Genomic DNA, 144,179 nt, shown 5'->3' with positions numbered 1-144,179 from the left:
GTAGATAAAAATAACAGATAATTTGGTATATAAGGGTAAAAGTATTTTGTTTTTTAATCACATTCATCGTAATAATCATCGTCGTAATCAAAATGTTCATCGTCCAGGTCGTAATAATCACTTTCCTTCGATACCTCGCGATCGTTATAAGGTTCATTAAACCTGTTTTCATCATCTCCATCATCATCATCTCCATCGTATTTATCATCTCCATCATCTTCATCTCTATGATCTTCATCTCCATTATCATCATCTCCATAGTCTTCATCTCCATATTCATGATCTTCATGATCTTCATGATCTTCATCTCCATATTCTTCATCTCCATAAGCTTCATCTTGATAATCATCATCTCCATAGTCTTCATCTCCATATTCATCATCACCATAATCTTCATCTCCATAATTTTTATCACTATGATCTTCATCTTCATAATCTTCATCTCCATAATCTTCATCTTGATAATCATTATCTCCATAGTCTTCATCTCCATATTCATCATCTCCATAATCTCCATCTCCATAATTTTCATCTCTATGGTCTTCATCTTCATAATCTTCATCTCCATAATCTTCATCTCTATAATCTTCATCTCCATAGTCTTCATCTCCATATTCATCATCTCCATAATCTTCATCTCCATAATTTTCATCTCTATGGTGTTCATCTTCATAATCTTCATCTCCATAATCTTCATCTCTATAATCTTCATCTTGATAATCATCATCTTCATAATCTTCATCTCTATGATCTTCATCTTCATAATCATCATCTCCATAATCTTCATCTCCATAATCTTCATCTCTATGATCTTCATCTTGATAATCTTCATCTCCGGGATCTTCGTCTCCATAATCTTCATCCCCATAATCTTCATCTCCATAGTCATCATCTCTATGATCTTCATCCCCATACTCATCATCTCCATAATCATCAGAATAATAGTCTTCGCAATCATCGTATTGATCATCGCTGCTATAATAATCTTCTTCGCAATTTCTCGCATAATCATTGGGATAATATTTACTGTTGTTCATATCGCTGTATGTAAAACCGCTCCTTGTTAAGCACAGTTGTCCAAGTTGCTGGCATTTCATGCAATTTTTCGAATCGTGAGGTTTTTTTCGTTTGTTATTTGTGGTGTGAGGTTTAAGGGGTGTCTGTGATAAACACACGTATAAAAATAAAGAAATATATATCTTTTAATAATTCTAATCAGTACATCGTTCCACACACAAAAGTATAACGTTATCTATATCACTTTATCTAAGGTATGTTTGGTTTAGAAGCAATTAGAAGAAAATTATATTATGCTTTTGATTTAAGATTTAGTTAACGTAAGGAAGTTTTAGTTTTGTAGACTTTTTATTTTTTAAGCTTTTCAAAACCAGTATAAAAATATCAAGCTAAAAAAATATTTAAACCAAACGGTTTACTGCGCAAAATCTTATAAAGATACTATTTTATGCGGTCACCTCTCGCGAATCTACGCACATTGTGTCTGCAGCAAAAGTTCGTATCTAGACGAGAGATTAAAATGAGAGGTAACAAAAATATTTAGTGTTTTCTAAAAATATATTCTGATGCGTGGAAGCTCATGTAGTAGAAAACCGAAAGAAATGTATTTATGAAAGCTGTTTTTGAAGATGAAACACTTTCAATTGCTTGATTAATATAAGGTTTTTCAAAACATTTTATTGATTTCCAGGATAAAGCGTAAAAGAGATGTAAGCGTGTTTATTCTGATGGATGACGAAACAACTGCTGAATATTTGGAAAGTATTTTAGAGGACGTTGGAGCGGCCAAAAATGATGCTGAACCTAAAAACATGCCATAAACTCAATGGTTTATCATGAAACTGATAAAGAAAGTTTTGGAGAGGAAGAAGAAGAGTTTGAATTCCAAGGTTTAAAACCGATATTTATGAAGGTTATCAATTTAAACCAGGGTTTCCCAAACTTTTATTCAAATGGCTTACTTAAAAGAATTAGAAAAAGCTATAGCCCTTTTAACAAGATTATTCAAAAAACTACCATTATAAGTACCTAAGACCTTTTTTTTGATCTTCATCAACAGCTCCAGAATATCTAGTGTAAGTTTGAAAACTACCGTTAAAATCATCCACGAACGTTTTTTTGACCTTCATCAACAACTCCAGAATATCTAATGTAAGTTTCAATTTATGAGCTCATGGCCCCCTGTGGCTCCTTAACTGCACATGCCGCCCTCCTTTGGCCCCTTTGCTGCTCATGGCCCCCTAAGGGGCCACTTGCCCATTTTGGAAAACCCTGATTTAAACGCACAGTTATGTTCTTACAAAGCTCTAGCTGGTGTTAGAGAGCACTACGAAGAAATAAAAACCACAAATAAAAAATTTCAACGTTTGCTGTGTTAAGTAAGTTAATTATTTAGAAAAGATTAATTCAAACAGAAAAAAAAACCTAAGATAAGAATAAAATATATGTTTACTATGAAAAACAAAAAAGATTTATGTAATGCGTTCGCATTTTTTTTTTTAATATGATTGTCACATTTTGGTTAATAATTTGTTTTGAGTTGTTTCTTTAGTAATTACTCATCAGATTGCATGAGCACTGTATCATATGTTTGTAGTTTTAACTTTCATAACTATTAGTCAGATATTCATGTTTCTTCAAGAATAATAATAAAAATTGTTGTTAACTTTTAAAACTGGTACACCAAAGTACAATTAAATGTCTATCCATCAGTCACGGCACATAATTTTACAAATTCTAAAAATCTAAACTGGTAAGTTAACATTTAAAATTTTGTAAAAAAATTAAATATACTGTTAATTCTAGGAATACAATAAGTTTAATTTTTACGATATTATTAGATTTTCAATTTCTTTTAGAGAATTCTAAAATGCGTAACCAAATAAGTGCGTAGATTCGCGAAAGGTGACTCTAACTAAATAAAATTACAGTGAGAAGCACAGACATTACAATTTATCAGAATAAAATTTATTTAAAAATTTATTCTTAGTAGCAAAAGTTTTAGGTAAAATTTAAATCATAAAATAATATTTTTTGTAAATAAAATTAAGCAAACTTATATTAAACTTACAACTACAAAAGCTAAGTTTCATCAAAATAAAATGTTTTACACAAAATTTTTTTATTAGTTTTCACCTGATAATAAGCGAACAATATTTTTCCACACCGGTTGCATTTTTGTCCTTTGTCAGTCCAACTATTACCACTTCTCCAAAATTTGTTGCACTGATAACACTTATAATGGCCAAAACATCTCAATTTGCCCTCAAATAAATTTCTCTCCGCGACAGTTAGCTGCAATAATAAAACAGTTGTGTGTTTTGAAACTATACATTTTACAGTTGTAAAAGTGAAACTAGAAATAAACTTGAGTTAGTTTTATTAAAGTTTTTGAAATATATTCTAAAGAATTAACAAACAATAGAGTAAACAAGAATATAAATTAATTAATAAACTTTCAAAAAGTAGTTTTTATAATTTCATAAAAGTTGTAATCAATAGGTAACGCACTTAAGCTTTCGAAATTAACTTTAAAAACACCTTTTTTTTATTCTAATACTAGCTTACCAGTTTTATATTTACCATATGAAATTATTGTCCTTTTAACTTTTAGAAAATAAATTTCATATTTGTTGCTTATGTAAAGTAAAACTTTAAACACAAACTTTAGCAAACAAAACGTCGCATGATTTCAATATTCGGTGTAGTATTTGGTTAAGGATGATAAAAATAGTATTTACTAAAATGATAAAATAAATGTTACTAAAATATTACTATAACGTCATTTATATATAACACTTAAATACTTTTTATGTTTAAAGTATCAATATAAGTTTCAACCTAATGTTTACTATAAAAAGAAATAGTATATCCTGGACAAGACGTTAAAACGTATCCAAGTGGTGTGCGACTTGATAACTGAAATTTTTTTTCGTGCAACAGGTCTTAGGATCAAACATTTTGAGCGCTTTTATTTGTCGTTCATTAAATAATATATTTGATTTATATTCAAAATTTAAATTTATGTGAATAACATCAAAATATATATTAGTTACGTTTTTTTCATTCGATCTACAAAAACTATCAGATTAAAAAAAAACAGCTATTGTTTTATTTTACACTTTATATTTAATAAATAGATGATTAGATAACATACTATAAAGTATCGTTATATGAAAAAAGAGTAAAGTATTTTTTATGTTTTTGTTTTTAACTTAAAATTTGTAGTATAACTCCAACTGAAATAAGCTACTTTATAAAACTTTCTCTTTTTAATTATATCTAAATAGCAATTATCAAACTATTTAAACTCAAGTTGAAGTCTATTACAATAAAAAGTTGTCATATTTATGATTTTAGAATAAAAAAATACATAAAAAACAATCTTTTAATTATAAATTTCTGGAATTTATTTTCCTATTGAACATTTAAAAACAACATATTTTATGTTATTTAAAAGTTTAGTTTATCAAAGCAGCAAAATTAAAGTGATATTTTTTTTAAATCAATCATATTATCTGAACTAAAAGTTAAATACGACAACTAAATAAATACTTTTTTCAATAAAATTCCTAAAAACCTAAAAATAATTAAGATAAGATAAATTATTATTAAAAGGTAAACTGTATTTTTTATTAAAAATAGTATAATTGCTAAAAATATAAACTAATACTCACATTGTACTGTTTTTTTAAATTATGTAGCATTCATTTTTAGTTTTGATAAAGATAAAAAGTTGTTAAAGTATAAATTTGCATAAAACAAAAAAAAAGGCTTTATTTGTAATTAAAAACAAACGAATTGTACTTAAATAAGTTCTAAGCTCTTTTAATTCTCATTCAACGTTACTGATAAGAAAATAATATTTTAAAACTTAGACTAGGACTTTTTAAAAGTTTAATTGACCAGAAACAAAAAATAAACAAACATTTACTTTTAAATTATTATCGAAGGTTTTAATTTTAAATAAAAACTTACATTTGTTATTTTCTGAGGTAAACACTCTCTGTGACATTTTGAACATCTTTCTAAATTATTTTTAGAATCTCTTCTACTAAGCCACAAACTTTTTTGACAATTAGTACATTTATACAGTTTTAAAGCCATTTTTCTTTCATATAAATAACAAAGTGATGGTGCACTTGTATACTGAAACTAAAGCAAATAGTTTGAGTAAACACAACTACGAAGTACAGTTTTGTTTGCTTATACTGTCTAACTTTTTAATACTCGACCGAAAACAATCAAAGTAACATCAAATATTTTTTTTTCAAAAAAAATAAAAAATTAACAAAACTAGAAAAATACAAGTTAAATAAAATCTATGATTTAAAAATTATATAAAGTTTTATTTTAGATATATCTAAAAATCATTTGTAGGTTTACATGTCCTACGAGAAACGGCAATTACTTAGTTTTCAGTATTTAATGAAATTTAATACTGAATACTATATAGTAGTAGTGACTGGTGAGCAACGTACGGCTCGTCAGGGTTGTAAAAAATCTTGTTAACTGAAAAAATTGTAAAATGATATAATCATGAAACTGTTTTATTTTTGAGTCCACATAAGTTTGTAAATAAACGTTTTAGAACACGTTAAATACAAGAATAAGTATTTTTTAATCTAAATAATGTTCTAGTCCACCTAAAGTACTTGAAAATAATTTTCCCATTAGACATGCAGCAAATTTTTGTTTTACTTTAACATATACTAACTTATTATTTTTGTAAAGATTTGTAGATACTGTTTTTATATTGTATGATACCTATTTTATATCTGTATAATCTTTTTAAACCGTTTCAATTATAAAGTACTCAAAAATGGACTACTATACGACTTAATTAAACTTTTTTATTTATCTTTAAAACAAGTTATTTCAAAGTTAAAATCCAACATAAAGTTTGGAGAAGTCTTGATAAAACTTTAAAAATTAAATGGTTTGTTAAGTAATATTATTGAAGCTAGTTTTAAATCTATACATAATAGTTATTTAAAAATATATTGAATTTTACTCATTTAACGTGTTATCTATTTTCTATAGCTTTTATAAATTCTATATATTCAATTTTGTTTGTTATTGTCGTATTGAGGTATTTTTAATTTGACTTTTCAGTTACGTTTTTATCTTTTAAGGTACGTAAATAACATTTGACACAGCAGGAAAAAATCTAACTTTTTAAGTTGATGATTCTTAAATTCATTTTCGTTATAGCCCCCTTAAGTAAATAGCAAAAAAATAAAGCCCTCATCGTTACATATCGCCCCTACACTTATTAATAAACTTAATTACTTTTTCACCGCCTTAATAGTTATTGCTCCCTGTTAGTTAAACTTGCCAGCTTTTGGAAACACTGCTTTAAACAAACATTAATTAAGAAAGAAGTTACTAAATGATACAATTTGTAGTCAAAAATCATAAGAGTAAATCATAAAGTTATTAGCATTTAATATGTGCATAAGTTACTCATTAGAAATACTCGTACGTGTTAGTATGTTTTTAATTTAAATAAAAATAAATAAACTTTTAGTACTTTTATTAGTTATATAATTTTTTATTTAAGTTTAGGTAAAGTAATATTTCAGTGCTTTAACAATAGTGTTAAATTTATATGGTTAATGCTCGTCAAAACATAAAACTAAACATTTTCATTAATTTTCTGTAAATAGCTTAAGTTTTAGATTTGCATAAATACTTTCAAAACTAATTTTAGATTTTATTACAAATAAACTAAAGCTACCGCCAGTAAAATTTCATAAAAACAAGCATATTTTGATTGAAACATTTTCTGTATAAACATTTTGTTTGTATTTCATTAATTGATATTATTTACTAAACTTACTGTTATAGTATTTATTGAACTAGTACAAATATATTTTATTTTAATTGTTAAAGAACTGCACATTTATTATTTTCTGCCATCACATAAATAAAAAAATATTTGTGCAAACTTAAATATTTCCATTATAATAGCTAGTATATTCGTTCAAAGCTGAATTTTAAATACATGTATGCTTTGCATTGCAATAAGTGTGAAATCATATGTATTCTAGTTTTAACTTATGAATTTATATAACATATTTTTTACGCCTTTTTTTGAAAAATAATATTTTACATTAAATAAAGTAAAAATAATACTTTTTATATACTTTGTTACATTTTAAAATCTAAAGCTTTCTTAGTACAACAGCCACGATTTCTCATTTTATCAACAGAACAAACCTGTGAAGTTTTGATGGTTTAAACATTCTTTTTATGTTAAAGAAAATATTATCAAGAACTTCATAAACCTTGTTTTATTCTAAAATTCTGAATAAAATATACTTGCCTAGGAGTACGCTTAGACATGATAAAAAGTTATTAATTTAAAAAGTATACCTTAAAACACTTTTGATACCTTTTAGAACTTGTTTAGTATACTTTAACTTGGTTTTTGGAATTAAAAAACTGGAACAAGTTAGTATAATAACGGTACAAAACCCTTCCCAGTTTGATAAATGAATATTTTAAATATCTGTTTTATAGTTTAATGTAAAATGGAGATTTAAAACAACAAATTAAAAATAAGAATTTATTTTAAACAATATATGATTAGTTATTTAACCTAAATTGCTACTAGCTAGGGAAAATTGAATTTAACAAATTTAAAATTTATGCTTTGTAAACTTTAATATTGTTATTAACTCAAGAAAAACCACAAAAATAAAATAGTTGTATATAAGGTTATATCTACAATATATAAAAGTTAATGAAATTATTAGTTAAATTTTTTCAAAGTTCTTTTCTTGCGTTATTTTAAATTTTTTCTAAAAAAAACACATTTGTGTAGTACCTTTTAGTTGAGTTTGGTTTAATTATCGTTAAAATTTACTAAGGAATATTGTTGAATACTATATATTTTTTAGTTCCTTTGATTTGATAATAAAAGTAGTTTAAACTTATTTATATACACAAAATTAATTAGATTATTTTCATAGCTATTGAAAAAGTTGTTTTCAGCTCTTATGAGAAGTTATAACCTAGCAAAGACTCTTTAAGATAAAAATAAAATAAAATCTAAGGTTAGAAAAAGTTTGAAAAAAATATTATTTTTTAAGCAAAATCATCTAAGAAATTTATCTTAACTAAAACAATGTTAAACGAATATGAAGCTGAAAAAGAGTATACTATTTTGTTTTACACTTTTTTAAGCATTTCTTTATTAAAAAAGTATCCTAAATTGAAAAAATAGTATTAAACAACTGTGTAAAAATACAAATGAACTTTAGAGATAAAAACATCACAAGTTTTGTTTTGAATTACGGTTTATTATTACTATTTACAATCATTGTAAAATTCCTATAAAAGCATATGTTATATGTAACAATCCTAACAATAATAGTCATAAAAATCTTTCTATAAAATTTATAGTCCAAACTTTTTTAACATTATTTTTATTCACGTATTCGAAACACGTAACTTGTTGAAACTAATTGCGCCAATTAATTAAGCGTGAAATTTTTATTAAAAACAAAGTTTATACGCTTCATTACTTAATTAGCATAATAACCATTAATAATTTTCCTACTCGGTTCTAAACCTCTTTTATCCTCGTCCGTACATTCGTCGTCTGCAAATTCATCACTATCAGACATTTCACTTTCATATTCAGGACTACCATGCATATCACTTTCATATTCAGGAATATCAGACATTTCACTTTTATATTCAGGACTACAATGCACATCACTTTCATATTCAGGAATATCAGACATTTCACTTTTATATTCAGGACTACTATGCACATCACTTTTATATTCAGGACTACGATGCACATCACTTTCATATTCAGGAATATCAGACATTTCACTTTTATATTCAGGACTACCATGCACATCACTTTCATATTCAGGAATATCAGACATTTCACTTTCATATTCAGGACTACCATGCACATAACTTTCATATTCAGGATTACCATGCACATCACTTTTATATTCAGGACTATCAGACATTTCACTTTTATATTCAGGACTACCATGCACATCGCTTTCATATTCAGGACTATCAGACATTTCACTTTTATATTCAGGACTACCATGCACATCACTTTCATACTCAGGAATATCAGACATTTCACTTTCATATTCAGGACTACCATTGACATCACTTTTATATTCAGGACTACCATGCACATCACTTTTATATTCAGGAATATCAGACATTTCACTTTTATATTCAGGACTACCATGCACATCACTTTTATATTCAGGACTATCAGACATTTCACTTTTATATTCAGGACTACCATGCACATCACTTTTATATTCAGGACTGTCATGCACATCACTTTTATATTCAGGAATATCAGACATTTCACTTTTATATTCAGGACTACCATGCACATCACTTTTATATTCAGGAATATCAGACATTTCACTTTTATATTCAGGACTACCATGCATATCACTTTTATATTCTGGAATATCACTTTTATATCCAGGACTACCATACATATCACTTTTATATCCAGGACTATCACTTTTATATCCAGGACTACCGTACATATCACTTTTATATCCAGGACTATCACTTTTATATCCAGGACTACCATACATATCACTTTTATATCCAGGACTATCACTTTTATATCCAGGACTACCGTACATATCACTTTTATATCCAGGACTACCATACATATCACTTTTATATCCAGGACTACCATACATATCACTTTTATATCCAGGACTACCATACATATCACTTTTATATCCAGGACTATCACTTTTATATCCAGGACTACCATACATATCACTTTTATATCCAGGACTATCACTTTTATATCCAGGACTACCGTACATATCACTTTTATATCCAGGACTATCACTTTTATATCCAGGACTACCATACATATCACTTTTATATCCAGGACTACCATACATATCACTTTTATATCCAGGACTACCACTTTTATATCCAGGACTACCATACATATCACTTTTATATCCAGGACTACCATACATATTACTTTTATATCCAGCACTACCATGCATATCACTTTTATATCCAGGACTATCACTTTTATATCCAGGACTACCGTACATATCACTTTTATATCCAGGACTACCGTACATATCACTTTTATATCCAGGACTACCATACATATCACTTTTATATCCAGGACTACCATACATATCACTTTTATATCCAGGACTACCATACATATCACTTTTATATCCAGGACTATCACTTTTATATCCAGGACTACCGTACATATCACTTTTATATCCAGGACTACCATACATATCACTTTTATATCCAGGACATCCATTGACATCACTTTTATATTCAGGACTACCATTGAGATCACTTTTATGTTCAGGACTATCGTACATATTACTTTTATATCCAGGACTTCCATGCATATCACTTTTATATTCAGAATTATCATATTCCTTACTGTCTTCGTACTGTTCGTCACTGCTATAATAATCTTCTTCGTAATTTCCAGCATAGTTATTTTGATGATTGTTGTTCATGTCATTGTAGGTAAAACCTCTCCTTGTTAGGCACAGTTGTCCGAGTTGCTGGCATTTCATGCAGTTCTTGGAGTCGTGAAGTTTCAGAGGTCTCTGTGATAAACACACGTAAATTTTTTATTTTTCTAAATTTTTTAAAACATTACATTTCTATATAAAAGAAGTAGAATTATTGAATATATAATCACAATTAAAACATGAATAACTTTAGATTTGTTTATAGATTATTTAAGATCTGAAAATTCAAATTCTCATGAACATATTTAGGAGCTTAATATGAAAATACTTCAGTTAAAAAAAAGTACAATAAAGTCTAAATAGTAAGCTTGTAATTATAAGTGAATGTTTAAAAATATTTGTTAAAATAGGTAGGTAGCTACAATACTCCAGAGTGATTAGAATTAACATTGTCAAAATTTTAACCGTAGTGCCCTCAACAAAAGTTTATTTCTACAAAATTATTTAAATAAATGTTTAGATTATAGCGTATAATCCTGTACAAAACGTTAAAAGCTATCTAAACGGTGTACGATCCGATAACTGAAAGGTTTTTTGTTCACCAGGTCCTTAGACTAAAGTTTTTTACTGATTTTGTTTTTGTTGTTTAACAAACTATATTATAAGAAAATGTTTGTATACTTTTAGTTTGATATTAAATTAATGTAAAGGTATGTTGTTTAAAGGTTTTTTATTTTTTGTTTTGTAGTAATATTGTTTATTGAGCGACGAAAAATGCGCTCAAAATATTTGGTTTAAAGACTTGTTAAAGTAAGGCAAGTAATAAAATTAAAAATAATTATTATTACTGCAAAAACTTTATTGATACTTCCTAAGTTCAAAGACTGCAGTTAAAAACAATTCATTAGAGATTTATCAGAAATAAACCTCTAGTTTTAGTTTTTTATATTCTAACAGTAAACTATATGAAACTGCTTAACAGTTTATTTTAAATCCGAGATAAAAATATAAGTCAAGGTATAACTACAACGGTTTTTGAAATAAAGCATTTTATAGAGATTTTTAAACTTCAAAAATCAAAGTTAAAAAAAATGTTTTGTACAAAGTTTATAAAAATCTATTACCTGATAATAAGCGAACAATCGTTTTCCACACCGGTTGCATTTTTGTCCTTTATCAGTCCAACTATTTCCCTTTCTCCCAAATTTGTTGCACTTATAACACTTATAATGGCCAAAACATCTCAATTTTCCATCAAGTAAATCTTTCTCAGCGATAGTCAGCTTAATCATTAGTAAATATAAATGATACAGTTTAAGAGTTTAACTTTCAAAGTACAACTAAACTTCCATAAATTTTTATATCATAAAAATAGACTAAAAATATTTTTTACTTGTATAGAAAAAATAAACAAAGTATATAAATAAATATAATTTCTAAACTAAACTAGTATTACTGAATATTTACTCTCTAGTTTTTAGAATAATATTACAAACTCGAGTTAAACAATCCCTGTTTTTTTTTTATCTCAGCTAAAATTTTTTTAACTGAACGATTTTCTTTACAATATTCAAAAACAATAAACAATTTTATACAAAAAACAATAAGTAAAATAGTTGTTTCTGTTCGAAAATATTAGAAAGTTTAAATGCTTGAACCAAACATTAAAAACAACTTCGCATGCGCGTAATATAATATGTTATTAAACAAAATAACATTTATATAATTTACTTTTATTATCTAGAATATCAACAAAAAAATTAACTATATGAGATTTTTTTCAAAAACTTATAGTTAATGTTTAAGTTGATAAAAAAATATTTAGTTTTAGTTGTATAAAATTAAGTTGTATATGTTATACTACCATTTTATAGCCAAAGCTAAATAGTTTATTATATAAAAAACTTGAATAAACATTATAGCCATGAACTACAGATAGTTTCTTGATACATTTTTATACAAAAGTTTTATTATATAGTTCAAAAGAATGAAGGTTGTAGTCTAATAAAAAAATTGTATTTTAATATAAACATAAAAGTTTATTAAAGCATATCATTTATTATTTAATCAAACATTTTTTTTAAACAAATAACCAAACGTTTTCAATTACTGTTTAATTAAATACTAAGAAATGCAATTAATTTTGTTAATAGAAAACTGGAATTATCTGTTAAATTGAACAGTAAAAAAAAAAGATGTCAACGAGGAAAACTTCAAGTAACTAAATGGTTAAATTTAGGAAATGAATGAATTTTGTATTTAAACAAATAACAAATAATATCTATCATGGTAGTATTATGAACATTTTTTAAATATTATAGTAAATACACTATACTAAACTACATTATAGATGAGTTTTGATAAAAACTTACATTTCTTATTTTCTTTGGTGAACAACTTTTGTGACATTTCGAACAATTTTGTTTGTAGTTTCTACAATTTCTTCTGCTTAGCCAAAGACTACCTCGACAGTTCTTGCATTTGTACAGTTTTAAAGCCATTTTTATTGATGACAAAAAGTAAATTGATGGTTTACTGTAATTTGAAATGAAAGCAAATAGTTTCATTGTATGTGAACAAGCTTTAATTTAATTAAAATTAAAAAAATCATTTTGGTAGTACTTGAACCACTTCAAACTTTTATTTCCTAATGCATATAATTGCTAAAACCTACTTTCAACTCCTTTTGAACTTTAAAATACTTAAAACACTCTTAAGAGTGTACAAACCATTAAAAAAAAGACTTGTCTAACAAGACCATAAAGTTTTTATCAAAGTTGATATCTGAAGTTTTTGTTTTAATCTAGTTAACAAAGTAATAATCGATTTTAGTTCAACTCAGGGTTGAGTTTTAAGTAGTCTTAAGAGAACACTTGTAGTTCAGAAAAAAAAATCTTCTGATTTGATGTAATAGTTACTTATTTTTTGTTAGCATAAATTTTTTTTAAAAACTCGCATACTTTGTAAACAAATTATAACTTGAAAATAGTTACAATGCACAAGGTACAGTAATTACTGTGATATAAAGACTCGAATCAAGAAATTAATACAGTGATATAACAAAGAAAAAAACTGCTAACCTAGTATTTCAATTTAGTTTTAGCAAGATTTGAACTGTATTACTTTTAAAGTTGTTTTTAAGTATTTAAAAAAAAAATTGTTTTACAACTAAAGCTTTTCTTTGTTGTTAACTTTAATTTTTTCATTTAAGTATACAGACAAGCAAATAACATAAATTACACCTTTGTTAATTACAAATAAATTGTAAGGACGTTTTAACTTTTTTTTTTATTATTATCTTTAAATATTTAAAATAAAGACATAGCAGGTTATTTAAATACTTTTCGGATAAAAAAAACATGATAATACTACTATAAGAGACAAAAAACTAGTTTATACTAAGTAAATGATTTTAAAAGATTTTTTTTAGAGGGGTTGCCATGTAGCAAAATATCGATGTTGCTACCTTAATATTTCCTGTGGCCACTTATTAACTTAGTCTCATAGAAAAGAAAAAATAATAATTGCAAAAGACTTATAGACTGGTATGCTACATCTAAAATTTAATGCAAAATATAATTAAAACTGATAAGGTAAGTTTAATACAAACGAGTAACCAAGATACTTCACAATATTTTTATATAAGCACTTTGAATAGTTTGGTTGAGAAAGTTAAAACTTTATATATTCAAATTTTACAATACTAAGCGATTCACATTCAAAAGTGATCGTTACAAGATTATATAAGTTAATCATACCTCTTCGATCGTAAGACCAAAAACTTTAGGTGGGAGAAAACCGGATTTTGTTTTTATTCAAATTCGTAAGTCGGTCGCGCAAAACCCAGGTCTCTAAAGCTTTTGGTCTGTTGACCGAAGTAGTATGACAAACCTTTATGTTAAATTGGAGCTTGTCTCAAGGGATATATAAGTCCAGGCCTAGGATCTGTAGAATTTCACAGATGTTTTTTTTTTGATGATAAATAATATACTAAAATACTAAAACAAATTAATAGATAAATTATTTGAAACTTTATGAAAACAGATGACTTTAGGGCAAACTTACTACTGCAAAAATGCAACACAAAATAGCTAAAACGAAACAAAAAAACAAATGAAAACAAAACTAGAAATAATTTTTTTAAAGTTTTACGCTCAATTTACCATAAAATAATAAAGATTAATTGTTTATCTGATCAAGTTTTTAGTTTTATATACATTTGTCTTTGATAGCATTTGTTGCTTAATATTTCAACAGCCGTAAAGCCAGATATTGATTCTTTGATTGCTAAATGACTACAAAATAGTTTGGAAAATTTTCTTGAAATTTTAAGCTATTTTTTTATTCAAAACAGAACTTTTTTTCATTATATCTTCTATAAGTATTTGTTTAACAACTAAAAGCTTAATTCAATTTTTCTCTTTTTAAAAACGTCTTGATAAAATCTGTCTTAGAAAATTACAAAGACTTTTAAAAATCAGCTAATCAAAACTTTTTAACTAAAACACTTTGCTGATGATGTTAAACTAAATAGTATAACTTTAAAAAATCTGAGTATTTACTTGAAAAAAGTTATACTTAGCATATAATACATTAAAAACATTGTTCTAGTATTGATTAACTAAACAATAATTAAGCTATTTTAAATAGTACTCATCTACCGTGAATAACAAATTTTATCTTTTTTCCCTTTGGAATTGAAACCACAACCTTACGAAAAAATGCATTTATGAAGTGTCTTAAGTAGGTTAAGTTAAAATAACACAAAAAGAAGTTTTACAAACGTTTTTGCACAAAGTTTTCGTAAATAAAGCATGCAGAGTAATTGCTGATATCATATGTGTTCTAATTTGGTTTATTAATTTAAGTTATGACTTAATCAAAACTTAAAGTTGTTTTAATAATATTAAATAAATAGGCAAAGCTTAATTATCAGATAAAACAACGTTTTAAATGTATTTATCACATTTTTTAATCTATAAGGTTTCTTTTAAAAAATAAGCTAAAGTGAATATTTTGCTGTGTAAAAGTAACAATTTCCTTTTTCAATGACAAAACAGAATTAAATAAAGTAAGGTTGTAGTTTTATATTCGTTTATGTATCTTTTCTATGTTGAAAAACACAGATTAAAAAATTTTTTTTTTGCAAAATTCTGAAGCAAAATAAGTTTGTCAAAAATTTACTTTAAGATTAAAAAAAAAATTATACCTACAGAAGTAAATAATTCATACTTAGTTAGTTTCATAATCAACCGAAAAAATTCAAAAATTGCAAGCTTTCTTTTTATTCCTATTTTTATTTAATTTCAACATAAAACGCTAACTCACAAAAAATCATCTTATAGAATGATTTTTTTAGAAAATTGAATAATCGAATTTGAAGTAGGTTTGAAAACAGTTAGTGCATGGTGCTACTTAAAAAACTAAACTGAAGCGATTATATTTATGTTGCAAATATATTTTATGTTTTAATAAAACAATACTGAAACAAATATTCACTTTAACATTCAAAAAAATTTATATCTTATAACAGTATTAAACTAAGTGATTTTTTTTTAATAAGATCTAACATGGTATTGATAAAAATTAAGAAAGTTGAAAACTTTCGAACTATTTAATTTTGATAAGTTGAGCTAATGCAAAATAACCTGACAACTTAATTAACAAACAATGCTTAAAAAAGATGGTTTACCAAATTGTTATCAGTAGTTTGGTTTTACTTAAAAGCTTTCAGGTGAGAAGATGTTAATTTCAATATCATGTTGAAAACAGCCAAAACTACAAGAAACAGCATTATTTTTAACAAAAAAAAACTGAAAAAAAATATTCAAAAATTTTGAATAAGCAAGCAATGCAACAAATAACAATTTATAGTTGTTTTATTTGAAGTCTTTAAGCACATTTACAGTTGTATACAATCAACACATACAAATTTTTATGTTCGGTAATTGAGATCCGATGCTTGTGGTCGTGTAATCGAAGTGGTCAATCAATCTTTATGTTAACTTGAGTTTGTCTAACGGCATAAAGTAGTTTATTTGATGAACTTTCGCCGATAAATTTATATGATGATAGTAGATTCTTGGTTTTGATTAAGGCACTTAAATAATACCGTTTAAATGTTATAAAACTTTTACTTAACAAGACTTTTAAGTTGAAACTTTGTAAACAAGTACTAGTTTGTAAATAATATTGTAATAATATTTAATTTGACTTAATTTTCATTGATTTATTTCGTATAGAATTGTTATCAACTTGTTTTTTTATTAATAAACTATTTACTTTTTGCTCTGTTTTTAGTTTTGATTAAATTTTTTTTTTCTAAAGTTAACCCAACTATAGTTTGAGTACTAGTTAACAATCCATCATTATTTAAATAATAATGATTTATTACAATTTACTGTTAATTTTACATGTTGTTTGCTAATGTAACAAATTGATAAGTATTAGCTGAAAACATTATTGGATCGTCATTATCTAAATAAGTTTTGAATGTCTCGGGTTTAAAGTTTCTACATTGATTTTGTACTACTAATAAGCTGCTAGAACAAACACTTATATATTTTATAGTCGACTAATGGGTACAGAATTTATATTCCACTATAACCTAGTTTTTTTAAAAGGTAAAAGACCATTTATGATTTATAATGGTTGAGTTTACGTTTATTAATTAAAGGTAAGTTTAAAATAAGTTTGTATAATTGATACAACTTGTTTTATCGATAAGTTACTTATTTTTTGTAGTCATCCTCGCATTACACTGCGTTTTATGAGAAGCAAATTTGCTTAGTTATTAGTATTTTTTATATAATATAGTTATGTTGCTTTTTAAATTAATAACGTAGCTATCGATTCTGACATTTTTATGCAGTTAAAAACAAATCTTATTAAACAATATTTTAAACTCCAAATTTTTTTTATTTACTCAATACATTATTCTGGTTTATTTTTTTTTAGATAATAAAAACATGAAAACTTATTTAGACTGTTAAAACATGGTTTTTACTTTAAGCGATATACATTTTATACAATATAGAATTCGATATTAACTAATTATCTAATAAGTATCAAAATTAACTGTTATTGTATGGTAGAAAAATATCAGTCTTACTTTTTTCTCTACAACAATAAACGTGTTTTGAAGGTCAATCAGGCAAGTTGGCCTCACCGGTAGTTCTAGCTCAAAGTTAACATTAAACTATTCAAAAAATAATGAATATAAATAAATAAACTACACATTAAACTGAAAAAAATTCTTAGTGAAACGTCATTTGGCAAACACTCACTGGGTTAAAATCTCAACACTAAAAACCACAAAGTGAAGGAAAAACAAGAAGCTCAAATATTCCAGCAAGTATCTGCCGACGCTGAAACAAAAAACACATCAACAATCCAATTATGTGATCACTGCCATTATAAAAAACAAAATTTATATATATTAAACAATCAGTTTAATTAGAAGCACTGTCTGACAAAACATAACTAATACTTATTTATTTGTACTCAAAGTTATGTAGTCACTGCATTACTTAGGTATATACTAGCGTTATGTAAAACAATCGTTATTAAGGGAAACATGATTGTTAATGCGAGCTAATAATTTGTTGCAACTAAAAATAGTATCTATGGAATTCGTGAAGTTAAGTAGAAATTACTGAAGCATTCATAGCTGTTAAAATTTTGAGTTTTAAATGATAAAACATAAGGTATTAGCTTACGGCTTAAGTTAGTTTAGCCTAGTTTTAACTTTTTATTTTAGTAAAATTGATAAAGTACATTTTAATGTAAAATAAAGCAGCTAAATTATATATTTTCGCACTTTCTTTGTTCAATTTGATTAGTTTAAGATAAACTACTACATAGTTTACAGATGTTTTTAATACTGCAGCAATAAATGTTTTTACATTGTTTTTATTTTTTAAATGAAGTGTTTTTATTATATTAATTAAAAAAAAACGATATTTTTGAACCATTTGCTTACTAAATATGAGTATTTCTGCATCACAAAAACAAAATTTAACAAAACTAGCTATACTTTTCAAATCAATTTGTTTAACTAAATAAAATTAAAAAAAAAAAGTTCAATTATCAAACTGATATTAGGTTTAAAACGTATAAAACAGGTAAACTGTTATAAACAAAAGAATCTTTTATTTTCTAAATAATACTTGATAGTTAGTTATTATTTGATTTAAATTGATTTCTAAATTGATCTGATTTTGGTAAGATTATAACCTTAGTTGTTTCCATACTGATAATAAATAATAATACTCTAGAAGAGTATTTTCAATATCATATGTTTTTTTTGAAATAAAAGAAGACTAGTTGAAAAAAAAACAATTTATAAAGAGATAAAAATAAATAGTTACTAACAAAATTATTTATGATACTAAAGTATATATAGAGTGTTGAAAATTACAAATAATGAATGGTACAGTAAAATATTTTTCAAAATTTACTACTTTATATAGACCAAAATCAAATTAAGTACGATGTGAATAAAACATACTTTTGATGAAATTCGACTCTTTTTTTTCTTATAAAACTGTAAACTTATGCTAAAATTGCTTTAGTTTATCAGATTTTTTACAAAGTTAGTTAATAAAATTGCATACTTGTTATTATATCTCTTTAAGTATGTAAAACCTAGCAAAAAACTTAAAAAGTAAATGTAAACAAACAGTTGAACAAAAGTGAAAAATTAAATGATTAGATACTACTTACAAACTAGTGTTACTGCAATTATGTTATCGTTTTAAGTTTTCTTGATTTATCTAAACCTTATTACCATAAGTTTACAATAGTAACTTTTTTTTTCGTTAAACTTTAAACATAATTTTAGCTCACTTAAACATTAGAAGGAGCTACGAAATGAAGTAAAAACTGACATGTTCATTTTCATTTACAATATTTATTTTAAAAATCTAATTGAACCAATTAGTTTACTTGTTTGACGTAATTTTCAGTTTCATAGGTTTTACAGGTTACTTTTCATCTCTAAAAAAATTCCAAAAAAAATAAGTAAATTATATATCTATGTATATTTACTAAGTGAAAGAAAAAAAAAACTTTTACAGCTGCTTCAGCGTTTAATACGCTTTTGTCATCAGGATTTTTATTGAAACAAAAAAAAAACAAATTATAAGCGTGAGTACGAAATTGAATAAAGTTGCATATAGTACATACTTATACATTTATATACAAAACTTGATTTATTTAAGTGAAATAAGTATACAAAACATTTAAAAAAAATTCGAACACATTTGTCTTGACCAGGATCTACCAAACTGGGCCAAGTGGTCCCCATGGGGTCCATTACAGAAATTTAGGGGCCATGAGCAGTAAAGGGGCCACAGAAGGGCCATAAGGTCATAAATTGATATTTATACTGGATATTCTTAAGTTGATTATGAGAAGCATAAAAAAAGAAATTAAGTCGTTATTAACGGTAGTTTTGAAACTTATACTAGATATTATGAAAAAAGATTAAAGGGCCACATGCCGTAAAAGGAAGACCCACAAGGCCATAATTTGAAACGTACACTAGACAATCTAGAGTTGATAATGAGGACCAAAAAAAAGGTCTTAGGCAGTTTTAATGGTAGTTTTTTGAGAAATCTTGTTGGAGGGGGTCTTTTTTATTTTCTTTAAAGAAGGTCTTTTGAAAAATAGTTCTAAACTGATTTTTGTTACAAAAAGTGTTTACAAATTTTTAATTAACAATAGCAAAGTAAACAAACCACTATCAAAAAGAGTTTTAGTTTCTGAAGACCCGTTATATTATCATTTTTTTATTTTTTTAAATTTTTGGTTAAAAATTAATAAAAAACAATACATATTGAATAAAGCTTCTTTACAGCAATAATGCAATTAAAAACATCAGTAAAGTTTCTATATATTTAAAACATAATCTTTGCGTTAAATTTTCTTAATTTTTACGGAAAAGTTATTTTTACAAGGAATAAAAGTTATGGTTTTTTGTTGAGAACATTACTATAAAATTATAAAATGTAAAAAAAAAGAATAAAGTAAAACAGTATGATTTTACAGTAAAACTAAAAAAAATCTAATAATAGCTACGAAAACGTTTTTTAAATATCTTTATTTCCCCTATACCTATAAAACAAGTTAGATGAATATCTAACTTTATTCAATCTATTAAAAATTTAGTAACATTGTCAAAACCTTTATTTAATTTTATTCAAAATACTTAAAACAGCAAACTAAGTTCTTTAACAAGTTTTTTTTTAAACCGTTAATACCGTTTTAAGTATTTTTTTAATCAACTAAGTTATATTAAATTTGGAGTTTATCAACATGTTCGTATTTATTTACGCAAATTTGCTGTAAAAACTTACCAGCTCAAAACTTCTTACAAATTACACTGAAGTAAAGTACAACTTTCATTTACAACATATCAAACTGTTTAATCTTATAAATTTTTTTTAGGGCTACAAGAATCATTTAAAAACATTTTTATTGAGCAAAAAAGTAAAACATATTTCAGGTAACCTTGGGTTCTGTTCAAGTTTTTCTTAAACCTTATTCAAACATGCTATATTACTTGTATCAGTCGATAGTTAAAAAAAAATTAAAACCAGCATATGCATAAACGTGATATAGTACTTTTCGCCCACTCAAAAACCTCAAAATACTTAACAAAAGACTTAACAAACGAAACTTTAGTTCGTAGTTGTGTTTGCCTAAATTGTTTGCTTAAGTTTAAATATATTACCGTAGTATTGATTTATTACTTGGCATAATGAAATGGCTTTAAAACTGTACAAATGCAGTAATTGTCGAGATAGTCTTTGGCTAAGCAGAAGAAATTATAAAAACTTAATAGAAAAATGTTACAAATGTAGTCAAAAGTGCTCACCTCAAAATAAAAGAAATGTAAGTGTATTTTTTAATATCTGTAACGTACATTTAAATCTAGTTAGTCTTAGTTTTCTTTCAATTTTTTTTTAACTATTTTTATTATTAAATCATTCAGTGATTCTAAGTTTTTATTAAATTATATTTTAGAAGTGGTATTACAACCAGTAAAATAGACTTTAGTTGTTGTTTATCTGAAGCTCTTTAAAGCTTTTCAAACTGAACAGAGTTATATTAGCTTATTTTAAAAGTGTTTGAATATTTTTATTAAAGATAAAAAATAATGATAGACGTTAATACAAAATTATTTATGATTCGAAAATTTTTCTACATATTTATTGTCGGTTTTCTTTCTAATATGTTTGTTATGTAATATTTAGTTAGTTAGACAATTTTAGGTTCCTACAAAAAATTAAATGATAAGCTTATATACTAAAATACATCAAAAAGTAAAATTATTAATTAACAGATTCTAAAAACTTTTGTATTTCAGTAACTTTTTATTAGCTTAAAATCTTTATAACTTACTTTACTACTTGTCTTTTTATAATATTTATGCAAGTTCTTTCAACTCTTCTATGATAAAAAAAGTAAACTCAGTTTCTGTAACATACAGCATTGAAAATTATATCAACTCAGTATATTAACGATAAAGCTAACTGTTTCGGAGAAAGATTTATTTGATGGCAAATTGAGATGTTTTGGCCATTATAAGTGTTATGAGTGCAACAAATTTTGGAAAAGTGGCAATAGTTGGACTGATAAAGGACAAAAATGCAACCGGTGTCGAAAAATATTGTTCGCTTATTATCAGGTGAAAGATTTTAACATTATTAAGCAAAATAATAATTGTGGTAGAATTAGTTTTTGTTTTTCGTCTGATTAAACATAAGCTTTCAATAGTTTGCAAAGTATAAAAGAAGTAAATATTGTTTGTTCTCATTTATATATCTAGAAATTAAAAGATAATAAACACAGTTTATTACTTCAATAAAAACATCTGTTTACTAGTATAATTTTTTATGGAAGCTGTTGATATAAGTCATTGGCTAATATTTGCTTTATGACATTGCAATGATATTCAAGGCTAACATTTTTAATCACATTTTTTAGCAACTAAAATGCAAAACTAATAAGTATACAAGTCAAATGTCTTACACCATATAAAAAAAAAGTGATTATTGATTGTTAATTCTTAACAAAATATGTTTAATAAAATATAAAAAAAGTGGTGTCAAAAAAAGCAATCTTAACAAATAAAAATTTCTTAGTAAGCAATTCTTTTATTGATAATAACATTAAATAAACAATAGATTTATTGAAATACAAAATTAGTTATAAGAAACAAAACAAAACAGATTATTACAGTAGCTTTTATAAACAAGATGTAAACAAAGCTGTTATTTACAAAGTTTTGACTCAAAAGTCTCAAAAATAAAAAAAAATAGAACTATTAATGATATAATTCACTTGCATCAATTAAAGTTTAGAGCATTAAGAATCGTTTATAAGATGATAAAAAATTGATCTAAGTTTCATAATTAAAGTTCGTTTGAGATTTATGATCATCTATTAAGCAATTTTGAATGTTCTGAACCTTATAATTATTGCAGATTTTTGGTATTTATTATTTCACGAAATTTGAATAATTTAAAGTTCTTGAATCTTTACTCATTTAGACGTATTTTTGTAAAACAAGTATATAAATCTTTTTTGTGTAAGTTATGATGATATTTTATTCTTTTTTTTTAATTACTATTTATTTTTAAGTTGTTTTTATTGGTGTTCTTAATAAAGCAAGTATTTATTTTTTTTGTTTGTTTTTAATAAGGTACGTACCTTGAACTTAGGCAAAGTTGTGTACCTTACTTGTTATGAGAACAATTTAACTGTTTTCAATTCAAGTAAAAGCTTATTTCTACTTGTTAAAAAAAGGTCAGTTCTAGTTTGATTTAATTATACTAAACTTTTTCAAAAAATTTTCGTAGTGCATTATTAATTTTAAATTCATATTTTTGTTGAGGCTTTAGTAAAGATTTTTGATTCAACTCACTTCCAAAACTTAGTTTGGGCCCCAGACAGGTGTATACCTTTTATAGAACGTACCTTAACGACTGCTGTAAATACTTTTTTTTGAAAAAAAGTTCTTGTATATTTATCTGTGTTATACATTAATCATCTTTTACTTATACTTGTTTTGTTTAGTTTAATAAATTTAAGATAACTTTTAAAATAAAATTGCACGTATATCGATAATAATCAATCCTTTCTTTGATAATTAACTCGTTAATTTTTTTAAAAATTTTAGTAGTGTACGTGATTGATAAGTGTCAGCCAAAAGTTTTTAATGTGATGTCATTAAGTAATAATAAAATTTGAATACCTAATGTCTAAAGTTAGTTTTAAGACGTGTGTATTTTTATATTTCGTCCAAAACTGAATATGTGTGTGTTTACAACAGACACCCCTTAAATCTCACACCACAAACTACCGATCGAGGAAGCCTCACGATTCGAAGAACTGCATGAAATGCCAGCAACTCGGAGGTTCGTGCCAAAAAAGGAGCGGTTTTACATACGACGATGTGAAAAATACGAAGCATAACAATGGAAGAAGCAAAAGTAAAAACAATCAAAGTAACCATGGTTCTAATAAAAACAAAAAAACTTACGCTACTCGCAACACACAATACTATGGTTATGAAGAATATGGATATGAAGAATATGGAACTGAAGAGTATAGAAGTGAAAACAACGTTCACGAAGATCCAATATATGATACTTATGAAGACGATTTTTATGACTATTACGATGATTATGACTATTACCGACCGTCTTACTCTGAGCCTACAGTCAGCAACAAACCATCCAAAAAAAACTCTGGTTGTGTCATTCTTTAAATGTGAACTGCATTTGTATTTTTACGCAGTTGTTTTAATATTATTATGTACTATACATTTGCAGATAATGCACAAGTGTAAATATCGTAAAGACTTCCATCAAAATTATTATAAATTGTTTTTTGTTGCATTGCTTGCTCGTAATATAATTTAAAAAAGAAAAAAATTAAAATAAATGTTTTGGTAAAAAACAAACTTGCTTTTAGTTTGAGCAGGTTTTCAGATGTTACTGAAATTTAATTTTTTAGAGTTTTTAAGTAAAAAACTAATTATTGACTACGATTTCAAAAGTTAGCATTTTTAAGCATTATTTGTTAAGTTAGTTTTCTTTAGCTTATTATAAGTAAAAAGAGTTCGAAAGTTTTCAGCTTTCTTAATTTTTATCAGTACTCTTTAGCTCGGATAAACTAAATTTATTATTATTACTTTACTTTTTTTAAAGTTGTTATTAATTCTAACCGTAACAGAATGTGAAAATAAATATTTCGGTTTTTTATTTAAAGAGGAATAATTTATATTTGGAAAGTAATTGTAATCGCTTTACTACTGTTTTTTTATATAGCATCATGCATAAACTATTTTTAAATTAACTACTTCATCAATATTATTTGTTATGCAAAAAAAAATATTTTCTTTAAGATGCATTTTTTGAAGCATTGTGCATTTTAAGCAAATTTGAAAAGTCAAAAAATAGAAAGCTTGCGACCTCAGAATGTTGAATAATGACTATATTTTATGTATAAAGTATTTATTTCCATAATTTTAAACAAAAATAAATTTTTTAATCTTTAAGAACACTTTTGACGAGTTTAGCTTATTTTATGATTTTATAAAAAACTAATTCAAAGTGTGTGGTTTATAAGCATAGAAAAGATATTAAACCAAGAGAAAACCACGAATTAAATGTTTGATACTTTGTATTGTTATTTTCGCTTTCAGACAGCATAATAGTCATTTTATCATAGCTCAATTTTCACAGAGAAATATTTTTGGTTAAAAAATGTGACAAATAAAATTAAAACGTTGTTTTATCTTTGTCTATTTAATAAATATTACCAGGATAATTTTCAGTTTTATTAAAATCGTAATCTAAATTCATTAAGTTAATTAGAAGAATTGTGTTATTAGCGATTACTCTGCAAACTTTGTTTACGGCAACTTTGTGCAAAAACGTTTGTCAAACTTTTGTGCCTTATTAATTTTGTCTAATAGAAACACATTCATTGTCAGTGTTCAACTTTTTAATACTACAACAATTTATTTAGTGCTTTAATGGTGAATGAAACTAGTTAAAAATAAACTAGTTGAAATAACGCTCAGAAAAGTTGTTTATAGTCTTAATTTTTATTTTAATTCAATAGAAAAACATTTAAGTTTATAAGAAATAATGAGCTGATGCCTAAAAGTCTTTTTTGATTATTTTACAACAAATTTTAATAAAGGATTTTTTTAAAGTACTCTTTTGAATTAAAAAAAAACTTTTCTGTAATAATGTTAAGAGTTGTTTTAAAACCATAAACATTTTCAACAAAAAATTACCATTCATTAATATATGTAACGTATTAGTCTCTAAAGTAATTTTAAATTGTATTAAAAAAAACAAAGTACGAAAAGTTTAATATAAAATAGAGTTACATTTATTAAAATTGTTTTCTTTTGTCAAACAGTTTATACGTCAGATAGTGTTAATAAGTTTTAAAAACAAAAATACTCGAAAACTAACTTTTAGTAACATTCATATTTATTTAATTTAAGAAATGAATATGTTGAGATGTTCAATTTAGTTAGTTTAAACTAAGCGCTACTTAGTAAAAGTTTATTAGCTCGAAATACAAAGCTAATTTAATACAACAACATGTATTAATTTGTTAAGCAATAATTGTTTGCCAGCTACAGCTTAGAAGGTCTGAACTTCATTTGTGATATTTTTAGCGCATATTGATATCCACGAAAAGGGTGCTAAACCATGCCGGTAGCAAACTGATCAGTCTCGCCTTTAAGGTAAAGTCCATTCAAATTGCTGCTATGACATTTGGTATACCACCAAGCTCCTTTAAATTCAATTGCACAATTCGCTCCATATGTGTCCTGGTCAACATCTTTCGTCGTCGTGAAAGGTTGACCATTTGGTAGAGTTTGTCCTGTGACCAGTATTTAAATAATTACTGCTATCGCTTTAAACTAAAACCTTTATTTAGTGGCATTACAAAAATTTTTGAAATAAATAATTTTCTAAACATGAAAATTAATAGTCAAAATCTTAATTTATAAAACAATAAATATCATTTTTTAATTGGTTTATAGCTTATATATTTACATATTTAGATTAATAAAAAATATTTATTTAGACTGTTACAAATGTTTTACCGCTTTTGCAGCTTTCAAAAAAAGTATTTATTAGAATAAAAAAAAAGTTCGAGTTCTTATAAATATGTTGACGGTATTTAGAAGTAAAACATTCGTAGATAGTTAAAACACTGTGGTTTATTAATTGTTTTAGTACTAAATTATTGCAGAAGCTCTTCACTTTACCTATGAAAATATTTATCTATGTAAAAAAACACTATCTTTAAGAATAAATATCATCAATTATATAACTATGAAATGTAAATATGATAACTCCAATACACTAAATTTAAAATAGAGTTTATTTCATATACTTTTAAAATTAGTATCACTATGAATTTCAAATTTACACTTATTAACTTTTGATTTTAGTGTAAAAATATTTTATTTCATTAACAACCGTTTTCTGGTTTAAAGTAATACTTTTAAAATAAAATAGCTCGTGAGTATATAAAAGTTTCAACAAAACTTTTAGCATTTTTACAACAATTTTTATTGTTATACTTAGTTCGCAAAAACTAAATGCTATACTTATAATTATTATCTATGTAACAATAAACTGATATAATAATGTAATTAAATATGTTTAATAATGTTATTAGCACTTTATAAACACAAAATTAATAACTGTTACCTGCATCTCCAGAAGAAGTTCCAAACTTTATACTACAAGTATCACCTTTACCAATAGAAAAGTTGCTGTTTAAACAAGTTAGTTTAATAAGAGTTTTAATAAACTTTTTATACAAAATACTACTTTACAAAAATTCTTATTTTTAAAATTGTAAAAAATCTTTAGTATTCTAAATAAGCATACATAACAAGAAACTGAGATAGCTAACTTATACACTTGGTACTTTTTGACATTTTCAAAATCTTCTAAGTCGACTCTCATTGAAAAAATTCCAAGCTGAGTTAGTTCATGTATTTTTTCAAGACCTAAAATATAAAGTCAATATAATAAAAAAAAATTTTGAATAGCTATTTTTTAGCTCACCAAGCCAAAACTCATCGAGGTAATTTCCAAACCCTTTTACATAAGCTTCGAAGTTTCGATAGAAATCCACATTTCCGTTTTTTCGACTTTGAAAAACCTAAAATTAATATTTTCAGTTTTCTTTAAGATGTATACACAAAAAAAAATTAAAAAATTTGTTTAAGCTGTCAAGTTTTTAATAACGTTTGAGTTTATTTGTTTAACCAAACGCTGAACAATTTTATTATGAAACTTCTCAAATAAACATTAAAGCATTTGTTTCTAAGCAAGTTGTCAATTAAACGTCACGTTTAAGTTGTTATGTTATGTTTGCTAACATTTACCAAAATTGTAATTGATTATAAAAAAAAAGTTTCTAAGTAAGATCACGATCAAAAAATTTTTGATAAAGTTTTTAATATAACCTACTTCTATAATTAATTTAACCTTTTTTTTATAAAACCCGTGTTGAAAGTAGAAAATTTTATTAAATACTGTTTTTACTTGTAAACACTTACAAACATAATTTAATTTTCAATTCTTGTTTATTTGTCATAAATTAAAAACTTGTATTATGTGTACTTTACAGTTTTAGTTTAAACTTAAAGTTTGTAAAACTAAAAATAATAACATTTCGTTCATGTAGCGCAAAATGAGCGATTTCTTTTCAACAGCCGTCGTACTTAAAAGAAGTTCTAAAAATTAAAAATAAATTATTATTAAGTCTTATTAACTAATAAAAACTTAAAATATAATTTAAAATATTTTAACTGACAAGCCACCCGCCACCGTCTGTTTCCTGATCACAGTAAACTTGTATCCCACTGCTATAAGCCGGAAGAGGAGGATATATCGTGTACACTCCAGATGCACATGATTCGTTCGCTTTTTTTATATCCATGCAGTCCCTTGGTCTCATTTCAGTTGTTTTTATTTCTGTATTGGCAAATTTAGTTTAATTATTTAATTTTTTTCTTCTACAGGTCAAATGTTTCAAAACGATTCTTTTAGCTATAAATTCTATGTCGAATTTTTTTATATAATAACTTAACCAAGTCTTTAAAAATTTTTTAAGCGCTTGAAGTCTGTTCTCAGATAATAATAAACAATATGGCACACTTTGTTATATTGTTTATTTTTTGTAATTCTTATTATCTTACTAAGTTACACAACAAACTACAAACAATTTTTTCGTAATTTGATAGTAATTTAGTAGGAAAAAATTAAAACATGACATTTTTAAGCTATTTATTAAAAAACATGTAACTAAAAAAATGATGTAAAGATTTTAAATGTATATCACGACACTTTTTTTGTAATTTCAAAGTAAGTTTATATTAAAAAAATTATTCTTTAATTACACTAATCTGATAAGCTTTAAAAATCTTTAAACTGAAATGTTTGAAATGCCAACTAACTAAGATCAATTTCCAAAACTCGTTGTTTGTTAAGCTCAACCTCATCTCTTACATTTTTCAACACAGTGACGTCACAATCCTTGCCGGGCGGGCCGCGGTGACCGCGAGGTCCCTGTTTACCGACCGTGATCAAATTGTTGCTGGTGTTTTCGTATTCATCGCAAGAATAAGTTTTAGTCACGTGACACGTTCCTTGACCGAATGCTGCGTTGTAAGTGACAAGTGTTAATATGCACAGAAATCGAGCAGCGAAAATTGACATTGGCTTGACTTTTTAGCAAAGATTTGATAAGAAAGTGTACAATAAAATCTGTATTATTTTATACAAACTTGAAATTATAGAACTAAAAAGTAGACATTAAACATTTTTTATAGATTATTTGTAGCTAAAATTAAAATTAACTTAAGTTCTCGTAAACGAGGAATGGCTTAAATTTATCAAATGAATTTAATATATAGTCAGTAAATTTTTACGAAAAAATATTTTAAGCTTTTATAGCTAAATTAAAGTACTTTAATTGTATTTAAACAAAAGTTTGATAAAGGTTTCAAACGTTTCGTTGTAAAACATATTCGCATTTGTATAATTTAAAAAAATTATATAAGAAAAAAGTTGAAAATAAATTGAAGCTAAATAGTTAAATTAAAAAAAAAAAAGAAAATAATTTATTTTAATAAACTAGAAAGTTTAATTTTTGATTTATTAAGTTTTAGTTGTAGAATATATGCAGAAGAAGAAAAATACTGTTCAACCTTTTTTCTTTTTACTTTTTAGACCAGAGGTCGGCAAACTGCTGGCTGCAGAGTTTTGCGCCATGTAATTAATAGCATACTTTTTTAAAACATTAAAAACAGCTTTCTAGGATAGTTTCCTAACATTTTAGTGATATTATCTTTATAAAATGATCAGTAACACTGGTATTATTCAAACTTAATTACATCTTTGGTTTTAAATATCATTTCTTTGGTGAAAGTTAAAACAATTTTAATCACCTTTGGCTGCAAGCATTTTTAAAAAGAAAATTGACTCATTTTTTGTAGTAGGCTGTCGGCCCCTAAGCTAGACACTAATGTTTTTTAATTTGTCTTTTGCTAACTAATTTAGCTTAAAATACTTTTTACTGTTCGTATTTGACTAATGAAAGTAGTTTTTTACAATCTATTCAGTTTTATATTGTCTAAAATAAAGTCGTATTTAACAAAAGTGAAAGTGCTTAAAGTGTTTAATTTGACTTCTAGTTTATATACCTTCGAATTATTTACTTTCTTTTTTAAAACTAATTAAAGTTTCTTTTAAAATAAAAAGCAGTAAAGTACACAAAATTACAAATTCTAACTAGAAAAAACAAAGTTAATAGCATGTAAAAAATTTTTTTATTGCATTTACATTATAATTCAATTAAAATACCTCAAAAATAAGTGTTTTCATAGAAACTCTAACAATTAGGCTCTAAAATGTAGCTACGTGACTTTAAAATTGATCACTTAACCATTGATTACAATTGCTACTGAGAGGAAACAGAAAAATCAAAACTTTAGCTTTTTATGGTAACAAAAATAAATTAGAAAAATAAAAATTTTACACAAATAATATTACGCTACATAAGATAAAACCCAAACTTAAGGTTATAAAATCATGTAAATTCATCTATTTACATTTAGTTTTGTCAACAAAGATGATACAACTTTTTCTTATTTAAATGTTAACTAAAAATTTTTTTTATCTCGAAATAAATAACTAAATAAAAATTCGCTGCAAAAATAAATAAGTTGAAAAGTTTTGTCAAAAACAATTTAAAAGTATATTGTGAACATTGAGTTTAAAAAAATTAACTTATTTTTTCGTGTTTACTTTTTTTAATTGTTAAGTGCTTAAAATTCGGAAATATACTTTATAATCTTAGCTTTTTGTACGGAAACACCTTATCAAAAAAATAAATAAGAACAGTTAAAACTAATTAAAATAACAGTTTTGCAATTAATATGTTAGTTACTTCAACACGCACGTTAATTGTATATAAAGCTTTTAAGTATTTTGAATATTTTATTAAGCACTTTTAAAAGTAATCTAGTGTTAAGTTTTGTGATTATAATGCATTAAATTGCTGCTGCTAAGAATAAAATGTGCCTTACTCAAAAAAAACATTTTCAAGAAATCAGGCACTTTATTTATTAGTTTAGTGTACTCTGATTTCATATACTAACCTATGATTGTCAGTTGTTTATCTTAAAAATATTTATTTGTACATCAACTTTGATTTTTTTTCTAAGAGTAATTTAATAGTTATTATTTGCTACTTAGTTAATCTTTAGTAGCGCTAATTTTGGTGTTTTTAAAAAGTTTTTTTCTACTTTTTTTATTTTTTTTAATCTACGCGGCTCGTAGTAGATTTTTTTTTGTAAATCTGTCATGCCATCTAATAAAGTTACTCATCCCTATACTAGAGTATTAAACAGATTTTGCTTTTATAAAACAACTACAAATTTTTTTTTGTACAAAATGCCGAAAAAATAAAGTTATATACTATTTAAAACTTAAGGATTTCTCTGCAATTAAATAAAAACTTAAGTTGCTAAAATGCGCAATAATCTATAAAATGACATCTAAAAAAACAAATTTAATTACTTTTTAACTCTTATAACTGTTTTTACGTTTTAGGTAAAGAAGCTTCTTTAAGATAACTATTGTTGGGAAAATATTGAAAAACAAAAATCTACGAACATGATTACATTTAGCTTTATTTAAACATAATTTCGGTCGTTTGAAGTATTTTGTTATTAAATTGTTAAAACTGTTTTGCATTTTATAAAACTATAAAATTCTATTATAAGTTTTTCTTTTTTTTGACTTCATTTTAAAACACCTGTTTAAGCATATATATTTAGTATTCGAACTTCTGTTTTGTCTGAGTAGTTTTTAGATATTATGATTTATAATTTTAACTATTTACTTTAAACTGATTTAATATTTAATATAGTACAATGTTTATGACTTTAAGTTATTTTAATGAAAAATTAATAAATTTTATGTTGAGTTCATTTTTTTGTAGTACGAAGTTAACTTAATGTTTTTTTATCGAAGTTACAAATACTCGCTACTTACGTAATTAGACTAATAGTTTATTTCGAACTATCTAGCTTAATTAAAAACAATTTAATTGATTAAAAAGCTTAATTGAGTTCTAAGTTTTCAAAGTATCAAATGACTTACTTCATTTAAAAAATAACTAAACTTTTTACGGATGAAAAGCATTGCAAAACCATAAATGTTAGAAATTTCATTTAAAATCAACAAAATCAGTGGCATGTGAAAAACCTTTTTGTAGTTGTTTTAAAACTTATATACTTAAGTACTTAAAAAAGTATCCTGTAATTAGATACTGAAAAACTTTAAATATAGTATAGGTCAGGGGCGTGTATAAACATTTTAAAGTGGGGTAGCACCAATTTTTTCCGTTTATTAACAAAGTGTTTTCTAAACTAATTTTAATAGCACTTTCTTTTTTCTTATTTTTTAGGTCAAAGCACGCCCTTCAGTTAACTACTAAAAATAAAAAAGTGGTTATAATAAACTAGTAGGTTTTTATAAAATAAAGTATTAACTGAAGAACAGTTACTTAAACTTGATTTATTTTTGTACTTTAAACATCACTTATTTTTAATAAGAATAAAAAATAAAACAAGAAAAAAACTGTAACATATTCTTGAAGTGACATTAAAAGTTTAAAAAAGTTATATATTAGCAAAACTGTTAAACTTAAATGAGAAACATTTGAAAAAAACTCATTACATTTTAAAGAGCGTAGTTATAATGTTTTACTTTACTCTGTTTTTGATTTTGCTAGGTAAAGGTTAAAATAAAAGTTAAACAACAAATTAGTATAACTTTTTTATTTGAACACGATTTTTATTATTACCAAAGCTAAATATTCCATGAAACTTTTGATTTCTTAAAAAATAAGTTTTGGGATATTTCGAACAGTTTTATTTTAAACAAATAAGTTTAATTTTATAAAATGTTAATTTTGTGATACATGTAAAATTATAATATCGTAAACTAAACACAGTGCTTTTACTTAATGATAAAAACATAACAAATAAATTTTAGCTTTGTATTAAAAAAAATATATAGCAGTTAAAAACTAATTTACACAAAATATAAAGTCGAGGAGTTTTTAAATTTAACAAGCTATTTAATAGTAAAAAAAAGTAGTATAATAATTTAAATACATTTGATTAAAATCAATTAATTTTTTAATAAAAACAGTTGGTTGTTTAATCCATAAAATCATAGTTCTTGTATAAGACAAATTTAGGTTTAAATAATAAAGCTTAGCAAAACTTGAGAATTTATCAATTAGTTAAACTGGAAAATCTTTGTAGTAGCTAGTAGTACCATTTAAAATATTTTGCGGACAAAATTTGTTTGAAAACAACTTTGATTGAATTTAAATTAGAAATCACTTATAAATTTTAGAAACAAAGACTTTTCAAATATTAAATTGCAATGAAATGATAATTTGTTAACAGTGCACTGAACTCAAAGTATGAGCATTACTTTACAAAATATACTTGTTTTAAAAACCTTAACTTTGATAACATATTTGCAGAGGATGCTTATAAAATAAATAAAAAACGTCGCAGGCAAACAAAAACTTGTTGGCGAGTTGTAAGATGTTCGTAGTTAGACAGCTTAGAAATAGGTTAAAATAATTCAAAAGCTTAGTTTTTTCTTGATTTAAGTGTTTTTATTTTTACTAAAAATGGTTTGATTGTAAGAAATATTGCTCAAATTTCTGTTTAGTTTTATTAAAAAAGTGTTTGTACATCTCCAAAATCGTAATCAATAAAACCCTCATATAAAATTTCCGAAAGTTTTGTAATGGTGTGAGCGTGTTATTAAAATAAACAAAAACTTTTAAACATTTTTTTTACTGTTGCTAAATGCCAAGAGCTTTTAATGAACTTGATTGACATACCACACAATTCTGTTTAAATTTTTGTTCCTTGAAAATAACTTAAAGACTTTATTTTAATTTAATTAATTACCTGCCAAGAATTCTTTGTCTGGTAGTTTGCCAACTGTTAATTTCATAAATTAGTAGGTCACACCCTACATATTTATATGTATATATATATATATCACAGATGTTCTTGTGCTAAAACTTTATTCCGACTAACGGCGTTTCACTGCTCTCAAATAAATTTAAGAACAGATCTACGGAGTCTATAAAATGTTAACACACATTAGAAAAAAAGCAGAAAAAAGCATGTATAATTATGTATAGTGTTTATCTAGGTAGTAACTATAAATGGACTTTATGGTTTAAAAACAAAGTTTGGGATAAAAGCGTAAAATTATAAAATTGTCTACAAAAAAAACAAATTTAATAAAAGTAGGCACCAACCTCAAAAAGCTCTAAGAATAGGCAAATTTTAAAAATGAAAATTAAATTGAGTTGTGCAGAAATGTTACGTCATAATAATTTTAACAAATTATTCAATAATTTATACAGCTTGAAAACATGAAGTATTAAACTTGCAAGAATATATAAGTTTTGTGAAATAAATTAGTACATAAATAGACAGAGTTATTTAAAGTAGAATCGTCGGTTATGGGGACAGATATTCGATAAATCTTGCCGCTTATTCAGAAGTAGGTCTTTATCTTCTGCTGCAATTACTGCTCTTTCTGTATTGCAAGTTGGGCAAATTCTACTTACTCCGTTGGATGTATGTTGCAATACTTATTGTTGGATGTAACTTGCAATACAGAAAGAGCAGTAATTGCAGCAGAAGATAAAGACCTACTTCTGAATAAGCGGCAAGATTTATCGAATATCTGTCCCCATAACCGACGATTCTACTTTAAATAACTCTGTCTATTTATGTACTAATTTATTTCACAAAACTTATATATTCTTGCAAGTTTAATACTTCATGTTTTCAAGCTGTATAAATTATTGAATAATTTGTTAAAATTATTATGACGTAACATTTCTGCACAACTCAATTTAATTTTCATTTTTAAAATTTGCCTATTCTTAGAGCTTTTTGAGGTTGGTGCCTACTTTTATTAAATTTGTTTTTTTTGTAGACAATTTTATAATTTTACGCTTTTATCCCAAACTTTGTTTTTAAACCATAAAGTCCATTTATAGTTACTACCTAGATAAACACTATACATAATTATACATGCTTTTTTCTGCTTTTTTTCTAATGTGTGTTAACATTTTATAGACTCCGTAGATCTGTTCTTAAATTTATTTGAGAGCAGTGAAACGCCGTTAGTCGGAATAAAGTTTTAGCACAAGAACATCTGTGATATACATTCCGATAAGCTTAGCTTATCAGGATCTCCAGGATTTAACGCCTTATAACGTTACATCTTATATATATATATATATATAGAAATAAGTTGTTTAGCTTAATAAATTAAATCTTTCACACGGAGCCCACCTTAAGGGCTTTTTTAATAAAAAGGTTTATTTCAAGATGTAAAACTTGAAGGACTCAAGTTTTGTGCTTATGCACTCATTAACTTCAAAACAAGTTCAAAATAAAGCACAAAATAAAACACACAAATAATTGTCAATTGCTAAATTAATTTCTGCACAAGCCGTTTTGCACGATTTCTGATAGTTTCAAAATTATATCATAATCTACTTATGCTAAATTTTTTAAATTTTATTTGTGTTTTTGTTTTGTGCTTTATTTTGAACTTGTTTTGAATTTGATGAGTGCATAAGCACGAAACTCGAGTCCTTCAAGTTTTACATCTTAAAATAAACCTTTATATATATATCTATATATATATATATAGTTCTATTTAAGATTAAATGTGGTAGATGTTTTTGTTTGACTAAATAGTGTATTACAAGTTCTACTTAACTCTACTTAAAGTTTTGATACATTTAAAAAAAATATACCAGTATTTTATTTCAAACTAACTTAAACTAATTAAATAGTCAATAGATACAAACTTTAGATTAGTTTATAAATATAGGCTTTTTTTTACAAAATTAAATTCTCAGTTACAAAACAGTTTTTTACTTAAATTTTCTAATACAAAAAAATACGTAACAATAAATAAACTGCATTTAAAAAAAATAATATTTCTTAGACTATAAGTTAAAGAAATAAAAGGATTGTTTGAAAATAGATTAAAAAATTTTATAATAGTAGTTTTAACAGATTTGCATAAAATTTAAATAGTATAGAACTAATTATTCAAAAACTTCTACAAGTAAGCCTAAACTGCAAAACAGTTTAGTAATCAAAAAACTAATATAAAAATAAAAAACAAAATAAAACAAAACATTTACTTTTTTATTTACCAGACAAAAATATTTGAATACATTTTTGTATTCAGTTTTAATTTAATTTTGTTTAGTGATGCTTGTTTTTGTTTGTTATGAATGAAATAAGTACAAAATTATTTTGATTTTGATCCTGGAATTAAAAATTAAGTTAAGTATGAACATCAGTTTTTGGTACAAATAAATAAACTTCGTATTTTTTTTATATTGTATATTCAGAAAAAGTTTAAAAGTTCTGTATATAGTTGTAAGCAGAAGATTAAAGCTTAAAAGTTTCATATTAAGCATCATATTGAAAAAAAATACATTGAATCTTATAATGACAACATTAATATAACTATTACCGAATCATTCGTTTTTCATAAAAGAGTGATGGTAACTTTAATTAGCACAGTACTTTAATTAAAATACTGATGTTGATGATTACTTTTGACAGTAGAACTTTATTAAAGACATTTATAAAAGCATTAGAAGAAAATAAGTTAAAAGAGTTTAGTTTTAACTACTTTCGTCGTCTATTTTTTATCAACGTAGTATATCTAGTTGATTTATAATTTTATAATATCGTGAGATATTTAAAACCAATTTAGTGTTTTTTAAACATTTGTACACATATTTTAAAATGGCTGAATACTTAAAGTAGGGTCGGCAGACTGCGGCTTGCCGTCTCAAAATATTAGGCTCGCACAATGTTTTCTGCTAAAACTAATGTTGAAGAATTAATTTAATGCGTTTTTATGACAAAATATTAGAACTATAGTCTTTCTTTTTGCTTTCAAGTAAACCGTGCTACCTGTTGTAAGTTTTATTCTCATTTGCACTTATACGCTTTTTTATTTAGTGTAAATTTTTCAAAATAGTATGGTCAGCGAAGAGCATTCACAGTAAACACAGCTAGTTCCTAAAAAAATTTACAGAGTTAGACTCTGTAGACTTTTAGTGTTCTTTATTTATACTTATAATTTAATACAACTAAAAAATAAAACAATTTTATTTGAAATCAAGGTTAAGTTTTAAGTAGTCTTAAAAAAGCATTTTTAAATCCACGAAAACAGTTTTTAAAATTTTGAAGAATTTTTTAAAATTTATTTACAGTACAAAGTTTTTTTGTTAAAGTTTAAAACAAGTGTTATGCACCATGGGCGTGTTTTGACTGGTTTCCTGTTTCCTGTGAACCCTCTAAAAAAAAGGAAAAAAAAAAGATTCTTAGAATATCACTAAAAACGTTGTTTATTGACTTTGTTTTGGTTATTTGATAAACTTTGAATAATGAAAGTTGAATTTTCTACACTTAAAAATTATAAGTTTCCATAACAAAAAATGCTCGTTTTTGCCTAGCTGAAGTAGATTTCAAATAAGAGTTTATTTGTGACGTCATACTAGGTAAAAGCTTTTAAGTATAATTTTTTTTCTAGGAAATTTTTTACAAAGATGCTGTTAGTTCTCATTATAAATTGTTACTTTGTGTAAATAACTTTTGATTAAGTTTTGTTTTTCAACTAGTAAGTACAACTTTACTTAAAAAATGTCCACATAAACACTAAAGTTTTATTTTACTTAGTTGATTGTATACAATATCGTTGTGTGAAGCTTTTGTAGTTTAACATTTGTATTTTTTGTTTATGTGTCAACCAAACCAACTAGGTTTAAACCTTAAAAAGTTCAATTCAGAGAGTTTTCACAATTATCTTTAGACCACTACACCACCTAGAAATTTATACTTTTATCATTTACTGGTATTTTAATAAGTTTATTTAAGTTATTTTATTTTTGTATATCTGTTGGCCAAAAAGTTTATTTTTGATTTTTTGAAATTTTCAACTCTGAGAGATTTTATCTTTAGACCACTACACCACCTGGAAATTTATTCTTTTATCACTTATGGTTAATATTTTTACTTAAGTTATTTTATTTTTTATATCTGTTGACTAAAAAGTTTATTCTTGATTTTTTGAAACTTTCAACCTTAGAGAGATTTCAAAACCATCATAAGAATCCCTGCAGTATCAGGCAAACATTTAATTATAGTTTAAAGATATTTTAATTTAATTAAATAAGTCTTAACATTTTTTTAGTGTAATTTTAAATTTTATAGATTAAAATACTTGAAAAAATATTTTTATTCTAAATAGATATATAAATGTAAAGAGTTTAAAATTTAAAAGAAAAAAAAAATAATTAAACAAACTGTATGTAGTATATTTATTTTAAATAACAGATTTGAATTTTGATATGCAATTTGTAAGTTCATAACTTTTTACTGGTTCTTCTAGTTTTAGTTTATCTAAATTTAGTACAGTATAACAAATAAAAGAATATAATATTTTTCTATTACTATTTATATGTTTTTTTATTTCTAAGCAGAAAAATACATTTTAAACACAGAGTTTTTCAGCTAAATATTGCGTACTTAACCGGCAGTGCATACCTAAGAAATCCGTACTAGCGGCAAATTAATAACAAAAAAAAGTTGTGAACCCCTTTTTGAAAAATGTCTATACACGCCACTGTTATGCACAAAGGATAGTAATCACGGTTTTATTTACAATTTCGATTGCCTTAACATTGGGAAAAAAAAAGAACTAAAGTTGTATTTCGATTATTTTTTTTAATTTAGACTTGTACTTAGTTCAGTTTTATAAAGTTTCTTATTTTACAAGATATTTATTGTTGGTAACGTTAGCTTGTATATTAAAAAATAGATGCAAATCTGTTACAACTATGAATTTGTTTTTAAATAAAGATAAATTATATATTAATTACACTCAATAACACAACTGACTAGATAAAAAAAAACATTATGAATGAGACGGAAACTACTAAAAGATACTGTTTTTATTAAACTATACATGGTCATAAAAGACCATAAATCAACTTATATATATATTGTTATTGCTTATTAAACGATAAGAAAGCGCTTGACAAGTTCGGTCTAATAACCTAGTGTACGAAGGAATCTTTAGGTAATATACATATAGAAAAAAATACTGTAAAAAACTATAAACAAATTTATAAAGAAAATAGTTTACAAGAGTTGTTTTTTTTTGATTGCCATATAGCAATATTAAGATTATTTTAAACCTTACTTTAATTTAATATATTATTTAGTCACTCTTATAATAAAGAAGCTTGTTTGTTTAGCTTTACTAAGTTATATATATTAAACAAACACCAGTTAATATTAAACAATGGCTTAAAAAGTAGAGTAGTTTAACAAATTGGAAAAAATAAACAGAAAATTAAGTCGTAAATACTTGTAGACTGAAATTCTAACACTAAATGTCTGTGACTTGATGCAAAAGTAAACTGGACGCGTAACTTCAAAATTATATATACATAATAAGAAGTAAAATTATTCAACTTTTGATAATGAGAGTTATTGTCGTTACAAACGGTTAAATATATTAAGAACATTGATAAAACTAAATTGAATAGGTACAGTAGAACTAGATAATTAGTTTTGTTTAAAAAAGATAATGTTATTTAGTAATGTTAAAAATTTTTTGTTTGGGTTTTAATGTAAAATGTTTGCTATTTACCTTTTTTTATCAAAATTAATCATTTAGTTTTGAAGTTCACGTGCATACAGTAAAAAAATATTTGATTTATAGCTCTCGTAAAACTTATATTTCAATTAAAAAAACCAGTATAACAAATTATAAACTGCATTACTTTTGCTGTGTAAATAAATGCATTATATTATTTCTTTTCAATAATTTTATTTTAAAGATATTTTTTTCCGTAAAGACTTATTATAAATCTTATCGTAATACTTAAAAAAAAAACAATTGACTTCTTTAATTGGTGGTTATATAAATTAAAAAAAAAACTATTTGTTTCTAATAAAATAATATTTTAATTTTTATTTCGAGAATAATTTCAAAGTCACTTTATACGAACTGCTACTTATGACCAACAATAAACAAATGTTTTATAGATTATACACTAGTTAATAAAAATATAAGTCCATTTAACATAAAATTTTTGTTAACACTCTCATATTAAATTAACTTGAATTAAATTTTAAAATACTTATTGAAATAACATTTAGGTTTTTGTTTATACACAAAAGATTTTATAAAAGATTAAATAACGCAAAACTAAATAACTATGCCTCAAAAAAAAAAAACGAGAGCTAATAAAAAAAACTTTTTTCAAAGAATCATCTGTTTTTAAAACTTAAAACAGAATAAAAGTTAATTAACTATCAGATAGAAGTAACTAAACTCGTAGCGCATATATCTTTGTTAGTATTCATTACAGTCTTTAAGTATTTCGACAGCCATATAACTTGGATTCTTTACGAGCAAATTATTCAATACATCAAAATATTTAATAACTAGATAACTGACAATTATTAGTTTCTTTAAGTATTAAAAGCTTTTTTCATCATTTATTGAGTTGCTTGTCATTAAATCATCAGCCAAATCTGTTTTTTTATTACAAAATAATACCTGCTAAATGTTTGTTTAATTGAATTTCGAGTATTTTTATTATTTTCCATAAATTTTTGTTTTTTAAAAATAAAATCACTAAATGAGTTAACACTACCTATTAAATCTTTAAACAAGCTATGGTATTTTTTAAATTGTTATTTAACTTACGAAATATAAAATTAATGTTGTTTTAATGCTTATAAACAAAACTATAATTAAAGAAAAAACTAGCTTTTGTTTGCAGAGATATCTGCAGTCATTGCATATAACATAAATTTTTTTATTTCCTTTTTGAATTCAAAGTACAATCACAAGAAAAAATGCTGTATTGAAGTGTGTTAAGAGGAGGTAGAATATAAACTAAGTGTTCTGAAAGAACAAAACCAGCTAAGCATATTTAAGAAGTTTATTTTTGCATATAGTTACCGTTAACAAAGTTTGCAGAGTTGTTTTAGCAACCACTGATATACAAAATTTTATTTTTTCATTTACAAGTTAAAATAAAACTTTATCAGAGTAAGAAAACTATGAATATTAATATTTTTTAAACTAATGTTTTCTATACTGCAAGTTAGTCAGCATTTTCGTTTAATTTTTAACTAACCATTTAAATTTGCTTTGGTAGATATTGATATTGAATTTTGTATAAATTAAATAAATCATAAACATTCTAAATAAGTAGTATTTTTTGTTTAAAGTTTTTGATCTTGTAGTTTTGTTTATATTCTAAATAGTTTATTTTTTGCAATCTTTCAGGTAGATAAAAAACTATAAATTGTAGTTTATAACTTTACTTGGTAATTTTGTCAACAAATTTAAGAAGCTTAAAAAATTCTAGCATAAGTTTAAATTTCACAACTAATTTCTTTAAATAAGTTCTGTTCTTATTTTACTACTATAGTTATTAGAATCTAAAATAATCATTTAAGAAATAAGAAATAAGATGAAAACCGATTTTTATTAATTTTTATGAATTTTTTTATTAATATACTGAATTGAAACATAAACACTTTATTGTAGCGAACTTTATTTTTACAACATAAAAATTTCTACTAGTGAAATCAGTGTGTTCTATTTAAAAAAAAACTGCCAATATAAGTATGTTTAATAAATAAAATTATAGCTTGTTTAAAATAATACAAAACAATTTAATTTAAGCGTTCTTTTGCAAACAAGAAACACTGATGTTTTAATTTTTTTCAAAGATTAGTCAAGTTAAGGTTTAAAAACTCTTTTTAATCCATTATAAAACTTTTTTGTATTATAAAAAATAATATGGAATTAAGTCTAATAAGGTAAAGATTAACTTATATGTTTATATAGCAATCACTTTCTTACTATTGGTCCATTACGCTTTAAATAGTAAAAGTAAAATTCATTGTCATATTTTTTAAACTTTGAAAAAAACATTAATCAAATTAAGTATAAAGACTAATTTTTATCTATTATAAGGCCTCTAGTATCATAAAGAACATAGAATTAAGACTATTATAATAAATAAGATTAACTTATCTGATTATAATGCAATGATTTTCTTACGTTGGTCTCTTATGTTTTAAATCTTAAAATTACTGCAGTAAAATTTATTTTCATAGTATTATTTATTGAAATAAGCTAGTTTAGTAAAAGTTGGTTTATTTTTTTGTTGAAGTTTTTTTTTTTTTAAGTTAACAAGTACTGATACATGCTTGTAGTAAATGTTTAGTTAGTAGAAACTTGCAAAAGCTTTCAGTTTCACTATACCATCTTTTAGTATTGTTTTGTTTTGGTATACTAAAGCTAAAAATACTGTTTTACTAAAGTTTTTTATTAAAACAAAGTTTAAGTAATTTATTATGGACATGTTTATATATAAGTTTAAACAGTTTATAAATTGCTGCCTATTTAGTAAACTGCATATAATGTAATAAACCTTTAGTTTTAATCCACTCTATGTTTTCAACAGAAGTTTAAAAATTAATGCATGTTTCTATAATTTTCACTTAAATTAAAATTATTTATTAAGTATTATTTTTGGTTGCAAAAAGTTTTTAAAGGTTTTTTAACACTTCTTTTTTGTATTAAATCAGTAACTGTTTTCCTAAAGTACTAATACCACAGTTGTAATTGCGCACACAATTGAGTTAGTACATGTAGGCCGTGTTTAAGCAGTAGTTATATTAAAACTTTTATTTTCCAGTATTTAGGTTTTTTTACTGCTCAAAGTCTTCCAATTAAGTCTACATTTATAAATTAAAACTATCAGTCAACAAAAATATTGGCGAGAGTCTACAGAATCGAAGTCTGGACTTTCATATGCCGCGAGACAAGCTCAAGTTTACAAGGTTTGATCATACCAATTCGATCATCAGACCACATGTTCAAAACTTGTTTAATTAGAAGCCGTAAATATCTATGTGAAAAATAGTATATTATCAAAAACTTATAAAGTAACTAATATTTCTAGCCAATTTAACTTTATACTCATATTAAACTTTACTTTAAAAACTTGACAAATATCTGGTGTAGAAAATGAAAACTCTACAAAGTTTCTTAAATTTATGAGCTATTAGGGGTATTATGGAACATAGTAAGTGTATTAAAAAGTAAACGAGCAAAAACTTACGTAAAATTTTATACCTTAAAATTAATACTAAAGTAATATATTACAAAAAATATAATATTCTAAATACTAAAACTTAGACGTTTTAAAATCGCAAGTAGTTTAGTCTTGTTCATTGAGATAAAGTAATTTTACTGGTAGACAGTGGTTTTTGGTGCTTGCTAGTGTGCACATACTTTATTTTTGGATAAAAAAAGTTTTTAGGGTATTTAGAAGTCGACAGAGATTTTTTTTTCAACCGGTGTAGTTCAAAATTTATGCGTAATTAAGTTGCGGTTATTTATTATCCATGTTTCTTTACTGAAAACTATGGTATATCTTTCTTAATTTTTATCTATTTGATGCAGTAGTCGGCAGGCGTTTGGTAACTCTTCATATAGTGTATTTCAATAAAGTACAATGAAATAAAACAGATTACAAAACTGCCACTTTTGGTGCAATGATTTTTTTGAATTAACAAATTTTGAGTTCATAAACTTTGATTACTTTGAAGACAACTGCTTTAAACAACAATTTTTTCAGAACATTTTTGATTAAATAGTGTTTTTTCTAATTTCGTAAAAAAGTATAACTAGATAACTTAACTGTTTAATTTATGATTTTACTTTTTACGTAACTCATAAAATTCATTGAAATGCATGCATTGCTACAATAGCATGACATAATGAAATCATAGATACTTTATATCGATGTTACGTAACAGTTTTTTTTGTGTTACATTTATTATATTTTCAAATGTATTTATGTTATAAACACACTGATAATGTAAAACCTTACGAGTTTGAACTGATTTTTAGTTTTATTATAACCAATAACTCTACTTAAACTATAAATAATAAAAGTTTTAAATAACGTTTTGAATATATAAGTTTTACCACTAAAAACTTCTCAAATAGCTTGTGCGTGGGCACCAGAAAAGTAATAAACTGCAGAAAAATTCAAGTATAACTTTTGTGTTTTATTTTTCTTTTTATTTCAGGCTCTGCTATTGTTTAGTTGCATTGATTTCAAACTATTGCTAAAGATCTAGTTGATTTTAGTTTTATCCAAACACTAGTTATATAAAACTAGAAAGTGTTTATATCAGATTGAAGCTACAATCGACAAGTGTAAAACATCTTGTCTTCTTAAAACAAAACTCAAAGATATTTTTTTCAAATTTAAACTTTAGATTTAAACTAAAATATAACGGTATTGTACTTTCTCAGACACATGTGAATTTTTTTTAGTGAAAAAAACTAAAGCTAGTTTTTAAATAATATTTTGTTATTTCTAATACTTTTTTTTGATTTAGAATTTACAAAGCTCATCTATTTTTTAACCAGCAAATAATTAAAACTAAATACTATTAAAAACTTTATTAAGATTATTTAAAACTTTTTTGAGCATAAAAGCTTGATATTGAATTTTTTTAAACACTAAAACAGTTTAATTTAAAATCTTATAGCTTCTAGAATGTTTAGTTTGGTTTTTTTTTTATGTAGTTTTTCATTTTAGTTCAATAATTAACTTCAAAGAGAGTCTTGAAACAATATTTAAAAACAAAACCAAATAGTTTCAGCGATGCGTTCTCATGTGAATCTGAAAGTAACAATTTCATGCTGGTTTATTGATTCTGTGGGAATGTTCGTGGAAAGCTTTTGTTGAATTTAACACATACAAGAGTTTTTGAGAAAAAAAAAGTTCCAATAGGTTTTTTCGTTAACAACTTTTTTTAACTTGAGTTAATAAAGCATATTAACGTGTAAGGATTTTTTAAACTAAAATTTCAGGTATAATTTTTAACTTATCAAAACAACTTTTTTAAATAAGGTAACTTTTAGAAATACTTTTAACATTAGTTATTTTGATATTATTGGAACTAGTAAAAAAAATTAGTTTGTATATATTTTTTTAATTTAGTTTTCAATGTATGAAAAAAATAATGCCCATAAAACCATATATTTTATAAACCAGTTTATACGAACTCAATGTAATACTTTATTAAATAGCAAATAATTATAAAATAAAACGACATGCGTTAACTTATTATGAACTTTTGAAGTAACACACATTCTCTCACGTTTTATCAAATTTTAAACTATGTTGATAACTTGTTACATTTGGACTTAAAGCTTACAGCTAGTTTTTGAATATTTTGTAGTTTGAAATTTTCCGTTGGAGATCGATCAATAAAATGCACCTAAAATTAAAACAAACATTGGTCTTAGGCAACTACTTTGAGTTATAAAAAAATATTTGGAAACAAAGTTATAAATTAAGTTAATGTTGATTACGTTTATTATTAGATAAACCCATTTTCAAACGCAAAAACTTTGATGCAAATCAACTTGAAGTCATTGCTCCTTTCTCCCTTTCTTCCAACCTCTCTTTTCTTTCGCCAAACAAACTTTATAAGTTGTCGACAATCTGACGCAAGTTTTCACCGTCTTTTCTCTCACAGCCACAGTCGCCTTCATTAAGGTTTAACGTTTTTTTTTATGTGCTTTCTTGCAGTGTAACTACAAAGCTATTATTTCACAGCTATTATACAACCAGTCTGCACACAGCGCACAAGAAACGTGTTATGTGTTGGCTTGCTAAGTTAGTTTAAAAACAGTTTTAAGTTATTTTTAGTTTTTTTCTCAAACATCAGTTCTGTTGCGTGTTTATGTAAAGATAAAGGCTGGTTTTCTGTGTACTTAGTTTAAAATAGTCAAAAATAACATTTAAAATAAACTGTTTAGTAAACATTAGCTTTGTTTTAATTTACTTATATATTTGATACGTTCATGCATTTGTATTAGACACTATAAAAATTTTCTAAAGAAAAGTATTGTACAAAATAAAAAAGTAAAAATAACTACAACTTGTAAATATTTTTTTATTTGTAAATTTTCAAAACAAACTATTGATGAACTACAAATCAGTTTTACGTTTTACAACAGCACTTCCTTTAGCATTAGGTTTTTAAAGTTATTCATAAATTATTAAGTTGTATAACTTTTTAAGCTTTCAGAAAACTTCGCACTATTAAAGCTACTACTATTTGTAAAAATTATATATAAGTAAGTTTTAGTAAGTAAAGATTTTATTATTAGTTTAAAAGTTCAAAGTACGAGTACATTAATTTTATGGAGTGTTTGTTACAAGCTCAACTAATAATACATTTCAGATTGGTATAAGTTAAAAATGTGTTTATCATTACTATTTTTTAAATTTCTTTTGTTTTAAAAGTATTTAAATGTCTACAACAACTCTGTTAAAAAATCTTAAAAAATGCTGAAAATCTACCTTGTTGAATAAATTAGTGTTTTATCTTTATAATGTTTTATATTCACTCTTCTTTTGAAAAGTATTAAAATACCTAACTTCGTAAAAACCAGTTTTTAGATTTACGTAAAATATTTTTTAAAATACTAATATGGATGAGGACAAAAACGTTAGCAGTACAAATGAAAAAGCTTCTGATAGTCTGCTTCCGAAGTATGAAGAGGTAGTACAATCAGAAAAACACCAACCATCATTCGTAAGTGACAATGAAAAAGTTCATCTCTCAGAAGAATCAGCTTCCAAATTTGAACTAGAGTAAGATATTTTTTCTTGTTTTATTATAACACAAAATTAATTAAAATTTCAACTGTAATATGTCTATAGCTTTTGACAGCTTTATAATAACTTTAAAAATTAGTTTATTAGTAAAGTTACTGTTTAGAAGAGTATTTATCCAGTTTAAAATAGGATAGCAATGCTTTTATATTCTTACTTTTGCCCGTGTGTAATTATTACAAATACTTTGATTATCGCATAGAACTTCTCAATTTTAGTAATCCAATAAATAAATAAACAAATAAACGATTTACCTGTGTAAACTATTACTCCATAAACTTCTATACAAAATTATAAAATTAAAAAACTAGAAAAAAATAAAGGTTTACCCTTTATATAAAGAAAGCATTTTATCTTATTTGAAAAGTCGTATCTACTTGGTTTTTTAATTTGTACAACAATTGTTTTATCCAAAAATGTTTGGATTCTACAACATATTCCCAAAATGAATTTATCTAAATATAGTCTATTTAAGCTTAAAATAAGGAAAGTATTTTTCTTTTTTTTTATTAGTTTAATACTTAAAAATCTTACTACAGAAACGTCAACAATATTCTAGTTTCCTTTACTAAGTAGAAGTTAATGAATAATTAGTAAATTTTGTTTAATAATAATAGAAAATAGTTTAGTTTGAGAGTCGAACTTTTTTAGTTTGTATTTGTAAAATATAATTTAAAAAAATGATATTTTTTAGCATAAAATTATTTTATTGGAAACATATAGTTAAGAAATTAATAACTTTTTTTGATTTTATTTATTTATCTTTTTTTTAAACTTTTGAGTTTTTGATGGAACTCAGATACAAACTTTTTTAATAAAATTCTAACATAATCTACCCGTTTTGATTGCATAATAAGTATTAAGAATTAAATGCTTAAACTGTTTAAAACTACACATGAAAATAAAAAGTACTGCATGTGTATAAGTACAAACAAAAAGAACTCTTACTTTGAGACAATGCTATTTAAAATGTTTTGGTTGTGTTTGCTAATGTTTTTTAAGCTAGTGTCTGTCTTTTAAAATTATTTAGTTTCAATTTGACAAAACAACAATCTTGTATCGTTAAGGTAGCTTTATTTTGATCTTAAATAAACAGAAATTTGTTGAACTTGTAAAACCATAACCACATTTTTTTGAAATATCAATTTGGTAAATTCAAACTATGTACTTGCTTCCTCAATTTGAGGTTTTAAAAGTATTTAAGTTGATTTGATATAGCTTCAAGCAAACTCTGGTTCTTGTGCATAATTTAGTTGTATCAAAACGTTGTTAAAACTAAGTTATTCACATTAAATTAAGAAACTATTTAAACGATTATACATTTGATAACAACATTCCATTAAAGTTATGTCCGTTGTGTCTTTCTACGACAAGTCAAAAACTAGTAATTATCAAAAACTTTAAACAAACTTATATCTTGTTAACTTTATTTTTAACATATATGCACAAAAATTATAAAATCCTTTCCATTCATAGTTTACTATTTAGTATTTTTCCTAATACTGTGGTAACAGTTTAGACCAGGGGTCGGCAGCCTTTTCCAAGTAATGGGCCGATTTTTATTTTAGGTTGCTCGCAGGCCTTACTGCATAAAAGTAACAAATAATTAAAATATAAATAAACATAAACTAATATACTTATAAAATAGTCCTCAAATAATCGAATTGGTCTAACAAATAACAATAATTGTAGTTATCAACATAGCATACTATTTTAAACCAAAAATGTGAAAAAACTACGTTTAACAATCCATGAGTAATTAAATATACTAAATTAAATAATTAAGTATAAGTTCTTAACTTTTTTTGTCTTTTGAAATTAGAAAGTATGTTTATAGCTGAAAATTTCACCTAGGGTCACAGATTTTCTCTTTGCAGACCGCATTCAGCCGATCCGTGGTTTAGACAAACTATTTTTCATTCTAGCAAATTAACCTACTAAATGACATAAAAGACTGTACACATTGTAAAGCTATGAATAAATCTACCTAGTTTTCTTATTTAAAAGTATTCACTAGCTGGCGCTAAAAAGTTATTAGCGGCGGCCTTAAAGTTTTAGCCGAGTTTGTAGCTGCTTTATATACATGCAGTTTTTTACCGACACGCTTGGGTGGTTTTGTTTACTATAGTTTATTGAACGATAAAATAAACGCTCAAAATATTTAGTCCTGTTGTAACAAATTGTCCTTTGTTATTTTTGATTTTAGTTTTTACAACACTAATTTGTAATTTGGCGCTAAAAATATTTATGTTTGCTTTGATTTGTGTAATCAGTTGTTTTATATTGAGTTACGTATTATATGTATTGCTTTTGGTTTAATAAAACACAAGATTACAGATTGTTAGAATTTGGTATATAACTTTGGCAATAATAAAAGTTGCTATAAGTGATTCAGACAGTTGTAGAGTTAAACTCTCAAACGTATTGCCAAAAAAAAGAAGCAAAGCCATTACCCCTGAAGGTAACAACCCTAACCAGGCTAAGTTTGTTACACTAGGATCTGGTGCACGAGGAACCTTTCGGTTATCGAGTCGTACACCACGGATACCTTTTAATGTCTTGTCCAGTACTTTTTATATCCTCCTTTTTTAACCCTCACACAAACGCGTACTCTCCTAACTTCAACAGTTTTACAAAAAAAAGCATATGTATGAAGTATTCGAATGCTTTGCCGCTAGTAGTGCTATAAGTTTAGCAAAAAATATCAAGCCTGCATTATTAACCTTCAGATAACTTTATAAAAGTGTGAACAATGTTGAAATATTGTCATTTAAATCAACGCACTAAGACTTAGCTAACCTTTTAGCTATGATTTTTACATTGGTTCATCATTACATGGTCGTTCTGTTTTTCAACTGCGTTAAATTATAGTTAGTGTGTTTTGTTGTTTATCGCAAGTTGTTTTTGTTCGACATATAAAAGCTGCTTTGCGATGCTTTTCTAAATTTACTTAGTAAGGCTATCCAATCTTGGACGATAGAAATCTAATGAGTCATGAAACCCAGGTAAGATAAAACTTAGTTAAGTTAAGGAGGTTCCTAGGCCAAATTTCAAGCGCCTTACCGAAGCTAGGGGTGCACGACTGTTCAGATTTTGACAATTCAAATTCCGACAGCTCAAGTTCTTTAAAAAGTTGAAAAGGCCACAAACAAAAAAGTAATGTACATTTGTCAGGAAATAAAAAATGCATATGTAGGTCATATTAATATCTACAAGGCATTTTTTTATTATTGCAAAACATTAAATATTTTTTGAGATTTATTTGCTCAAATAAAGTAAAAAACATAGTTATTTTTATTAATTTTAAAATATATTGTAAAATAGTTTAGACTTTGCTAAAAAGAAAAAAGTGGCTTGTAGATATTAACAAGATCTACATATGTATTTTTTATCTTTTCAAATTTGTATTACTTTTAGAGGTATAGTCTTTTAAATTCTTTTTTAATAATTTAAATTGTCGGAATTTGAGTTGTCCGAATTTGAATTGTCATGTAACCCAAATTTTAAACGCCTTACCGAAACTAGGGAAGCAGGTAGGTCTGACTCGCTGCTGATGAATAACATTCAAAACGAGCGAACCCCTCTCTTACGTGACAGTAGTACTGTTCTACAGGCCGTGAGTACTGCATACAAACTTAACTACTACATAACAAGTTTATTGTGTAAATTTGCAGGTTTCGTTTTAGTTGAAACTACCAAATGTGCCAGTGTTGTTTTTTTACCAAGTTAAATTGGTATAAAGTAAAAGTTTAACGTTTTTCATTACATTAGTGAAGTGGGTTAGAAGAAATTCAGCTTAATTCAGATTTTAAATATACTTTAACTCTATTTTAAAAAACTTCTTCTGAAAAAATAATACTTGAACTTTAAGTTTTTCAAAGTAAACTTTTTGAATTTTAAATCGAAAGTTGGCACTACGCTAAAGTTTAAAAAATCCATTGCTATCGTGTTGTGCAATATTTACTCATGGAAAAACTTATTAGTAATTATGTATTTGTTTAGTTTAAACTGCTTATTGTGCAACACAAGTTGATTTACCAAATATAAATTGTTTTTTAATGATAATTAATTTAGATTAGAAATAGTTTCAAGTGATTTAAGAAACGTCATAAAAGTTTAATTTACGATTTTTAGTCTAACAATTTTTTTAATTAACTTAAAAATAAAAATGGAATCTAAGTTTAGCTAAGTTTTAGTTAAGCTTTATATTTATAGTTTTATATATTTATAATGAGCGATCCACCACAATTGTCAAATGAAATGTAAGTACTTAAATTATAGACTTTAGGCACAACAAACCAGCTTGTACTTTAAGTTATCAATTTGAGTAAAATTAAAACGTTATTTTGCAATTGCTAAGGTAATCAGCTTATTATCAACTTACAAATTTAAAATTAGTGAGAATGCGGCGCAGTTGAAGGGTTGGTCGGTAGTGGGCGCCGTTTGCCTGATGATGACGGGGGTTGCCGGTTTCATGGGAAGTTTCGGAAATGTCACCGAGTTTTTGCAGCAGGATTTGAACAGTTCAGAATCTGTTATCAGTAAGTGCGCTTGTAATACACTCAAATCATTTTTATTGATTTGTGTTCAAAATAGTATGTTGATTTTTCTTGTAGAGACTAAACTTGCATTTTTCGAAGTTTCATTGGTCGTTTCGAAGTTTATTTAAACCATGTAAGGGATTCAGTTATTGCAACTATTTCAAACGTATAAGTTGAAAGTTTTCAAAAAAAAGCATTTATGCTGAAGAAAGTGTCAGTTTTATATTTAAGTGCCGTATTCCGAAGTTGCGTTCATCTGAACTTCCCAACGAATTAGCAACTTTTAAAAATGACATCAAAAACTTATGCTCTTTAAACGCTTTTTCAGGCGCGATAGGCTCGCTCACTTTCGGGCTCGCAATGGGGTTGTGCCCCTTGAGCTTCGTCGTCATGAAGAAGATCGGGGTGCGCAAAACTTGTCTCATCGGCGCCCTCTTGTGGTTGGTCGGTCTGCTTGCAAGTTCTTTCGTCACCAACCCGTACGTGCTTCTGTTGACGTATAGGTGGGCTTTTTTTTACTTTTATTTTGAATTTATACTAGCAACAGTATTTTGTTCAAAGTTTTATAAATCGTTTAGGCTAACTAAAAGTTAAACTTTTAAAAAGTTGTTTGTTTGAAGTAATTGCAAATTTTAAGCTCTTTTAGTTAAATTAAAAAGGTCACTTATACTTGTTATTACACTAAAACAGACTTTGCAGTATTGCCTAATTTGGTTTAAAAATAAGTTATTTACTTTTGAAAAATTTAATAAGGTTTTGTACACTTTTAAATATTTACAAAAAAATAACTTGATATAATGTGGTTTTAAGCGTTTTTCTTGGAGTTGGAGCGAATTTGTGCTTCAACCCTTCGATGATTTTAGTCGGCTCACATTTTACGAACAAAAACCAAGCAATTGCCAGTTGTCTTGCTACAGCAGGAATTTCAATTGGTATGATTTTTGATTAATAAATTTATTAGTTTCGGATACTTTTTTTATTAGTTATACTGTGTACTACTTTAGATACTTCAGCTTTAACTGAAACTTTTAGTAGTATAATTTTATAAAAACGTGGTTTTTTGATTACATTTAAATAAATTTTGTAAGCAAATGACAAGCCTTTGTTAACCAGGTTTTTTTTTTGCTGTCAAATTTCCAACGGGTAAACTTTTCAATTTTTTAAACTTCCATGTGATCTTTTGTAGCCTTTTTTTTACCCCAATATTATAACTAATGAATCTTAATTCTTAAACCTAAGCTTCAAACTTCACACATAACCGTAGTCAAACATAATTCACAACTCTTTACCATCTTACTAACAATTATTGGTCAACAACACAGTTTCTGTAGTAAACAGCTACCTTATAGTGACAAAATTAGATCTCTCATTTAATTTTTTTCAACGCAATTAAGCAATACAAAAACTTTTTTTTTTAAATAAACAGAATATTACTTTATAAGATTCATTCTTAAAACAAAAAAAACCTTTTACTACATTGATAATGTCAAATAAATTACGAAAGCTTTGCTAATAAATAGTTTGGTTTATATTTCATTTGACAGTTTATTTCTGAGCCTTTCTGATTGAATAAAACTGTTTAACTGGAATAGACAATTAATAATTGTTCCGACCCCGGGTTTACGGCTAACTTGATTTCCAAACTTAACAAGATACTTGTACGTCCGAAAGACAACTATCGAGCTTATTAAACTTTTGATTGCAATCATCACAGGTAATTTGAGCATCAACCCCCTCATGGGTCACTTGCTGGACACTTACGGGTGGAGGGTGACTTTCAGAATAATGTGCGCGTTCGTTGTCACGGCAATGCTGATCAGCATCGCCTTCTACCGGAAACCCGACAGCCAGAAAGTGAACGATGCTGAATCGCAGAGTTAGTTTGTGAATTCAATTTTCTTTGTAGCTAGTGTAAGATTAGTTAATAGTCTAAGTTAAACAAATACTCTATTTAAATCAACCCAAATTACAAAGATTTCTTTCAGTATTTTATTTTAAATTTTCAAAGACACTTATAACCTACGATCTGTTATAAACAACATTAATTTCCAGCAACAGAACTGAAAGCAGAGGAGAAACGAACGAAGCTTTCCACACCGAAAATGCTGTTGAACCCTGGAGTCGCATTGTGGATGGTCGCCACTTTATTGTGGAGCGTGTCTTTCATATTTCCACTCATACATCTGGTAATTACTTTATTAAAGTGTTAAGTTGTTTTTTCTGATATAACTGCATTTAAACTTTGTTTGATAAGTCTTATTGTACTTTTTTAAATACAAGCTTTATAAAATTTGACTTGTTAAATTATAAAACTTACAGTTATACTGTAAAAATAGCTGTAATTTTTATTAAGTAGCGGATGGAGAAAACAGTTAATTTTTTTTATAATAAAAAAGTTTAAGTCAATTAGGAAATATTAAGCACAAATTAATTCATTTAAAACTGTATGTATGTATTTGATTAGGACTCATTGCTTTAATTCAAAGTTATTCTAATTTTTTTTCTTTTTATAAAGTTAACGACAGGAGCGCGGCTTGGGGTGGAGCATTGCGGCGGATGCTCCACTTAAAAAAATATAAAAACTAAATAATAATATAAAAATTAAATTTTGTTTTTTAAAGATTTGTTCTAATTGTAGTATTTTTACTTTATTAAATTAGTTTTAAAAACATTAAACTAAGGTTTTTTCAATATTTGTAAGTTTTCCGAAACCACTAACAAAAACGGGTAGCTGTCAAATTTGTTCGAGCGTACAAAATTGCACGAGGTAAAAAAATTGCGAGAAGTTGCTTTTGCCCGAAGACATTTTTTGCAAGAAGACATTTTTGCACGAGCAGACAATTTTGCACGAGTTGAAGTTTTTTGTTTAATTATTTTTTTTTAATTTGTTTTTTTCACTATCACTGTTACCCCTAACCCTTACCGTCGGTCGGTAACTTAGTTTTTTATATTAATTACTTTTTTTTTTCTGTCACTGTTACCCCTAACCCTTACCCTCGGTCGTTAGCTTGTTTGTTATTTAATTTTTTTTTTCCTTTTCTTCCTTTATAATAATTTTAATTAAATATTTTACTATTTTTACTTTTACTGTCACTGTTACCCCTAACCCTTGGTCAGAAACTTTTCTTTTTTTTTGCCTTTTTTATTAATTTATCTTTTAGTTTTATTTTTTGTTTTTTTTAATAGATTTTTTTTTTCTGTTTTTTTTCACTCTCGTGGAAAATGTAACTCGAGCAAAATTGTCTTCGTGCAATTTTGTCCCCTCGTGAAAATTTGTCTTCGTGCAATTCCAACAAAAACACCAAGCGTCGTCGCTATTTAAGAATATTTTATTTACTTCAGTGTTATGCTTATTTAGAAAAAGATATATAATTAATTAAGTAAAACAAAAAAAAATATTGAAAAAAAGACTAGATTATCCTGCTTATCAAAACAAATTCTCCAAGTCAAACTATTTTAACAAAAGACTAATAATATACTTTATTTTTATCAGTTGTTTTAAATCTTCTTAAGCAAAGTTTATTAAAGTAAGCGACATGATCAGCATGTAGACAAACATTATTACCAATAAAAAACTAAATATTTAAACTATAATTTTTTTTAATTGGACTATATCCATTGCAACTAATTATATAAACGTTATACGTTTTACAGGTGAAATACGTTAAAACGACTCCTTTCAACGACACAACGGAGCCTGTTTCCACGAACCAAGCTAACTTCGTCATGCTGGTGTTCGGCATCTTCGAGCTGATTGGACGATTTGTCGGGGGCATCAGCGCGGAACGGAGCAAGATCAACCTAACTTACATTTACACCATATTTACAACTATTGCTGGGGTCGTCACCATAGCGACCGTCCCCATCAACAGCTTCAAGTGGATGTACTTTTACGCCATCTGTAAGTATTAATTTTTTTTTTAGATTAAATAGCTGAGTTAAATGGCAGTAACAACAGAGTCCCAAATTTACTTTAAACAGAAAAATGTTAACAAATACACAAAAGATCTATTTTTGGTGGTTTTTAAGATATGAAGTCTTTTAGATCAAAATTCTAAAGCTTAAGCTTGATGCATTGAAAAAAAATTTTCGATTGTCAAAATTTTAATTATTTTTTAAGAGAGTATGAGCTGATTTAAAATTACCTTTTTTGTTTAATTTTTTTAAATGAAATTTGTTTTTTATTTAATTTATTGCCACCTTAAAAGCACTACTTACTTGGTTTTATACTATTAGAGATTAAAATTTTTAAATTAAAAGCACTACTTACTTGGTTTTATACTATTAGAGATTAAAATTTTTTAATTAAAAGCACTAGACTCGTTACGACCTTTATCTTTACTTAAGTTCTCAACAGCATATAAACTTTTAATTTAATTTAGTACTTTTGAATAGTACTTTTAATTAGTACTTTTAATTAGCCTTTTTAATTAGCAATTACCTCGGCTATATTAGCAAAGCTGAGATGTTTTTTACGCACCATTCAATAAACAATAGACCGCTTAACCGTCGTGCGGTGCGTATTGAATTCTTGTTGTTTCAACTTATTACCATTCCATACGCACCGCACGATGGTTATGCGGTCTAGTGCTTATTGAGTGATGCGTAAAAAACAGCTTTGCTGAAATAGTTTATATTAAAATGTGTATAAGTATATAGTATCTAAAATATAAAAAAACAACTAATTTTCGTATCGTTTACTCAGTTTCAATGTTTAACACATATATTCAGAACGAAATAAAGTACATACATAGAAAATTTTTTAAAGAATCATACAAAAAACGCATTACGACGTTTCAAATAAAATTAAATAATTTTAGTTAGCAATTTTTAAAAACAACTTATGTACAAGTCAACTTATTTTTTGCTTTGTTTGTTCTTGTTTTTGGTTTTAATTTATTGTTATTTTTTGTTATTAATTAGTGGTTTTTGTTCTTTTAATTAACATGTTTTGATTGTGGAGGCAGGGTTGCTGCATTTCTTTTCTTTAATGATAACTATTTTTTAATTTTTTCGATTTTGTACTTTTCTAAGCAACATAAATGGCATGTTTTAATGATTTTCGGTTTTTTTTTTGGTTCTGCAGAGTATTTCCCATTTTAAATTATAGTCTTTGTTGGCGTCTTTTAACTCCCAAATATAGTTCGATAATTCGGTATTGTGTCTTTACAATTTGTTAGTAAAGCTTGCTTTATGGTTGCTATATCTGCTTTTAAATGTTGTACTTGTGGAACCCACGTAAAATTTTGTTACATCGTCTGTTTTTATAATAGCTCGGTAGATTGTAATTTTTGATAGGCAGTTATTGTTCAAAGGGCATTTTTCTTTCCTGCAGTTGCAGGTTTTTTCTTGTTGTTTGAAGCTTAGGTTGTTTAATATTTTGTTATTGTGTTTAAGAATTTTTGTTTTGAAATTTTTTATACAGCTATAAGAAATTTTGAGTGTGTTCCTGTTAAAAATTTAGTGGTATGGTTGGTTTTTGTCAAAGTGTTTATTTACGAAGTTTAAGAATTCTTTGCCTATTTTAGTTGCTACAGTTAGGGAAAAAGGTGGGTTGAAATAAATAACTTTTCTTTTCCTTTGTTTTTTTGTTATTTTTTTATTTGCCTTTTGGTATGTTAGGTTGAATTTGTAGTTTGCGGATTTTAGTGCTGATTGATAATTATGTTTTATACGGTTAAATGATTATTCGTTACTTGATAACTTGTTTAGTCTTTCTTTAATAGTTATAGGTAATTGTTTTAATATTTGATTAGGGTGGTTTGATTGATTGCTCACATAAAGGATATCCGAATTTGGTTTTCTAAATGGGCTGTATGTTTTTTGTTGGGTAAGTTTATTTCGATATCCAAAAAGTCTGTTTGAATTAGGCCTGCATTTACTGTTAATTTAAAACCCTATTTGCTAAAAGTTTTGTGTAATTATTTTGTCGTGTTTTCTGTGGTTCTCGGCGATTTAGATTGGATGACCGTAATCCCGAACTATCGAACTATATTTGGGAGTTAAAAGACGCAAACAACGACTGTAATCTAAAATTAGAAATACTCTGCAGAACTAAAACAACAAAACATGCCATTTATGTTGTTTAGAAAAGTACGAAATCAAAAAAATTAAAAAAATTATCATCATTAAAGAAAAGAAATGCAGCAACCCTGCCTCGACAATCAAAGAACAAAAACCACTAATTAATAACAAAAAATAACAATAAATTAAAACCAAAAACAAGAACAAACAAAGCAAAAAATAAGTCGACTTGTACATAAGTTGTTTTTAAAAATTGCTAACTAAAATTATTCAATTTTATTTGAAAAGTCATAATGTTTTTTTTGTGTGATTCTTTGATAAAATTTCTATGTATGTACTTTATTTCGTTCGAAAGATATGTGTTAAACATTGAAACTGAGTAAACGGTACGAAAATTAGTTGTTTTTTTACATTATAGATATTAGTCTCTGCTTTCGCATTGAGAACTTTGACTTTTGTCAATTAAAAAACAATTTCAAATAAGTATGTATATAGTAAATATATCAAAAGCTTACCGTTGATTAAACAATAGTTTTTGTTGCTTACCGGTTTTGATATTTTCTTTTAAACACTTTCAGGTTGCGGAATAACATCCGGGGTGGCAAACTCGATGATATACGTCACAACACACAAGTTGTTTGGAAGCTTCTATGGTAACCGTATATGGACTTACGTCAATGTCATGGTTGCGCTTGGTTAGTTTCACCAGGGGCGTTGCGTAGGATGGAGCATTGGAGCAGATGCTCCAACTAAACAATTAAAGAAACTGTTATTATGAAAGTGTTAAACATTATTGTTTATAAAATAAACTTGTTAACAAACGGTTTGTTTTAATTACAGTACTTTTATCTTACAAAATTAGTTCTAAAAAAAAATAATTTTAGGGGTTTTTAAAATAACTGTAAGTTTTCCTCACCCCTTAACAAAAAAAAACGCGTCGCCACTGGTTTCAACCCTTGTTTTAATGACTTGTATGTGTTTGGAAATAAAAACATTTACAAATATTTAAACTTGACGAATTAAGGAGTACTATTATCTAAATGATGTCTAGTTTGATTATAGACCACTAAAAAACAAAATAAAAAAACTAGCTACTTAAAGGAAATAAACTTTTGCAAGCTTCTAAACCGTTAAAAAACTTTTGCTTTAACAAAAAGTTGCGGATTCAATTTGTTACAACACTGTTGTTATTTTTACTCTAACTTTAAGCTTTTAATACTTTCATACAATAGATTTGGTTATAAAATTTGCTAAAAAGTTAATTATCAAACTTAATATTTTATAGGCGCAGCCGGAGGTCCTACTCTGGCGGGAATTTTGTTTGACGCCACCAACTCCTACAACTTACCTTTCAACATCGCTGGTTCCGTGTTTATTGCCAGTGGCGTTGTCATGGTCGCGACGAAACTGGCTGTTGACAAGCACCCGTTGAAGTAGCCGTGATGAAGTGTTTAAAGTAAAGAGACATGAGTTAAACACATACAGAAATTGCCGAAAGAAGGAATAAAAAGATGCAGCATATGTTGTGATAATTACTGACTTGATAACTGACTTTTTTTTTGAACTATATAATAAAAGTAATTTGTGTAAAGTGGATAAAAAGTTTTTAAACTGGTTTAGTTTTGTTATTATGTAGTTAAAACATTCACTGATCTATTGTAATAGTGTTAGATTTTTTGTATAAAGTGTAAGAACAAACTAATCAAAAAGCGATTTGTGTGTAATTTTGAAGTAAAAATTTAAGTTTTAGATAACTTTTTTCGGCTCTTTTAATTTAGCTAAAACTGTTAGTTTAAATTATTTTACCAATACCTTTGAGAATAGCATGATATTATTCATCAATCTTCTTAAATTTTTAGTGCAAACATTATTTTTCAAACACTGGTACTATAATTTTTTTCTCAACTGTGCTAATGATTATTTAGTTTTAATAAATATTCATTGAAGTTCTATATGGTGTAAGCGACTTAAATGCTTCTGTAAAAAATAAATGATAAATGGTTTAAAGTGTTTACTTAGCATATAAATAACTTCAACAAAATATTCTTAAACACTGAGTAAAATTAAAATAGTTTAAAAAGTTTTTAAGTTTAAAAGTACAAGCTATTAAAAAGTCTTAAACTTTTGTATTTATGATAGTGATATTACAAGTTCATAGTTATGAAGTTTTCTCTTACTATATCTTACTTATACAAAAACACAGATTTTTATTCATTATTTTTTTTAAATCTTTAGATATAAACAGTTGCTTAAAAAAAAAGTTTTTTGATAAAAGCTAAAAATTTAAATTTTGAGTTCCGTGATAAACTTCAGTATTGTAAATAAAAATATATGTTTAATTATTTTTAAAATTTAGCCTGAAAGGAAAAGAAAAAATAACTATGATGATATCACAAAAGTATGATAATCACCAGAAAGTTTTGTATTTATGTTTAATAAACGTATACTTTTTTAGCTTAAGTTTTTCTATAGCTATGCATATTAAACATAAATAAACATAATATATAGTTAAAAATAGCATGAAACTTATTACAAATAGATTAAATATCGACCAAACTCATTCGACAAGAACTATTAAATGAAGAATTTATATTTTTGTTGCACTTAATACTTTTTTCTTTATTCAATGTGAACTATTGAAAAAAAAACAACACTATCAAGGTTGTTGAACAATTTTTGTAAAAAACTATGACTGTTGCTTTTAAAATCATAGTTGTTTTAATTAAAACTTTATTAAAAGTTAAAAAAAATTATAAGAATTGAAGCTTGATAAGTTTAAGTAGCACGATGCTTTGCTACAAATACTAATAACAGTATTTAAAAATAATTAAACTTACAAAGCATCATTAAAAATTCATGTAAAAGACTTTTTTTTTTGATTACATTAATCGTCTTCATTTTATCAACGTAGTTTTTGTAAACTTGTAATTTCAAAGTCTTGAATTAGTACAAAAAAATTAGTACGGTTTATTGGCACGACAAAAAAATATGTCTGGTCCGCGACGTGTTTTTAAGCTTTGAAAAATTATACATAAGAAGTAAAAGTGTAAATTTTTATATAAAATATTTTTGTTGCCTCTTAACTTGATTTTTAACACACACCAGTTCTAATTAAAAGATTATTTCATTACAAGTTTGCTTGTAATGATTCAGATTTCATTGTTAAAGTATGTATGTTTAATTTACTCAACAAGCAATATAAATTTTTAAATTCTACCACTACATAAAGCTTATGCAACTATAATAAAAACATGTATTAGTAATACTTTCAAATGTTTAAAACTGAAATAGTTTCTTTAAACGAATAAAAAGCTTTTAAAAACAGTTTTTTCTAAAACTAAAAGCCTTAAAACATCGTTTTAAGTTTTAATTTTTTAACCGTTTAGTTCTTGTCAAGTACATAATTAATTTCTTATGGATATTAAAAACGGTAATATAAACATTAAATTTTAAAAGTTGTAAAACTACTGTTTATCAAGCCACAAAAGTGAAATTTTGTGCCTACTAATAGTGAGAAATGTATATAAAATAGAGTGATAAAAAAGAGTAACTGTAAAAAATTGCATCGTAAAATCGGGGTGCACGACTTTTCAAATTCGAAAAATTAAATTTCCGGCTATTCAAACTCTTAAAAAAATACTTAAGAGACCATATCTTAAAAAATAAGGTATACTTGAAAAAAATAAAAATATATGTATGTAGGTCTTATAAAAATGTACATTGTACACGCCATTTTTTCTGTTTTTTTTTTTTTTTGATAAAATGTAACAGTTATTTAGCTACGACTAAAATAAAACATAAAGCATAACAATTTTCAGTAATTTTTTAATATCTCAAAATATATTTTAGATTTAATAAAAAAATAAAATTGCTTGTGAACATTAATAAGACCTACATGCGTATTTATTTTATTTCTTCAAATACGTAATACTTTTTGAGACATGGTCTCTTAAATATTTCTTAAGAGTTTTAGTTGTTCGAATTTCAATTGTCATATATTCGTAAAGACGGCCCTTAGTTACCTTTGATGGTTAGAATTCGTTATGAAAACGACCAATAAGAATATTTTTTTTTTCAATTATATGACATCACTAACTGCTTGAACTCTGGTATAAAAGGAATGTTTTAACGTTAGTAATTTGAAATTATTTCAGTTTTGTTTTAGTTACGTGTTGAAGATTGAACTCTTTCTTAGAAATATGGAACCCCAAAATATATAAAAAACTTAATTGAACTTACACTTGTTGAACTCTACTCTATAAAAATTCTGTATAAACAAAATATTTTATGCTCCATCTAGTTTAAGCCCGTGTAAATTTTTAAAACTCTTTTGAAGTTTAAAAGTGTGATATTTTTTATACTACCCACATTAAACATTGTCCAGAGTTTTCACCCATGTCGTTTGATGCGTTCTGATGTTTTGCAGTAAACTAAAAAACTTAATTTTACACTAACTCCAATTAATTTCTAACACTTAATCCTTAATACTCACTAAAACTTTTTATATCCTACTTCTGGTCGACCTATACAACTGTGCAATACGAAACATGTTAACTGTTTTGTTTTTAATTGTCCACAGCAAAAAATTCTAAAACTTCTTTGTAACGCGGGCAACATTCAACTCTTAAAAGAAGGACGTCGTATATATGTTCCAAATATGTTGATAAAATGATGCATTTTAAGTTTTAGAATACTTTTTAGAGTTTTGGTTGAAGTTTCTCCTTTATTGGGCTTTCATGGTAACTTACTCAAACAGGTAAGGCAAGTGCTTTTGATTCACCAGTAGTTTAGCACTACGGTTCAGTACTTTAAACGTATTTATTAATTTATGTTTTCTTATATAATTTTAACATACATTTCGTAGTATTTTGCTTAAAATATTAATAAATAAAAAACTATTTTTACTGCTCATTCATAATTAAATAATTTAATCAGGATTAGTAATTATTAATCATAGACTAAAAAACTGTTGAAAAACTTTTAAACTTTTTATATAAAACTTTCGAAATCTGTAGCAATATTTTATTTTTAATTCATGTGTATAACTGAGTTTATAAAAATAATATTATTTATAACTCATAAAAAATGGTTATGTACTTGATATTTCTAAAATAATCTTATAAAACAAAATTAACGATGTTTGATAAAACTTTGCTTAAAAACTTTTGAATTGTTAAATTGCAATAATTAAGCTTAAAAAAAACTAGAATATTACTATTACACGTATTTATAATAGGTACATAAGCTTTCTGTAGTGATGGAATTTTTCAAGAACAGTTTTTGTCTGTAGAGTACTTTGAAAACTATACTATAACAATAAATTTGAACCTTTTATGTAAAGTTGTAACAAAGTAATTTTTTAATAAGAACTATTAAGTTTTAAAAGTCAGATTAAGAAAACAAAAATAAAATTTATATAAAAGTTTTAATTTCATTTGTTATGCATAAATACTTTTAAGCTAATAAGTACGTTGCGGACTAAATATATTTTTTCTTCGTGCCGAAAAACGTTTTTTACCAAATCTTAAACTTTTTTATACTGTCTCAGGACTTGGAATAAGCAAAATGAAATAAAGACGATGACTCAAATGGAAATAAATATTTTTTAAATGATTTTCTTAATTTTAGGAATAGCTTAAATCATACTTATCAACAAGGTAACTAACTAGGTTGAAGCCTAAATTACTTGCGTAACATATAAAAAATTGAAAAGAAACTGAAAAACAAAATAGAAACTGGAAAAACACTTTAGTCAAAATACTAGTTTAGAATTTTTATGAAGAAAACGTGACGTAAATAAATCAAGCAATTATAGACTTTAGAATAGTTAATAGTACTAACATTTACAACCAAGACTTATGTAGAAATAAGACTAAGAAAGATATATAATTCTAAATATTTCTTAAGTTTTGCAGAATAACTATTGAGATAATTTTTTCGACTGAATAAATTCAGTTGAAAGTGTACTAAGAGCAGGCTTTTCTAAACCCTACATTATTGTTTTCATATACTTTCCGCTAATTTTTCCTCTTTAGCTGTTTTCTATTATTACAATACACGAAATCAATATAATTGTATTAAGTTTGTCGAGACGCTCTGGCGTCATTGCTTACTGTTTCGTTTCTACCTTTTCTTTGTTTTTTAGTTTGGTTTATTGATTAGCTATTTTTCTTATTTTAAATAAACGTTTATATACTGTAATGTGTTTTGTATAAGGTAGAGTCATTAAGGCAACCATTTATAAGTAAAGTTTCTTTGACTAAAGGGTATATTAAGTAAACAAATTAGATTGTAAATATATTTTAGGTCTATTGATTTTAAGTAGCAGCCTTAGGTTTGAGTCTTCTCAAATTTTTGGTTTGTAACAAAAAAAGGTAATAAAAATTATTAGTTTTTATGTGTTAAAAAATGTATTATTTAAAAATTATGTTATAAGATGTCTTTAAATTCAAAAAATATTTTCTTGCGATGAGCTGTTAAGATAAACTAGAAAGGTTGTAACTAATTTGCAAGTTAGTGTTTTTAAAATATATAAGTACTTTAAATCACCAGCAAACTATGTTTTAAAGTACCTTTTAACTTACTGTAGAAAGTTTTACTTCCTAGCTGTTATAAATCTTCTAATCTATTTTTCTGAAGAGGTTTCTTAAAGATTAAAAATTGTGCTAACGAAAAGTTAAAAGGTAGCATCTTATTTTAAGTAAATATCTTAAAATACATTTAAGTTCTTTAGTTTAAGATAAAAAACTGGAATTATAACATTGCTGAAAAGTATACTACTATTAGTATCGTCTATTTTGCGTATTTGCTGAGTCAGCATTTTAAAAAAGTTTTTGTTAATATATTTTCTATTTATACCTTTATTCCTAACCCACCTTACTCAAACATGTTAGAAATTAAGCAAAACAACAAAGTTATAGTTGTTAAAATTAAAAATAACAATAAAAAAATGATTTAATTTTTGCTTACTCAGCAAAAATGAGTGACTTTTATGATCACGACTTGATAGCCGTCGTACACTACTTGGGTACAGTTTAGCGTTTTGTCCAGGACTAGAATTAAAGTAGTTTTAATAACTTATGAAGTTTAAACATAACAAAAAACTCTTACGAGATTTTAAAATACTTCGAAATTTGTATAAAAGAATTTATACTTACAAAAAAAGAATAATAAGTACTATAAGTCGGTTTTTTGGTATTTAAGTTATTTTCTTTAAACAAGGCTTTTGATATTTTTTGATCTAACTTAGAAATCTTTTCTTGGCTGACACCTAGTGTTTGTAAATGATCGCTGTGAGAAACATTAAAACAATTCACAGCACTTGGTAGTATACAATATTAAAAAATACATAATGTAAATGTAATATGATAAGTATGAGTAGGTGTCAAAAATGCACAAAGGTTCAATTTTGCACTGAAATAATTTTTTCTCAAAAAATCTTCGTGCAAAAGTACTACTCAATGAAAAGATGTCCATTTGTGCAAAAGTTTTTCCTGCTATTTTGCTGGTTTCCTAAAAATATATATATATACTTGAGATTGAAAATAACATTAAATAAAATTCCTTTCAGTTAAAAAAAAAGTTGTCTGGGAATTTTCAATGTGTTAGAACTTTTAAACTTATATTTGTAATAACTATGAATATTGTTTATTGAACTACAAAAATATAATTGCTCAAAATATTCGGTGTTGTGACCTGATGCCTGAAAAAACCTTTTGGTTATCCAGTTGCACACCACTTGGGTGCCTTTTAACAGGTCTTATCCAGGACGTTAAAAGACTTTAACCACACTTACTTAACAAATAAAACATAGAAAAATCACAAAAAAAAAATCAATTTTGTCATTATATGTTTCTTATAAACTTTAATAACTTTAAATGACCACAATTTTATTTCAAATCTAAAAAGTTTTTTTTTTTGATAAGATATATAAAAAGTTCTAGCACACTTTTTAGCTTTATATTTTTGTTATAAAAAAAAATATTAAGCTAAACAGTGTGCTAAAGTTTTTGAGTTATCTTGGGACAAAAACTATTAATAGGGTGAAAAAAAACCTTGAATTTTCTACAAAAACTGTGAAAAACCTAGAATTTTTTATATTTTATTTTAATAACAATTTTTTTAAACTTTAAACTTTATCATTTTTAAACTTACTAAAATTAAGCTACAAGTTTTTCATCATTATTAGTTAATAAATTATTAGTTAAATTATTACTTTAATTAAATAAACTACTTTTTCACTTGCATTTCAATTGTTTTAAATGTTACGTAAATTCAGTCAACAAGAACCTATTTCTAACTGTTGCAAGTTAAATAGCATTTAGATTTAGAGGCAACTAAGAGCAAGAGCAAAATAAGAGCATATCAAATTGTAAATTTCTGATGCAATTTTTTATGCCTAATGTGTTTATAGCAGCTATAATAAATCTCAACTTTATAGTATAAGTTATATATATAAACACTTTTTTAACTTAAGATTAATTTACTATGTTATGTACTAAAAAATGTCAAAAAAACATGAACTTTCAAAAACCTGGAAAAAATTCTGAATTTGTTTTAAGAAATTTTAAAAAACTTAAGGGATTTTTCCAAAAGCTAGTGGCCACCCTGTAAAAAGAACTAGATAGAAAAGTGTGGTCGTTGTTAGTTATTAAGTTCACAAGGAACATCATGTGATAGTAGTTAATTGAAATTTATTATTTACAAAAACTGTTCTTGTTTCAAGAAAAACCAGGCAAAATCAATATTTTTGATTTAAACTTTGTTTGAGCTGGTTGTTATTTTTAAGTTACTGCTTGTAAAATGTAAGTAGAGTTTTTTTTTTCCATGCTTGGCACTTTTTTTTTTTGAAAGCTTTTATGACAGTATTACAAATTCTAATAGGATATTTGTAGTTTTTTAAACATACATTAAAAATATATTTTGTTTGTTTTTGCTGATACTAATAAAGTGAAATTATGTTTCAGTAGAAAAATCTAACACAACAATAAATCTAACAGGATATAAATAACAGTTAAAACTGAGGACTAGTAAACTTATATTAACATCACTTTCTCTCATTCTAGACATTTTATAATGTTGTGTATTGTATACAAAAAAGTTATCTTTCTTTGCACAATACTTGTATCTAATTTTATCTAATAGCAAGCCTCTTTTATATATATTCTTTTTACAATTGAGACAAATATATACAATTTACAAAAAATTACATTACACTGGTAAGAAAGTTCTCTAAACTTGGCACAAACTTTTCTTTTAAATTTCAATAAGTGTTTAGATCAAATATTTTATTGCTTTTCTGAAAACTGAGTTACATATTTCAAGTAAGCAACGAGTTAAAAAAAACTTAAAAAGATTTACTATTTTGTTGATGTTTTATAAGGTTGAAATAGTTTCCCACTGAAACCTGGTAATAAATAGAATAGTTATTCAGCACTTGTTTTTAATTTAGCAGTTATAATTTAAAAAACTACAGGATTTCGCTTAAAAATATGTCAAATAAGCAAAGTATGGTTCTCAGGTTTAAAAGTAACTATAAGAATAAGAAAAACTATCTATAAATAGATTAGTATATATAAAATCAAATAGTTTTAGAAAAAGCTAAGAGAATACTCTTAAAAAATCAAAATAATAGTAAATAAATGATCATTAAAATACAAATTTTCTAAGCTTGTTATAGTAGTTTTTTTATTTAACTTTTATTTGTATTAATATTTCCTTAGTTAATAAACTTTTAAAAAGCTTTTCATCTAAAAAAAAAAAGATATGTGATGATTATAAAAATAGTTAAAGTTTTTTATTTTATAGTATAGTTTAATGTCATATTAAAAAAAAAAACTTTTTTTTTGAGTTAATTTTATTGAAAATCTTTAGTGTACTATACAAAATGTTCTTAAAATGTAAAATGAATTTAAAAACGTTCATAGAGGGTTAACCCAGTGAAGTACTCTTACAGTCAAATCAAATTTAACAAAAAGTTTTTGTTTTTAAACATTGAAAGCACATTTAAACAATAATCCAAATTAAAAAGTTTGTATTAGAATAAATTTTATAGAAATTTTAAGAATAGTAGAAAATTGACTTAAATTATTTTTGAATATATAGTTATTAATTTTGTAAAAAAAAATAATAACATTGTTTTTCATGAAATCTAACATTTTAAAAATTTATTTGAATTAAAACACTGATTTTATTTGGCAGACACTTGAAATTTTTTAAGTTAGTTTATTATTGTTATTAAAAAGCTGTAATTAGTCGAAGTTATGGACTACCGATCAACTTTAAGTACTCAATTTTAAGCTTTCAACATTAATTTTTTTTTTTAACTTTTTCATTATTGTAATTTATCAATAATAATATTAAAAAAAATTACTACAATGTTTTTAATTTAAAACTGACATTTATTCCTCTCACCTTTTCATATTCTAAGCTGTTATTCTTACATTCACAGGCATGAGTAATGATATTTTCATAGCAATTAAAACCAGAAACATAAGCTTCATTGAAGAATGCTTGGCAAAAACAAAAAACCCAGATGTTAGAAACAAATCAGGTGTGGCTCCCATTCACATCAGCGCTTCCATGTGCGATCTCAAAGCTCTCTGCTTGCTTATAGAAAAACATTCTGCCGATGTGAACTTGCTGACATCAGGCGGTTTGAACGCACTTCATTTTGCTCTTGACTCCAACTACAACTCGGAAATTTCAAAAGTAGTTGCGTATTTAGTTGACAAAGGTGTTGATCTGAACAACGCAACCTCTACAGGCTGGACTCCGTTGCACGTTGCAGCCCACAAAGGGTACATAAAATGCGTGAAAATTCTACTTTTGAAAGGATGTGATGTCCTTCTGAAAGACTGCAGGGGCCTCTGCCCTCATGAAGTTGCAAAGCTTGCTTGCAAGAGGAAGTGCCACAGCATCCTCTTTCAGTCGTACTGGGATTTCAAAAAGAAGAATATCCTGCTGCAAAGGAGAGAGCTGGAAAGAGTGAAGAAAATATACAATGGCCTGCTTGAGGAAGCGCTACAACAGCTGAATGTTGACCAGGTGTTTTGTGGTACGATTGCTCATGACAACTGGCTCGAGGATAAAAGTATTGAAGAGCATGGAGTTGAAGTAGTTCACTTTGACACTCTTGTCCAGCCCCAGTTGAAAGTGGACGGAGTGAGAAAAAAGCTGACATATGGAGACAAAGGTGACATGGTGGATTTTGTTGATTGTTCTTCCAGGCTTGAAAGCATGACTTACAACCTTAAGCACTGTGAGCATGTCACTCCTATGTCAAACAAGTCTTCTATCATAAAGTGCCAGCCTCACAAGCCTAAAAGTGTCTGTTCAGCTCTTAGTTTAGAAGGAGCTGACAGAGCTGATGATTTCAAAGTTCCAAAATCTCTCGAAGGCAACAAGAACATTTGCAAGCCTCTCACTGAAAATTTGAAGCACTATGTTGAGGTTGCAAGGTCTGAAAACAAACCTGTGGGCTTGAAAGTGAAGCTCGTTGGCAAAAAGGACGTCAGTTTCGGTGATTTTTCCGATTTGCACCCGGGCGAAGTGGACAGGGCGCTGGTGGGCGAGAAAGGAAACAGGCAGACGAAACTTGAAGGTGTTTCAATACTGAACGTGAAGCACAAAAAAGTGACGCGGCAGAAGCCAACTGATGCGTTCAAACACATGAAGCACTGTTTGTACAATTGAGTTTACTTTTTTTCGAAAATAATCATGTTTTTAATTGTTAACATTGTGCCTGTTTTGCTGTGATAATTACTGCAAAAAGTTTGAATACTTTGTTATTATTTTGCAACTCTTTTAAACGTACAAAACTTGTAAAAAAAATAAGTTAACTTCATGTTGTTCAAACCATGGAAGTCAAATTTAATTTTATTTACTTCTTTTAAACTTTTGAATTTTCATTAAAAATATTTTTTTGGGGATTTAATAATTTCTTTGTCAGATATTAGTATGAGTAATAATAGTTTAATATATCTTAAACTTTTATATAAATTTTTGCTAGTTATAAACATCATTTTTGTTTGAACAGTTATATTAAAAATTTCAAAAAATATAAGCAGCTTAAACTTTTTAATGCATTTAGTTTTCATTTAAAATTTTCATGATGTAAAACTTGACCGTTGATAAATTTTATTTCAATTGATATTTAAAATTTTTGCTTATACTGAATTTATCAAGTTGTTTTATTTTTATTAGAAAAATTAATAATTAAAAATTCACAAAATTTTAATTTAATATTTTCAAGAACTCTTGCATTTATAGTATAAAAAATTTGAATATATATAACAGTGCAAACAAGTATTGTTTAAGACAAATTATTCTAGTATTTAAACTTTATTATTTAAAAAGCTATTCATACAATTTTACTTGATTAAATTGGAGTATAAAAGTTATGAAAACGTGTTAGGCTTACTTAACTTTTATCACTTAATTTAAGTTTTCAACTCAACATTTAGTGTATAAATATTTAAGTTTCATCATCAATTTTTTACAGAAAGCTTCACTAACTCTTTTTTAATCTCTTAAACAGCAACTTTAAAATTTAAGTTTTTAGTTTGAATGAACTATTAAAAGTCAAGTTTATTTATATAAGCTAGAAAACTTTATGAATTTGATGCTAAATGCTAAATAACTTAATTATCAAAAATTTGTTCAACGATTGTAACTTTAGCTAACACTGTTTCTCCTAAAAGGATCTTCAGAGCTTTTTAAGTGACAATTTTATAAGTTTGTTTATGTTTTTTATGATTTTTTTTCTTTGGCAACAAGTAATTTAAACTAATCCATTATTTAAAAAATTATTCATTAAATAAAATCTAAGTCTCTATTTCGTAAACTCTTTTTCAATACATACTTTATTACTATAACTAATTTTACAACACTGTTTTATTTGTAAAAAATAATTTTCAAATGTTCTATGTTAATATATTGTCTCTGCTTAATATTCATATGCCTTTATTCCGAATTTTTTTTTCGATTACAGCTTATTTTGACTTTGCAATTTTTAATCAAGCTAGTATTTATATTTTAGTTGTATCTCAATGATTTCAAATATTTATTACTTCTACTACGAGTATTTAAAACTAATAAAATTAAAAACTATATTTTCTGGAAATAAAGCATAGTTAAAATGTATAAAAAATAGTTTTCAATAAATAAAAATCTGAAAAGCTATTATAGTAAAAATGCCAACTTTTGCATCAGCGATTAAGGAAATATAACAAAAGTACTGTTTTTTTTTCAATTTATAATTTTTTGCATGCCCTGGTTAAAAGAATTAGGACAAACAGCTAAGATTATTTATTAGATGTATTATTTGTTAGTGTTTACTACTAAAAAGCATAGAAACATTGAATGATAAGTTTATCCTGATATTGTTTATACAAATCAGTCATGGTATGCTTGCGGTTCTAAATATTATTTTTGTTTCTAAATAAAACACTTTTTATCTTCAATCGGAAAACTTTGTTTAGTTTTTCTAAACTTCAGTAACTTTTATGTTATTAAAATTCTTTTTAAAGTTACATGAATAAAAAAGATGCTTCAAGTAGTTTAAACAAGACACAATTTATTAATGTAAACATCAATCAGGTTTCATAGACAAAATTAAAAGACTTGTATGAACAATAAACAGCTTAGTTTTAGAAAAATTAATGTAAAAGTTGAGAATAATAATAAAGATGTTTATTTTATAAAATTTGTTTTATAATTGACGTATATTAAAATTTACTGTATTATTTTTAACTTTTGATTATCCAATTTATACTCAATTTAAACTTAAGCTAAAATTTTAAACAAACATACTTATATTACATTATTTGTAATTTAATTAATAATTTCATTTATCAGTTCTGAACAAGACGTTAAAAGGTTTCCAAGTGGTGTGCGACTCGCTAACCGAAAGGTTTTTTCGTGCACCAGGTCTTAGGACAAAATAATTTGAGAGCTTTTTTTTGTCGTTTAATAAACAATACATCATTATTTTATATAACAGTATATAATTTTTAATTCCTAACACTTTAATTTTTAAAGAAACAGGCAACACCTGACACAAGGCTTTTAAACCGAAGATAATAAAAGTTCTTTCAGTTAAATTGCTGATTAAAGTACAATTTTAATACTATAAAAACGACGACTAAAAACTGAAGAAAAGCAATTTGAAAAGAAAAAAATCAAAGCTCAATTTTATCAATATCTTAAAAAACTAATTTTCAAATAATTTACAAATGAAAAACAAGGATCAGTCCCTTTACGTCTAAAGTAAAACTGTTGTTGGTGATATAAAAAATTGTCGCTTGCACTACTCTTGAAAATATAAGTCTGCAAAATTTTGGTTGCAAAATCTTATTGCAGCTACTTCAGTGAGTATTTGTCAACAGCCATCTTTGTTGCTACCATGACAACGGCACTGGCGATGAAACATGATCCCGCAAAATAAAAGGGCAAGTCGTAAGACATGGTTGCGTCGAATAGTGCTCCTGCCAAAGTCGGTCCTACTACTGCACCTGAAACGTATTTTATAAATGTTTTTAATCAATGTATTAAACTTTACTTACTTTGATAAACATTTTTACTATGTTTTAGACGTTTTTTGTAGGTAATTTTTTGCATTAAACTTTATTAAAAAATTGAACATATTGTAGCATAGGAGTATATACTTTACATAGTTTAATATGATTTACTTATGAGTGCATTTTATTAGAGCCTCATTGTTGATCACGTTGTTTAGGTTTATATGATGTTGAGTTTTCTACTATGTTTATAAAATATTTTCAACAGTTAAAAACGAAGTATATTTGTGTAAGTTTATATTTTTCGTCCAAGTTTATACTTTTAAGCAGATTTTTATGTACTATTTCGATTTTAGATGCTATTGTTTGTAATGTTAAGTTAGTATCTAATTATCATTTTAATATTGATTGTTTATTTTTTCAGTAAACTTCACAGTGTTAAGATTAATAATATTTTATACAGCCCGAAACGATTAAAGTAAACAAGTTTTCCGTAGCTCAATTACCGAGAGTTCTTTTTATATTTGTATTCAATTAATCATGTGTTCAATGTTATTCTTTTAAGTAATATTAATTTTAAAAATTGATATACATCTTATTCTTGGAAGACTAATAAATTTGTAAAAATTTCAGTTAAAGATCAACAAGACAATTATATTTCTAACCAATCGCCACTCCAACATACACGTACGTCCAAATGCGGTTACCATAGAAACTTCCGAACAATTTGTGAGTTGTGACGTAAATCATCGAGTTTGTTTGACCAGATGTTACTCCGCAACCTATTTAGTTACTTAGAAAAAATATGTATACAAATGATTTGTGTATATATATAGAACAAAAATAGTTTTATACGCAAGACTACAAGTATTCAAAAGTATAATAGAATAAAGCAAATCCTATAAGTATATAAGAAACAAAAAATAAGTTTGGTGTCAACTCACAAACTGCGTAAAAGTACATCCAGTAGAAGCTGTTTATTGGAACAGTTACTATAGTAACGACGCCAGCAACTGTTGTGAAAATTGCGTACACGTAAGTCAGATTGATCCGACGTTGTTCTGAACAAAATCCTCCGACCAAGCGTCCAATGAATGCAAAAACGGCAAAAACAATCAGTATGCTGTTTGCTTTAATTGTAGTAACACCAAATGTTGTTTTCGTGTATTTTATCTGTTTTTATTGTGTCGTTTAGTTACAAGTTTTTTTCAACTAAAATGTTTATCTGATAGGTCGTATTAACTAATAGTTTAACTTAGAGTTTTTCAAAACTTAAAAAAAAACAAGTTTAATCAGTTTTGTTTTAAAATGTTTTGGTTATTTACACGCCTAATCTTATATCAAACAAAAAATGTATTTGAAAAAAAATTATTGAGTAAACAAAATATAAACAATTAAACTCTTTTTTTCTAAAATTTAATTAATTAAATAGTTCTAAGTTAGTTTTAATAACATGCAAACCGGCTTTTTACTTTAAAATTTTCTAAATGCAGAGATGTCTAGTTGTACAATGATAAACGATTAAATGACAATTCCGATTTCGAGAATTCAATCTTTTATACTAGTTTGTAAGCGGCTATATCTTTAAACTAGGGAAGGGTCAGTTTTGAACGAAGTCACTTTAGCACGGCGTCAATTTTGCACGAGGGTGATTTTTTTGCGCGAGTCATAATTTTTTTACGAAGTCACTTTTGCACGAGCAGTCACTCTTGCACGGAGGGTTAATTTTGCACAAGTGATATTTTTGCATGAGTGTCAATTTCGCACGAAGCGTCATTTTTACATGGTTGACTTGTCACTGTTACAATTGTCAAGCGCTGTTCACCAAGCCGGCGGGATGAACTGCTAACCGACCAAGGTTTAGGGGTACAAAAAAAAGTTTAAACCCGTTCTAAACTGACGCTGTGCAAATGCGACGCTTTGTACAAACGTAACTACTCGTACAAAAGCGTCCCTTCATGCATTTCTAACATCTACCTCTAAAAGAAACTAGTAATTTGAAAAAATCCCAAGATGAGATTATACTACTAAAAAAAAAGTGACGATTATATTTATAAACTTATATAATTTTTATCTAGTAAAAACAGCAAATTTAAGTAAATTTTAAATTATATTAGTAGCATTTCATAAAAAATTTCAATTCGAAAAATAACAGATGTGCAAGTATGTTTATGGTTCATAACAACTCAAAATTACCAAAATTTGAGTTGACAAAATTTGAATGGTCGTGCACCTGTAACAACTTTTTATTTTAATTAATTTTTTTTAGTTAGAAAAACACTATATGTTTCAATAACAACTTTTCTATAAACTATCTAAATTAATTAAAAGAAAATAAAAAACTGATTACTATGAATATGAATGGAAACACAAAGGACACGTTCCATAGGAGCGTGGCAACTATCCACAAAATAACTCCTGGGTTCATCAGCATTCTTAGTGTGCTCAACTTTGTTCTTTCCTCTTTTTCCTCTCCGTTCTTTGCTTCATTTTCTGCAACTGTTTCAAAGTGAAATAATTTCAATACAAGAAAAGCTAAAATCGAAATGTGCATTTTAGTAAAGTTTTTAAAAATTTAAAACGTTAAACTTAAAACCAAGAAATTTTTTGTGCACAAAGTAAAATGGGTCAGTTTTCAAACAAACTTTGCAGCTCAACATCACTTGGGGCTTTTGCATCTGGTTTTTTGTCGTCTGGATTGCCGAAGAAAGCAATGCTGATCAGCGTGGTTGAAACAATGTAGGCGCAAATTATTCTCAACGCTACTCTCCATCCGTACTTGTCTACCAGGTGACCCAAAAGCGGGTTGATGGCTAAGTTACCTGCGTAAATTGCAGTTTGAATTGAAAAACACAGAACAGAATACTAAAGAGTCAAAATAAGTTTCCATAAAAGAAGTATGTTTTTATAAAATTTTTCAAGGTAGTTCTAAACTGAAAACGTTTCTAATACTTGTAGGCTGCTCTAACTATCATAAACTTGTTTAAAGAAATCTAATAAAATTAAAAGTTTGAAATCTGGCATACATTTAATTACATGTTAGTAGCATGCTAATACTAAGCATGAAAAAGTAGTTGGTCATCAAAAATAAATGCTTGTTTTTTTTTTCTGTTTTATAAACAAACCAATGGATAGCCCCGCAGTGGCCAGACATGTTGCCAGTCCTTGATTCTTATCCTTGAAATGGGATCCAACCAGGATAAGCGAGGGATTTAAGCAGAAGTTCCCCCCGATTCCAATTATTACACTTAATTTTTTTTGCTTAGATTAATTCATTTTATAGTTTTAAAGCTTTTGTTAATTTGTAAAAGCTATATAAACAAAACATCATACACTACTTTGCTAAAAGCTTGTTTTAGGTGGCTTCAATGGTTTTTTTCACATCTTAATCAGGTAAAAAAAAAATTTAAGGTACATACTACTTTTTACTATAAAAAGAACATTTTATAACAATTTTTTTAGTATTTAATATCTAAGTCTTTAAAAGTGTATTTGATCAAAGTTTTACCTAAAAGTGAACAGAAGTAGATAAATATTGGTGATAAAAGAACTTGCTATTAGGCCAACTAGGTAAAATAAGACACCAATGAGACAAGTAAAACGAGTACTAATCTTCTTCATAATAATAAAACTGACCGGACTTAATCCAAATGCGAGTCCAAAAGTAAGAGAGCCGACAAAGCCTGAAACAGTTCAATTTATTATATGCTTAAATTTTAAACAGAAACGAATATTTTTTGTGCAAATTTTGAAATTTCAATTAAATTATAAAGCTTAGTAGAGCGTCATAGTTTATAATTGGAAAGAAACTTTTGGTGAAAAAGTTTAACCATAGAAATCTACTAAAAGACCTGTACTAACCAGTCAAAGCCTCCGTACTACCAAATTCACTCAGCAACGATTGAACCAAATTTCCAAAACTTCCAATAAATCCCCCAACGCCAACCAGCATCAAGCAAGTTGCTCCAACTACAAACCATCCCTGGTTCTTCGAATGTATTTCTTTGAGATTCATTTTTAAGTAACGGTCTAAAAAGTTATGGTCAATGTTCAAACTGCTCCGCCATGATAAACAAAACTAGCTTCTAACAGTACTTACTTTGTTAAGGCTTTTATTTGAACTAAACTACCTACAATTCACAAGAAGTTTAAAAAAACTATTTCAAACATATTAAAGGTAAACATTATTAAGCGTGTAAAGTTAGATCATGTTTCTTAGATGAAATTAACAAAATGTAAAGTATAAATAATACTATTGTTAAATTTATAAAGCAGTCAGAAAAAGAGAAATATTGAAAAACATTTATTATCACATCATTTCTTTAAGTATTTCAAAACAAAGTGTGCTAAAATTTGCCTACTATCGATTTAAACAAAACGCCAAAACTATAATATAAGCACTGCTTTTTAAGAAGCAACGAAGTCATTTTATCTTAAAATGCTTGAGAGGAAAACGATTGATTTATAAAATACGATTGATACTATAAAGTATCTAAAAAAGTTGCTAGTGATTAGTGTACCTAACAGGCTAAAGGGTGAAAAACAACATAAAATTTCAAGAAAAGCTGAAAATTTGGAAAATATATTTTCTGAAATTATCAATAAACTTATATGAAGAACATGTGTATTACGATGTTATACTTTTAGATAGGATGTGACCATTACAAGAAACATAAGCATAAAATTTAGCCCGGGGTAAACATCAGAAAGCATCGGAATTGATTAGTGTCAGTCAGATGAAGCATAAAAATATTGCTCGTCATCTATAACTTTGAAAATATACTCTTTTAGACTTTTATCGGAACAAAAAGTTGATTAACGTTAAATTTATGATGAAACAGGTTAATCACGTTAGGTTTTTAAAAACTCTTGGCAGACAGTCAATTAAAGTTTACGTCATGTGCAATAAAACAAACTTATTAGAAAAGTGTCAGTTCAAAAGCTATATAAAAAATTCAAGCTAAGATTTAAAAAGATGTCTTATTTTTAAGTATTAAAGAAATTAGTTATATAATTATTGGGAAAGAGTGTTAAAGTAGTTTGTCGTAAAACTGATAACTGAATGTATTTCTTAAAAAATCTTTAAACTTCTAAGATACCCTTAAATAAAGTTTAAAAAATAAATATTAATTTACGATTAGCCCTTACAATGAGATTTGAAAAATAGTCACTTAGCACCAAGGATGTTTTCTAAATAAAAATGTCTTAACGAGATTTTTTTTATACTGCACTGTTACTGGAATGGTGTTTACTTTTATAATTAAAAGCTTTTAATTTTTTGTAAAATGCATCAAACCATGAAAACTTGTGAACCATGTTAGCGCTAGCCAGCCAGACAAGTAAACAATCCTGGATGTCAATCATAATCTGTTTTCGAAAGAAAACTTACTGAGTAATTGAAAAACAAAAAAAATAGAGGAATGCTGAAAATGAATTCTCTCATTTTAGGTGGATTGATATAGAAACAGGGTATTTTCTCGTGCTTTAAAAATACCTATATATCAAGATAAAAACTTGGTTTTCAAAGATTACATATATAGAAATAGAATAATTTGAATATAATAGAAACAATATTTGATTATCAAAAGTTGTCATCACTACAACAAATGAAAGCAAATCTAATTGATATAAAAATTTAAATTTATTATAAAGTGTTCAAAAATATTAATAGTCGAAAGTTTGTATAAATAACAATCTTGTTAATCATAATAATAAAAATCGTTAAAAAAACATTATTTTGATTGTCGTTTAACTCCTTTAGAAACCAAAAATGTAGTTTGTTGTATTTCAAAACAAAAAGAATGAAAACTAATGAAAAAAATGCAAATTGATCGAACACTTACTAAGTTAACTGATGGCATACTAGCTTTTTTAACAAACGTTAAGTAGTTTTAGTGTTAAAGCTACATGTATTTTACAATACTTAAACTACATAACTATACTTTTAAACAATTAATATTTAGAAGTGAACAATCTTTTAGTCTTTAACTTTTGACTGGAGGAAAACTATGTTTTTTTACAAAAGGTTTAAACTAGTATATTGAAGTTCATTAAATAATTCTTTTTAAAAATTAGAAGCTTCTAAGATAAAATTCCAAAGTAATGTGCCTTAAAATATACCTTTTGAAATATGTTTTTATTGAATTGTTTTATAATTTAAAGTACTCAAAGTGTTTGTACAAAAAATTAAAAAAAGTTACTAAAAAATCATATGTTTAATTTGTACTTAGACATATGATGAAAAAAAAAGTAATCAAAAACAATCGTTTACTGTTCTAAAAGATATTTTATAGTTTTTGATAATTAAAGTATTAAAAATAAGTAAAAGTTAAACGAAGATTTTTTCAGTAGCTTTTTGTGTTTTTGTACAAACATTTTGAGTACTTTAAATTATAAAACAATTCAATAAAAACATATTTCAAAACGTTAATGCGTTTACCAAACTATATAAAAAAAATTGAAAAATTTTAAACAACCAAGTTTAACAGTTTTTTAATATTATGAAATGAACAATAAACTGACATAACCAAACAAAAAGCAAAAGTATACTTTGAGCGCAAATTTAAACTATAATTTTAATTCTAACGGTATTTGCAGCAGTCTGTTAAGCTCAGTGGTTACATGACTATTCAAATTCGGACAACTCAAATTCCGACAATTCAAATTCTTTAAAAAATATTAAAAGGACAATATCTCAATAAGTAATACAAATTTGAAAAAAATAAATAGTACATATGTAGATGTTAATAATATCTAAAGCCACATTTTTATTTTTTTCAAAATCTAAATATACTTTTCAAGATATTTTAAAATTACTAAAAAAAACTATGTTTTTTACTTTATATAAACCATATCTCAAAAAGTATTTAATGTTTTACAAAAATAAAAAAATGGCCTGTACATATTAATTTGATTTACATATGCATTTTTTATTTAAGTCAAATACACATTACTTTTTTATTTTTAGTTGTTTAAATCTTTTATTAAGAATTTGAATTGTCGGAATTTGAATTGTCCGAATTTGAATAGTCGTGCACCCAAGCTAAGTACTGGCTACAAACAAACATGTCTAAATTAAGGCTGGTATACTTCTACTTTTTTTTTCATTGTTTTATTCAAAGACGAAGTAACTTTGGTAACTTATTAGGTTATCTTTCAAATATATTAATATTATAATCGTTATTTTGCTGTTGACCCACTGTTTTTAAATAAAAAATACCTTTTATAGTGAATTATATATTTCACACTTAAAAGTCACTACATATAAATTCTAACTTTTGTTGAGTATCTTTCATTAAGACTGTTTTTCTTTTTACAAAACCTTAAAAATTTCATATCAATATATTTACTAAAAATTGAATACTTTTAATACAGGCAAATAAAGAGTACAACTATGTATTATAGCTAAATAAAACTCTTTTAAATAACCTATTAGAGATCTGTTTGAATGTTAGAATCTCCTTAGCTAAATTGACAACTAATTTCTGTCTAGACACAGATAATTAATCAAAATTTAAAATGATAGCGTTTTGCAAAGTAATTATTAAATACTTGATACGTTACTTTAATTAAGTTTGTTTTTAAAGTACACAAGTTAGATGTTTTTATAAAGTACTTAAGTAATTACATTATACTTATGTTTCAACGAATTTCTAATAAAAATTACAAGTTTTTAATGCTTAAAAATAAAAATTACTTTAAAAATAATTTGTAAACTCAGAAGTTATTTAATAAACATATATAAAATAATTTATTTTAAAGTATGTATCCTTGTGTTTTAATGTAGCCAAAAAAAACTTACACAAAAAAAATTAAAGGTTAATTTTTACTGACTTGAACTTATCACTTTTCAAAAATCTATACAACTTAATATTTATTATCACAGTGACATTTAAATTATTAAAAAGTATAGCATTAAAGTTCTGACTAAAATATTTTATTAGTTTTTAAGGGGAACTTTTTTTTTATATTACAAGTTTACGTTTAAAAATTACAGTAGTACTTTTATCATTTAAGTTTATTTTACTACCATATTTCTGTACAAATTTTAAAAACTTAAGTTTTACACTGAGAACGAAACTGCTTGCTAAATTGTTTACTTAAAAGCAAAAAAATGTTGCACTTTTGAAGTTTATTTGACTGAAAATTAGAATGAACTGTTTAATACTAAATTAAATTTATAAAATATTTGCAGTAATCAAAAAAACTTGTACATTAAATTGATAAATTTATAGGAAGTCTTAACTTGATTTAATTCATAGTGTTTGTAAAAAAAAGAAATAAGTATTTGTCAAGTAGCTTATTAGGTTAAGTTTATTAGTTTAATTAGCTTTATAATCTGCTTATGTTTCCTGCTTTTAAATTCTTTGTGTATGCTCTATAAAAGAATTATAAAGTTATAACCACTGTTTTAGTTTCCTTTATGGTTTACAAAGTTGTGTTTAATTGTTTGGTCAAAGAGCTGAATCAAATAAACGCTTTGCAAGTATTTATTGTTTCAAAATAAAAAACAGAAGTAAAAAAGCAATTTTACATAAGGAGTACCATTATTATAAACAAAGTAGAAATACTTCAAGATTATAAATACATTTTATTGAGCTACAAAAAAAAAGCGCTCGAAATATTTAGCCCTATGACCTGATGCACAAAGAACCTTTCGGTTATCAAATCGAACACCACGGATACCTTTTAACGTTTTTTCCAGGATTCATGAATAGCGTTTCAAATGAAAATAGATCAATAAATCACATAATCGATAGTTTTACTTGCAGTATATTATTTATGCTTTAGGTTTTTATAGATTGATAAGGCTGAAGAAATCTAAACTTACATATTTTAAAATTTTTAAATTAAATAAACTCAATCCGTAAAGTTTAGAAAAACTAAATCAATGAAATAATCCAGAGGTCAACAACAACTAACTAAATTAAAATTGATATTTAAACTGAATAAAAACTGATACTCGGTAACAGATAAACGCTTTTACAACATCTGAATAAGCTTACTGTAATTCAGAGGTCAGCAGCCTTTTATTTAGGAACTAACCGTGTTTACTGAAAAGGCTCTTCGCTGGTTATACTATTTTGAAAAACTTTACACTAAAGTAAAAAAGCGTATAAGTGCAAATTTGGAATGTACAAAACTTAAAACAGGCAGCTCGGTTTACTTAAAAGCAAAATAAAAGATCATAATTGTTAACTTTTGTTATAAAATTGCCTTAAATTAATTCTTCAAAACTAGTTGCTTTTTAGCAAAAATCATTGTGCGAGCCAAATGTTTTAAGACTACAAGCCGCAGTCTGCCGACCCTACTGTAAGTATTCAGCCATTTCAAAATATGTGTACAAATTTTTGTTAAGCACTAAACTGGTTTGAAATACTTGCGATATTATAAAAATATAATTCAACCAAATATACTACGTTGATAAAAGACAGACGATGAGAGTAGTTAAAACTAAACTTTTTTGACTTAATTTCTTCCGATGCTTTTATAATTGTTTTTATAAAGTTCTATACTCAAATATAAATATTAACATCAATATTTTTATTTAAGTGCTTTGCTAATTAAAGTTACCACTAACTCTTTTATAAAAAACAAATGATTAGGTAATAGTTATGTTGAATTCGTCATGAAATAACTCAATGCCTTACGGTGCTTAATATGAAACATTTTAACTTGAATATTTTGCTTACAACTATATACAGAACTGTTAAACTTTTTTTGAGTAAAAATTATAGAAAATAATCCTACATTTACTTGTTTCTGTCAAACACGTGATATTCATACTTAACTTAATTATTAAATGCAGGAACAAAATTCAAAATAATTATGTGCTTATTTCAATCATAACAAACAAAAACAAGCTTCACTTAACAAAATTAAATTAAAATTGAATATCACAATGTATTTAAATGTTTTTGTCTGGTAAATAAAAAAATAAATGTTTTGTTTTATTTTGTTTTTTATTTTTATATTAGTTTTTTGATTACGAAACCATTTTATAGTTTAGGGTTACTTGTAGAAGTTTTTGAATAATTAGTACTATACTATTTAAAATTAACATGCAACGTAAATTTATTAAAACTCTTATTAAAAAATTTATTAACATACTTTTCAAACAATCCTTTTATTTCTTGAACATATAGTCTAAGAAATATAATTTTTAAAAACTTCAGTTTATTGTTTTCTTTGTAGTTTTTTGTATTAAAATATTCAAGTAGAAAGCTATTTTATCATTAAGAATTTAGAATGAAAAAATAAAAGTCTAGATTTTTAACCTAGTCTACATATTTTGTTTATTAATTCAATTTTTCAAATTTTGCTATTTAAATTTTATTTATTAACTATTTAATTAGTTTAAATTAGTTTGAAAAAATAGTAGATACATAGTTTTTTTAAATGTATTAAACCTTTAAGGAAAATACTATATAGGTATTGCAGAACTAATACATAGAGTTGGTTGAAAATAAACGTTTAGAATACTGAAACAAATAATATTGAACTAATAGTTATAATAAAATCAACCTTATCGATTTACAAGATGAACAAAAACTTAAAGATAAACTTTTTTTAACTTGTAATACACTATTTGGTCAAACAAAAAACATCTATCATAGTTAATCATAATTAGAACTATGTACTACTTTGTTATACAAATGTAGGGTGTGACCTACTAATTTATGTAATTAACAGTTAGCGAACTAACAGACCATATACAAATCAAAGAATTGAAAAAAAAAAGAATTCTTGGCAGGTTGTCAATAAGTTAAGAAAAAAAAATTAAGTTATTTTCCTGGAACAAAACGTTTAATAAATAGAATTAAATGTGTGGTAGGTCAATCAAGTTGGTTAAAAGCTCTTAGCATTAAGCAACTGTACAAGAAATTTTGAAATTTTTTAATTACACGCTTAAACGAATACAAAACTTTTTGAAGCTTGTTATTTGAGGGTTTTTTTTTTACTTACAACGAGTTTGGAGCTGTACAAACTCTTTTTTACAAAACTAAAGAAAAACAATTTCAATGCTGCTATTTTAGTAATACTTTTACAACCAAAGTAGTTACAAACTATATATATATATTTATTAGTTTGTATATATGTATAATGAAAACACTAAATCATGTTCCTAAGTTTGTCCCGGCGTGGTCTCCACTTTAACCAAATTGGGTTATTTTATTGGTTTTTATGTTTTAGCTTTTAATTACGTGGTCTCCAGTAACTTACTAACTGCTATACTTACGAGAAGTAAATAATATACTAACAGTATAAGTTACAAAACTATTTCCTAAGTTATGAATAAAACACACTTTGAATAAATGCAATTTACTTTATTTTCAATAATAATTCTTAGTTCTGAAGAAAGAAACTATTAAATCACGACACAAATAAAATCTATAAAAAGTATCAACAATCGTAAAGTTACATAAATACTAACATCAACTCCGCTATGTAGACGTTTTCTTGATTCTCAATAATTGAAGTAAAACGTTACTTGATCGTACCGCGTTATAACTTTGCAACTAACTTTAACGCGTATTTGAAAGACAAAACGCCGATATATACTCGTCGGAATGAAATTAACTCCTTTAAGTTGTTTTGGGAATTAATATAATTGTTTTGAGAAAGCTTATCATTAATATTATTGTTACAGAAAATTCCGTACCGTATAAATTCACACGCTTTAAAATAAGAAAATGAAATGTAATTAATTTTTTGAATTATTTTAACCTATTTCTAAGCTGTCTAACTGTGAACATCTTACGACCCGCCAACAGAGTTTTCTTGCCTGCGACGTATTTTTTCGTTTCATCCTGTGCAAATATGTTATCAAAGTTAAGATTTTCAAAACAAGTATATTATGCAATCTAGTGTTCATACTTTGAATTCAGTAAACTAGTATTAAATTATCATTTCATATAAGTTTAATACTTGAAAAGTTTTTGTTTCTAAAATTTATAGTAGTATTTGTTTTCAAATTCAATCTAAATTTTTTTCTAACAATTTTGGCCCGCAAAATATTTTCACTGGTACTAGAAAGATTTCTTCCTGTCTAACTTAATGATAAATTCATAATTATTATTATTATATTATTCAAACCTACATTTGTCTTATAAGAACCATGATTTTATGAATTAAATGACCAATATTTTATCAGAAATTCAACTTATTTTAATCTAATGTACATAAAATAATTTATTACTTTTATTGCCTTGCAATAGCTTGTTATATTTGGAAACTGTGCTACTTTTATTTTGTTTAAATTAGTTTTTAAGCTTCTAATTTTTTTTTATCACAAAGCTAAAACTTATTTGTTAGGTTTTTATCATCAAGTAAAAGAACTGTGTTTAATTTAAGATATTCTAATTTTACATGTACCAAAAAATTAACATTTGGTAAGATTAAACTTATTTGTTTAAATAAAACTGTTTGAAATATCCTAAAACTTATTATTTTAAGAAATCAATAGTTTCGTGGAGTATTTAGTGTTGATATAATATCGTATTTAGATAGTAAAGTTAAACTAATTTATGGAGCAATGTAAAACATTATAATTACGCTTTTTAAAATGCAATTTGTTTTTTTTCAAATGTTTCTTATATAAGTTAAACAGAACTGTTTTTACTAATATATAACTTTTTTTAAACTTTTAATGTCACTTCGAGAGTATGTAACAGTTTTTTTTTTGTTTTTTTTTAATATTTATTAACAGTAACTTATGTTTAAAGTATAAAAGTATATAAAATTGAAATAACCGTTCTTTAGTTAATACTTTATTGTTTAAAAACCTACTAGTTTGTTATAATCACTCATTTATTTTTAGTAGTTAATTGCAGGGCGTGTTTTGACTAAAAAAAGAAAAAATAAAGTAAAGTGCTATTAAATTTAACTTAAAAAATACTTTATTAATAAACGGAAAAAAAGGGTGCAACCCCACTTTGAAATGTTTATACACGCCCCTGACCTACACTATATCTAGAGTTTTTTAGTATCTAATTACAGGCTACTTTTTAAAGTACTTAAATGTATAAGTTTTAAAACAACTACAAAAAGGTTTTTCACAGGCCATTAATTCTATTGATTTTAATTGAAATTTCAAAAATTTATGTTTTTGCAACGCTTTTCATCCGTAAAAAGTTTAGTTAATTTTTGAATGAAGTAAGTCATTTGATGCTTTGAAAACTAGAAACCTAATTAAGCTGTTTTTAATTAAGCTAGATAGTTTGAAATAAACTATTAGTCTAGTTACGTAAGTAGCGAGTATTTATAACTTGTTAAAATTTAATAAAGTTAATTTCGTATTACAAAAAAAAACTCAAAATAAAATTTATCAATTGTTGATAAAAATAAATTTATGCCATAACCATTGTATTATTTATAATATTAAGTCAATTTATAGTAAACAGTAATAAACATAATCTAAAAGTTCTAAAAACTACTTAGAAACAACGAAATTTCGAATATCAATTTTATATGCTTGATCAGGTGTTTTATCAGAAAGTTAAGTTTTATAAAATGCAAAACAGTTTTAACAGTACTTTTTTTGCTTGCAAAATACTTCAAACTAGTGTAATTATGTTCGTGGTTTTACAATATCTATTCGAGAATAAACTATCTTCAGGAAGCTTCTTTACTTCAAAAGTAAAAAAAAATCATAACACTTTTAAAGTAGTTATATTTGTTGATTCAGATGTTATACACTTTATAAATTATTGCGCATTTTAGCATAAAAGTTAACTTTTGTTTTATTTATTACAGAGAAATCCTTAAGTTTTAAGTGGCATATAACTTAATTTTTTGGTATTTTGTACTTGAAAAACATCTTTTGTAGTTGTTTTATGAAAGCAAACTATGTTTATTACTCTAGTATAGAGATGAATAACTTTATTAGACTGCAGGACAGATTTACAAAAAAATCTGTCATGAGCCGCGTAGTTTAAAAAATAATAAATAAAGTTAAAAGAACACCATTTAATAACATTTAAACTAGCGAAACTTATAATTAAATTATGAGCCAAACTTAAAATTACTTATTAAAAGTTTCAATTTAATTTACTTTGCTAAAGTTGTTTTCCTGCTAAAAAATACGTTGTTTACCGAGAAAACTTCAATTGGACGGCCGTACGTTGCTCACTATCCCTACTCTATATTAGTAGCAAATAATAACTATTAAACTACTCTTAGAAATAATAAAAATTTATGTACAGATAAATATGTTTAAAATAAATAATGAATTAATATAGGTTAGTTTATCAAATCAGAGTACACAAAAATAATAAATAAAATGCCTGATTTTTTGAAAATGTTTTTTTTTTTGAATAAGACAACATTTCATTCCTAGCATTTCATTCCAGCAGCAACAATTTAATGCTAGATTATTGCATTATTATCACAAAACTAAACACTAGGTTATTTTTAAAAGTGCTTATTCACAATATTCAAAAGCTTGAAAACTTTATATACAACCAACGTGCTTGTTGAGTAGGCACAACTAAAACATTAATTTATTTAATTCGTTTTTTTAAACAAGGTGTTTCTGTACAAAAAGCTATAGTAGTAACATAAATTGGCGAATTTTTAACACTTAACAACTAAACAATACGTAAACACGAAATGAAAAAGTTAAATTCTTAAAGTTCATTTAGTGAATAAACACTTAATTTGTCTTTCCAAAACTTTTTTTTTTTGCTGTGAGTTTTAATTTAAGCTATTTATTTTGATACTAAAAAAGTTCTAGTTAACATTTTAATAAGAAAAAGTTGTATAAATTTTGTTGACGAAAACTAATTTTAAAATATAATTTTGCATGATTTTATAAACTCAAGTTTAGATTTTACTTTATACAGCGTAATATTATTTGCAAATATTTTTTTTTTAATTTCTTTTTGTTACCATAAAACGATTAAGTTTTGATGTATCTTTTTCCTCTCAGTAGTAATTGTATTCAATGGTTAAGTGTTCAATTTTAAAATCACGTAGCTACATTTTAGAGCCTAATTATTAGAGTTTCTAAGAAAATACTCATTTCTGAAGTATTCTAATGTACTTATAATGTAAATGCAAAAAAAAACTTTTTACAGGCTATTAATTTTGTTTGTTTTAGTTAGACTTTGGAAAGCTGTGTATTTTATTGCTTGTAATTTCGAAAGAATCGTTAATTAGTTTTTAAAAAGGAAGTAAATAATTCGATGGTATAAAAACTAGAAGTTAAATTAAATGCTTTAAACACTTTCACTTTATTTTAGAAAGTGTTTTTAGAAAATTTTCACTGTTTTAAATATCACTTTATTCTAGAAAATCTAAAACTGACTAAATTGTAACAAACTACTTTCATTAGTCCAATTAGAACAGTAAAAATTACTTTAAGGTTAATTAGTTAACACAAGACAAATTAAAAACGTTAGTGTCCAGCACAGGAGTTGGCAGCCTACTACAAATAGTGAGTCAATTTTAATTGTAAAAAATGCTCACGGCCACGGATGTTTAACATTGTTTTACCTATCAGTAACGAAAAAATATTTCAAACCAAAGATGTAATTAAGTTTGAATAATACCAGTACCAGTGTCACTGATCTTTTTATAAGAGAGTAGCTGTAAGAATTCTCTTAGAAAGCTGTTTTTAAAAGTATTCTAATAGTTAGAAACTACATAAAAGAAAACTCTGCAGCCCGCAGTTCACCGACCTCTGGTATAAAATTGTAAAAACAAAAGTAGTTGAACAGTACTTTTGATCTTCGGCATACAAGGTACATCGGAAAATTAATAAATTAAATACTGAATTTTCTAGATTAGTTTTTTTTTTCTACTTTTTGTCAAACAAATATTTTGGCTTTAAATAGATTTTAGCTTTTTTTTTTGTGAATGTTTTTAATGTTGTACAAATACAAAAATGCTTTTCAACGAAACATTCAAAAACGTTGTCAAATTTTCGGTTAAATATTAATAAACTGCTTTAAATTAATTTTTAAACTGAAAATATTCTTATTGTTCAAATTTACTGACAAAATATTAAATAAACTTAATAAACTTAAATCATTCCTAGTTTACGCAAACTAGATTTAACTCAAGTTTAAGCTACAAACTGTTTATAAAAAAAATTGAGTGTCTACTTTTTAGTTACACTAATTTCAAGTTTGTATAAAATAATACAGATTTTATTGTATACTTTCTTATTAAATCTTTGCTACAAAGTTAAGCTAATGTCAATTTTTGATGCTCGATTGTTGTGCATATTAGCACTTGTCACTTACAACGCAGCATTCGGTCAAGGAACGTGTCACGTGACTAAAACTTATTCTTGCGATGAATACGAAAATACCAGCAACAATTTGGTCACGGTCGGTAAACAGGGACCTCGTGGTTACCGCGGCCCGCCCGGCAAGGATTGTGACGTCACTGTGTTGAAAAACATAAGTGATGAGGTTGAGCTGAACAAACAACGAGTTTTGGAAATAGATCTTAGTTAGTTTATTATTTTCAAATCTATTTTTCTTCTTAAACAAAATATTTCTTATACTTAACAAGCTCCTTTTTTTAAGTTATTCCAGTAATTTTGATATTTAGATTAAAAAAACAGATTAGACTTTTAAATAACTATAAAAAATATTATCAGGATACTTACGTGAAGTCTTAAGATAAAAATGTAACTCGAGTATTTAAAAAGTTTTAATAATTAAAAGTTTTTAATTACTTCTGTGATATAACAATGTTTGTAAAAATATATTGCAATTCATATAATTTGCTTTAATTTTTTTTAATTAAAAAACCCATTACGATCTGTTTGATAAAACAACGAGATGTGTAGGACATACAACAAAATTGAGAAGTTATAACTTTAACTTGAAGTAGACTTGACACGTATATACTTTTGACCTAACGTAGGAAGCTAATAAGAATTGTAAGTTAAAATATGTAGAGTAGTATATTTATTCTTTCAAAAATTTATTTTGCAAACTAAGTTTCGGTCAAAGAACTCGTCAGGTCTTTGACCGAAACTTAGTTTGCAAAAAAAAAGTTTGAAAGAATAAATACATTACTTCTCCCCCAGCAGTTGAGATCTCTCTATTTGTTTTCTTAAAACCAAAACATATAATATGTAGAGTAGTGAAAAAATATCAAAAACTACTAAACTACATTTGTTAATACAGAAATAAAATCGACTGAAATGAAGCCAAGGGACTGCATGGATATAAAAAAAGCAAACGAATCATGTGCATCTGGAGTGTACACGATATATCCTCCTCTTCCGGCTTATAGCAGTGGGATACAAGTTTACTGTGATCAGGAAACAGACGGTGGCGGTTGGCTTGTCAGTTGAAATATTTTAAATTATATTTAAAATAAGTTTTTATTAGTTTATAAGCTTTTGGTTTTTTTTTAATGAAATGTTATACTTTTATAAATTATTTTAAGTATAGAACATCTTTTACATCATCCAAAATATCTAAAAGTTCATTTTATAATATATTTTTAATCAATAAAACCTGTTTTTTTTTTGTTCTATTAAACCATGTATTTTTCAAAAAGCTGTAAAATCAATTAATAGTGAGTTATAGTATTATCAAGAGTTCATTATTTGAAAAGATGTTATTTTTCAATTTTCAAAAGATTTAAAATTTCTTATCTATGAACAACATAAAATGGACTAATCATAACATTTGTCATTTAAACATGTTTTTCGCTTTGATAGATTTGTTTTTACTGCGAAAGACCAAAAAAAACTATTTTAATCAATACTATTAGAAATAATTTATTTTTTAACTTAGACGAAAAATAACTTGTTTTAATAAATTTTTAAGAATATTTGTAATTTATAAGTTACTTTTTAGTTTAAACCATTTATATGAGTAGAAACAAAGTTTGGTGAAATTTTGAAATCATTAATAAGCGTTCATATTATTTTTTAAAATTAAAGTATTAAAATTAATTTACCAAAAAAATAGGTTTATGTTGATGACAGCAATATAAAATAACTCAACTTTTAGGTTTTTCAAAGTCGCAAAAACGGAAACGTGGACTTCTATCGAAACTTCGAAGCTTATTTAAAAGGGTTTGGAAATTACTTGGATGAGTTTTGGCTTGGTGAGTATTGTTTAAAGTTTTAATTTAACAGATGTTTTGATTTTATGATTGTATATTTTTTAGGTCTTGAAAAGATACATGAACTTACTCAACTAGGAAATTTTACTATGAGAATCGACTTAGAAGATTTTGAAAATGTTAAAAAGTACCAAGTGTATAAGTAAGTTGTCTTAGTTTTCTTTTTATTTGTGCTTAGTTAAAGCCCTTTAGTTTGATATAAAAAAAAATTGTAAGGCTTTGTTTATTTAATTAAACTAACTTGTGTTTACAGCAACTTTTCAATCGATCAAGGTAATACTTATAATATAAAGTTTGGAACATCTTCTGGAGATGCAGGTAACAGTTATTAATTTTGTGTTTACATAATATTAAAAACATAATCTAACTTGTTTAATTTCATGAATATATTGATTTGTTGTTGCATAGTAAGTTTTTACTAGCTAATTGCATTTAATATTTAAAAAAATATTCAATCAATACAAACTATAATTAAAATTTTAGAAGTTTTGTTGAAACTTTAATTTACTCACAAGCTTTTTTATTTATTAAAGTTTTACTTTACTCTAATAAGAAAACGGTTGAAGATAAATAAATTTTCTATTTTCAATAAAACCTAAAATTTATTAGTGTAGATTTGATTTTCCATATTAACATTAATGTTAAAAGCATAAAGAATAAGTTCGATATGAAATTTTAAGTAATGGAATTATCATGTTTACATGTCTTACAATAAGTTTTGATTTATAGATTTTCTTGTAGACAGTGTTTTCTTAAGTTGAAATGAAGAGCTTCTGCAATACTTTAACGTTTTTACAATGATTAAAAAAAAAACAGTTTTTAAATTATCTACAAATATTTTACTGCTATCGCATCTTCCATATATAGTCATCAAATGTATAATAACTTAAACTTTTTTTTTCTAATTCTGTTAAATACTTTGTTGCTTTTAAAAACTGCGAAAGCGGTAAAACATTAGTAAACCATCAAAATAAATATTTTTAGTCAACCTAAGTGTGTAAATATATAAGCTTTAAACCTGTAATAAAATAAATATTTATTGTTTCAGAAATAAAATTTTTAACTAACTGACAGGTCTACACAAAAATTTTTTAGTTACTTACAAAGCCATTTGATAATGCTTTTAATTTAGAATTAACAAAAGAGTAGATTTAAAAGTACATTTGTAGGACAAGCTCTACCAAACAATCAAGCTTTCACTACCAAGGACGTTGATCAGGATACAAATCCAGCTGGTAACTGCGCTGTTTCGTACAAAGGAGCCTGGTGGTATACAAAGTGCCATAGCAGCAATTTGAATGGTCTTTACCTCAATGGCGAGACTGATCGTTACGCTGCCGGCATGGTTTGGAAGCCTTTCCGTGGATATCACTACGCTCTAAAAATATCACAAATGAAGTTCAGACCTACCTAGCTGTAACTGACTAGCTGTTGCTTGATGAATTAATAAATTTTGTTGTATTTAATTAGCTTTATATTTTGAGCTAACAAACTTTTTCTTAAATAAAACTTAGTTTACTTTAAGTAAATCGAACATCACAATTTATTTTATTTCTGAAATAAAATAATACTGAACTGTGTTAACATTCCGTAGTTTAATATTTTTTCCTTCAAAATATTATTACGACTGTCTGACGTACAAAAAAAAATTATTTGACAAAAGATAAAAGTTGAAAAAAAAAACTATATAATTTATTTATGTAACTTCTTAATAATAACGACGAAGCATTGTGTAATAAATAAGGCTCATCTTACATAAGAAAACTTTTATTAAAAGCTGTACATGTTTAATTTTATATAAATAAAAAAAAATAAATATTAAACTTTGATGATTAGATAAAATATTAAAGACAACAATATCAAAAAAATTTAATTATTTTCTTTCTGAGTTCTAGAAAACTTGCAATGTTTAAAAGTTCGTAGGAAAAGTTTTTAGATAATTTGTTAGAATTTTTAGATTACTTGGAAAACGTTTTTATAAGCTCAATTTGGTTGACTACATCGCCACAATGTTTAAAAGCACGTTAATCTGTTTTGATCCCGAGCATTTAAGTTTAAGCTTATAAATGTTACATTTTATTAATATTTGTTTTCTGTATACGTTTATAGAACTGATTAAATTTAATTTTAAAACAATAAAAGAGCTTTAATACTTAAACATCTGTACCACACGGTATATCTTTTTTTTAATATAAGAACAAAAACAATTCTCAGATTTTAAAAATAAAAGAAGGGTTAACTTTATAACCGCCATAAAATTTCTTATATATAAAATTTAATTTTGAGTAGACGAAAAAAGATAAGCTTAAAATTAATACAAAGTTTTAGTTATATAAACTACAGCGCAACAAAACATCTAAAAAGTTTTTTCATGTACATTGGATTAAGCTAAATTCAGTTTTTGATTAAAAAAACTGCTATGGTTTAGTGAATGTATAAGAAATATGTATGGATAGATAAAAAAATCAAAACTTTAAATTCAAATAATTTAGTTACTAACAGCCGGTATAGTTTTAAAACTAAAAGAAAGGTCTCTAATTAACTTTTTTTTTACGAACAATTTCAAAAGTCTAAAATATTTACTAAAGTACAGAAATTCAGAAATGCTTATAAAGTTTTTTTTAATACATTTTCCATGTTTGTACTACTCTAAATAAATACTACATAAAATACAAGTAACTTACTTCCGAAAATTTTGAACAAAATGCTTTAAAACATGTTTTGAACTTTTACCAACAGGCAAAGAAATTCTATTCAGTTCAACAGATTAGCTTTCTTCAATAAATTTATATCATAAACTTAAGTTTATTAATCTGTTTTGCTGTCTATGGTCTTTAGGAAAGATTCCTCAAAGCTAATTCTAAACTTGTGTGTTTCGTGGTTCACACTCAAATGTTTTATTATGTATTACATGTTTTATGTTTATGATAAGAAAAAGTTCTAAATATTTTGTTTATTGAACGATAAAAAAAGCGCTTAAAAAGTTTGGTCTAAGGACCTGGTGTACAAAGGAACCTTTTGGTTATCGAGTTTGTAGAAAATTTTTTGATAACATAAAATTACTTGATATTTTTAAACACTATAACACTATAGTTTATTGACTTTTAAAAATACGCTAAAAATATTTGGTCCTAGGACCTGGCGCACGAAGAACCTTTCGGTTATTGAGTCGCACACCACGGATACCCTTAAATGTCTTGTCAAGGACAAACAATATAACAAAGTATGTTCATAACTTTTTTTAAATTCATCTATGAATGAAAAAAAAAATATGTATCAGTTATTTAATAAGTATGCAAAACGTTAAAAGTATGGTATATATTTTTGGTTGACCACAAAATAGGCTTAATCTGTTTTATTTGATGCTTTCTAATGTTTACCAACTAAATTCCAATACTTAACTGTAACTACTTGATTTTAAACAAAGTCCTAGCAATTAATAATGATTTATTACGACAAGTAATTACAGTTAAGTATTGGAATTTAGTTGGTAAACATTAGAAAGCATCAAATAAAACAGATTAGGCCCAATCTTGTTGACTGTCAGCACTTAATACCGAGCACGGTAATCTGTTTTGTTTTATACAGTCTGGATTGTCCTTGAGGCAAGTTAATAAATTACGTGTCTTGTGGTTCATTTCGTACAATTTCAAAGACTTGGTGACATTTAATTAAAATACTTGTGTGCTAAGTAGCTACTTTACCAGCTAAAAACTTTTTTCAAATTTTTATTTTAAGTAAAGAATTATTAGAGCTATACACTTATTTGAGTTTTAGTTCATTTTTATTTTCAGTTAGTGAAATTGTTTTATTCATTAGAAATTTAACTTTATGATTAAGTATTTTAGAGTTATAGAATTCAATCCATTTTCTCTCAAATATCCTAAGTAAATGTATTTTTTACAACTTAAACAGTTTTCATAAGGTTTTAAATAAACTTTTTTTTTCTTCATATAAAAAGCACAACTCAACTTTATACTTTATCACAACTATTTCTACTGTTAATGTTTAAGAATTTACAAACTAAGTAAGTTAATAAAATATTTTTAAGAAACAAGTTTTAAAAAAATTATGTTTTACTGCAATAGATAAAATTTAACAGAAAATACAATTAAATAGCTTTGTTATTTTAAATATGAAGTTAACCATTAGAAGACCAAAAATCATGTTTAAACTAAAGTTTTGATAAGTGTACAAAAACAAACATGATTTATAAAACAAGACGCATAGTTTTATTTTTATAATTATTAAGTAATATACCTATTTAAAATAAAGTTTATGATGTTATGATAATATATTTTTCTAGACAACTAAAACTATAAAGTTGATAAATAAAATTCAACCAGTCTTATTTTTCGTAAATTAAACGAACCAAAACAAATAAAAATATTTATATATACTTTTTATATTTTTACATCATAGTTCTAATGATATGCTAAAATCATAGAAGCTGCAGTAAAAAGAATCGAAAACTAGTCGTTTTTTTCTATTATTAAAGTTATATAAACTATGTCAGTAGTTTTTAACTTTTCAAAAGTTTAAGCAGTAAATCACTATAGAAAAATATTTGCATACTGGGTAATAACTAAACCAAATAAGTAAATATTTTTTTCTACAAGTAAAACTAGTTTTAATATACTTAAATCTCCAAGAACAGTAAATTCCAAGCGCTTTTAAAAAATATACTAAATTTAACACTTATTTTATAGTTATATTTACTATGATCTTAATTTCTCGGAAAATAAAATTGAACTTAAACTAAATCAGAACCTGTGAAACATAAATGTTAATTGTATCGATAAATGTTAAGTTTGTTTAAAAAATAACACTATATAAAACAGTTTTGAGTATGGTTAATATAGTATTAGAAACAAATAGTTCCTAAAAATTAAAAAGTCTAAAATTACAAGTAGTAGTTATAAGACTTTTAAAGCATTTAATTACATTATAAAAATTATTACTAAAACATAGCTAAAACTACTAAGGTAATCGAAAGATATAGGCTAAAATAATTAACCAACATAGATAGATTTAAAAAAACTTTTCAAACAAAACATAATATGTTAGTTTTCTGACTATTTTTCTTTATAAACATAAATTTATCTTGTTATTAAATGAACTTTAATCTATAAATTGTTTCAGGGCAAAAATAAATTTTAAGATGACAGCTTATAAAATATTTCTATCTATCAAAAAACTTTTAAATTTTTGATAGCAAGTGAAGTTTATATTTTATAACAAATCTATCTGAAAGAATAAAAAGAACATTTGAGTTTTACTCTCGTATATAGACTACTTATATTGTTTAGATAATTTACAAAAAAGATACATCATAACATATTATCTATCGTAACTTATCACTAAAAAGTATTAAAAGTCTAAATAGAAAAATTAATTATCTAATTTTATAAATTTTAGAAAATTCTAAGTTTAAACATAAATCACTCTCATAATTATTCTATTCTACATAAACTTTATCAACTTTAAAACCAAAAGCTTAGAAGTCCGTACTAAACGACAACATATATTGAAAAATAAAAACGCATTAAATTGCATTCTACTTATACCATAATCATGATTAAAGTAAAGTAATAAACTTAAAAACTCTTTAAATATTTTAAATGTTTAAAAAATAATTTACTTATGAATGGGATAAAACATAAGGAATTTAGTTGCATTAAAATTTCCAGCAATATATATATATTAACAACCAGTTTTTATGTATAATTTATTTCAAAATCCCAACACCATAAATACCATTAACATCTAGTCTTGTACATTCAGACGGTGTGAAAATTAACCATAAATATAATTTAGAAACAAAAATGAACTTAAACGAAACTTGGTCTAAGAACAAGGGTTGGTTTGTAGTTGGAGCAACTAGCTTGTTGCTGGTTGGGATTGGGGGTTTTGTTGGAAGTTTTGGAAACTTGACCCAGTCATTGCTAAAGGAATTTGGATGTTCGGAGGCTTTAGCAGGTAAGTAATGTCTTTTTAATATTTTCTATGCTTAGAAGTATTTAGCGAAAGTATTTGTATACTGCAAAGCTTTTATGTGCGTTTAAGCTTTAAAATTAAACAAAACTTCAACTTTGTACAATTTGGTAAAAATTATTTATTTATTTTAAATCCAAACTATTTTAGATTGTAATTGTTTCAGGCTTTGTTGGTTCTCTTACTTTTGGACTCGCATTTGGCTTAAGTCCTGTCAGTTTGATTGTAATGAAGAAGATTGGAGCTCGCTTTACTTGTCTCATTGGTATCCTATTTTATCTAATTGGCCTGATATCAAGCTCTTTTGTCACCAATATTTATCTACTCCTGTTCACTTTTAGGTATTGTTCTGTACTTTTTTATGACTTTGATGTACTAATAGCATGGTATGCTTTTAAAATGTCGTAAAAGTGTTCTACTTAATATCTAAATTAAAATTTTTACTTGAAAGTTTTACTTAGATATAAGGTGAAAAATCATGTTTGAATACAAAATAGCCTTTTAGGTAGATAAAATAAATTCAAAGTTAACTACCGTTCGATGTCTTCTTTGAAAGACGCACAAAATTTACAACTTGCGCAAACGTAAAAAAAAAAACGATTTGAAAGTATTATTGTGAGCGTAAACTTTATTTAAAGTGTACTGATTGGAATCGGAACGAACTTCTGCTTCAATCCCTCGCTTATCCTGGTTGGATCCCATTTCAAGGAGAAGAATCAAGGACTGGCAACCTGTCTGGCCACTGCGGGGCTGTCCATTGGTATGTTTATAAAACAGAAAAAAAAAAACTTGTTTTAGACAGCCACTGTATATTAGCTATGTACTTAAAATAAAACTACATTGTGTACCAACATGAACTAAAAAGGAAATATTAAACTTAATATTTTGTTTAAAGTTTTTACTAAAAAAGCTTGTTTGTTAACTTAAATAGATTTATTACTTTTTGAACAACCTACAACGTTAAAACAAGTTTTTGTTTTCTGTAAAACTTTCTTGTAAATATTTTTTTTTTTTTATGATTTTTAAGTTGTGTTTTTAATTCAAAAATAAAGTTTCGCAGGTAACTTGGGCATGAACCCGTTTTTGGGTTACCTGGTGGACGCTTATGAATGGAGGGTGGCGGTGAGAATGACGTGCGCCTACGTAATACCAACTGCGCTGATCGCTGTTTCGTTCTACTGCGAACCGGACGATGCGAAACCAGATGACAAAAACCCGAGTGATGTTGAACTGCAAAGTTTGTTTGAAAAATTGACTTCTTTTGAATAAGTACGAAAAAACAGTATTTTAGGCTTAAAACTTGGACATGACTTTAAACTGTATCCTGGTGTATGACTCAATAACCGAAAAGTTTTTTCGTACACCAGGTCCTTGGATCAGATATTTGTTCGTTTTTTTTTCGTTCAATAAATATTACACTTAAAACATAATATATTTCTTAATATTGAAAATAAAAATGTTCGTTATGTCTACCCTGATATTAAACCAATAAATATTATAAGCGCCTGAAACAAAGAGCGGAGATGAAAAAGAGGAAAAAACTAAGTTGAGCACGCTGAGAATCCTGATGAATCCAGGAGTTATTTTGTGGATAGTTGCCACCCTCCTATGGAGTCTTTCCTTCGTATTTCCATTCGTGTTCATAGTAATTTTTTATTGTTGTTTAACTTTGCTTCGAAAGTTTTTAAAAAGGTTAGAGATAAAATATATAATGATTTTTTAGTCAAAATAAAGTTTTTTTTGAATACTGTTAATTAAGTTTAACTAGGAACTTCTTAATGGACAGTCTTAAGAATATACAAAACAATTTCTAAGGTTTATAAAGTTAATGCTTGTAATAAATAAAACTCACAATAAAATAGACACAATAAAACAGATCAAGTACACGAAAACAGCATTTCATGTTACTACAATTCAAGCAAACAGCATTATGATTGTTTATGCCGTTTTTGCATTCGTAGGACGCTTTGTTGGAGGTTTTTGTTCAGAACAAAGTCGGATCAATCTAACTTACGTATACGCCATTTTCGCAGCAGTAGCTGGCGTTGTTACTATAGTAACTGTCCCTATAAACAACTTCTACTGGATGTACTTTTACGCAGTTTGTTAGTTGACTTTACTTATAAGCTTAATTGTTTGTGATTTTCTTTGCTTGAAATTTGACTACTTTAAATTTTTTGTTAGAAGCTTTTGTTTATGAACTGTAAATACTTTTAACTATTTTTCTTATGTTGTATGATTAATAATTTACAGGTTGCGGAATCACATCCGGTCAGTCCAACTCGATGATTTACGTCACAACACAGAAGTTGTTCGGAAGTTGCTATGGAAACCGTATATGGACGTACGTATATGTTGGAAAAGCAATTGGTAAGTTTTAAAATCAATGCTTAAAAATTCTTGAATTAAATTTTTCGTAAACTTTTAATGAACAACACTCACAACAGTTAACAATTTTTTTTCTTGCTTTTGAACCAAAAAAACGAAAATGTTTAGCTGCTAGCTACTTAACTGCGAACAGTTTAAAACTAAATTTAAATATGCGATAAAAATTAAAAATTGTTTTTTCAATTACTACTGCTAACAAGTATGTACTCTTTGATACAAATTCTTTACAAGTCTTATTAAACAACCACATTTAAATAACTTTAGTTTAGTACAAAGCAGAGGCGTGTCTAGACGTTTTTCAAAGGGGGTTAAGAATTTATTTTCTAATTTCCCGCTTAAGTACGCATTTCTTGGGTATAAGTACGCAATATTTAGCCGAAAATCTCTGTGTTTAAAATTATTTTTTGAGCTTATAAATAATCAAAACATGTAAGTAGTAATGGAAAAATATAATATTTATTTTTTTATTATACTGTAGTAATTTTAGATAAATCAAAACTAAAAGAGCCCGAAAAAATTATATTCATAAGAAAAACATTTTCTCAAGTACTTTAGTCTATAATAATATAATTTCTATAAAAACTGAAATTTCACTAAAAAAATGGGTAATTACCTAGGATGATGTCGCACCAATATCAAGCTGAAATTATATTAAATTCAATGATGTTTTTTACAATAATTATTAGGCTTAAAAAATACATTTTATAAACACATAAATAAAACATATTTATCAATTAACCAATAAAACTTATATATTTAATTTATTTTATTTTTAAAACAGAGATACAATAAATTATATACATTCCTAAACTGTAAAATAAATTCAATTAAATATTTTAGTTTATAACAAATGAATTTAATTCTAACTATGTATTTATATACCTTGTTAAAGCGAAAAATAATTTTAGATCAATCATATAAATTATGGTTCAAAAAGATATTAAACACAATATAGTTTCAGCTTGATATTGGTGCAACATTATCCTAGGTAATTACCAAAAAATGTTTAGACTTTTATAACAAAATTAAAATATCTCTAAATTATAATTAAATGTTTGCCTGAAGGTGTAGGAACTCTAATAATGATTTTGTAATCTCTCAGAGTTAAAAATTTCAATAAATCAAGAACCAACTTTGTGGCCAACAGATATACAAAAATAAAACAACTTAAAACAAAAAAACATCAAAATACCATTTAATGATAAAAGAATAAATTGCCAGCAAAGTGTAGTGGTTTAAAGATTATCTGAAAACTCTCTAAACTGAACTTTTCAAGGTTAAAACGCAGTTGGTTGACACATAAACAAAAAATATAAATTTTAAAGTACAAAAGCTTAACACAACATTATTATACACAATAACTTGGTAAAAAAAAACTTTAGTAATTATATTGGATATTTTTTAAGTATAATTGTACTTACTAGTTCAAAAACAATACTGTATCAAAAAATATTCATACTGAGTAACAAATTATAGTTGGAACTAAAAGCATCTTAGAAAAAAGTTTCCAAGAAAAAAAATGCTACTTTAAAGCTTTTACCTATTATGACGTCACAATTAAAATTTTATTTAAAATCCATTTCAGCTGGGCAAAAAAGAGCATTTTTTGTTAAGGAAACTTTATTATCTTTTAGTGTTATAAATTCATCATCCATTATTCAAAGTTTATCAAATAATCAAAACAAAGTCAATAAACAACGTTTTTAGTGATATTCAAAGAATCTTTTTTTCTTTTTTTTCATGGGGTTCACAGGAAACAGAAAACCAGTCAAAACACGCCCCTGATACAAAGTATACTACGAAAAACATTTACATACCAATTGTTTTAACTCTTGTATTACTAATGTGCAGTGCACTTGTGCTTATTTAGCAAATAATTATTTTACAAAGAAATTTTAAAGTTGGTTCTTTAAGTTATTTTCAAGTTCTAAGAAAAATGCGTAATTTTTAAATCGTTACTACTTCTTTTTATTGTTGTTTTGCGTAGGTCTAGAAAATTGATTTTTTCTAGTACAAATGTAATTTAACTGATATAGCTTGAGTAAATAAACTGAAAGCTTGATTCAAACTAGAAAAGGTTTTTAATAAGTTATAGAGTATACTTTACTACTTACTATGAAAACAGTAAAAGCATTTATTACAAGACTCATTCTAAAAAGTTGTCTTTAATGTAGTAGTGTTTTTAACACTTAAAGTGTTTGCATTGTTTAAGAAAAACATTTATAAAAAACGTTTCAGGTGCAATAGTAGGACCGACTTTGGCAGGAGCACTATTCGACGCAACCATGTCTTACGACTTGCCCTTTTATTTTGCGGGATCATGTTTTATCGCCAGTGCCGTTGCCATGGTAGCAACAAAAATGGCTGTTGACAAATACTCACTGAAGTCGATGTGATAAGACTATGAAACTTAAACTAGCAGATTAATTTTTCCAAAGTGCAGCAAAAAATCAAGCGACGATGCATACGTTTGTGATAGTTACACAAATTATTATTTGAAGTTTGATTATTTGAAAACCATTTTATTTATTTAAATTTTTTTTAACTTTTATAGTATAATGTATCATATTTCATCAATCAACAAACAACTTTTTTTTGGTCCGCAGTTTATTATTTATATTAAAAGGTTTTGAAAGTATAAATTTTTTATATTGAATTGCTTTTTTTATTAAAATGCTTTGTTTAATGCCTTATTACTAATTTTATGTTGACATAAATTTGTAGATTCAAAAGATTTAGTAAAAAAATTGACTTGAATATAACATTTTACGAAGAACTAGTTTATTCATATTTATTAACTATATTTATTAACAAACTCGATAACCAAAAGGTTCCTTTGTACACCAGGTCCTCAGACCAAACTTTTTAAGCGCTTTTTTATCGTTCAATAAACAAAATATTTAGAATATTTTCTTATCTTAAACATAAAACATGTAATACATAATAAAACTTTGGAGTGTGAACCACGAAACACACAAGTTTAGAATTAGCTTTGAGGAATCTTTCCTAAAGACTATAGAAAGCAAAACAGATTTAACAAACTTAAGTTTATGATATAAATTTATTGAGGAAAGCTAATCTGTTGAACTGAATAGAATTTCTTTGCATGTTGGTAAAAGTTTAAAAAATGTTTTAAAGCATTTTGTTTTAAAACTTTCGGAAGTAAGTTACTTGTATTTTATGTAGTATTTATTTAGAGTAGTACAAACATGGAAAATGTATTAAAAAAAACTTTATAAGCATTTCTGAATTTCTATACTTTAGTAAATATTTTAGACTTTTGAAATTGTTTATAAAAATAAAGTTAATTAGAGACCTTTCTTTTAGTTTTAAAACTATACCGGCTGTTAGTAACTAAATTATTTAAGTTTAAAGTTTTGATTTTTTTTATCTATCCCTTCATATTTCTTATACATTCACTAAACCATAGCAGTTTTTTAATCAAAAACTGAATTTAGCTTAATCCAATGTACATGAAAAAACTTTTTAGATGTTTTGTTGCGCTGTAGTTTATATAACTAAAACTTTGTATTAATTTTAAGCTTATCTTTTTTCGTCTATTTAAAATTAAGTTTTATATATAAGAAACTTTATAGCGGTTATAAAGTTAACCCTTCTATTATTTTTAAAAGCTGAGAATTGTTTTTGTTCTTATATTAAAAAAAAGATAGACCGTGTGGTACAGATTTTTAAGTATTAAAGCTCTTTTATTGTTTTAAAATTAAGTTTAATCAGTTCTATAAACGTATACAGAAAACAAATATTAATAAAATGTAACATTGTTAAGCTTACAACTTAAATGCTCGAGATCAAAACAGATTAACGTGCTTTTAAACATTGTGGCGATGTAGTCAACCAAATTAAGCTTATAAAAACGTTTTCCAAGTAATTTAAAACATTCAACAAATTATTTAAAAACTTTTCCTACGAACTTTTAACATTGCAAGTTTTCTAGAACTCAGAAAGAAATTAATTAATTTTTTTGATATTGTTTTCTTTAATATTTTATCTAATCTTAAAAGTTTAATATTTAATTTTTTTTTTCCTATTTATATAACATTAAACATGTACAGTTTTTAATAAAAGTTTTCTAATTTAAGGTGAGCCTTATTTATTTCACAATGCTTCAGCGTAAGATTTAAGAAGTTACATAACTAAAATATATAGTTTATTGTTCAACTTTTATCTTTTGTCAAATAAAATTTTTTATACGTCAGACAGTCGTAATAATATTTTGAAGGCAAAAATATTAAAATGAGGAATTTTAACACAACTCATTATAATTTTATTTCAGAAATAATATAAATTGTGAGGTTCGATTTACTTAAAGTAAACTAAGTTTTATTTAAAAAAAGTTTGTTAGCTCAAAATATAAAGCTAATTAAATACCACAAAATGTATTAATTCATCAAGCAACAGCTAGTCAGTTACAGCTAAGTAGGTCTGAACTTCATTTGTGAAACTTTTAGAGCGTAGTGATATCCACGGAAAGGCTGCCAAACCATGCCGGCAGCGTAACGATCAGTCTCGCCATTGAGGTAAAGACCATTCAAATTGCTGCTATGACAATTTGTATACCACCAGGCTCCTTTGTACGAAACAGCACAGTTACCTGCTGGATTTGTATCCTGATCAACGTCCTTGGTAGTGAAAGCTTGATTGTTTGGTAGAGCTTGTCCGACAATTGTACTTTTAAATCTTTTCTTTTGTTAATTCTAAATTAAAAGCATTATCAAATGGCTTTGTAAGTAACTAAAAAAATTTATTTCTGAAACAACAAATATTTATTTTATTACAGATTTAAAGCTTAAGTTGATTTTTTTTATATTGCTGTCGTCAACATAAACCTATTTTTTTAGTAAATTAATTTTAATACTTTAATTTAAAAAAAATAAAATAAACGCTTATTAATGATTTCAAAATTTCACCAAACCTTGTTTCTACTCATATAAATGGTTTAAACTAAAAAGTAACTTACAAATTACAAATGTTCTTAAAAATTTATTAAAACAAGTTATTTTAAGTCTAAGTTATTAAATAACTTTTTTCTAATAGTACTGATTAAAATAGTTTTTTCTTTTGGTCTTTCGCTGTAAAAACAAATCTATCAAACCGAAAAACATGTTTAAATGACAAATAATATGATTAGTCCATTTTATGTTGGTCATAGATAAGAAATTTTAAATCTTTTGAAAATTGAAAAATAACATCTTTTCAAATAATGAAGTCTTGATAATACTATATCTCACTATTAAGTGATTTTACAGCCTTTTGAACAATGTATGGTTTAATAGAACAAAAAAAAAAAAGATATTGTTGATTAAAATCATATTATAAAATGAACTTTTAGATCTTTTGAATGATGTGAAAGATGTTCTATACTTAAAATAATTTATAAAAGTAAAACATTTCTTTTTAAAAAACCAAAAGCTTATAAACTAATAAAAACTTAAATTATAATTTAAAATGTTTCAACTGACGAGCCACCCGCCACCGTCTGTTTCCTGATCACAGTAAACTTGTATCCCACTGCTATAAGCCGGAAGAGGAGGATATATCGTGTACACTCCAGATGCACATGATTCGTTCGCTTTTTTTATATCCATGCAGTCCCTTGGCTTCATTTCAGTCGGATTTATTTCTGTATTAACAAATGTAGATTAGTAGTTTTCGATGTTTATTCATGACTCTACATACTTTAGCTTACAATTCTTATTAGCTTTCTACGTTAGGTCAAAAGTATATACGTGTCAAGTCTACTTTAAGTTAAAGTTATAACTTCTCAATTTTGTTTGATGTCCTACACATCGCGTTGTTTTATTAATAAACGAATAATAATAATTTTTTCTTAATCAAATTAAAGAAAATTATATAAGTTTCAATAAATGTTTCTAAACATTTTTTTTATAACTGAATTATTTGAAAACCCTTAACTATATAAACTTTTTAAATACTTCAATTGTGTTTTTATCTAAAGCTTTCACGTAAGTATCATGACAATATTTTGTAAGTGTTTTTGACAATTCTAATATTTAAAGTCTAATTTGTTCTTTTAATCTAAATATTAGAACTAATTGAATTACTTATAAAAAAGGTACTTGTTAAGTATAGAGAATATTTTATTTGTACTAAAAAAAAGTTTTTATAAATTTATACTAAAAAAAATTAAAACAATAAAATAAATTTAATGTTTTAAAATAAATTTCAAAACAATAAACTAACTAAGATCAATTTCCAAAACTCGTTGTTTGTTCAGCTCAACCTCATCACTTATATTTTTCAACACAGTGACGTCACAATCCTTGCCGGGCGGGCCGCGGTGACCGCGAGGTCCCTGTTTACCGACCGTGACCAAATTGCTGCTGGTATTTTCGTACTCATCGCAAGAATAAGTTTGTGTCACGTGACACGTTCCTTGACCGAATGCTGCGTTGTAAGTGACAAGTGCTAATATGCACAGAAATCGAGCAGCGAAAATTGACATTAGCTTGACTTTTAAGCAAAGATTTGATAACAAAGTGTACAATAAAATCTGTATTATTTTATACAAACTTGAAATTTGTATAACTAAAAAGTAGACATTCATTTTTTTTTAAACAGTTTGTAGCTTAAATTTGAGTTGAATCTAGTTTGCGTAAACTAGGAATGATTTAAGTTTATCAAGTTTATTTAATATTTTGTCAGTAAATTTGAACAATAAGAATATTTTCAGTTTAAAAATTAATTTAAAGCAGTTTATTAATATTTAACCGAAAATCTGACAACGTTTTTGAATGTTTCGTTGAAAAGCATTTTTGTATTTGTACAACATTAAAAAAATTCACAAGAAAAAAGCTAAAATCTAATTGAAGCCAAAATATTTGTTTGACAAAAAGTAGAAAAAAAAAATCTAGAAAATTCAGTATTTGATTTATTAATTTTCCGATGTACATTGTATGCGGAAGATCAAAAGTACTTTTCAACTATTTTTGTTTTTACAATTTTATACCAGAGGTCGGTGAACTGCAAGCTGCAGAGTTTTCTTTTATGTACTTTCTAACTGTTAGAATACTTTTAAAAACAGCTTTCTAAGAGAACTCTTACAGTTACTCTCTTTTAAAAGGTAAGTGACACTGGTACTGGTATTATTCAAACTTAATTACATCTTCGGTTTAAAATATTTTATTGTTTCTGATAGGTAAAACAATGTTAAACATCCGTGGCCGCGAGCATTTTTTACAATTAAAATTGACTCACTATTTGTAGTAGGCTGCCGACTCTTGTGCTGGACACTAAAGTTTTTAATTTGTCTTGTGTTAACTAATTAACCTTAAAGTAATTTTTACTGTTCTAATTGGACTAATGAAAGTAGTTTGTTACAATGTAGTCAGTTTTAGATTTTTTTAAATAAAGTGGTATTTAACACAGTGAAAATTTTCTAAAAACACTTTCTAAAATAAAGTGAAAGTGCTTAAAGCATTTAATTTAACTTCTAGTTTTTATACCATCGAATTATTTACTTCCTTTTTAAAAACTAATTAACGATTCCTTCGAAATTACAAGCAATAAAATACACAACTTTCCAAAGTCTAACTAAAATAAACAAAATTAATAGCCTGTAAAAAGTTTTTTTTTGCATTTACATTATAAGTACATTAGAATACTTCAGAAATGAGTATTTTCTTAGAAACTCTAACAATTAGGCTCTAAAATGCAGCTACGTGATTTTAAAATTAAACACTTAACCACTGATTACAATTACTACTGAGAGGAAAAAGAAGCATTGGAACTTAATCGTTTTATGGTAACAAAAAAAAATTAAAAGAAAAATTATTTTATGCAAATAATATTACACTGTATAAAGTAAAATCTAAATTTGAGGTTATAAAATCATGCAAAAATATCTTTTGAAATTAGTTTTCGTCAACAAAATTGATACAACTTTTTCTTATTTCAATGTTATTTAAAACTTTTTTAGTCTCAAAATAAATAGCTTAAATGAAAACTCACAGCAAAAAAAAAAGTTTCGCAAAGAAAAATTAAGTGTTTATTCACTTAATGAATTTTAAGAATTTAACTTTTTCATTTCGTGTTTACGTATTGTTTATTTGTTAAGTGTTAAAAATTCGCCAGTTTATGTTACTACTATAGCTTTTTGTACAGAAACACCTTGTTTAAAAAACCGAATTAAATAAATTAATGTTTTAGTTGTGCCTACTCAACAAGCACGTTGATTGTATATAAAGTTTTTAAGCTTTTGAATATTGTGAATAAGCACTTTTAAAAATAACCTAGTGTTTAGTTTTGTGATTATAATGCAATAATCTAGCATTAAATTGCTGCTGCTGGAATGAAATGCTAGGAATGAAATGTTGTATTATTCAAAAAAAAGACATTTTCAAAAAATCAGGCATTTTATTTATTATTTTTGTGTACTCTGATTTGATAAACTAACCTATATTAGTTCATTATTTATTTTAACCATATTTATCTGTACATAAAATTTTATTATTTTTAAGAGTAGTTTAAAAGTTATTATTTGCTACTAATATAGAGTAGGGATAGTGAGCAACGTGCGGCCGTCCAATTGAAGTTTTCTCAGTAACAACGTATTTTTTAGCAGGAAAACAACTTTAGCAAAGTAAATTAAATTAAAAAATTTAATAAGTAATGTTTTAAGTTTGGCTCATAATTTAATTATAAGTTTCCCTAGTTTAAACGCTATTAAATGGTGTTCTTTTAACTTTATTTATTATTTTTTTAAACTACGCGGCTCGTGAAAGATTTTTTTGTAAATCTGTCCTGCCGTTTAATAAAGTTATTCATCTCTATACTAGAGTAATAAACAGATTTTGCTTTTATAAAACAACTACAAAAGATGTTTTTTAAGTACAAAATACCGAAAAAATAAATTTTATGTACTATTTAAAACTTAAGGATTTCTCTGTAGTTAAATAGAAACAAAAGTTAACTTTTATGCTAAAATGCGCAATAATCTATAAAGTGTACAACATCTGAATCAACAAATATAATCACTTTAAAAGTGTTATGATTTTTTTTACGTTTGAAGTAAAGAAGCTTCTTGAAGATAGATTATTCTCGGATAGATATTGTAAAACCACGAACATAATTACACTAGTTTGAAGTATTTTGCAAGCAAAACAAGTACTGTTAAAACCGTTTTGCATTTTATAAAACTTTGAAATTATATTTTAAGTTTTTCTTTCATTTAACTTTCTGATAAAACACCTGATCAAGCATATAAAATTAATATTCTAAATTTTGTTGTTTCTAAGTAGTTTTTAGAACTTTTAGTTTATGTTTATTACTGTTTACTATAAATTGACTTAATATTATAAATAATACAATGGTTATGGCTTAGATTTATTTTTATCAACAATTGATAAATTTTATTTTGATTTTTTTTTGTAATACGAAATTAATTTTATTAAATTTTTAATAAAATACAAGTACTCGCTACTTACGTAACTAGACTAATAGCTTATTTCAAACTATCTAGCTTAATTGAAAACAGCTTAAGTTTCTAGTTTTCAAAGCATCAAATGACTTACTTCATTCAAAAATTAACTAAACTTTTAACGGATGAAAAGCATTGCAAAAACATAAATGTTTGAAATATCAAGTAAAATCAATAGAATTAATGGCCTGTGAAAAACTTTTTTGTAGTTGTTTTAAAATTTATACATTTAAGTACTTAAAAAAGTAGCCTGTAATTAGATACTAAAAAACTCTAGATATAGTGTAGATCAGGGGCGTGTACAAACATTTCAAAGTAGGGTAGCACCCTTTTTTTCCGTTTATTAATAAAGTATTTTTAAAGTTAAATTTAATAGCACTTTACTTTATTTTTTCTTTTTTAGTCAAAACACGCCCTGCAATTAACTACTAAAAATAAATGAGTGATTATAATAAACTAGTAGGTTTTTAAACAATAAAGTATTAACTAAAGAACGGTTATTTTAATTTGATATACTTTTATACTTAAAACATAAGTTATTGTTAATAAATATTAAAAAAAAAACAAAAAAAAAATGTTACATATTCTCGAAGTGACATTAAAAGTTTAAAAAAAGTTATATATTAGTAAAAACAGTTCTGTTTAACTTATATAAAAAAACATTTGAAAAAAACACATTGCATTTTAAAAAGCATAATTATAATGTTTTACATTGCTCTGTAAATTAGTTTAACTTTACTATCTAAATACGATATTATATCAACACTAAATACTCCACGAAACTTTTGATTTCTTAAAATAATAAGTTTTAGGATATTTCGAACAGTTTTATTTTAAACAAATAAGTTTAATCTTACCAAATGTTAATTTTTTGGTATATGTAAAATTAGAATATCTTAAATTAAACACAGTTCTTTTACTTGATGATAAAAACCTAACAAATAAGTTTTAGCTTTGTGATAAAAAAAAATTAGGAGCTTAAAAACTAATTTAAACAAAAAAAAAGTAGCACAGTTTCCAAATATAACAAGCTATTGCAAGGCAATAAAAGTAATAAATTATTTTATGTACATTAGATTAAAATAAGTTGAATTTCTGATAAAAATATTGGTCATTTAGTTCATAAAATCATAGTTCTTATAAGACAAATGTAGGTTTGAATAATAAAGCTTAGCAAAACTTATGAATTTATCATTAAGTTAGACAGAAGAGATCTTTCTAGTACCAGTGAAAATATTTTGCGGGCCAAAATTGTTTGAAAACAATTTAGATTGAATTTGAAAACAAATACTACTATAAATTTTAGAAACAAAAACTTTTCAAGTATTAAACTTATGTGAAATGTTAATTTAGTACTAGTTTACTGAATTCAAAGTATGAGCACTAGGTTGCATAATATACTTGTTTTGAAAATCTTAACTTTGATTGCATATTTGCACAGGATGAAACAAAAAAGTACGTCGCAGGCAAGAAAACTCCGTTGGCGGGTTGTAAGATGTTCACAGTTAGACCGCTTAGAAATAGGTTAAAACAATTCAAAAACTTAATTGTTACATGATTTAGTGTTTTCATTTATACATATATATATATATATATATATATATAAAGGTTTATTTAAAGGTGCAAAACTCAAGAACTTTTTTTTTTGCACAAGCCATTTTGCATGATTTTTGATGGTTTCAAAATTACGTTTATGCAAAAAATTTTTAACTTTCATTGGTGATTTTGTTTTGTGTTTTATTTTAAACTTGTTTTGAAGCTGATGAGTGAATAGTCACGAAACTCGAGTCCTTTGAGTTTTGCATCTTTAAACAAACCTTTTTAATAATAAAGCCCTCAAGGTGGGCTCAGTGTGAAAAATGTAATTTATTAAGTTAAATAACTTAATTATATGTATATATATATATATATAGTTTGTAACTACTTTGGTTGTAAAAGTATTACTAAAATAGAGCTTTTAATAAACTTGATTTACATACCACACATTTAATTTTATTCATTAAATGTTTTGTTCCTGGAAAATAACTTAATTTTTTTTTTAACTTATTGACAACCTGCCAAGAAATCTTTTTTTTTTTTCAATGCTTTGATTTTTTCATGGTCTGGTAGTTTGCTAACTGTTAATTACATAAATTAGTAGGTCACACCCTACATATGTATAACAAAGTAGTTCATAGTTCTAATTATGATTAACTATGATAGATGTTTTTTGTTTGACTAAATAGTGTATTACAAGTTAAAAAAAGTTTATCTTTAAGTTGTTGTTCATCTTGTAAATCGATAAGGTTAATTTTATTAAAACTAATATTTCAATATTATTTGTTTTAGTATTTTAAACGTTTATTTTCAACCAACTCTATGTATTAGTTCTGCAATACCTATATAGTATTTTCCTTAAAGGTTTAATACATTTAAAAAAAACTATGTATATACTATTTTTTTCAAACTAATTTAAACTAATTATATAATCAATAAACAAAATTTAAATAGCAAAACTTGAAAATTTGAATTAATAAACAAAATATGTAGACTAGGTTAAAAATCTAGACTTTTTTTTTAATTCTAAATTCTTAATTATAAAAGAGCTTTCTACTTGAATTTTTTAATACAAAAAATTACAAAGAAAACAATAAACTGAAGTTTTTAAGAATTAAAATTTTTAGACTATATGTTCAAGAAATAAAAGGATTGTTTGAAAAGTATCTTAATAAATTTTATAATAAGAGCTTTAATAAATTTACGTTGCATGTTAACTTTAAATAGTATAGTATTAATTATTTAAAAACTTCTACAAGTAAGCCTAAACTATGAAATAGTTTAATAGTAAAAAAACGAATATAAAAATAAAAAACAAAATAACACAAAACATTTATTTTTTTATTTACCGGACAAAAATATTTAAATACATTGTGATATTCAATTTTAATTTAATTTTATTTAGTGAAGCTTGTTTTTGTTTGTTATGAATTGTTTTCAAAATTATTTTGAATTTTGTTCCTGCATTGAATAATTAAGTTAAGTATGAATATCACTTGTTTGACAGAAACAAGTAAATGTAGGATTATTTTCTATAATTTTTACTCAAAAAAAGTTTAAAAGTTCTGTATATAGTTGTAAGCAAAATATTCAAGTTAAAATGTTTCATATTAAGCACCACACTAAAAAAAAGGCATTGAGTTATTTTATGACGAATTACCATAACTATTACCTAATCATTTGTTGTTTTTATAAAAGAGTTCGTGGTAAATTAAATTAGCAGGCACTTAAATAAAAAAAACTGATGTTAATATTTATTCATGAGTGCATAACTTTATAAAAACAATTATAAAAGCATCAGCCGAATTTAAGTTAAAAAAGTTTATTTTTGACTACTCTCATCGTCTGTCTTTTATCAACATAGTATATCTAGTTGACTTATAATTTTATGTTATTGCGAGATATTTCAAACCAGTTTAGTGCTTAATAAAAATTTGTACACATATTTTGAAATGGCTAAGTACTTAAAGTAGGGTCGGCAGACTGCGGCTTGTAGTCTTAAAATATTAGGCTCGCACAATTTTTTTTGCTAAAACTAATGTTAAAGAATTAAGTTAAGGCATTTTTAAAACAAAAGTTTACAACTATATTCTTTTTTTTACTTTTTTCGTTAAACAGAGCTACCTATTTTAAGTTTTATGCATTACTTATTTGCACCTATACGGTTTTTTATTCTAGTGTAAGTTTTTCAAAATAGTATGACCAGGAAGAGCCTTTTCAGTAAACATGGCTAGTTCCTAAATAAAAGGCTGCTGACCTCTGAATTACAGTAAGCTTATTCGGATGTTGTAAAAACGTTTATATGTTACCGAGTATCTTTTTTTTTTTACTAATATTATTATATAATAAAATTGTTTTGAGCAAATTTTTTGTTAGTAGCTCAATAAACTATAATTATAATCTTTAAATATTTCTACTCCGTTTATTATAATGGTACTGCTTATGTCAAATTTTTTTATTTTATATTTGTATGTAAGTGGTCAGCTTACCACACTAAAAGCAACAACTTTGAAACATTAAATACTTGCAAAGTCGTTTATTTGATTTAGCTTTTTGACCGTAAAGTTAAACACAACTTTGTAAACCATAAGGAAACAAAAAGAGTAGTTATAATTTTATAGGTCTTTTATAGAACATATACAAATAATTTATAAGCAGGAAATATAAGGAGCAGATTATAAAGCTAATTAAACTAATAACCTTAACCTAATAAGCTACTTGACAAATGTTTAATTCTTAATTTTACATGCACTATGAAATTATTCAAACTAAGACTTCACATAAACTATCATTATAATGTAAATTTTTGTTATTGCAAATATCGTCTAAGTTTAACTTAATGTTTTACAGCTCATTTTAGTTTTCTGAAAGTTAAACTTCAAAAGTTTTTTTTTTGTTCCTAAGTAAACAATTTAGCAAGCAGTTTCATTCTCAGTTCATACACATGTTCTGCATATAAGTTTATTGATAATTTCAGAAAATATATATTCCAAATTTTCAGCTTTTCTTGAAATTTTATGTTGTTTTTCACACTTTAGCCTGTTAGGGACACTAGTCACTAGCAACTTGTTTTAATATTTTATAGTATCAATCGTATTTTATAAATCAATCGTTTTCCTCTCAAGCATTTTAAGATAAAATGACTTCATTGCTTCTTAAAAAGCAGTGCTTTTATTATAATTTTGGTGTTTTGTTTAAATCGACAGTAAGCATTTTTAGCACACTTTGTTTGATAATACTTAATGAAATGATGTGATAATAAACGTTTTTCAATATTTCTCTTTTTCTGACTGTTTTAGACATTTAACAACAGTATTATTTTTACTTTATATTTTATTATCTTCCTCTAAGAAATATGATTTAACTTTATACGCTTAATAGTTTTTACCTTTAGCATGTGTAAAATAATTTTTTTAAACCTCTGGTGAATTGTAGGTAGTTTAGTTCAAATAAAAGCCTTAACAAAGTAAGTACTGTTAGAAACTAGTTTTTTTTTTATCATGGCCGAGCAGTTTGAACATTGACCATAACTTTTTAGACCGTTACTTAAAAATGAACCTTAAAGAAATTCATTCGAAGAACCAGGGATGGTTTGTAGTTGGAGCAACTTGCTTGATGCTGGTTGGCGTTGGGGGATTTATTGGAAGTTTTGGAAATTTGGTTCAATCGTTGCTGAGTGAATTTGGTAGTACGGAGGCTTTGACTGGTTAGAACAGGTCTTTTAGTAGATTTCTGTGGTTAAACTTTTTCACCAAAAGTTTCTATTCAATAATAAACTATGACGCTCTACTAAGCTTAATAATTTAAATGAAATTTAAAACTTGCATAAAAAATATTCATTTTTGTTTAAAATTTAAGCCTATAATAAATTGAACTATTTCAGGATTTGTCGGTTCTCTTACTTTTGGACTCGCATTTGGCTTAAGTCCTGTCAGTTTTATTGTAATGAAGAAGATTGGAGCTCGCTTTACTTGTCTCATTGGTATCCTACTTTACCTAGTTGGCCTAATAGCAAGTTCTTTTGTCACCAATATTTATCTACTTCTGTTCACTTTTAGGTAAAGTTTTGATCAAATACGCTTTTAAAGACTTAAATAAACTATTAACATATTAAACAAATTGTTAAAAAACGTTCTTTTTAATAATAAAAAGTAGTATGTACCTTAAAACATTTGTTTACCTGATTAAGATGTGAAAAAAAACCGTTGAAGCCAGCTAAAGCAAGTTTTTAGCAAAGTAGTGTTTGATGTGTTCTTTATATAGTTTTTACAAATTAACAAAAGTTTTAAAATTATAAAATGAAACAAATTAAGCAAAATCAATTAAGTGTCATGATTGGAATCGGGGCGAACTTCTGCTTCAATCCCTCGCTTATCCTGGTTGGATCCCATTTCAAGGAGAAGAATCAAGGACTGGCAACATGTCTGGCTACTGCGGGGATGTCCATTGGTATGTTTATAAAACAGAAAAAAAAAACTTGTTTTAGACAGCCACTGAATATTAGCTATGTACTTAAAATAAAACTACATTGTGTACCAATATGAACTAAAAAGGAAATATTAAACTTTATATTTTGTTTAAATTTTTTACTAAAAAAGCTTGTTTGTTAACTTAAATAGATTTATTACTTTTTGAACAACCTACAACGTTAAAAAAAGTTTTTGTTTTCTGTAAAACTTTCTTGTAAATATTTTTTTTTTAATGATTTTTAAGTTGTGTTTTTATTTAAAAAATAAATTTTCGCAGGTATTTTGGGCATGAACCCGTTTTTGGGTTACCTGGTGGACGCTTATGAATGGAGGGTGGCGGTGAGAATGACGTGCGCCTACGTAATACCAACTGCGCTGATCGCTGTTTCGTTCTACTGCGAACCGGACGATGCGAAACCAGATGACAAAAACCCGAGTGATGTTGAACTGCAAAGTTTGTTTGAAAAATTGACTTCTTTTGAATAAGTACGAAAAAACAGTACTTTTGGCTTAAAACTTGGACATGACTTTAAACTGTATCCTGGTGTATGACTCAATAACCGAAAAGTTTTTTCGTACACCAGGTCCTTGGATCAGATATTTGAGCGTTTTTTTTTCGTTCAATAAATATTACACTTAAAACATAATATATTTCTTAATATTGAAAAAAAAAAGTTTGTTATGTCTACCCTGATATTAAACCAATAAATGTTATAAGCGCCTGACACAAAGAGCGGAGATGAAAAAGAGGAAAAAACTAAGTTGAGCACACTGAGAATCCTGATGAATCCAGGAGTTATTTTGTGGATAGTTGCCACCCTCCTATGGAGTCTTTCCTTCGTATTTCCATTCGTGTTCATAGTAATTTTTTATTGTTGTTTAACTTTGCGTCAAAATTTTTTAAAAAAGTTAGAAATGAAATATATAGTGATTTATTAGTTAAATAAAGTTTTTTTTGAATACTGTTAATTGTGTTTAACTAGGAACTTCACAATGGATAGTCTTAAGAATATACAAAACAATTTCTAAGGTTTTTTAAAGTTATTGCTTGTAATAAATAAAACTCACAATAAAATACTTGACACAATAAAACAGATCAAGTACACGAAAACAGCGTTTGGTGTTACTACAATTCAAGCAAACAGCATTATGATTGTTAATGGCGTTTTTGCATTCGTAGGACGCTTTGTTGGAGGTTTTTGTTCAGAACAAAGTCGGATCAATCTAACTTACGTATACGCCATTTTCGCAGCAGTAGCTGGCGTTGTTACTATAGTAACTGTCCCAATAAACAACTTCTACTGGATGTACTTTTACGCAGTTTGTTAGTTGACTTTACTTATAAGCTTAATTGTTTGTGATTTTCTTTGCTTGAAATTTGACTACTTTAAATTTTTTGTTAGAAGCTTTTGTTTATGAACTGTAAATACTTTTAACTATTTTTTTTATGTTGTATGATTAATAATTTACAGGTTGCGGAATCACATCCGGTCAGTCCAACTCGATGATTTACGTCACAACACAGAAGTTGTTCGGAAGTTGCTATGGAAACCGTATATGGACGTACGTATATGTTGGAAAAGCAATTGGTAAGTTTTAAAATCAATGCTTAAAAATTCTTGAATTAAATTTTTCGTAAACTTTTAATGAACAACACTCACAACAGTTAACAATTTTTTTTCTTGCTTTTGAAACGAAAAAACGGAAAATGTGTAGCTGCTAGCTACTTAACCGCGAACAGTTTAAAACTAAATTTAAATATGCGATAAAAATTGAAAATTGTTTTTTTCAATTACTACTGCTAACAAGTATGTACTCTTTGATACAAATTCTTTACAAGTCTTATTAAACAACCACATTTAAATAACTTCAGTTTAGTACAAAGCAGAGGCGTGTCTAGACGTTTTTCAAAGGGGGTTAAGAATTTATTTTCTAATTTCCCGCTTAAGTACGCATTTCTTGGGTATAAGTACGCAATATTTAGCCGAAAATCTCTGTGTTTAAAATTATTTTTTGAGCTTAGAAATAATCAAAACATGTAAGCAGTAATGGAAAAATATAATATTTATTTTTTTATTATACTGTAGTAATTTTAGATAAATCAAAACTAAAAGAGCCCGAAAAAATTATATTCATAAGAAAAACATTTTTTCAAGTACTTTAGTCTATAATAATATAATTTCTATAAAAACTGAAATTTCACTAAAAAAATGGGTCATTACCTAGGATGATGTCGCACCAATATCAAGCTGAAATTATATTAAATTCAATGATGTTTTTTACCATAATTATTAGGCTTAAAAAATACATTTTATAAATACATAAATAAAACTTATTTATCAATTAACCAATAAAACTTATATATTTAATTTATTTTATTTTTAAAACAGAGATACAATAAATCATATACATTCCTAAACTGTAAAATAAATTCAATTAAATATTTTAGTTTATAACAAATGAATTTAATTCTAACTATGTATTTATATACCTTGTTAAAGCGAAAAATAATTTTAGATCAATCATATAAATTATGGTTCAAAAAGATATTAAACACAATATAGTTTCAGCTTGATATTGGTGCAACATCATCCTAGGTAATTACCAAAAAATGTTTAGACTTTTATAACAAAGTTAAAATATCTCTAAATTATAATTAAATGTTTGCCTGAAGGTGTAGGAACTCTAATAATGATTTTGTAATCTCTCAGAGTTAAAAATTTCAATAAATCAAGAACCAACTTTGTGGCCAACAGATATACAAAAATAAAACAACTTAAAACAAAAAAACATCAAAATACCATTTAATGATAAAAGAATAAATTGCCAGCAAAGTGTAGTGGTTTAAAGATTATCTGAAAACTCTCTAAACTGAACTTTTCAAGGTTAAAACGCAGTTGGTTGACACATAAACAAAAAATATAAATTTTAAAGTACAAAAGCTTAACACAACATTATTATACACAATAACTTGGTAAAAAAAAACTTTAGTAATTATATTGGATATTTTTTAAGTATAATTGTACTTACTAGTTCAAAAACAATACTGTATCAAAAAATATTCATACTGAGTAACAAATTATAGTTGGAACTAAAAGCATCTTAGAAAAAAGTTTCCAAGAAAAAAAATGCTACTTTAAAGCTTTTACCTATTATGACGTCACAATTAAAATTTTCTTTAAAATCCATTTCAGCTGGGCAAAAAAGAGCATTTTTTGTTAAGGAAACTTTTTTATCTTTCAGTGTTATAAATTCATCATCCATTATTCAAAGCTTATCAAATAATCAAAACAAAGTCAATAAACAACGTTTTTAGTGATATTCAAAGAATCTTTTTTTCTTTTTTCTTTTCTTTTTTTTTTATGGGGTTCACAGGAAACAGAAAACCAGTCAAAACACGCCCCTGATACAAAGTATACTACGAAAAACATTTACATACCAATTGTTTTAACTCTTGTATTACTAATGTGCAGTGCACTTGTGCTTATTTAGCAAATAATTATTTTACAATGAAATTTTAAAGTTGGTTCTTTAAGTTATTTTCAAGTCCTAAGAAAAATGCGTAATTTTTAAATCGTTACTACTTCTTTTTATTGTTGTTTTGCGTAGGTCTAGAAAATTGATTTTTTCTAGTACAAATGTAATTTAACTGATATAGCTTGAGTAAATAAACTGAAAGCTTGATTCAAACTAGAAAAGGTTTTTAATAAGTTATAGAGTATACTTTACTACTTACTATGAAAACAGTAAAGGCATTTATTACAAGACTTATTCTAAAAAGTTGTCTTTAATGTAGTAGTGTTTTTAACACTTAAAGTGTTTGCATTGTTTAAGAAAAACATTTATAAAAAACGTTTCAGGTGCAATAGTAGGACCGACTTTGGCAGGAGCACTATTCGACGCAACCATGTCTTACGACTTGCCCTTTTATTTTGCGGGATCATGTTTTATCGCCAGTGCCGTTGCCATGGTAGCAACAAAAATGGCTGTTGACAAATACTCACTGAAGTAGATGTGATAAGACTATGAAACTTAAACTAGCAGATTAATTTTTCCAAAGTGCAGCAAAAAATCAAGCGACGATGCATACGTTTGTGATAGTTACACAAATTATTATTTGAAATTTGATTATTTGAAAACCATTTTATTTCTTTAATTTTTTTTTTAACTTTTATAGTATAATGTATCAAATTTAATCAATCAACAAACAACTTTTTTTGGTCCGCAGTTTATCATTTATATTAAAAGGTTTTGAAAGTAAAAATTTTTAATATTGAATTGCTTTTTTTTATTAAAATGCTTTGTTTAATGTCTTATTACTAATTTTACGTTGACATAAATTTGTAGATTTAAAAGATTTAGTAAAAAAATTGACTTGAATAAAACATTTTACGAAGAACTAGTTTATTCATTTTGGGCGATGAATGTGAAAACAGCATTTTGTTTCATGAACTTTTTTACCTGTATGCATTTTTGGGTAGTTGTCAAAAATACTTTTAAAGACACTTTTGCACGGAGGGTCACTTTTGCACGATAGGTCACTTTTGCATGGGTTAAAACTTTATCTGATTTTTTTATGTTAAACTTTTTTTATTATTTACTTTTTTTTATACTATCACTGTTACTCCTAACCCTTACCCTTGGTCAGTAACTTTTATTGTATTCGTATTGATTAATACGAAGATTTTTCTTCGTATTAATAATTAAATGACTATTTTTTTACTACTCTAATCGTTTCCCGCGGTCAATTTTTTATTTATTTCTTTTATTTTGTGTTACTTACGTGTAAAATAGACCCACCGTGCAAAATTGACCCGTCTCCGCATTTTTGAGTTAAGTTAGTTTGTTGAGTTTAAATTTAAATTTATTAAAACTGTTTAGTATTTTTCTGAAACCATGTACTTGTTTTATTCTCAACTTATTATAATTCTTAAAAGAAAAAATGTAAAAAACCTTGTTATGACAAATAAATTATTAGTTTTGTTTACTTTATAAACTAATCACTATAATTGTATAATTAATATAAATTTTTAACTTGGAAATGTTATATAAATAAAACGAAAGTACTTGTGTTGAAAAAAAAGCGTGTGTTTGATCATAACATTAAAAAAGTGAAACAAAATTGTTATATATTTACATTTTGTTCTAAAAAACAGCAGTTATTTGTCTGAACAAGTAATTCACATTTATGCTGGACTGGACATCAGTGAAAAAGTTATAAATTATAGTAAATTAAAAAACGTAGACTAACAATGCAGATTGTAATATATGATAAATTTACAAATAAAATTTCAGAAGAAAACTTGCTATTTTAATTATCAGTTTTAGATAAATGTTTACTACACTAGAATGTTCATTGATTTTTTTACTGTTTCCACTGCGTTCGACTTCTTTTTTTTCTATTAGTTGTTTTTTTTTCTTAGCTATTTCATAACATAGTTTTTAGCTTATGTAAATGAAAAATTGGTTATTATATTCTTCGAAACTATAAAAGACTGGTAATACTAAGTAATATAGATGTACATACATTCGCACAATAGCATTAGTTGTACAAACATTAGCTTTTATAACCACAGTAATCTGAAGATAAACTTGTAATAAAATTACCAGAACAAAACATTTTGACGCTAAACTATGAAATTAATTTCTGAATTAAGTTTAGTTGAAGTGCATTATTCAAAATAACTAAAGTAATGAAATGTCTAGTTGTGAAAATTAAGTTTAAAATGGTACTAGTAAAAAATCTTAAATACTACCCCATATCCTTTAACCCGAAAAAGCATACTTAACCTTAATAATGGAATTTAAAAAAAACAAAACTTTAGTTAAGTTATACTTTTAAAACAAAGCTTTTGTTGCGTGATTAAAAGCACAATAAAACACATGGATAAAAAAAACAAGTACAAATAAGTTTTAGTAGTTAAACTCTGGTATATAAGTAGATTTACTTTTTAGCGCTAAACGTGATGAGAAATATTACATAAAAATTTATAGCGACTGATTGAGGGTTCTTTTAAAGACTGTTGACTGCAAATGTTTTCTCCGTAGCACAGAGTTAAATAGTGCGTACTATAACCGTTTTAAATGTGTCTTGTACTTGTCAGCTAAATTGCTTTAAAGTAAAAGATAAATTACATTTGTTTATCATTAAGAGCATGGATCGGCAGGCATATGGCTGTCACGGCTGCAGCTTTATGACCACTTAATGAGCACTAACGTGTATTAAAAATTTAACTTAGAGCACAATTCTTTTTTTTTTTTGAAAAAAGTCAACTTTATTTGTTTTGCACAAGTTTTTATTAATATTTGAGTACTTAGCGGGACGTACGTTTCCCACCCCTATTTTAGGATATTTTTTTTTTAACTAACATAAAAAAGTTAAGCATATTTTCTTAATACACTTTTTACTTGTGTCAGTCTAAAAACGTTTTAAAAATCGATAGTACATAATGATATATATTGTAAGTAGTTTAGTATTACAACAAACGCATACAAAATTAGTTTATTTAGGTTTGACAATAAAAAGTTTGAAAAATCATAATATGTTTGTTTTGCTAAGTATAAACTAAGTTCTTATAACAAAGATTTTAATAGATTAAAAAATCCATTTCAAAACTATCCAAAAACAATAGTAATCTGTTTAACAACATGTGTGTACCGATTAAAATTAAGCAGGTCTGAACTTCATTTGTGACACCTTTAAGGCGTAGTATTGTCCACGGAAAGGTGACCAAACCATGCCGGTAGCAAGCTGATCCGTTTTACCATTAAGATAAAGGCCATTCAAATTGCTGCTATGGCGAGAGGTATACCACCAGGCTCCTTTGTAAATAGCAGCACAGTTTTTTTCCCCATGTGTCCTGGTCAACATCTTTCGCCGAGAAAGCTTGACGGTTTGGTAGAGGTTGTCCTGTGGTCATTGTTTAAATAATATCTTTTAGGACTTTAAACTACAACCTTTATTTAGTAAACGCTGTCTTATATTATTTGTTATTGTGTTTATTTTTTTGTTGGATTATCTTAAAAGTAATAAAATAAAGTATCAGCTATAACAATAACATTATTAAAAGGTTTCTTAAAGCGGTTTATGAAAGTTCAGAATTGATGTCGTGTAATTTATTTTTATTCTTTATAAAACGTATACTTATTCGTTTATTTTAAAATGTGTTGTTAATATTTGAACTTTTGTTTACTGTCTATTGTGGTATATAAGGTTAAAATTATTTACAACAAAAAAACAATAAAAAAACCGTTCATCTGTGTACAAACGCCTTACTGATTTTACAGCATATTTATCGCCTAGTAGAAAAAAAATAGAAGGTGTCGTTTATTTGATTAATATAAGATGAACTTTTTGATATTTTGAATGATTTGAATGCAGTAAAACATCCTTAAACAAATCAAACATAGTTATTTTTTATTACAAATAAAAACATTTAGCTCTTGCAAAAAAAATTATTGCACCGAAGCTTACGTTTTTAAAAACCATTACAGTAACCTCTCGCTTATTTACGCACATTGTGTCCACAGAAAAAGTGCGTAAAGATATGAGAGATCGTAAAGATACGAGAGGTACCAAATATCTTACTATAATGACTGTTTTTTGATATTAATTCTAGTTAAAAGCAGACCGGGGACTTTTTCACTTTAAACAATTGGTTTACTTTATTTATAAATATGAAAACAAAAGATAAAACTATACATATATTAAAAAAAAGGTTTTAAATTTATGTAAAATAGTAATACTTGTAGAAAACTTTTACTAGTTTTAATAATAAGTAGAATTTTGCTTTATCTTTATTTATATGTGACTTATTTGATAAATTTATATTCTATTCTACTTAGCAAATTCATAATTAAGCATTTATTTACAACTAAGAAATGGTGTGATGTCTATATTAAAATTTGTTTCTGTAGTCTTTTACAAAAATATTCATTTGGTGCTGTAATAGATTTTTTCTTTTGAACAAAAATATATAAAATATAAAAAAAATAAAAATTGTTTATGTTACTAGAACCTTTTTAATTTTACCTTTGCCCACATAAGGATAAACTTTTCTTGCATTGAATTAAAGATATATTTACTAAATGTTTATCAATAATTCAAGAAACATGAATTTACAAAGTCTAAAGATATAGAGAGGTGAGTTAGCATTTAAAAGCATATTTTGAATAAAAATTATACAATAAACCTAATTTGTGCAACATAAAATAAAAATTTTTTTTTTTTAATTTTTTAGAATTTTAAAATGCGTAACTAAACGAGAGTGCGTAACGTCACGATTACCTAAAGATGCGAGAGGTTACTGTATACGTAAAAACTTTCATATTGTAACTAGTTATAAACGATGAATATATGATTAGTTTATCACTTTTAACTACAAGTAGATCTTATTTCTGTATATTAAAAAGCACTAAAGTACTAACATTAAAATCGAAACTAATCAATTTTAGTTTTATTAAATAAATAAAATTTATTCTTTAGCAATCGTATTTGCTTTAGTTTTAGCAGGACTTTTTTGTTTATTGACTGCATATCAAGTAACCAATAATAATTTTAATGAATTTTAACTGGGTGAAAGTTTCAACAAATTGTTATAGTGATTAATAAAAGTTTTATGTGTAACACTTATTTATAAAAACATTAAATTGACTAAGTTTGATAAACACAAAATTAATAACTGTTACCTGCATCTTCGGAAGAAGTTTAAAACCTTATTCTATAAGTATCACCTTTACCAATAGAAAAGTTGCTGTTAAAAAGAATTTTTTTAAATAAATAAAATAACCTAAACACTTTTTTTTAATTTAACCCCTTTTTCATAGGTAACTAGTGAAAATAGTTTAAGACTTTTAAACAAACAACGATAGCATAAAGTTTTTAGATAACTTACTTATACACTTGGTACTTTTTGACATTTTCAAAATCTTCTAAGTCGATTCTCATTATAAAATTTCCTAGTTGTGTAAGTTCATGTATCTTTTCAAGACCTAAAATATACAATCATAAAATCAAAAAATATTTTAGTTAAAAACTTATAACAAAACTCACCAAACCAGAACTCATCCAAGTAATTTCCAAACCCTTTTAAATAAGCTTCGAAATTTCGATAGAAATCCACATTTCCATTTTTTCGACTTTGAAAAACCTAAAATTAAAGTATTCTATCTTTATTTAAGATGTATACACAAGCAAAACAAAGTTTAAAACAGTTGTTTAAGCTGTTAAGTTTTCAAAAACAGCTGAGTTTTACTTTTTTAACAAGTTTATTATGGAACATCTCAAATATACATTAAAGTAGGGGTGGGCAACGTAAATAGTTGACGGGCCGGATCCAGAAAAATATAGTCCTCAGCGGGCCGGATCATTTCAAGTTTGTGATCTTTTGGATTCAGCTGAATACTTATTCAAATCCGGATCCCATTTTAAACATATTATCCAGATCCAGCTAAATACTAATTTTAGACAAAGATCTGGATCCGAATGGAAGCTAATTTCAAAAAGATTTGGATCCGGTTAGATGCCTATTGATCGGGTATTTCAGAATTTTGAATCAATATATTTATTACTAAGGTTCTCAAGTATGAAATTTTATGTTAAATGTAGTTAAGTTTTCAGAATTCTATATATATTATAACTCTGGACCGAAGTAATACTAGTTAGTCCTAGAAAAATTATAATTTGGTTACTAAAAGTTACTCAAGTCTAACATTTCAAGCTAAAACATAAAAAACTGCTAAATATTCGAAATTAATTAATTTTGGAAATCCTTATCTGGAGTTTATATTGATATTATTTTTTCAAAAATTAACAAACAATACATATTAAACTACTACTATTTAATTTAGTTAAGCTAAAGGAGAATCATTACATTTTTTTGCATGTATAAAAGAAACAAAACAAAACATAATTCTGATATAATAAACAGTTTTACCAAAAAAAGCAAAAAATAATTAAAATAGATCTCGATGAAACACTTAAGGTTGATCATGTATTAGAGTTGCATGACAGTTTTGGAAAATCTGCAAGTGCACTGAAATACCGATTAGGTTTGAAGTTAGCTTCTCCTTGTAAATGTTTATGGTCGGAAATGTTTGTTTTCAAATGTATGAAGTATCTAACAACACAACTAGTTCAATGGTCATCTTTAGAAGTTGACAAACTTTGGCTCGATCAATAATACATAAAATCTATGTAAAAATCTTATAAAAGACCAAAATTATATGTTTGATTTCAAATTTTCTTATTAATTTATTTAAAAAACAGTTAAGCCTAGATAACAAATTACTTTGGCTTGAAATTTTAACACTTTCACTTTCAAAATATCGTTAATAAATAGTTATAATTAACTTACGAAGCTTAACTTAATTCTGTACTTTAAAAGTATTATTATCAAACAGTGCACCTAAAATACTTTAATAAGAGTACTAACATAAAATAACGAAAAATTGAAACAAAAAAGAAATTGATATATATTTTTAGCACAACAAACATTTTAGTTTAATAGACTTTTAAAGTAAGGTCGATTTCACTAGTGAATATATTACTTTATGAATAACTAAAACATAAAACTGTCACATTATACTTAAATATTAAGTTCAAAAAACTTAGCAAGAATAATTACACTAAAAAGAAGTCAATGAGACATTTTCGGATCATAAAAGTTTTTAACAAGTTGTTTAAAATTTGGAAGTTTACTTGAAGTAAATATTCTCAGTAATGACTGCAAATTGGTATCAGTAAGATTTAAACGCAGCTTAATTTTGTTTATATACATGGTTAAGAATGTTTGTTTGCAAAAATATGTAGACCCAAACAGAACAAATAACTTCGTTGTCATCTTTTTTAAATTAACAAACTTTGACTTCTTAAGTAAGTCATAAAATCTGTCAATTTTTCAGTTTTGAACTTTTCTTTTTGTGTACTGCCACATTGAAGTTCAACAGTTCTAACAATACTACTAAGTACATTTTCGGTGTCAATCGTCGACGGTGATGAAATAATGTCGAATTCTTCACTTAATTGTTAAAAGCCTGCCAAACGACGACCAAACTTATTATCAAGTAAAACTATTGTCATCAATTGGTCATCACTTAACTTAACCATATATTTAATCAAAAAGTCCTTAATGAAAAAAAAATAGCAGAAAAAGTGCAAATTGTAGTTTAAACTTAAAACATTTGACAAAAAATTTAAATTTGAGCAGTTTGACTTTAAAAATTTATCGATGTTTAAAGAGATATTTTTTTTACTTTTTCAAACATTTAAAAAACAACTCAATACTTATCTGGAAAAGACAGCAATTTTTGACACGTCTATTTTTCATAAAAACCTTATGGTAGGTAAGATCATCAAAATTAGTTCAAAAACAATTGCTTTTAAATAATTTAAGAAAGGATTACTTCAACTGACTTGAAACAGAACAAGATACTATAAAAAAAATAGTGTTTTATCACCACAAGATAATAAGCCATTTTAACAAACGTTTTCAGGGTCAAAGTCTTACAGTTTTGTTTAATGAAATAGTTCAAAAAAAATTTTGTACAAGTTTTGTAATAATTAAATTGGCTGGCCGGATTTTATATAAATTTTGAAAACGCTTAGCGGGCCGGATCATCCACTTTTGGGCCGGATCAATGTTATCCACGGGCCGGATTCTATTTAAAAGTAAATAAGGTTTGAGGGCCGGTCATTTTCACTCTGCGGGCCGGATCCGGCCCGCGGGCCGTACGTTGCCCACCCCTACATTAAAGCATTTGTTTCTGAGCAAGTTGTAATTAAACGTCTCGTTTAAGTTTTTGCGTAAGTTTGTTTACATTTAACAAAGTTGCATTTGTTTAAAACAGATTTAAAAAGATAACTGTCTAAACAATATTACAACTAAAATTGTGTGATGAGGTTTTTTATATGAAAAAAGTAGATATGCATTTGTTTTCAACCTATTTTTTTATTTTAAACCTATTTTGAAAGTAAAAAGTTTTATTAAATACTGTTCCTACTTGTTAACGCATTTGATTTACAAACACATTTAAATTTTTAACGTTCGTTTATTACTTTTAAATTGAAAATTTTTACTATATGTGTTTTACAGTTTTAGTTTAAACTTAAAGATCGTAAAACTAAAAATAAAAACGTTTAGTTCATGTAGCGCAAAATGAGCGAATTCTTTTCAACAGCTGTCGTACTTAAAAGAAGTTCTAAAAATTAAAAAAAATATATTATTAAGTATTATAAACTAATAAAAACTTAAAATATAGTTTAAAATATTTCAACTGACAAGCCACCCGCCATCGTCTGTTTCCTGATCACAGTAAACTTGTATCCCACTGCTATAAGCCGGAAGAGGAGGATATATCGTGTACACTCCAGATGCGCATGATTCGTTCGCTTTTTTTATATCCATGCAGTCCCTTGGTCTCATTTCAGTTGTTTTTATTTCTGTATTGGCAAATTTAGTTTAGTAGTTTTCGATGTTTATTCACTACTCTACATACTTTAACTTACAATTCTTATTAGCTTCCTACGTTAGGTCAAAAGTATATACGTGTCAAGTCTACTTCAAGTAAAGATTATAACTTCACAATTTTGTTTGATGTCTTACATATCTCGTTGTTTTAACAAACGGATCATAATAAATTTCTAAATAAGATAGTAATAAAATTAAATGATGTGCTTAGCAATACTTTTTCCAAACAACTTTATATAACCGAAATATATAAAAACCCTTTATAAGAAAAACTACTTAATTAGTTAATTGAAAAAAGTTTGTTTTAAGCTTTCTTTATAGTTATTTTCAAGTCTGAATGATTCTTTAAAGTTATATGTTAAAAACAGTGGAAACAATGTACTTGTTGAGTACAAGAAATATTTAATTTAACAAACAAAAGTAAATTAGTAATAACAAACTAACTAAGATCAATTTCCAAAACTCGTTGTTTGTTCAGCTCAACCTCATCTCTTACATTTTTCAAAACAGTGACGTCACAATCCTTGCCGGGCGGGCCGCGGTGACCGCGAGGTCCCTGTTTACCGACCGTGACCAAATTGTTGCTGGTATTTTCGTACTCATCGCAAGAATAAGTTTTAGTCACGTGACACGTTCCTTGACCGAATGCTGCGTTGTAAGTGACAAGTGCTAATATGCACAAAAATCGAGCAGCGAAAATTGACATTGGCTTGACTTTTTAGCAAAGATTTGATAAGAAAGTGTACAAGAATAATCTATAAATATATTTTCTAGCTTAGTTTAAACAAACATAAAAAAAAAGTTTTTATTTATTTTCGTTATACAAAATATCACTTGTACGTTTGTTTGTTAATTGTGACTCATTTTTATTTCAAATTTTCTTCAAATAAAAATGTTAAGTTTTATTGGATTCAGACTCAGATAATAATAACTTGGTTTTAATTAAAAGGTTGTTTACGAAGCCCTAGTGTTTTACAACTATTACTTCTACATTAAGTACTGATATAATTTAAAACCAAAATCAGTAAACTTTTATAACTATTTACTCCTTTTGGTAGATTATTACAACTTATAAAAATAATAACCTATATAAAATGTTAAAACTAAACACTTACAAATGACTGCCTTGGAGTCTACTTAAAATTAGAAAACTTAAGAGAATTATCAAAATTATGTCTTAAACTTATGTAGAATTTTTATTAAGCATTTGTAACTAAATTTACTAAACTTCTATGATATTATCTTGTTTGGTTCAAAAACTGACTACTGCTCGCTACGCACTTATTTAGACTATTACTAAATTTTTACTGTCCAAATCAGTTTTATACTGTAAAAATGAAATGAAAATATAAAGTAAAAGGCTTAAACTAGTTATCATTTGGATGTTGAACCGTTTTATAGTTAATCCTTTTTTTTTGGAGGAAAAACAATACAAACATTAATTCTAAATATACTTTATTAGCTTTCACAAAAATTAAAAGTCCGTGTATTTAAAATAACAAACTTAGGATAATGGCTATGAAAAACATTAACTTTAAAAATTGTTTATTGTAAAAACAAAGTTTTGAGCCTGTAAAATGGTTTCTACCGCTAAACTTAATTATAGAACTTACTTAGATAGCTTGTTTGTGCAGGAAGTTTTAACTAAAATTGAACATTTTTACAGCCTTCATACCTTAATATTTAAATTCAAAGTGTTTTTTTATAAAGTATCTTTATATTTTGACTTATTCATATTAAAATCAAGTTAGACAAAATTTATAAATTGATTGATCAAAATGTTTTTGAGTAAAATAAAATATAGTTGTACAAAAAATTCAGTTTAGTTTTAACTTTCAAAATTATCATTACTTGAATTTTATCAAAGGTGTTAATGCCAACAATTTTTTTTTTTGGTTTTTATCAAAACTTTAAAAAGAAAAAGGTAACGTTAAAGCTAGTTTCGTCAACAATATTTAAAAAAAAAACAATTAAACTAGTTTTTTTTCAAGTGAAATTAAATCTTTTCCTGGACAATGACGTTAAACTGTACCCAAGTGGTGCACGACTCGACAACCGAAAGGCTCCTTCGTGTATCCGGTGTTTAGACCAAATTATTGAGGGCTGTGTTTTATCGCTCAACAAACAATATATTTTCACAGCAAAAAAAAAATACTTGTAATATTATCATATAGTGTTATTAACGCAATTGAAGTTCTGTACTTAACAGTGTAGTTTGAAAAAGCAAACACTAAATCAGAGTTTTCTAAAGTTAGCCAAGTGGCCCTCTTAGGAACCACGACTGTAATTTAGGGGGTCACGAGCAGAACATAGGCCAAAGGGGAGGTCACGAGAAGTAAAGTGTCCCCATAATTTGAAACTTATACTAGTTAGTCTGGAGTTGAAGAGCAAATAAATAAATAAAGGTCTTAAGTGTTTCAAATGGTAGTTTTGAAACTTACACTAGACATTCTGGATTTGATGATGAAGAGCTAAAAAAAAGTCCTAGGTGTTTTAAATGGTAGTTTTTTGAGTAATCTTCTGGGGGAGGCTATTGCTTTTTTTAATTTTTAAAAGGGGGCCTTTTTTTTATTTTGGAAACACTGAACTAGATTGGAAAGCTAGAAGAATGTTTTGTTTAAACCAAGGTTTTTATATTTTTAATAGTTATGATATAATTCTCAAACTTATATTTTAGAAAAATATATAAAAGGTTATAAACTTAATTAACAAAATTGAAAAACAATACACTTACGTTTAAACCATAGTTTAACCAAAAACATTATTTTTAGACACGTTAAAAATATTAAGTATTAGAAAATTTAAATGCAATAAAAGGAAACATTAAATTGAAAAAAAGCTCTCAATCTAGATAAGTTTAAAAACTGGTAAAAATATAAAATACCTGGATCGCTACTTATACAAAATAACTTAAATAAAAGCATTTTTCTAAACTATATACACTTTTTAATATTTTAACTGTGAATAAGTATAGTAGTTTTACCACAAGTATTTCATTTAAACTTAGTTGTTAAATTTTTTTTCATAAGACAAGGTTAGTCTAATGAATTGTGCCAATTGTGCTTAAAAATCTGCCGACACCTTTTTGCAAGCTATCAAGAATTATAAAATTATTTTTTGCTAAAATGTATGGTGAACTACATTATCTATTTTATTAAAACTTATGTAAGAACTACTTTTAGTTTATACAAATTTCACTCAAGTTGTGCTTAATTTTCCATTTAGTATTTTGCTTGTTTTTTAGTGAAACAGTAAATTATAAACAAGGTTATAGTTAATACTAATTTACAAACGAATAATGTATATCATTATACTTTACAAACTAAACATTCCCCTTCTTATACTTGAAATTGTTATATTTTCTAACATTGTTTTAAGAACAAATAAGCCTCATAAAAATTGTCCACGAAAAAGTTTAAACTTAGTACTTTGTATAGTCTAAATTAATTATTTAAACTTTTATTGATTTTTATTTAAACTTTTATTGTTTAGTTTTATGTTTTAAAACCTATATATATATATATATATTAATTTATTACAAAGTTACCTTTAAAAAGCTAAATTTTCGCTAATAATATGTATCGTGATTTATATTTTATTTAAAATATTTATACTATTTTATAAAAAACTAAAATTAGGTTTTATTTCAAATGTTAAAAACTGTTTTCGGGTGGAGTAATATTTGTTCTCATACGATTTTTTTATAAACGTATAATTAATTCTAAAAGTTTTCTTTATTGCATAACAAAACGCTATAGGCTATCATATGTATTCTATAAAGCTAAATTACTTCTGTTTAATACTAAACTACTTACAAATAATTATCTAACTAACAAATAAGTAAAAGTTTTCAGGCAAAATTATAGTTAATGAAATGTGAACAACTAAAATTTAAATAAAAAACTTTTTTTCTAAAAATATACTTTAACTTAAAATTTTATCAGTCTTTAGATAGTTTTCATTCATTTAACTTAAAAAAAAGTTTTAAGATGTTGTACCATAAATTTTGTTTAAGTTTCCTAAGTCTTCTGTATGCATGTTAACTTTTTGTTAAAAAATTTGTTAAATAACACTAATAAATACTTTTATTTTGATATCAACTTTAGTAAATTACAGTAAAAATTTATATTTTAATAGGAAATCAACAAAGTCGGCGAAAGTCTGCAGAACAAGTCCGGACTTTCGTTTGCCGTGAGACAAGCTCAAATTTAACAAAAGGGTTGATCATGCCAATTCGATCATCAGACCACAAGTTTCGGTAGACTGAGACCGGTTTCGTCCTTATTAGGACTCATCAGTCAGTCACAACCGAAAAACTTGTAGTCGTCAATCTACAAACGGTTTATCATGCTTTCGCATGAAGCAACCATTTGCTGGCAATGATTAGTGACGTCAGCATTGTCTTTGCCGTGCAACGTTTAAAACATTGTCCACTAGGCAAGACATCTGGTACGCTCGTTTTAGTACAATCAACAAAGTCGGCGAAAGTCTGCAGAACAAGTCCGGACTTTCGTTTGCCGTGAGACAAGCTCAAATTTAACAAAAGGGTTGATCATGCCAATTCGATCATCAGACCACAAGTTTCGGTAGACTGAGACCGGTTTCGTCCTTATTAGGACTCATCAGTCAGTCACAACCGAAAACCTTTAATAGGAAAAAGTCAGTTTCATTTTTTATAAAATACTTTTAAATTGAAAAGAAATCTTTTTTTTTTCCACGACTAGTTTTAACTTATAAGTGTACCTTTCAAAGCCGACAACTTGCTAAGATTTTAAAGTTCAAAACTCCGAAAATTGCATTTTTATAAACTTTCTTAATTAAATCAAAATGAATTTAAACCGGACTTCTGTGAATTTTGTAAAGACTCTTATTAAAACTACTAAATGGAAGTAATACAAAACAGCAATCATTTTTTAGTTTTCTGCTTTAGAAGACTTTATATTTTTAACTATAAACCTGCTCAGTCACCGATTGTTATATAGGAACTTTTTTTACCGGAAGGCATTTATTCACGTGTAAAAATTTTTGTCTATTAATACGTTCTTTAACTCAGAAATTCTTCGAATTTATTTATCAAATAAATGCGGTTATGAAAGTACCTGGTGGTTTATACTTGTATGATGTTTAAAATTTATACACGTTTTTTTTCTGCGGACTCAAGTTTCATGTTTGTAATCAAACGTGTAAACCACTAGTTTGATTGCAGATTTGTAGGTGAATAATTTTGTAAAAAAAAACAATAAGCGGTTGAACTATTGAGAATGCTGTTTTTGTTAGTATAAATAAGTTGTGTCTTTTTTAACAAACTTAGTTAGTATAAATACAACTTGTTTAAATCGACATTTTTAATATATTAGTTAAAACTGAGACTTTAGTTTATGACTTAATTTAGGTTTTTGAAATGAAGTAGTTTATAAAAACTTTCAAATTTTTTTCTCAAACATCTATTTTCATAAGTTCAAACTTGATTTCGAAACTTTGACAAGTGCATGTTGTAAATTTTTATACTTACAGTGTAAGATGTCAAGTCACCAACATTTATCTTTATACAAGTTACGTTTAAGGCTTTTAGTACTTTAGAAAATCAAGTAAAAAATGTTTAGGTAAACTTTAACATTTAACCAAGTGCATAAATTAATAAGCAACCATAAAATCGTTTCGCTTAGCTTGTTTAGAAAAATTTAACCAAAACATGTGTTGTATAAAAAAACAGTGTTTAACAGTAAAATTTAAGTAAAGTAAAAAGTATTTTCTATTTTTTAAACTTTTAAAACTTTTGTGTTTATACACACTTATAAAAATAAAAGTAATTCTCAAACATGAATATTAAACTTTGATTGGAAGTACAATTAAGTTTTTGCATTTACTACTTTTGAATTTTAAACATAATTAGTTTTATGGAGTTCTTGAACATACAAGTTAAGTGAAACTTATTGACATTAACTTTTTTTCTTTGTTTTTCCAACATTAATTAGGAATTTAAGTTTTTAGATGTTATCAACAAAGCCTAGACGTTCATCAGCAATCACAATTAGCATTAATTTAGCAATCATTATTACCATCTACAAAAACCTACGCTTTGATCGGAATTTTTTTTAGTATCATCTAAATTTTAAAAGTATCTTTATTTTCTAAATTTTTGTCAAATTGTCTAAATATAAAATTTTACTAGCTGTAAAATTAACATCTAGAAGTAATTTGTTTAACTGTGAAAACGAAAATACTTTTCCTTACGTAATATAAAAATGAGGAAATTACCTATGTTTGCTGCAAAACGTTTTAAAGTGTTTAAGCAAGTTATTTCTAGAACAGCTTTTCTTTAATACATAAAGTAAAATATGAATTAATCATAAAATTAGTTATAGTAATAAAACAACATACTAAATCTAAACCAAAACTGTGATAAATATAAAATAAAAATGCACTTATAATTTCAACATTATTAATAAAAGGTCACTTTTGTATATTATTGCCAAAAAAGTTTTATTTTCAATTAATTACAAAATCATTTATATGAGTAATTACACAGAAAAAAATAAGGGGAAAAGAAAATAATTTTTTATTAACTACTTTTCAAACAGAGTACACTTGGTTTACTCAAAGCTAAAACAGCAAACCAGTTTGTATTCGTAAATCAAGTACATTAGCAACATACTTAGTAATAAAACAAGTATTTTAGTTAATTTGACAAGTAATTTTTTTTTATTAAAAACCATATATTTTAAACATCTTATTGTATAAAAGCTGTTTCGGTACAATGTGAAGATTTTTTTCACATTTATGTAACAAATAAGATTAATAACAAGCTATGAGTATATGTTTCGTAAAGCTAATTAAACTGCAATAACTTCATTAGCATTCATATATATATAAAAGTATTTGTTTCCAATTAAGTATGTGTTTAATCCATAATAATTAATGTATCTATTTTACAGTATACCAAATTTCAGATTTTATGAAAATATAATAATAAAAATAGGATTTTAAATAACTTTTTGAAATAAAAGTTGTCCTTCTCAACAATTTTTACATAAAATTTATTTTAAATTACAAAAAAGTTAATTAGGTTTTATCCTGCGTATAACTTTTTTTTACAAAATCCTACGATAGGATGCAGTTTTATAAATAGTTATTGAAAGTTTGTACAATACTTTTATTGCTGTATCTTTAAAAGTTAAAAGTATTCTTTCAACCTGTGCACATTTTTACACAGTAATTTTTTTAATTGTTTTGTTCTTTTATTAACACCATCTTTTAACAAATTTTACATTGTTTAATAAGATATTTACAAAATGCGCAGAATTTTTATCTAATTATACGTTCTTATTCCGAAAAGAATTTTTTCAAATAAATGAGGTTAAAAAACTACCTTGTGGTTTATACTCGTACGATGTTTAGAACTTATACATTTTCTTTATCTGTATACTCAAGTATCATGTTTGTATTTAAACAAATAACAAATTTGGTTTTGAATTGACGGACGAAAATTTATTTGAAAAAAACAATAAGTGGTTAAAAATTTTACAACACTTTTTTAGTAGTATAGTTAAAGACATACTAAAAACGAAAACAAGTTCTTGTATACTAAAATTTTAATTTAGGAATTAATTATTTTTCTAACCATTGAAATAATACTATATTTATGTATTTCAAAGAATCTTTTTAAATATTTGCTTTCATAATTTAATAAAAAAACATACTAAATCTAAACCAAAAATGTGATACATATAAAATAAAAATGCACTAACAATTCCAACATTATTAATAAAAGATTACTTTTGTATATTATTGCCAGAAAATTTTCTTTTTTAATTACTTAAAAATTCATTTAGAAGAAAAATACACAGAAGAAAATAAATGGGTAAAATGTTAATACATTTTTTAAAACTACTTTTCAAACAGAGTACACTTGGCTTACTCAAAGCAAAAAGAGAAAGCTTGTTTATATTCGTAGATCAAGTACATTAGCAATAAGTTTTGTAACAAAACAAACATTTTAGTTTATTTGAAAAGTAAGTTTTTTTCATTAAAAACCTTTTTTTTTAATTTATTCATGTATAAAAGCTGTTTTGGTACAATGTGAAGATTTTTCTTATATTTATGTAGCAAATTAGATTAAAAACATTCTATGAGTATATGTTTTAGTAAAGTTAATTAAACTGCAATAACTTCATATAACACTCATATATTTTAAAAAGTATTTGTTTCCAATTAAGTATGTGTTTAATTCATAATAATCATTGTATGTACTTTACAGTAAACCAAATTTCAGATTTTAAATAACTTTTAATAAGCAACTTTTTGAAATAAAAGTTGTCCTTCAGAACAATTCTTACATAAGTTATTTTAAAAGTACAAAAAAGATAATTAGGTTTTATCCTGCGTATAACTTTTTTTTTACAAAATCCTACGATAGGATGCAGTTTTATAAATAGTTATTGAAAGTTCGTACAATTCTTTTATTACCGTATCTCAAAAGTTAAAAGTATTTGTTCAACCTATCAACATTTTTACACAGTAATTATTTTAATTATTTTGTTCTTTTATTAACACCATCTTTTAACAAATTTTGCATTGTTTAATAAGATATTTACAAAATGCGCAGAATTTTTATCTAATTATACGTTCTTATTCCTAAAAGAATTTTTTCATATTTAATCCTACAAAAACATGAAGTTAAAAAGTACCTGGTGATTTATACTCGTACGATGTTTAAAATTGATACGCATTCTTTCTCTGCATACTCAGTATCATGTTTTAACAAACAAACACTAATTTGGTTTCGAAATAGCGGACGAAAATTTCTTTTTTAAAAAAAACAATAAGTAGTTAAAAATGTTAGAACACTTTTTTAGTAGTATAGTTAAAGACACACTAAAAACGAAAACAAATTGTGGTATACTGAAATTTTAATAAAGGAATTAATTATTTTTCTAACCATTGAAATAATACTATATTTATGTATTTCAAAGATTCTTTTTGAACATTTGCCTTCATAAATTAATAAAAAATACATACAAAATCTAAACCAAAAATGTGATTTTTAAAAATAAAAATGCACTAACAATTTCAACATTATTAATAAAAGATTACTTTTGTATATTATTGCCACAAAAACTTTAATTATCAATTAACTGCAAAATAATTTAAGTGAATAATTACACAGAAAAAAATGGGTGGGAAAAGAAAATAATTTTTTTATAACTACTTTTCAAACAAAGTACACTTGGCTTACTCAAAGCAAAAACAGAAAGCCAGTTTATATTCGTAAAACAAGTACACTAGCAATAAATTTAGTAACAAAACAAAAACTTTAGTAAATTTGACAAGTAATTTTTTTATTTAAAACCATATATTTTAAGTATTTTATTGTATAAAACCTGTTTTGGTACAGTGTGAAGATTTTTTTACATTTATGTATCAAATAAAATTTAAAACATTCTATGAGTATATGTTTTGGTAAAGCTAATTAAACTGCAATAACTTCATATAACATTCATATATTTAAAAAAGTATTTGTTTCCAATTAAGTATGTGTTTAATTCATAATAATCAATTTATGTACTTTACGGTATACCATATTTCAGATTGTATGAAAATATAATAATAAAAATAGGATTTTAAATAACTTTAAATAAGCTATTTTTTGAAATAAAAGTTGTCTTTCTCAACAATTTTTACCTAACACTTATTTTAAAAGTACAAAAAATTTAATTAGGTCTTATCCTGCGTATAACTTTTTTTTTTACAAAATCATACGATAGGATGCAGTTTTGTAAATAGTTATTGAAAGTTTGTACAATACTTTTATTACCGTATCTTTAAAACTTAAAAGTTAAAAGTATTTTTTCAACCTGTGAACATTTTTACACACTAATTATTCTAATCATTTTGTTCTTTTATTAACACCATCTTTTAACAAATTTTACATTGTTTAATAAGATATTTACGAAATGCGCAGAATTTTTATCTAATTATACGTTCTTATTCCTAAAAGTTTTTTTTAATGTAATCCATCAAATAAGTGAGGTTAAAAAACTACCTTGTGGTTTATACTCGTACGATGTTTAAAACTTATACATTTTCTTTATCTGTATACTCAAGTATCATGTTTGTATTTAAACAAATAAAAATTTGGATTTAAATTAGCGGACGAAAAGTTCTTTGAAAAAAGCAATAAGAGTTAAAAATGTTAGAACAATTTTTTGGTAGTATAGTTAAAGACATACTAAAAACGAAAACAAGTTCTGGTGTACTGAAATTTCAATTTAGGAAATGTTACTATATTTCTGAATTTCAAAGATTCTTTTTAAACATTTGCTTCATAAGTTGAAAACCTACGTTTGGAATTAAAGATGTATTAAAATTACCACTTAATAATTACTAACGTGTACTGAAAATATAACTTAGAGCGCAATTTAATTCTTTTGTTTTAAAAAGTCAACTTTTTTTGTTTTTTACATGTTTTTATCAATATTTTAGTACTTTGAGGGACGCACAATTCCCACCTCTATTTTAAGATATTTTTTTTTAAACTTACATAAAATAGTCAAACAAACTTTCTCATTACACTCTTTATTTATGTCAGTCTAAAAACATTTTTAAAATTGATAGAAATGATATATATTGTAAGTAATTTAGTATTACAATAAACGTATACAAAAGTAGTTTATTTTTAATCGGTTTAACAATAAAAAGTTTAAAAAAATCATAATATGTTTGTTCTGATAAATATGAACAAAGTTCTTATAACAAAGATTTTAATAGTTCAAAAAATGCATTTCAAAACTATCCAAAAAAAAGTAATTTGTTTCACAACATGTGTGTACCAATCAAAACTAAGCAGGTCTGAACTTCATTTGTGACACCTTTAACGCGTAGTATTGTCCACGAAAAGGTGACCAAACCATACCGGTAGCATATTGTTCATTCTCGCCCTTCAGATAAAGACCGTTTAAATTGCTACTATGACAATTTGTATACCACCAGGCTCCTTTAAATGAAACTGCACAATTTTTCCCCATGTATCTTGGTCAACATCTTTCGCCGAGAAAGCTTGACCGTTTGGTAGAGGTTGTCCTGTGATAATTGTTTAAATGAAATATTTTATGGCTTTAAACTACAACCTTCATTTGGTTAAGGTTTTCTTATAACTTTTTTTTGTTGTTTTTGTTGATTTAGTTGATTTAGCTTAAAAGCTTTATTAAGAAACACAAGCTATAATATTAACATTATTAAAATTCTTAAAGCGTTGCATGTTTATGAAAGCTTAGAATTGATATCGTATATTTTATTTTCATTCTTTATAAAACGCATACTTAATCGTATATTAATCGTATTTTAATTTTTTATGTTAATATTTAAACTATTGTCTACTTTTAGTTCTTGTATATAAGTTTAAAATTATTTACACTAAAAACATAAAGAAAAAACTATTTATCTGTGCACAAACACTTAACTGATCTTACAGCATTTTGTTATAGTAAATGGTTTAGTAGAAAAAACAGACAGTGTTGTTTATTTGATAAATATAAGATGAACTTTTTAATATATTGAATGACTTGAAAGCAGTAAAACATCCTTAAATAAATAAAACATAGTTTTCAATAAAAACATTTAGCTCTTGGAAAAAATTATTGCACGGAAGCTTACGTTTTTAAAACCATTGTATGTAAAAACTTTCATATTATAACTAGTTACAAACGATGAATATATGATTAGTTTATCACTTTTAATTACAAATAGAGCTTATTTAAGTATATCTAAAAGCGCCAAAAAACTAACATTAAAATTAGTTTGAATAAATTTTGTTTCATTGTAGTAATAAAAATTGTTCTTTAACAATCGTCTTTATTGTAATTGTAGCAGAACTTTTTTTTTATTAGCTGCATATCCGGTTACCAAATATTGTTTGTAGAACAATAAAATTGTATTTATTTCATTTTTAGCCGATTTTTTTGTTGTTGTATTGGCTGCATACCCAGTAACCAATTATAATTTTAAATATTTTTAACTAGGTGAAAGTTTCAACAGCGTGTTATAGTAATTAATACAAACTTTTTGTGTAACGATTATTTACAAAAGCATTAAACTAGTTTAATAATGTTTGTGATACTTTATAAACACAAATTAATAACTGTTACCTGCATCTCCAGTAGAAGTTCCAAACTTTATACTATAAGTATTACCTTGACCGATAGAAAAGTTGCTGTAAAAACAAGTTAGTTTAGTTAAATAAAATAATCTAAATAAAAGATTTTTTTATTTATTAGTTTCTTCATAAGTAAGAAGTTAAAATAGTTAAACGTTTTTTTGCAAACAACGATAAGAAAAAAATCTTAAAAAACTTACTTATACACTTGGTATTTTTTGACATTTTCAAAATCTTCTAAGTCGATTCTCATTGTAAAATTTCCTAGTTGTGTAAGTTCATGTATCTTTTCAAGACCTAAAATGTACAATCATAAAATCAAAACATCTTTTAAATAAGAATTTATAAAAAAAAACTCACCAAACCAGAACTCATCCAAGTAATTTCCAAACCCTTTTACATAGGCTTCGAAGTTTCGATAAAAGTCCACATTTCCATTTTTTCGACTTTGAAAAACCTAAAATTAAAGTATTTCAGTTTTCTTTAAGATTAAAATTTAAAAATAATTGGTTAACCTGTCAAGTTTTCAAAAACAGTTGAGTTTACTTTTTTAACCAAACGCTGAACAATTTTATTATGGAAAATCTCAGATAAACATTTTAGAATTTGTTTCCATGCAAGTTGTCAATTAAATTTTACGTTTAAGTTTTTGCTTAAGTCTGTTTACATTTAACAAAGTTTTAGTCGTTTAAAACAGATTTAAAAAGATAATTATCGAAATAATACAACAACCAAAATTGTGTGATAAAGTTTTTTTTTTTTTTAAGCAGAAATGCATTTATTTTTTATTAAAATATTTTTTTTTTAAACCTGTGTTGAAAGTAAACAAATTCATTAAATACTGTATTACTTTTAAAATCCTTTTTTGTTTGTTCATTAGTTATAAATTGAAAAGTTGTATTATACGTGCTTTAAAAATTTAGTTTAAATTTCAAATTTGTAAAACTAAAAATAAAAAACGTTCATGTAGTGCAAAATGAGCGAATTCTTTTCAACAGCTGTCGTGCTTAAAAGAAGTTCTAAAAATTAAAAAAAAATTATTATTAAGTCTTATAAACTAATAAAAACTTAAATTATAATTTAAAATGTTTCAACTGACGAGCCACCCGCCACCGTCTGTTTCCTGATCACAGTAAACTTGTATCCCACTGCAATAAGCCGGAAGAGGAGGATATATCGTGTACAGTCCAGATGCACATAATTTGTTCGCTTTTTTTATATCCATGCAGTCCCTTGGTTTCATTTCAGTTGTTTTTATTTCTGTATTGGCAAATGTAGTTTAGTAGTTTTCGATGTTTATTCATGACTCTACATACTTTAACTTACAATTCTTATTAGCTTTCTATGTTAGGTCAAAAGTATATACGTGTCAAGTCTACTTCAAGTTAAAGTTATAAATTCTCAATTTTGTTTGATGTCCTACACATCTCGTTGTTTTAACAAACGGATCATAATAAATTTTTAAATAAGATAGTAATAAAAATCAAATGATGTGCATATCAATACTTTTCCAAACAACTTTATATAACCGAACTATTTAAAAACCCTTGATAAGAAAAACTACTTAAATAGTTGATTCAAAAATGTTTGTTTTAAGCTTTCTTTATAGTTGTTTTTAAGTCTGAATGATTCTTTAAAGTTATATGTTAAAATCAGTGGAAACAATGTATTTTTTAACTACAAGAAGTATTTTATTTAAGAAATAAAAGTAAATCAGTAATAATAAACTAACTAAGATCAATTTCCAAAACTCGTTGTTTGTTCAGCTCAACCTCATCTCTTACATTTTTCAAAACAGTGACGTCACAATCCTTGCCGGGCGGGCCGCGGTGACCGCGAGGTCCCTGTTTACCGACCATGACCAAATTGTTGCTGGTATTTTCGTACTCATCGCAAGAATAAGTTTTAGTCACGTGACACGTTCCTTGACCAAATGCTGCGTTGTAAGTGACAAGTGCTAATATGCACAAAAATCGAGCATCGAAAATTGACATTAGCTTGACTTTTTAGCAAAGATTTGATAAGAAAGTGTACAAGAATATTATATAAATATATTTTCTAGATTAGTTTAAATAAACATAAAAAAAATGTTTTTTATTTATTTTCGTTATAAAAAGTATCAATTGTACGTTTGATTGTTAATTGTGACTCATCTTTAATTCAAATTTTCTTAAAATAAAAATTGTAAATTATATTTGTTTTGGACTCAGATAATAATAACTTGGTATTAATTAAAATTTTGTTTACGAAGACCTTAGTGTTTTACAGCTATATATACTTCTACATCAGTGTTTTCCAAACTGAACCAAGTAGCCCCTTGGGAGCCATGACATAAATTTAGAGGCCATGTGCAGCAAAGGAGCAACTGGGGGACAACGGATCATAAATTGAAACTTACACTTGATATTCTGGAGATGAAAAGCAAAAATAAATTCTTAGGTGTTTTAATGGTAGTTTTTTGAGTAATCTTGTTAGAGGGGGTCATATATTTTATTTTTCTTTAATGGGGGCTTTTGAAAAAAATTAAGTGAAACCCTAATATAAATTGTGTACTGTTTTTTTTAAACTTAAAGTTACCAAATTTTATAATTATTTACTCCTTTTAGTTTATTACTACAATTTATAAAAATAACAACTTATATAAAACATTATAACTAAACACTTACAAATGACTACTGCTTTGAAATTATAATTTAATCTACTTAAAGTTAAAACTTTTAAGAATTTTTTTCAGAATTATGCCTCAAACTTATTCAGACTTTTTATTGAGTATTTATTAAGTGTTTGTACCTAAATTGACTAAACTTGTATGATAGTACTATCTCATTTGGTTCTAAAACTGACTACTTCTTGCTACGCACTTCGTTAGACTAATACTAAATTTATTCCCGTCTAAATCAGTTTTATACGGTAAAAAAATTCAAAAATTTCTAAAAGAAAAAAAAAAGCCTTCAATTAGTTATTTTGCGGTTGTTAAATTATCAAGCTAATTTCTTTAAAATGTAGTTAATCGTTTTTAAGGAGGAAAGACAATATAAACATCAATTCTAGATATATTTCATTACCTTTCACAAAACTAAAAGTGCGTGAAGTTATATATAAAAAAAAGCTTGGATTAATGGCTATGAAAAACATCAGATTTAAAAATAGTATATTGTAAAAACAAAGTTAATAGCCTGTAAAATGGTTTCTACCGCTAAACTTAATTATAGAACTTACTCAGGTAGCTTGTTTGCGCAAGGAAGTTTTAATTAAACAGACATTTTTACAGCTTCCATACGATATTTAAGTTCAAGGTGTTTTCTTATAACAAAATATTATTATATTATAAGTTAACATATTAAAATTAAAACAAATAGAACTTAGAAATTCATTGATAAAAGTGTTTATGAATAAAATAAGGTATAGTTGGACAAATATTCAGTTGAGTTTTAACTTTCAAAATTATAATTACTTGCATTTTCACAAAGGTGTTACTGAAAAGATAAGAAAAAAAAAGTTTATTAAAACTTTAAAAAATAAAAAAAACGGTAAAGCTAGTTTTATTAAAATAAAAATAAATAGAAAAGACAATTGAACTAGCTTTTTATGTGAAATTAACTCTTTTCCTGGACAATGACGTTAAACTGTACCCAAGTGGTGACTCGACAACCGAAAGGCTCCTTCGTGTATCCGGTGTTTAGACCAAATTTTTTGAGGGCTTTTTTGTCGCTCAATAAACAATACATTTTCACAGCAAAAAAATACTTGTAACATTGTCATATAGTGTTATTAACGCAGTTGAAGTTCTGTAATTAAAAATATATCTTGAAAAAGCAAACACTTAATGGTAAATGTATTTTTATTATTTTCTTTTCGGTAAGTCCACTTTTTGATATTAAACAAAACTAATTATATTCTAATAAATAAACTTGTGTTTTAATTTTACTATAGTACTTGTATACTGTAGTATATCTGTTTTAATTAATAAACGAATTACTGCTAAACATTTTATGTAACTATTGCTTAAAAGTATGGTAGTTTGAAACTTGTGTCAATGTTAAAAAAGGGTGCACGACTGTTCAAATTTGGAAAATTGAAATTCCGAAAATTTTAACTTTTTATAAAAAAAAACTAAAGGGCAACAATTCAAAAAGTAATACATGTTTGAAAAAAATTTAAATGCGTATCTAGGTCTAATTAATACTTTTTTTTTCCTGTAAAAGTTTTAAATACTTTTGGAGATATGGCTATATAAATTTTAAAATATAGGCATTTTCAGTAATTAACAAAGTTATTTTTTAACAATTTTTTTTTTTACACCTACGTACGATTTTTTTATTATTTGTAGATATGTGTTACATTTTGAGTGGTGACCCTTTGAACATTTTTTTAAAGAATTTAAATTGTCAGAATTTGAATGATCCGAACTTTATTAGCCGAGCACCTTATTTTATAAAACTTCATAATTAAGTTTTTTTTTACTTTTGATTAAATAACTTTGTTATAATGTTAAACTATAAACAGGTAAAACTTACAATAATGTCACTTTTTTAAGTATTTAAAGAACATTTACTAAAAAATTACTTTGTATAAAAATTTTCGAAGTCTAGTGTGGTGACGAATGATTTTTTTCTGCTTACATAAACTGGGCTTTAATGATTTAATGTACAAGTCTTCCAGAATATGTATATTAAAAAAATACTAATTGTGTGTTGAGCGACTAAAAAAAGGCTCAAAAAGTTTGGTCTAAGGACCTGGTGTACAAAGGAACCATTCGGTTATCGAGTCGTACACCACAGAAATACTTGAAAAGAGTTCTCCGCTTTCATACTGAAACATAATCTTCATTATAACTAATCGCACACACATGACTGTTAAGCAAATGTAGCCTAACCTCAGAAAAATGTTTTTCCGTAGGTTTTTGCCAAAGATCATAAAGCCAGTTTTTAAATTTTTTGGAACGTGCTGACCAATTTTTTTCTTAACTAATTACAGCTTTAGTTTTGTTTAATTTACTAAGATACAGTTTTTAAATAAGCCTTGGTCGAAAGCACTTAAGTAAATAATAATTAAATAGGTTTTGTTATGTTTTTTGAACATGGTATGCACCGGTGTAACCCACATAGAAATGTAGGTAAGCATATAGTGCAGTGTACAACCACACTATAAATTATAAGAAATATAAACCTTACTAATACTGATACTAAATAACACTTAGGGCTACTCTACGTAAAACTAGGCATGACATGAATGAACTTGTTTTATATAAACAATAGGTAGAAACACTAATAAATGTATAAAAAACACCAACTATAGAAATTACTTTAAATGTGGTCAAAGCTTTTACATCACAATTAATTTTAAGAGGAAGATACTTTATAGTTTATAAATTAAACTAAAAATAATTTACTTGGGCTTTAAATATACTGCGTACTTTAAACTGCGTATTAGAAATTGAAAAAACTAAATAGAACTTTACAATAAACAACAAGTGATACAAAATGTCTACATGTTAGCAAGGTGGTCTAGAATGCTGTCACTGCTCGAACTCAGTGTACATATAGCTGAACATAGCATAAAAAATATTTCATCAGACTTAT

At 25.8% G+C, this 144,179-nt stretch overlaps 10 protein-coding genes and 1 pseudogene across 12 annotated transcripts; 7 read left to right on the top strand and 4 right to left on the bottom strand.

Moving 5' to 3' along the window:
• The first annotated feature begins 21,260 nt into the window (after positions 1-21,260).
• Positions 21,261-24,353, top strand: LOC145839405 (uncharacterized). The gene is made up of 3 exons (XM_082946980.1): positions 21,261-21,389; positions 22,027-22,185; positions 23,833-24,353. The coding sequence occupies exons 1-3, from the start codon at positions 21,261-21,263 to the stop codon at positions 24,268-24,270; spliced, it is 726 nt and encodes a 241-aa protein (XP_082803106.1). The 3' UTR covers positions 24,271-24,353.
• A 1,807-nt stretch (positions 24,354-26,160) lies between these two features.
• LOC145839393 (ryncolin-4-like) lies at positions 26,161-29,316 on the bottom strand. The gene is given in 6 exon segments (XM_082946971.1): positions 26,161-26,411; positions 27,251-27,315; positions 27,459-27,555; positions 27,614-27,710; positions 28,368-28,528; positions 29,011-29,316. Coding segments are annotated over 6 exon segments (933 nt in total). The 5' UTR covers positions 29,273-29,316.
• A 17,421-nt stretch (positions 29,317-46,737) lies between these two features.
• LOC145843234 (monocarboxylate transporter 10-like) lies at positions 46,738-59,425 on the top strand. Of its 2 annotated transcripts, none has more exons than XM_082950700.1 (9): positions 46,738-46,934; positions 51,354-51,496; positions 51,825-51,999; positions 52,307-52,428; positions 53,211-53,372; positions 53,549-53,682; positions 55,151-55,397; positions 58,099-58,215; positions 58,806-59,425. In XM_082950700.1, the coding sequence occupies exons 1-9, from the start codon at positions 46,771-46,773 to the stop codon at positions 58,955-58,957; spliced, it is 1,416 nt and encodes a 471-aa protein (XP_082806826.1). In that variant the 5' UTR covers positions 46,738-46,770; the 3' UTR covers positions 58,958-59,425. The 2 variants fall into 2 exon arrangements, with proteins under 2 accessions (XP_082806826.1, XP_082806834.1); XM_082950708.1 differs by lacking the exon at positions 46,738-46,934 and adding an exon at positions 49,706-49,825.
• An 8,547-nt stretch (positions 59,426-67,972) lies between these two features.
• Positions 67,973-69,329, top strand: LOC145832203 (ankyrin repeat domain-containing protein 53-like). Its single transcript, XM_082939530.1, has one exon. It carries the CDS (start codon positions 67,973-67,975, stop codon positions 69,212-69,214), a length of 1,242 nt encoding a protein of 413 aa, XP_082795656.1. The 3' UTR covers positions 69,215-69,329.
• Positions 69,330-71,881: 2,552 nt separating this feature from the next.
• Positions 71,882-76,054, bottom strand: LOC145839381 (putative monocarboxylate transporter 5). Its single transcript, XM_082946962.1, has 6 exons — positions 75,901-76,054; positions 74,685-74,861; positions 74,390-74,538; positions 72,984-73,212; positions 72,705-72,821; positions 71,882-72,033 (listed from the first exon to the last, which is right to left on the bottom strand). Exons 1-6 carry the CDS (start codon positions 76,052-76,054, stop codon positions 71,882-71,884), a joined length of 978 nt encoding a protein of 325 aa, XP_082803088.1.
• Positions 76,055-88,191: 12,137 nt separating this feature from the next.
• Positions 88,192-91,601, top strand: LOC145849823 (ryncolin-2-like). Its single transcript, XM_082954901.1, has 6 exons — positions 88,192-88,497; positions 89,184-89,344; positions 90,021-90,117; positions 90,181-90,277; positions 90,389-90,453; positions 91,305-91,601. The coding sequence occupies exons 1-6, from the start codon at positions 88,236-88,238 to the stop codon at positions 91,547-91,549; spliced, it is 927 nt and encodes a 308-aa protein (XP_082811027.1). The 5' UTR covers positions 88,192-88,235; the 3' UTR covers positions 91,550-91,601.
• Positions 91,602-95,960: 4,359 nt separating this feature from the next.
• LOC145839372 (monocarboxylate transporter 8-like) lies at positions 95,961-101,195 on the top strand. Its single transcript, XM_082946951.1, has 8 exons — positions 95,961-96,114; positions 96,296-96,470; positions 96,768-96,889; positions 97,190-97,366; positions 97,632-97,774; positions 98,006-98,234; positions 98,383-98,499; positions 100,756-101,195. The coding sequence occupies exons 1-8, from the start codon at positions 95,961-95,963 to the stop codon at positions 100,911-100,913; spliced, it is 1,275 nt and encodes a 424-aa protein (XP_082803077.1). The 3' UTR covers positions 100,914-101,195.
• A 1,557-nt stretch (positions 101,196-102,752) lies between these two features.
• LOC145839361 (ryncolin-2-like) lies at positions 102,753-105,043 on the bottom strand. Its single transcript, XM_082946943.1, has 3 exons — positions 104,740-105,043; positions 103,998-104,158; positions 102,753-103,226 (listed from the first exon to the last, which is right to left on the bottom strand). The coding sequence occupies exons 1-3, from the start codon at positions 104,999-105,001 to the stop codon at positions 102,951-102,953; spliced, it is 699 nt and encodes a 232-aa protein (XP_082803069.1). The 5' UTR covers positions 105,002-105,043; the 3' UTR covers positions 102,753-102,950.
• An 8,019-nt stretch (positions 105,044-113,062) lies between these two features.
• LOC145839350 (putative monocarboxylate transporter 5) lies at positions 113,063-114,465 on the top strand. The gene is made up of 4 exons (XM_082946935.1): positions 113,063-113,216; positions 113,394-113,509; positions 113,824-113,959; positions 114,257-114,465. The coding sequence occupies exons 1-4, from the start codon at positions 113,063-113,065 to the stop codon at positions 114,463-114,465; spliced, it is 615 nt and encodes a 204-aa protein (XP_082803061.1).
• An 819-nt stretch (positions 114,466-115,284) lies between these two features.
• Positions 115,285-117,991, top strand: LOC145839339 (putative monocarboxylate transporter 5). The gene is made up of 3 exons (XM_082946928.1): positions 115,285-115,303; positions 115,452-115,568; positions 117,840-117,991. The coding sequence occupies exons 1-3, from the start codon at positions 115,285-115,287 to the stop codon at positions 117,989-117,991; spliced, it is 288 nt and encodes a 95-aa protein (XP_082803054.1).
• A 2,782-nt stretch (positions 117,992-120,773) lies between these two features.
• Positions 120,774-140,638, bottom strand: LOC145839328 (uncharacterized; annotated as a pseudogene). Its single transcript, XR_014370052.1, has 13 exons — positions 140,330-140,638; positions 139,697-139,857; positions 138,958-139,054; positions 138,798-138,894; positions 138,590-138,654; positions 137,286-137,525; positions 136,835-136,839; positions 126,891-127,160; positions 126,258-126,418; positions 123,032-123,128; positions 122,874-122,970; positions 122,713-122,732; positions 120,774-120,889 (listed from the first exon to the last, which is right to left on the bottom strand). The product of XR_014370052.1 is annotated as an uncharacterized LOC145839328 (transcript).
• Between the last annotated feature and the right edge of the window lie 3,541 nt (positions 140,639-144,179).

This window comes from Thalia democratica, chromosome 1 (genome assembly GCF_965202585.1).
Source record: "Thalia democratica chromosome 1, ktThaDemo2.hap1.1, whole genome shotgun sequence".
Taxonomy (NCBI): Eukaryota; Metazoa; Chordata; class Thaliacea; order Salpida; family Salpidae; genus Thalia; species Thalia democratica.
This window is presented reverse-complemented; position numbering and strand designations above follow the sequence as displayed.

Bases quoted from the DNA above. Each gene is read 5' to 3' on its own strand.
- LOC145849823 (XM_082954901.1), top strand. From the start codon at position 88,236: ATGTCAATTTTTGATGCTCGATTGTTGTGCATATTAGCACTTGTCACT. The intron at 88,498-89,183 runs GTTAGTTTATTA...TTGTTAATACAG, and splicing joins AGTTTTGGAAATAGATCTTA to AAATAAAATCGACTGAAATG. The intron at 89,345-90,020 runs GTCAGTTGAAAT...CTCAACTTTTAG, and splicing joins CAGACGGTGGCGGTTGGCTT to GTTTTTCAAAGTCGCAAAAA.
- LOC145839350 (XM_082946935.1), top strand. From the start codon at position 113,063: ATGAACCTTAAAGAAATTCATTCGAAGAACCAGGGATGGTTTGTAGTT. The intron at 113,217-113,393 runs GTTAGAACAGGT...GAACTATTTCAG, and splicing joins TAGTACGGAGGCTTTGACTG to GATTTGTCGGTTCTCTTACT. The intron at 113,510-113,823 runs GTTGGCCTAATA...AAACAAATTAAG, and splicing joins TTGGTATCCTACTTTACCTA to CAAAATCAATTAAGTGTCAT.
- LOC145839372 (XM_082946951.1), top strand. From the start codon at position 95,961: ATGAACTTAAACGAAACTTGGTCTAAGAACAAGGGTTGGTTTGTAGTT. The intron at 97,367-97,631 runs GTTTGTTTGAAA...AAATATTATAAG, and splicing joins GAGTGATGTTGAACTGCAAA to CGCCTGAAACAAAGAGCGGA. The intron at 98,235-98,382 runs GTTAGTTGACTT...AATAATTTACAG, and splicing joins GATGTACTTTTACGCAGTTT to GTTGCGGAATCACATCCGGT.
- LOC145839339 (XM_082946928.1), top strand. The intron at 115,569-117,839 runs GTAAGTTTTAAA...AAAACGTTTCAG, and splicing joins ATATGTTGGAAAAGCAATTG to GTGCAATAGTAGGACCGACT.
- LOC145839361 (XM_082946943.1), bottom strand. From the start codon at position 105,001: ATGTCAATTTTCGCTGCTCGATTTCTGTGCATATTAGCACTTGTCACT. The intron at 104,159-104,739 runs GTTAGTTTATTG...TTGTTAATACAG, and splicing joins AGTTTTGGAAATTGATCTTA to AAATAAATCCGACTGAAATG. The intron at 103,227-103,997 runs GTCAGTTGAAAC...ATTTAGAATTAA, and splicing joins CAGACGGTGGCGGGTGGCTC to CAAAAGAAAAGATTTAAAAG.
- LOC145839381 (XM_082946962.1), bottom strand. From the start codon at position 76,054: ATGAATCTCAAAGAAATACATTCGAAGAACCAGGGATGGTTTGTAGTT. The intron at 72,822-72,983 runs GTGAGTTGACAC...GTAACTAAATAG, and splicing joins GATGTACTTTTACGCAGTTT to GTTGCGGAGTAACATCTGGT. The intron at 72,034-72,704 runs GTTAGAAATATA...AATACGTTTCAG, and splicing joins GTATGTTGGAGTGGCGATTG to GTGCAGTAGTAGGACCGACT.
- LOC145832203 (XM_082939530.1), top strand. From the start codon at position 67,973: ATGAGTAATGATATTTTCATAGCAATTAAAACCAGAAACATAAGCTTC.
- LOC145843234 (XM_082950700.1), top strand. From the start codon at position 46,771: ATGGATGAGGACAAAAACGTTAGCAGTACAAATGAAAAAGCTTCTGAT. The intron at 52,000-52,306 runs GTGGGCTTTTTT...TGTGGTTTTAAG, and splicing joins GTGCTTCTGTTGACGTATAG to CGTTTTTCTTGGAGTTGGAG. The intron at 58,216-58,805 runs GTTAGTTTCACC...AATATTTTATAG, and splicing joins CAATGTCATGGTTGCGCTTG to GCGCAGCCGGAGGTCCTACT.
- LOC145839405 (XM_082946980.1), top strand. From the start codon at position 21,261: ATGGCTTTAAAACTGTACAAATGCAGTAATTGTCGAGATAGTCTTTGG. The intron at 21,390-22,026 runs GTAAGTGTATTT...TTAACGATAAAG, and splicing joins CACCTCAAAATAAAAGAAAT to CTAACTGTTTCGGAGAAAGA. The intron at 22,186-23,832 runs GTGAAAGATTTT...TGTTTACAACAG, and splicing joins TATTGTTCGCTTATTATCAG to ACACCCCTTAAATCTCACAC.